The sequence below is a fragment of the Manacus candei genome, unplaced genomic scaffold (genome assembly GCF_025592945.1).
Source record: "Manacus candei isolate 608988 ecotype Guabito, Panama unplaced genomic scaffold, ASM2559294v1 h1tg000024l, whole genome shotgun sequence".
In the NCBI taxonomy this organism is placed as follows: Eukaryota; Metazoa; Chordata; class Aves; order Passeriformes; family Pipridae; genus Manacus; species Manacus candei.
This window is the reverse complement of record NW_026138072.1, coordinates 3,853,807-3,997,605: the sequence shown is the minus strand read 5'-3', so window position 1 is coordinate 3,997,605 and position 143,799 is coordinate 3,853,807. Positions and strand designations below refer to the sequence as shown.

Here is a 143,799-nt window from a genome sequence, read left to right as displayed (position 1 = left end):
TGAGAAGAGTTATGTTATGGTAGTATTTCATTACTTTTTGTTCTTTTAATTTCCTGCTCACTGCTGAGCAGGATGTGGTAACATACTATGAAACCAAGGTGTGGGCAAACTGGTTCAGAAGAGGTGGGAACAGAAAGCAGACAGAACATGTGCTGGGCAGAAATGGTTGTTCTTGTTTTTGGTGTTTTTAGTAATTAGGGTATTATATTTCTTTGACTCTAGCCGCAAAAGCCATGAAGTTAGATTACATTAAAAGGTTTCACATACTCCTTATTTAGGCAGCAGTGTTTGTTGCCAAAAACAAATGGTTTGGCTCTTCTGCTACCTTTTACATCATCCAGATAGGAACCAGTCATACACGCTCTGTGAGGGATGGTGCTGCGGAGCAGATGAGCAAGCATAGCTGTGCCACCTCCTCACAAGCCATGTGATTCTCCTGCTGCTTTCTCCAATTCTTGCCATATTTTTGGTGGTCCTCCTGCAAAAGGAGATTATAATTTCTTCACAAGTGCATTGACAAAACCAGAAGGCACAAAATGTCCTGATCTGACCCAGAAGCTCAGGCTCCTCAGCGCACAGATATTAATATCTGTTTCAGATAAACCAGTCTCCAGTGGACCCAGATTAACTGTAGTAAAGAGCAGAGATCTAATAAATCTAAGTGTAGGGAATAGTTCACCTGAGCTTTCATGACCACTCTTGTGAGTGAAGATTTGAGCACTTAAGACCCCAGTGTAAGATGCTACCGAGGCTAAAAAAAAAACTATGGACTTAAAAAGTACGTGGTGATCGATTCTGCAAGGAAAATGGATCAAAGCCTGCTTTGAGACACCTTGTGGGTGCAACTGTAAATCAAACTGGTCTTAAGGACCAATTGCTAGTTGCAGTTGTGTGAAAGGACTCTCAGGAGCAGAATGGCAGCTTGTGCTTGCCCATGCAAGGTCAGGTTGGATGGGACCTTGAGCAACCTGGTCTCAGGGAAGGTGCCCCTGCCCCTGTGGTGAGGATGTTGGAACTAAGATCTTTAAGGTCGCTTCCAACTCAAACCCAAACATATGATTTTATGCCAGCTGCTTTATTGTGTACCCTTCACATAGGGAGGGTGAGGAGAGCTCCTCTAAACTCCTCCTCCCAGCACAATCTCCTGCAGGCATCTCTGAGTTCTTCTAGGCATCACTACAACCATCTGGATATATGTTTGGAGAGGGCACAAAAATACTCTACAGCTTTACTACTTTACTGCTGAGTCTGTGAGCAAAAAAGTAGCATGCATATTAGATAACATGTAACTTGGTTAGGGAAGCCAGCTTCATGTTTCTGCAGCAACTCAGACAAAATTATACCAAAGCAAGCCACCACCCATTTTCACACTCAGTTTTTGCCTACTGAGAAAAGTCCCTGGGGGCAGCAATGTGAAAAGGAAGGAATTTTCATCATTTGTGGGATTTCCTCTTCTCAGAGCTGGTTGCTCAGGTCTCTGCTTCCTCCAGGTCTTTCCCAGCCCTGGAGGAGAGGCTGCCCTATGATCTTGTGGGTTTTATGTGGTGTGCTTTGGGATTGACTAACAAAGCCCATTAACCCTGCTGTAATCTATAAATCCCATGCAGCTCAGCAGAACAGAACAAAGCTTGTGACTCTCCTAGGCTGAGGTATTTGGCAGGCAAGAAGACAGCTGACACCAAGCCAGTTTGGGTTTTATGTCTCTTACCATCTTGGTTTGTTGGGTCCAACAATCTGATCAGACAAACATTTTCATTAGCTATTGCTAAAAAAAAAAACAAACAAAACAAAACAGGAGTCAAGCTTAATATGGCGAGCGGCCAACATAGTTTGTTAAAAAGCAGCTCATTTGGAAGATGAAAGCTTTTCCTGCAGTATTTTTTCCTAAGGGGGGAAATACTTGAAGATATTCACACTTATTGATCTTCACTTCTTCTAAAAAGACAGCAAGACAAAATCATGTTTTATCAGTTCTCTTCTTTTTCTCTCTGGTGTCTGTGTCCCTCATCATCAGGAGACTGGCACAGTATTTTCCCACTGATTATTTGTGCAAATCCTGCTTTTTTTCTCCTCTCTCTGGGTAGGGAGCTGCAAAACAGATCTTGAACTTAAATTAGTGTTACTTTATATATGGTACTTGATCACTGCATGTTTCTAGTCTAACTACCTCTATGATGAAATTAAACAAAAAAAATATATTTCTCATAAAATACAGCTCCCCACCTGCTTTTCTAACTAACTCCTTGCCTGCAATAAAGCACAGCAGCTGTGTGAAAAAATTGGCTTGAAAAGCTAGACATTTATCACTTGAACTAAAAAGGGGATGGACCCATTAGCTGTGAATAGCAAGGTGCTATAGCTACTGAGATCAGGCAAGACAGATACATGAGATCAAACACAAAGTCAGAATACAGCACTTCACAACTGGAAATTTGTTAGTGGTTTTGAGGATTGTGAAGTAGACCTATGGAGTTTAGTGATGAGGGTTTCATTGAACTTGATGGAAACAAGGTCTCGACAATAGGGGCAAGAAGCAAGCAATAGTACAGAAGTGGTAAAAATCAGCTTTAAAATGTACACAAAACAGACAAAATCAAGATTTCCCCTGAAATATTTACTCCTTGATGACAGGACTGTGATGTTCAGTGTCCTCACCATGGCAGAGAAAAGCAGCTGTGTACTCCACTGCAGCAGCTGTTTGGCAGCACCCACAGGTGCCTTATCCTGATGTGCCGTCAGCATGGGCAGCCACCGGACTGGCACTGCAAGCCCAAGCTTGCAAGGCACTCCAGATACCTGGCTGCAAAACTCCTCTATCCCCTACCTCATTTCAGGTACCAACACTTATAAAGAGCAGCCAGAGGTAGAACTGCATCCATGGAGAAATTGCCTCAGAATGTGGATAGAGACTCTTTCTTCAGCTCTTCACTGCATGACTCTGGGAAGGGGACAGTGCTGACAACAGGCAAAGCCGGGCTTGTGGCAGAAAGATAGGCTAAGGTTGTGCTTCTCATAGAGCGTAGCACAGTACACGTGCACAAAGCCATAGATGTTTACTGTTCGTGTATAAGGAGTCACATCCAAATTGTAGTGAAGAAATGATCCCTTGATTTCAGCAGGAAATTGTCAGTGTTGCCTTTACAAGCAATATTTATGATCAGCTGGGACTTTGCCAAAGCATGCTTTAAGCTCCAGTGGAAACTTCCGCTTTGCTAAGTTGCCATCAATATGCACAAGTTATTTTAGTGTAAGAGCTGAAATGTACTTCTCTTTGAAATGCATGTTTATATTGAGGTGCTCCAGCTCATCACCATTGATAGAAAAACTCTCTAGTCTAGCTGAAACACTTTTCTACTTTTTCTGTTCATCTGATTATCACCCGGCATTTTTCAGAGCTCTAGGCTGGGAATTTTTTGTTTCAGACTCCAAATATGAAGGAGAGAAGGCTTGGTATGAAGTCATAATGGGAAACATGGATAAAGCTTTGTGGTCTACATATAATGTCTTTTGCTCTTAGAAACATAGATGGGAGATATCATCGTGCGTGCTTTTTAGTGTAAATAAAAGTTGACAATGACAGTGAGTCTTGAACGGTGAATTGCCTCATCTTATGGCTGTGGGTTTTTTTTTTTTTAAATACTAAACCTGCAGTGTTTTTGTAGTTTAACTCCAGCCAAAATTCCTTTTCTGTGAAGAAAATTAACTCTATTGCAGTCAAACCCAGTACAAGTGTGTTGTGCTTCATATTACCAGACCATTTTTTTATTATTCCAGCTATGACTTTTTCAGTTTGGGACCCACCAGTTTTCCATGTGTTGCAATGTCATTTTTCTTATGTTTTCTTTACCCACAACTCCTAGGTCCTCTGGAATGAAGAAAAGCTTATCATCACGGCTGGGCTTCGCGAACAAAGATTTGGGAAGGGCTCTACCCATGTTTGTTGCAAGCGCGTTGGTGGCTAAAAAGGCCAATACGAGACAGACATATCCGATTGCAAAAGGCACAGCAGAAGGACTCCTTAGGTGGTATATTCTGCAATACACGATTCTTTCTGCGTTGCCTTTTCCCCTCAAGAGTGATCCTGCGTGCTTTCTCAAAGGGATCAGCAGTGTTATAGATGGTGTGTCTCCAGACCTCCCGACTGGAGGCCAGAGAAGACCAGTGATGTTGATCAATCTGGCCAAGTCTGAGATGTTGTTTCAGGGAGTCCTTGTATCTCCTCTTTGGGGCTCCTCTCTTGCGGCAGCCGGTGGCAAGTTCACCATAAAGCAGGATCTTAGGGAGGCAGTGGTCCTTCATCCTGGAGACGTGCCCTGCCCAGCACAGCTGTGTTCTCAGCAACATGGCCTCAATACTTGTGACTGCTGCTTGCTCTAGAACAGATGTGTTGGTCACATAATCTGATCAGTGGATGTTTAGGATTGTGCGGAGACAGCGTTGATGGAAGCGTTCTAGGAGTCGCAGGTGGTGGTGGTAGATGACCCATGATTCGGAACCATACAAGAGAGTAGACAGCACAATGGCTCTGTAAACACTAATCTTTGTACTTTTCTTCAGGTGTTTATTTTGCCAAACTCTTTTATGAAGCTTTCCAAAAGCACTATATGCCTTTGCTAACCTGTCAAATTTTCTCTCCCCGTCAATCTTACCATCCGAGGAGATGAGGCTGCCTAGGTAATTAAACTGCTGGACTGATTTGAGCTCTGATTGGCCAATGGTGATGTGGGGATGATGGGAGACTTCCTGAGGTGCAGGTTGATGGAGAACTTCTGTCTTCTTTAAGCTGACTTCCAGCCCAAAGAGCTCGGCAGCGTCTGTAAAGCAGGATGTTAAACGCTGCAGAGCTGCTTCTGTGTGGGTAATAAGAAAAGCTTAACATGCTTGAAAACTACTCCTGCTGCAGGTAGTGAAGCATGCCCACACAGACTAAGCACAGAGTTTTGGCACTGCTTTCTGCTCTGCAATTTTATATCACACAGCCTACTCCCCATCCCAAAGCACACAGGCAACATTTGTCTGTGCTATTGAAATCTGCTGTATTCTGTCCCAGAGCTGACTGCTTGTGACTGCCATATTCCCTCTATGGGCAAAATTATATGAGGTTATTCAGCAGGATTTTTTCCTCTCATTCATTTCTATCTCCTGTGTCATGTGCCAGACATGACTAGAAGTAGATGAGAGGAATAATTTTACAATTATGTAGCATGTTGTGAAAGAAATGCATATGGTTCTTCTGAGGGGTTTGCTCCCTTATATAACACTGTGCTATGTATTGTAAATACATAGATTGTTTTTGACCTTTTTAGTAGCTTAGCTTTGTGTTCTGACAAATCAAATCCTTCTTAAGCATCTGCAAAAGCAATGCATAAATTGTTAAATATTTGTATTTCCAAATGTCTTCCAAATGTACTCAATATTTCAGCTGTCTTGTCACATTACTGCTTGTCACATTATTTGCCTTTCATTGAACTCAGCAGACTGTATCTGGTCCAGACTTAGAGCAGCTTAATATTAAAGCATCTTTGTGCCAACACTGTGATTTGCTGACTTTATAAATTATTAAGGCATCTGGGTGCAGGAATATATTTCAGTGAAAGCTTTGCAAGCCTTTGGCATTAGCAGTACTATGACAACATAATCTGGGAGCTTTGGTACCTAGAGGAATGCAGCTTGCTTGGGGAACCCAAATGCATCCATTATCTGAACTGCAGTGAGCATAAGCCCCGAAGGATATACAAGAATGGGGTATGGAAATTATGTTTTGCTATTGCAGTGTCTCCCAAGCCAATTTTCAGCCACTAGGGTCCTGTGCCAGGTGTTGTAAATGCCAAAAGAGACCCAGCAGTACATCTTCATCTGGGCTGTGACCAAGCCCTCCTGTAATTTAAAACTGTTTTTTCTGATAACTTGTATGAAGGGAATTATAGGCAACTAAGCAAAACTTGATGCAAATCCCAAGTCAGACTCTGAAGTAAAAAATACGAAACGTTCTATTTTCTGTTTCATATTTTGAAACATGATCCCCTTAGTATACTGATTAAATGCTACATTAGATATTGAATTTCAATATTAAAATTTTAATTTTATCTAGATTAACTGTGGAAGCTATTTAATTTCTATATTTAGTATCTCTCCCCTGTCACATAACCCAGAAGGGGTTGTAGATGTGATGTGCAAGTTGAATTTCCCTCTTGCTTCCCTACAACTAGACTACGTTTTGGAATGATGCATGCAGCCAAGAAAAAAATTAGTACAATGGAAAGGGAATAGATTTTGCCCTTTTATATTTTAAAAATAATGATGTTAGATTAGATTTTAATAGAAGCAGCAGAATAGCAGGAAGTTTGGAAAAGGATATGATGGGGAGAGTGTGTCTGTTCACATAAGGGTTAGGAAAAAAGAAGGAGGGAATGCAAGTGAGACATGATGTATAATCAGACAGAAAAACCTCCACAAAAACAGAAAGCTAGCCAACAGCTGAGAGGATGTTTTGTACTTTGGAGAGAAATATCTCAGTTTAAGTACTAGCCAGAGAGCTGTGGAAATCCCTCTGAACTGTCTACTGGGGCAGGCTTGCCACTTGGAGTAAAAGACACACATGTCTTTTTTTACTAAGGCTATTTTAGTACATCCTTTTTGTTTCTCATTTCCTCAGAGGTGATACTGGAAGGCACTTCACTATTCAGCTGTTCAAACAAATCCTCTGCCTGTCCTGTGTCCAGAAAGCAACTACTGGCTCATTATAGATCATCCCTACAGTTCAGAAGTGCATTTCAGGGTTAACACTAAAAGGTAAGGTTCCTGGGTCTATTCCCAATTTCTTTATGACTTTAACTAAAGCCTATTGAAGTCACCGAAGTCCTATGACATGAGTACATGTCAGTCAGCATCCCCTTGATTCCTGGGAAGGTTATGGAAGAGATAGTCTTGGAAACCATTTTCAAGCACACAAAGGACAAGAAAGTAGTCAGCATGGATTCAGCAAAGGAGTATTCATAAATTGAAACACAGCAGCTTCTGTCTGAATGTTAGGAAACATATTTTTCCTATGACCTCAGTCACTCTTGAGAGTTACTGAGCACTGCCAGAGGTTGCCCACAAAGGTTGTGGAGTCTTTATCCTTGGAGATACTCAAAAGCTCAGCCTGAGCAGGAGGCCTGCACAAAATGACCTCAAAAGGTCCTTCCTAATCCCAACCATGCTGTGATTCTGTAAATCATGGTGCAAGTCATCATAGGCAAATAACAGCATGTCAGTGTCTCAACATATTTATTTTTAAAATAAATGTTACCCACATTCCAGAAGTACTATATTGTTGCACTAGTGATGTGTTGTGAGACTAGGATAATCAGTTTTGTGAGCTTTATTAGCATTAAATGAAGATCTCAATCTGAGATTAACACCTGTTGACTTTTACATCACTATGCTTCTGTTCCTCTGGGTCATCTTTGACAAGTGTTAAGCAGTGTCTGGGGCTTTCTGGGAGTGGGCATAGTGGGTGTCTGATAGGTGTAGTCCTTCTGAATTAATTGCCTTACAAATCTGCCTGTGCTTGGGGGAGACTGTCTTGATGGCTCTGACAGTCTCCTCCCATCTTATGTTCTTCTGTGGTCTCTCTGCGGAGAGCAGAAGGCCCTTGAACTCCTCCCTCCCAATGCATTCACATCTCAGGTCAATGTCCTCTGTTGACAGAGGTGACATGCACCTTCTGAGAAGCATATCCATGGATGTGCCTAGCCAGGCACAATGAACTGTGAAGGAGCAGGAATCAGAATGGGGAAAATCTCAGAAGTGGAAAAAGATGTACAGTTATTGAAAGGACTTTATGATACAGACTTTACAGTTATTATGTATATACACACTGTATGCTTCCCCAGAATTTATATTTCCCGGGCATGTCCCGGCCTGTCCACCTCCCTGCTCCTCTGTTTCTCTGCCCATTGGTTGGAGAAGCTGCAGAGAGGGGACAGCCTCCATTCGCCCCTTCTCTCCCCGGTTCCTCCCTCTTTTGCCCGAGTCCCTATCCTGGTTTGTCCCCTCACTTGTCTGTCTCATGCTCTGCCCTATGTTCTGGCCCTTTCCCCTCCCGAGCTGATAAAAGACTGGGTGCACGCGTGAATAAAGCATTCTATCTGCATCCCACCTTTGTGTCCTGGACTCGTGCAGTGCCACGGTCCCTCCCCCTTTTCGGACCGCGGCAATGAACTAGGAGACAGATATCTTTTAGAATCCAGTATTTCAGCATTCTTCCATAGGATATGAGGAAGTGGTAGGTAATCAGCATTTAAAAACCAGACAAGGAATTGGCTATCAGGAACTTGGAATTACATACCTAGGTTTGTAAACAGCAAGTCTGGGGACTCACTGTTAACCTGGCATTTGCTGATGTCAACACTGTTCTGATTCACTCAGACATGGAGAAAGTGCATGCTGGGAGACTTTCAGAAGCGTTTGGAGGATTTGTGATTAGAACATAAAGACTGCTGGAAGTCATCAGGGCTTGTCTCTAAATCTTTCAACTGGCTTTAAAATTCAGTCCTGAAAGCTGTAAATGGCCAGGGTAAAAAGAATTAGCTTCTTGGAAGTTGTGTTAGAAGGTAAGCAACTGTGTCACTGAGAGGGATAAGCTACATTGATCGACTGCATGCAGAAACCTCTGAATATTCTGAGGCCCTTGCAGCTGCATTATTGCATATTGCATCTCAAGACTTCATCCAGTGCCGATCCACTGACACCATTAATTATTCAAGAGGTCACACGGCCAGTCAAGACCATAGCTCTTTGATTGCTGTTACATTTGAATTCCCCAAAGTCACCCTCTCTTGAGATAGAAAAGAAAAAGTTACCTGTCTCTTCCTTATGTATGTTATGGTCAGGTAGACACACATTGTGAGTAGGGCTAATGTATACCTTGTTAGATGGAGAAATACAATCTCAGATGATTGGCTGACTGAAGGTAAGATAATGACACATGACCACTGGCAATGTTGAGGAGTTCATGTCAGAAGACCTGATCCAAAATTATTGTGTCTGATGTAGCAAAGACAAAAGTTGCCTGGCCAAAACCATCTGCTGAAAGCTCCATGGAGCTTTAATTTTATTTGGAGCTATGATTTCGCCTCTGTTTGTTTTGTAGAAAAATTTCATTCATTCTATTTCTCTTCATCAAAAGTATATCCAGAAGTGGTTCTTTAGCACAGATAGTAAATAGCTGTGTTTCCTGAGCCTGGATAAATCCAGTGTGATCACAATGACCTTTTAACTACAATTCAATTGAATAAACTTCATAATGAAGTAAGACATAACAAAACTTATGGTCCATTTGAAATAGAGATTATACTCAATTACCACAAAATATTTAACAGAATCCTTTCTTTCACAATCCTTGAAAATGAGCAGTTTTCACTATCTCACAATATCTGTTATTTAGACCCTGAGACAGGCTGACCTCTGTTGACTAGTGACTCATACTTTGAGTACCTTAAAAAATTAATTTTGAAACTGCAGAGAGGTAGAAATTGAATCAGGGGTCTTTAAAAATCCTATGTCAGGTTTCTAGGGAAATGAACTGTCTTCATAAAGGGGAGGTTTCCTATGTTGTTTAGTAAAAAATTGCAGTAAAGACCTGTAATGCAAGTCATGTGATAAAAAACAGATTTTCTTGTCATATGTTTAGATTAGGATAAGGGTTTAACAGCAACTCATAACACGGGCTGAAAGTGAGGGTCAAAGAAATTCTAGGAAGGAGAAGAGGAAGAAGATGGGAGGACTGAAGGCTTGTGAGAACTAGTGAGAACAATTAACTATTTGAATGACACAATGTAATATTTTCTCTCCCCGTGGAATTTTTTATGCCCATTTGTGAGCTCCAAACTGAGATAGAAAATGTTTTGAAAAATTATGCTATAATTTAGTGAGGAATTTTTGGGTTTCTAGCTGTTTGTGGAATTTTGTATTGTAGACGAGATCATTTCATAATAGTTTTTGAATCTGTGAATTTGAACAAAGTTTTTAAGAAGGGTTTTAAAATGATAAAATAAGTCTCCTTTTTCTTGGATCTTGCACAGAAGTTTCCCTGATACGGTCTCCTCATGTAAGTTTTGCTGTGAAGGTAAAAGACAAAGATGAATTTGTTTAAAGAATTGCTCTGTTGAGACTTCGGGTGCCTTTCAAGCATGAGATGAGAAGACAAGAAATTTCAAATTAGATTTTGGAAGCAGATGCAGAAGAAAGTATGGAAAAGTTAGGAGTGCATGAACTACTGATATGGTTGACTGTATCTAGTAGGTTGTACCTATGTTCATGGGAGAGATTTTCTGTCTATTTCCTTCTGAAATCAAAGACAAATCAAAGCCTAAAGGGAAGCATATCTGGGCTTTACACTCTCTTCATATGACAAAATCTCCTGAGATATTCTGCTTAAAAATATAAGCATTTTTCCAACACTTTTAAGTGCTTTTCTAGTATCATTCATACTATATTTATCATATAGAAATAGCTGATAAATGAAATAGGTAACTGCAATGTTAACTTGAAAGAAAGTTGAGATAGGATGAAATTTATTTGTAGAATCATTATATTTAAGATTGAGGCTTTTACCACAAAAAAAGATCATTCTCTTTATTGACTCTTTAAGACCAAGGCTTAATGGTTAACTCACAGCATGAACGGTAAGGTCTTAAGCACCATAACAAAAGAATGATGCTTCATTGATCAAACAAGACTGGTTGCTAGGAACTTTTTAGAGCATCTCAACTATAGATCATGATGTTCACAGCAAAAGGTAAATTAATCCTGAGCAGTTCAAAATTTAGTAGTGTTCAGATGCAGAAAGTTAGTCAAGCATTGGTGATTTCCTGTAGGGTTTGTCTTCCAGGCATTTTCTTGTCTTAGAGGAAAGCATAAATACCTGAAAAAAACCCACAAAGAATGCTGCCAATGTCCCAACATGTTCATCATTGTCTTAATTTCATAGAGCAGTCCAGGAGAGTCTTAGGTCTCATGTTCTGTAAAAGAAGCACAGCCAGGATTTCCTAATGCCTCTGATTCCCTTTTCATCCCACTGCCTCCATTCCTCTTCTACATATATACCCCTTGCCTCCTAATACCTCAGTGCATATATACAGTCCACTGACTTCCTTTAGATGTCTCTCACACCCTCCTTGTATCCCCCTCCCATGTGTATATGGTGTATATCTAGTTGCTGACTATGTCTGTAGGGTTATATTTTGTGGACCAAGAGAACAACTTCTTGTGTTGGTGCTTCTCTCGCAGCCTCCACATCTAAATTCCCATTGCCTCTTCCTAATATAGTGAACCAAAGCTGCCTATTATCCTCAGAGCCAGGAAATCTTCCCGTGCCTATTTTCTGGAGTGTCAGATCTCTTCTCATGGCATCTGATATTGCTGCACATTGTAGCAGCTGGGAGGACATGCGGAAACTACAAAACAAAGAAATAATATTCTCTTCCATCAATCTGCATCTGAGGCATAAACAATGGTAATTTCTGTGGCCTTTGTAGGGATCAAACAAAATAACTTAAAAATAGTGCAGTTGGGTTTTTTTATATAGTTGAAACTAATATGTTTGTATCTCCAGCTGTCCAAATATCTCTAAAAATCTTGGAAAGTCAGTTAGTATCTCCAAGGGCAGCCTAACAACTTTTTTAATAGCTGTACTTTATACCTATAAAGGGATTTCACAAGAGAAGAATTAGAGAGGATGGGTCTCCTCCAGATTTTTGTCCCTTTTCCTCTCCAATTTGTCTCCCACCCCACTATCCTACTTCCAGGGCAGTGTCGGTCCTTCTCATGCTCATAGACCTTACTATCCCCAGCACCTTCAATTCCTTGAAGACCATCTTCAGCTTCTTCTCCACTTCCCACTGCACCCTGCTGACACTCCTTCATTTTTTTTCTCATGTCCCTTTCTGATTTGTCTATGACTAATTTCAAAACTGCTGCACAAGCAGGCAGTACCTACATAGATGACCAATTAACCAGTGTTTTTTCCTTTTCTGTTATTTTTGCATAAATGTGTAAAAACTTCATAGAACTCTGTGTCTTTTAAATGTCAGATGAAATTGGCATGTAAGTTCAGACTAGAGTTAGAAGAGAATGTTAAGGGTCCACTGGGGCAAACAGACTATATGATGTGGAGGTTTTCAAAAGCACAAGGAATTTAGGAACATCCTCCCTTTGTATGGAACTATAAACAAAAAGTCCAGATTTTGACTAGACTGAAATACTGGCTAGGGGAATTATTTTACTTTATATTTAGGCATGTTTATTCCAGTAAAAGCAAGTTGCATGGATGACGTTGGGACAATAAAAGTCTTCCCTGTACAATTTCTTTTATTCAGAAACAGTATAAACCCAAGTAATCTTTTGGCAATATTTTTCCATTTGCTTTTTATACACTTGGAGAGCCTACCAATATCTCTACACTAGGAAAAAAAAAAAACAACAACACCAAAAAATACTGGTGTATGCATTCAGCATTTCTAGATCATTCTCTGCCCCTGTTTTTTGGTATCACCTTGTGCCTCTATGAAAACATTAAAGATCAATTGCTGTAGCACCTAAGTTTCGCTTTCAAGATCAAACATTTCACTGAGACAAGATTTGTATTATATGTAATGATGATTTTCAGCAATAGCAGCTCTCACACAGGTGTGGGGGATTTATAGATAACAAATTGCTGGGGAGCTGCTGAAATTGGAGCAAGGGAGATGGCCAGGAAAACCATAGAATCATAGGATGGTTTGGGTTGGAGGAGACCTTAAAGATCATCTAGTTCCAGCCTCTCTGCCATGGACAGGAACACCTTTCACTAGACCAGGCTGTTCAGAGCTCCATCCAACATGACCTTGAACACCCCCAGGGATGGGTCACCCATCACTGCTTTGGGCAACCTGTGCCAGTGCCTCACCACCCTAACAGTACTGAATTTCTTTCCTAATATCTAATCTAAACCCACTCTTTTTCAGTTTGAAGCCACTCCCCCTTGTCCTGTCACTTTGTGCTCTTTTAAAAAGTCCTCCCTCTCCATCTTTCTTGTAGGCTCCCTTCAGATACTGAAAGGCCACAATTAAGTCACCCAAAGGCCTTCTCTTCTCCAGGCTAAACAATACCAATTCTCTCAGTCTTCACAGGAGAGGTGCTCCATCCCTCTAATCACCTTGGTGGCCTCCTCTGAACTTGTTCCAACAAGTTGATGCCATAATATCTGAGCTGCATTTCTTGCACCTACCAATTCCCTACCTTCAAAAATGTCTTTAGAATCACAATGTCATATCAGGATTTCAGCAGAGATTCCCTACTTGTTACTGTCTGTCTTGTAAGATGAAGTTCATACCGTACAACTACAATTATAAGAAAAAGTAACCTTTTTTAACATATTTCATGTAAAAATTAAAATTTCATTTAGATTACATATTAGCATGCACTCTGCACAGAAAGGCAGAGTGCCTTAGGATTTTCTAAAAATTTCTGCAGTGTCATTATTTTAAACCGATGGCAAAAGTGGCCATTCACTGGTGTCCTAATTAAAGCCCCAGGTGGGACAACTATGTGGAACCTCCTCATTTGTGTGGGAGAACTTGCAATACCAAAGGCTGAGGGCCCCCAGACCACAATACACACTTAAATATTCTTTTCGTATTGTTTTATATCACACTTTTGTTTAAGCCATTCTTCTTGTGGCTAGGAGAGACCAGATAGGCTTTTAGTCTTGAACCTATTGATGGGCAACAGAGCTTTGTGCTTATTTACTTTGTTTGCTGACATGTTTGAATGCTGCCTGTGGGTGTCCTCCACTGTACCATTCATCAAGGGCCCCCTGGTCAGACTGAGAAGCTAAATTTCCTTGATGCAAGAGAAGCTGCCCAGACCAGACCATCCCTCTTCCTTTGTTCTGCACAGTATCTCTTCACAGGGACTAAATAGATGGCCAGCAAGTCTAATGGGAAACTGTAAAAGCTATTAGATTGCAAGCCAATATCTGATAACGGGGCAGCAATAGATTATTTATCATCCGTTGGTTTCAGACTATGCTTGTGGTGCTGTCTTGGCATTGATCTTAGTATGCATTTGTAAAATGCATTAGCAAAGGCTTCATTGTTTGAACATTCATTACAGAGAAATGAAACATTTCATCAATTAATGTGGACAGTGGTCAAAGCATTTCTTTGGAAAGAGCCTTGGACAGCCCTGGACCAATGCCTTTTTTGGAGGAAGGGACCTGGGCAACAGTGGACAGAGAGGTTTGCATTAGCTGGAGAATGAGGGCTCAGAGCATAACACCATCCACTGACAACACTTGTGTCATGTCTTTTTAAGTTGCCTTTATTAGCATGTGTGACCTTTTTAGGTTTTCTGCTCTGGTAGAGAAAACCACATCTCAGTTCTGAACACAGAATCAGCTAACTTGCTGGAAATTTTTATCAGGATATTATGACCTCCTCTGTATTCTACTAAAACCAGTATGAGACAACTGAATAGTTTAGAACAATGATTCTTCTAAAAACCCTTTTTTCCAAAAACATCTTCAGACTATTCTGTTTAAAGCTACTAAATTATTTCACTCTGTCTGGATACTGTTCATTGATTTTCAGCAAATTGAACCCCAGCTCCCATGTCCAGGGATTTACACACTAATTTAATTTACACTAATTATTTACAATAATTTGTCTCATTATGTTGAGTGTTTTGTGACAATTTTGTCTCTGATAAAATTAAGAACAGTTATACCTGCAAGTTATTTTTCAAAGATTTGTAACATTCATTATTGCATATTTATTGCAGTATCTTAAACAATTCTTAGTTATACCACTCAACTAACTAAATTTGGCGGTGCTTCCTGGTGAAAACTCAAATGTATCTTAGCCCAGACAGATACCACAATATATTTGTTTTTGACATCTTAGTTGCCTTACAACTGAATGTATTTATTGTATGTCATAATAGTAGGATTTCTGCTGTCCCCTAGTGGCTAGTTTGTTTTCTGAGCTCAGTGCGTTCATTATGATTTCTGTCATCCTATCAGAAATTATAAACTTGCTTGTGGTTTGATTTACACCAGAGAAAGCACACAAACTTAAAAAACTCCGTTAAAAATTTTTTCCACCGTAAGAGCTGACCACCTAATAAAAGTCCTATGAGCATTTGTAGATGTGTAGCTTTAACCTTGCAGGAATGTGTCAGAGACTGTGTGGTGTCCTTTCACTCAAACTTGCAGTAAAATATGAAAGCAATGAAACATAGAAACAGCTAGAGAAAGCAGATTTCATTTTTATTGAAGAAAATATGTAGTGATATTTTGACACTGTACTGAGCCTGCTTAGCTTGTTAAGTGAGTAAGATACAACAGACAATGTTCTGAGAGGGCTGAAGCGGCACAGAGAAATTCCCTCTCCTCTGCAGCCTGGTGTCAAGCTGATCTTGTGCACTCAGACCCAATCACTTTCTGGTTTCAAGCCATTTTTGCACCAGCGAAGCTGAACAGATGGCAGCATTGCCTGACGTGCAGCATGAAGAGTGTAATAACTTCATGAGATAAGATTAAAAGGAGCTTTATGAGTGACCCTTGTGTGCTATTACTGGTTCCAGTGAAAGCAAGACTCTGCCTGGCTACTGCAGGCTAGAGATGTGGATAATGGGTGAATTTTGTAACATAACTGCAGAATAGAAATGGTTGTTGAAATGTAGTTCATGCATTAAAACTCATTTCAAACTGCTCATGTAGACTGACCAAGTCTTTCTTTAAGATTCTATAGAATGAATAGATCCAAGAAGAGCATAGGGTCTCAGCAAGCTTTATCTCCATCAGTTAATTACAAGGATAAAGAATACTCCCCTGCTTAAAGACTTTTTTGATACTTCTACCCTGTATAAGCATCTTTTGAGGGTCCTCATGCATGTATCAGGGGTTCTGGCCTCCAGAGAGCATCCACAGTCCTCTGCTACAATTCCTCCAGTCATGGAATGACTGTTTGCATGACTTGATATATGGTGCGTTGGAGCTTCAGCTGATGGGAGAAATAGTCTGTTATGGCAACATTCTGTATTAAGCTTATGGAGCTTGGAGTCAGCAGTATGCGCCCCTTGTGAACTCTGCTCTGAGAAGCTTCAAGTACAGTCAGTGTTGCCAAACCTCAGCATGTCAGTGCAAGCCTGATGATATTTGTTGCTTTTCACCAAGCCTTTGCCTCCTTGCATCACAATGCATTCAAATGCTGATCATCTTAGGAGTGCTGTTTTTCTCCTTAACTGCTTTGGTTAGAGTAGGATATGCTTTGGGGAATGAGAGACTATCGGTAGAAAGGCAGAAAGATGTTTGGTATGTGAAGGCATGTGAAGAATCTGGCTGGCAGCACAGCAGAGGGAGCAAACAGAGCAAAGGTAGAAAATGAAAACAGTTTTGCAGTTTTTACCTATTTGCTTGGGGCATGAGAAGCATGACATATGAGGAAGGGGTGAGACACTTAGGCCTGTTTAGTGTGAAAAAAGAGCAGGCAAAGAGGACATCTTTTTCTCTCTTCAGCTACCCAGTGGGACACTACAGGGGAGAAAGACAGATTTTTCTTGGAGGTACACAGTGATGAAACAAGAAGCAATGGACACAAGTTAGGTACAGGAAATTCTTTTCACCACAAGGATGGTCAAGTGTAGTAACAGGTTGCCAAAAGATGTTTTTGTCTCCATCCTTGGAGATATTAAGAACTTAAAAATGCCTTGCACAGCATGATCTGTTTAGAGATGCTTTGAGCAGACATTGGACTAGATGACTCTTACTGGTCCCTTCTAAACGACAATTTTCCATTTATGTTATATTTTGTTATTTAGCTAGTCAGAATTTCTGGGTTTGGTTTTGAGTCTCTATGTGCAAACCGAGACCTAGGAAGCTAATAAACAGGATGCTGTCAGGATAATAAAGACTAACAATTAAAAATACAGGGATTTTTGAGCAGTGTGGATGCTCTGTTTTAATTCAGGTGCCCAATTATTCAGCTTTCAGTTGTGTTACAGGAATAGTGGATTTCTTGAATGGAGCTTTTTTGTATCTATTTCCTTGTATGCAAATCTGTAGCTCATCAAACTATTTCTACTATCAGTGGAAAAGTATTAGCTGGAATTTTCAAAGGAACTTAATTATATTGAAGATCAATACAAGTTGCACCTGAAACTCTATGAATCTTCAGTGAAAACAGGGCCAATTTCACAAAGATATTCTAGCCAAAAGGATAGTACCTGGCATAAAGAGGAGGTGTCTCAAGATCTCCCATGCCAATGGGAGATCCTTATTTTAATAAAAGCCCTATTCAACTACTAGACTAATATATAAATCAGTGCACACTGGCAGAAAATTCCCAGTCAGGAGGGAGGAGATGGGGGCCATAATTTGGGCAGTCACTGTGTCTTTCCAGTACCTCCACAGTGTCCAGGTGCAGAGCAAATCGAGAAGTTTGTGGAGGTGCATTGCAATACTAGAGCTGTAATGCTTGCATATGAATGTTACATATAATATTTAACAGAGTCTGCTGTAATTTTTTTTCATGCCATTTCCATTTTTGCAGAGGTTCTTTGGTAGAGGCACTAGTTAATATTTTTTATTACTTCTTAGTACCCTAAATGAACTTCATGCAGGGTGGTTATAATGTTTTCTATCTGCTAGCCACATCAATAATAAACATCAAACTTACTTGTACTTTGATTTCCCCATACCAGCACAGAAAAAAAAACCAAAAGGTTTGCTCACTTGTCCACTCCTCTGTTGTTAAAACACAGCCAAATGCAATCCTTATTTTTAAGTCAATGCAGCAACTGTGTGGATGAATTTAAGCATATGGAACACATTACACCAAACAATCTCTTTCTTTGTTTGCACATCCATAAACAGTGTAAGGAGCAATGGAACAGAATAACATGTGCTTCTGTATTCTTTTTTTTCAATAAGTCTTCAATGGACTAGGGAAACTATTCTTTTATAACACTAAAACCCAATGCAGCTAATATATTCATGACGGATTTTTATGATCCACTCTTGTATCCCCAGTGACTCATTTTCAGAGCTTAATGTAATACTCCAAAAGCTGAAAAATGTAATTCAGAGCAGCTTCCTGGTCTAAGATACCACTGAGTCACTAATTCACTGTTTATAGCTTCTTGTTGCAGATAAGGCAGGTTTTTTGCAGACAAGACTCTCTTGGTAAGTAAAATAGAATCCTGCTAAACACCCCAATTCTTTAACTGAAATCATCAGGGAAGTATTTGACCACAACTCCAACAGGCCTCAAATATAATTTAAAACTGAAGTGTATGCTTAAATATTCTCCCAGAACAAAGAAGTTTTTCCAAACTAGTGCTAAAAGCAGTTGAGAAGGGTTTGTCTACCAAGAAAGACAAATTACAACACACCTTAACTAAAACCTGTTTAACTCTTCTCTGAGTTTTTATAATTAGGGGAACAGAAGCCAAGAATGTCTCTTACACATTCAAAAGAAACAGCAGCAAAAAAATTTAACGTATGTAACAAAAAAGTGACCATGAGAACACCAGACTGTGTGTTTGTTTCTTTACTCCAAAAATGCTCAGCCATGAGGCACTAAAGGTCCATGAAGTATCTGTGCATATTTCAGAAGTTAAAGCTTGGGTCTGGTGAAATCTCCTGAGCCAAAAATGGTGATTTAACCTGTTTTAAATATAATATTGAATTAAATCTCTCAGACTTTTTGTTAAAAAAAAAAAAAAGCTGTTGGTGTTTGATAGTTGTGAAGTTAAAATTTATCATTTTCTTTAAGCAAAACTAATGATTATGACTTTTCATCTTCAGGTGAGACTACATACAGTTCATCCTTCAGAACTTGAATGCTGCTGGCAAATGAACCTCCTGGGGCTCTGTTCCCCACCAAACACAGAATTTGGATCCAGTTCTGCCACTCCATTTACTTGGGCAGTTCAGTGACTTTGTTAGGATTGGTACATTATTCAAGCACATTTTGCAACCCTAAGGTAAATGATACTTTCCTTTTTACAGCTGAAAGACCAAGTCTCAGAGAGATCAGAAGGTTTAGACAGTGCCATCCAAAGTCTAACTGTCCTCTTGTCTACTGCCAGAGTCTTGGATTTTGACAGTGAAATTCCTTTGATGCCTGAAGGATTTCTCCAAAGCACATTTAGAGGCTCTTGGTTCCTACTGCTGCATGGATCATCTTGCAGCTGAAGCCTAAGCCTGTCAGGATTTATAAACCTACTCTTTCCTCACCCAGCCTTTTTAAGGCCCATTTCTCATATGTGCCCAGAAACCTGTTACATTGGCCTCTGCAGGCTCTTGCAGGAGCAATGAGTGAAGGCAAGACCTTTATCTTCTCCATGGCTTAAGGTGGGAGGCTTAGTCTGACTTCCCATATGTGCCTGGTAGATTTGCTTTAAACACCAAGACACAGATTCATTGATTTAAAGGACAAGCCATGGAAAATGATGTAGGTCTCCATGTGAAGCTATGGTGCTAGCAAAAAATAAACAAGATGTAGAGTGATGTAGGTTGAGAACAGGCATGAGACTACTGCTAAGTGGTTTGAGATCTTCTCTGGAAATGGGTGCCCATGCTCCAAAGCCTATCTGTGCAGTTTTGGTAACTGAGTCTCTAATTTCCAGTTGATTTCCATAACCTTTAGTTTTAGCCTCTGTCACAACTGTTGCTCAACTTATAACTAAATAAAAAACCAGCTTTTCTTCTGAAAAACAGACAGTAGTAGGTGTCTAGGACACTTTTTTGAGTGTGGTTTAGTATTCTCAAGCAAAAGTGAGAAGAGGAGCTGAGTCTTCTGTAACTCATCCGAGCAGTAGCCATTTGCCACTGAAGGGAGTGCGTCCTGGTCTCAGGAGCTGTATTGGAGGCACAGGAGAGACCTATAGCACAGTGTGAGTGTTGAAGTTTAATGCAGACAAGATTTTGAGAGGCATGGCTTCACCTTTTAAGGCTATTTTCATCAATTCCCTTCCCAGCATGCTGCCTGTTACATGTTCCAGCTGAAAGGCATTAATTCCCATGGGCATTTTTTGGGGGAACTGAACTGAGACCTGAGTAGGGAGTTCTCTGCATAGGTGAGTGGTTATAGTTTTTAAGCTCTGAGACTGAGTGTTCCACTTGTGTTACAGACCTGGGCTTAAATTTCTTGTTTAGAGTAAAACACAAGGGTTTGATTCTGGAGAAGAAAAGCAAACAAAACCAAAACCAAAAAACAAAACAGACCAAAAAAACCCCAACAAAACCCTCAAACAAACACCCCCCCCCCAAAAAAAAACCTAAACAAACAAAAAAACCCCCAACAACCAAACAACCAAAAGACCAAAAAAAACAAAAACAAAGAGAAAAAAACCCCAAACCCGGAAGCTAATTCCCTTAGGACTCCCTTTCTTGTGGAGACTGATTCCCTCCACATGGGTGCTGGAAGCAGGGGGCTTCTGAAGGCTGATGGCACACGATATCTCCACAGGGGAGTTCAACAGTGTGGACCTTTCAACATGCAGTCTTGCAATTCAGGAACCCAATCAAATTGATGATTATTTTAATTACAAATCATACAAAACTGGAACTTAGTAGAGAAAGACAGGCAATCCTCTGACTGTTCCTTGAGAGGCAGCAAAAGGCTTGAGAATAGCACCATCTTCTGGAAATGCCTCATCTGGCTCGCCTTTTCTAAGTTGTCTGAATGCACTTTTTTTCTTAAAACTACTGTAATTTAAACTGATACTATTAAAACTGCTACCAAATTACTGCTGCAGCAAATAACTGAACACCCAGGTACGTTTTTTCTAGTGTATCCCATTTTAATTTTGAACCAAATATGACCCATGCATAGGGAACTTTTTTTAGTTGTGGGGACACCATGTTCACCACAAGGACAAGTCAGTGTGCCTCAGAAGGCCAACTGAAACCCCTTGGGGTAGTAATCCAAGCTAAACTAATTTTACATTTTCTCTAAAGCCTTCATCTGAAACATGATTTTTCTCAATGTGATAAAGAAAATAAAAGAAAAATCTAAGTGTATTGGTTTTGCCAGGCAAGACTTGATAACAGGGGGCTGAAGGGATGACTTCTGGGAGAAGCTGCCAGAAGCTTCCCCCATGTCCAACAGAGCCTGTGCCAACCGGCTCCAAGATGGACCTGCCACCAGCCACGGCAGAGCCCATCAGCAACGGAGACACATTTCCTCCCTTAGCAGCTTACATTTAATATAAGATAAAGCTTAAGAGTATTAATTATAACAATTTTTAAAAAATATGTAATAAGGAACAAGAGAGTATGACTTCATGTATTTTGTAGTCTTAGCTGAAAGTAACCTGGAAGCTGTTTCCCATTAGGAACAGATTTAGGATGTTAACAAAATATTTCTTGACATAAGTATAGCCATAATATGTGTTTTCTCTGTCTACTCAAACTGCTAAATGAACATGCCCATCTTGTACCACAGTAAGAGTTTTTTCTTAAATCATCATCATGGATAGGCTTCGCAAACGAAGATTAGGGAAAGGTCTCTAACTACATTTGACATAAGCACGCTGGTGGCTAAAAAGGCCAATATGAAACAGGCATGTCCAGTTGCAAAAGGCACAGCAGAAAGACTCCTTAGGTGGTAAATTCTGCAAGGCACGATTCTTTCTGCATTGTCTTTTCTCCTTGAGAGTGATCCTGCGTGCTTTCTCAAAGGCATCAGCAGCGTTATAGATGGTGTGTCTCCAGACCTCCCGATTGGAGGCCAGAGTAGACCAGTTATAGTGATCCACAATTAGAGTTTTTTCTTAAATAACCACAGTATTATCTCACTTGAACAGACATGCAAATAGATAATGACTAGATAGTCACATGATTTTAGATTAAACCTTTGGCAATCTTTGCCACATCAGTAAGTTATCACATATAAATGATCAATCAAACACATACAAACCTCCTAAAAATTAGCTGATGACCAGTTAATTATTAATTCTGCAGGGATAATTTGAATAATGCAATTAGAAATGCTAAACTTGGCATTATGGAGATTTTTACTATTAAAATCTAGATTTGGCTATACTGATCTTGCCAAGTGTTGAATTCTGACTTTTGTATTTTTATCACCTTAATTGATAGCTACTAAATGCACACTTTGCTCGCTACTAAAGAGTAATTTTCCTAGCAGTAAAATGGTTTGCTACAGGGGAAGTAGTTTGATTTAACACTCCAATTAGTGTCACCCTTTTATTTTTTTCTCCACAATTCCAGCCTAAACTGTCTGCCTTTGTTAAATCTGGTTAGAACTAAACTCAGGATAAATCTGATTTCAACTAATGCTTTCACTGCTGTCAGTCATATATGCTACACTTGCTTCTGCTAATAAACCGTGGCTTACAGAATGAAGAATAGATTGCCTAATAAAACAACCCTTCACGTTTCACTGGTGATGGAAAATAATTTGCCACACTTTACAATATACAGATGCATAGTGGGTTGAACATGGACTTCAGACAGCTTTCAGTACAGGATAAGATAATGGAGCTCAGTTTCACTGTAGGTGAACAGAAATATTTTAAAGGAAACACATCTAATTGCTATGTCCAAAGACTTTCTAGAAATTACTGCTCTTTCTAAAGGTGGCTAGATGTATTGTTACTAAGTATATAAATATATTTATTAGAAACAGAAGAAAAATTGCAGTGGCTGCCTGGCTGCAGTTAAATAGCAGAAAGTGACCCATGTGGCCTCTGTGCCCTAGCACCCAGATGACAAAATGGTCCCTCTGACAGTGTCTGTTCTGCATGTCTTCCCATGATGCATTTGTCATTCTCCTGCCTAAGCACCCTGATGGCAGCGTGTCCATGTCAGGCTTAGAGAAACCTGAAATGGGGCCACTGGTTCCATCAGTGTCCCTCAAGATCTTCAAGGAGATAACTGAATGCTTTTATGTGTTACCTGTTTTTGGTAACCTCTTCCATCATTTTTCATTAGCAACCACTGATACTGTCTCTTCTCAAGGGGTCTTTCAGTGTGAGTGATGGCGCATGGAGAAAAGTACAGTATAATTTCCTAGAAGATAAGCAAGCAAGAGTGCAATTAGTGATTCTGACCGCTAAGGTGCCTGGCTTCAGGAATTCTATTGCAAGGTATGTATGCCTACCTTGCTCTGAAATGGGAGAAGCAAGGAGAAGAGCAGAATGAAGGGTGCAGCTACCTCCTTCTTGTATGCACTAAGCAAAAGTAGTTTATCTAAGTGAACAAATACATAGACAAGATCACTCCCTTAGCTCCCTCCTGTCTCCAGGCAATGGAGTGAGGTGGAGGGTGATTGCTCTTCAGACCAGTGCAAACATTATCCCCTCAGCATCAAATGCAAACAGCTCAGATTTGCTGTCTCTTGAGGCAGTTCTGGAGGAAGGTACTATGTAACACACACCCGGCCAGATACACTGGAACTGTGCTTCCGGCATGATGGCTGCCACAGACCTTGAAGCCACAAGGCTGACAAGTGAGAAACAGGAGTTGAACAGGCCTGTACCCACAGCACCTGCTGGAATGGGAAGAAGAAATGAGCAGAGAAATATGAAAAAGTAATTTTCTCCTTTTTGTGTCAATTTTAATTTCTCTCTCCCTCCCTACATCATTACCTATGTACCAGGATCTATATAACCCTGGAGGGCTTTCACAATTCACTGTGGTTTTATTTTGGTTTTGGTACTGATGGCCATAATGAACCACTGTTACCTTTTCAAGACATTATTAACAATTTCAGTTGTCAAACTGGTCAGATTTACATTTCAGGATCTTTCCTCTCTGCCAGCCAAACTGCTTTGGTGATGGTCACTGCAGGAGTCAGCTGAGAAAGACAGACCTTGAGCTCTGGCTAGAGGGCACAGTGTGAGCCCCAGCCTGAAGGTGAATAAACTTGCATGGATCTGCTCTTGTTTTGAAGAGGGGGAACCAGCGAGCTGTGCCTCAGGAAATTCCCCTGCTTTCATGCAATTTTATCACACTGCAGGCATTGCTGTATCCTGGAGTTCTGGGAATTTCTTGGGAGTTCAACTAAGTCAGGAATTATCAGTGGAGAACTGAAATAAACAAAAACTATGTGAAGGCATTATGTCAGATTTATTCACAAGTATTTGAAAGCCTAGGTTTAGATCTCAATTTGTAATGTTAAAAACAACTTTACTATTATGTTCAATAACAAATAAATGTGAATCATAAAGTGTCAATCCGCATGATATGGACCTACTTTAGAGTGTAGTGGATTGGTTAGAAATGCGAGGACATATGAACATGGCTAAGGCTATGGATGAGCTGCTAAAGTACAAGACTACTGCTAAAGTATAAGATGCAGTTTTCACTAGGCCCATGAGAAAGTCTGAGATAGCAGGGCCGTGAGAAAGCAGCAGCGTCCTTGGGTATCCTAAATTGAGCTGAGAAACAGGAGCTGGGCATTACCAAAACAAAGGCACTTAACGAGCCACCTGTGTAAACAGTGGGAAGCAGTTAAGATGATATCACCACCTAACTGAGTACCAGTAATGAGCCTGATTTCTGTAATATTCATGAACCTATTATAGAGTGTATATTAAGCTACTGTCAATCTACAATAAACGAAGTTCCTGGATTCTCACATTGAGGTGTCTAGAGCTTTCCGTCGCGACGTTATTACTGGCGCCCGTGGACAGGGACCAAGTGGGGGTCCCTAGGAGGTCAAGTCGGATCTCCTGGGTTGGAGTCAAGTCGGACTCCCGAGAGCCAAGTCGGGTTCTCGCAGCCGTGGTCGGACGTAGGAGTTTCGGTCGGTCTTGCCGTGCAGCACAAGAAGGCGAAAGGGCTGGACGAAAAAGAGCTCAACTTGCCGCTGCCGGACGCCTCCCTTTCGGGGATTTCGGACGGCGAAAGAGTTAAGTTCCGTGCTTCCAGGGCCCGGCGCCCGGGACGACTCCTGAAGAAGGAGGCCCGCCGACAAAGCCGCAAAGTCTCGTGGAAAGGGCTGCACAAAGCGTGGTAACACGTTTTTTAGGTAATAGAGGGACAGGCGGCACTATCATTGCTCCAATGCTTTCTGGGAAAGCGGGGAGTTAAGACGAACTGGCTTTGTGGCAAATGCTGCTTTCATGTAAGGGCCAGGGATATGAAGCGAACACTGTAACTGCCTTTACTATCTCTACTTGGAAAGAACTTAGTGATAAACTCTTTACTGCTGCCTGTAAGGGAGAAAAAGTTGCTGCTTCCCTCCTTACAATTTGGCGATTGTTATCTGGAACAGTCAAAGGCATTAAAGCACAGTCTGAGGACATTAGGATGCTACTGGATACCATCATACGGAGAAATCGTGTAAAAAGGGAGTCGAGCGGAGTTGAAGGGAGCCGGAGCGGGACCAGAGATCACGGAACGGGGCCAGAAACAACGGAGCGGCCCCGCCAACATGAACGCGGTGCTGGCGTCTCGGCAGTGCATATCCAGGACGATCGGAGACGACGGCTGCGGCGTGAAAGTACTGCTGATGGACCAGAGATGAACTTTACGAACACTATGACTGAGTTCCACCTTAAGACACTTCCAGCTTTTCATCTGAACTGTGCAGCGGGACTGCGCTGCACATTTGTGGCTGTGTTCATGGCGCTGGGTGCTTGCGCCGGGCAGCAGGGCAGTAGCGGTGGTCGCGCCGCCTGCGTGTCCCCGGCTCGGAGCGCTCCCGGGTGACGCAGAGCCGGGGGCCGGTGAAATCGCTTGGAGCGGTGCGCGGCCCCGGCTCGGAGCGGTGCGCCCGAGTGCGTGCGCGCCGGCGGCCCCGGGCGCGGCGGGCGGCGGGGGGGCTCTGTGTCCCCCGCACTGCTGACAGCCATGGTCCCGGGGGGTGTGCGTTCCCCTTCCCTTCTTTGCAGCGAGTGGTTTTTCCCTGGTGCTGCTCCTCTTCCTAGAGTTAATGACGGTAGCAAAAACATTGGGGGGTGCAGTCGGGGTAGGGGGAAAGCTGTTTCTCTTTTTCCCCGTTACACCAATCACCCCTTCTCTGAAACGTGCCTGTTTGCAGCTGTTCTCTCCCTCTCCTATGTTTTTGTCTTTTCTTAAGCAGACCCTGTGATTAAGTTCCTTCTGCTGATCTCTCTGGGTGAGCCCAGCCCCTCCTTCCCCTCCTTCGTCCTTCGGCAATGAGGAGCGTGGGGGGAGGCAAAGACGGTAAAACACGGAAAAAAGGGAAAAGAGAAAAAACAACTTAAAATTAACAATATCCCAACTTATAAATCAAATAAGATTGCATTGTTTTTACAGCAATAGGTGTTAAGCATGCAGTGTGCTCATGGCATTTTCAAATGTTTTCTTCAAAAACAGAAAGGGAGACTGACGAAAAATCCTTTGAAGTAAGATTAGAAATAACGCGACATCCGTGCTTAGCTTTTGCATATTGCAGAAGGTTGTTAAGAATTTCCTATAGTTTGCCATTTTGCTTCTCTTACATGAAATTTGGCTGTTTCCCCCAGGGGCAGGGTGCAGGTAGAAGATTTGGAGACGGAACGATGAGACAGAAGGGGATATAGTCTTCCCCCTGCAAAAGTAGCTTTATTGCCTTTATGATAAAATATCATTGCTCTATAAGAAGCGTTGAAGATTTCCAAGATAATATTCTGTTCTTTCTTGCTGTATTTGTCTTTTACATAGAGAGTTATGCAGGATTTGCAGATTGCTGATGGCGGCTATGCCATAAATTTCCTTTGAATTATGAAACTGACAAGAAGTGCACAGCCAATGACCACTTGAAAATGTGTGTGTGATTGAGGAGTGTGTCTGAGGTGGCCACCTGAATGTGGTGTGAAAGAAAAAAGCTACATGAATGTGTGAATGTGTAAACTTAAAAATACTTTCTGCCGGTGTCAAGATTTTAGAGATGTGTAACGTGATTCTGTTGAACCATAGTGATTCCTTATTCTGAATGGGCTCTAAGTTATACAATGGATATTGACAGTTATTGTAATCTTAGTAATAGCTCGTGTTGCCTTTTCTTGTATTACTAGACGTCTAAATACTACGACAAAGAAAGCATTGTTGGCCCATAATAAAAACGGGGGAAATTGTAGTGGATTGGTTAGAAATGCGAGGACATATGAACATGGCTAAGGCTATGGATGAGCTGCTAAAGTACAAGACTACTGCTAAAGTATAAGATGCAGTTTTCACTAGGCCCATGAGAAAGTCTGAGATAGCAGGGCCGTGAGAAAGCAGCAGCGTCCTTGGGTATCCTAAATTGAGCTGAGAAACAGGAGCTGGGCATTACCAAAACAAAGGCACTTAACGAGCCACCTGTGTAAACAGTGGGAAGCAGTTAAGATGATATCACCACCTAACTGAGCACCAATAATGAGCCTGATTTCTGTAATATTCATGAACCTATTATAGAGTGTATATTAAGCTACTGTCAATCTACAATAAACGAAGTTCCTGGATTCTCACATTGAGGTGTCTAGAGCTTTCCGTCGCGACGTTATTAGAGGATTGTATTTGGACATGGACTTAAGCAAGAACAATACTTTGTATTAATATTTACCTTCCACTTTTGAATTTGAGGATTAGTTCTGGTCCATATTGAACCTTCCAAGTTAAATTTATAGCAGAACTTATCAATTATCAGGTTGCAGAGATCTTTTTTGTAACATACTTTAGTTAAGAAAGTTACAATTGTCTTCTTGAGTAAGTCTCTTTAGACAGCCCACTGTGACTTTCAGATGAGCTCTAGATGCAGAATTAAATGGTAAACTAAAATATTTTACTACTGTGTATTATACCTGAATTCATTGTAAAATCTGTGTGGTACATCAGAAACCTAAAATGTCCTCATAAAAATCCTAAGTCTACAGCAGAATCAAAGTTAAACTTTTTTTGACAACCTTTACAAAAGCTTTTTAGGTGCTTCCAGACCTTCCTTGGGAAGACATAATAAAAAAAAAAAGGCTGGTTTTTTTACTGGTCTACTCTAATACCAGTCTGGATAGCTGATTCTGCCTGTTTAAATTCTGCTCCACAGTTTCAGCTGGATGGGACATTAGACACTTCTGGTCCTAAACTGGTGCTTGTGTTGATAGTGGCCTGATCCTCCAACTCCAGCAGCACCAGCACATGTATTGCTCCCCATTAAGCAGGAATACAATATCAGAGCAGTCTGTTCCTCATCTATTATAGTACACAAGTGGTGTTGTAAGAGAAGAAATTTTCACTGGGACTAATGAGCTGAGTCTTAATTGCAGCGGAACTGGGACAACAACATTTCAATGGCAGCATAACTGATTGAGGTAAAATGAGGATATTCTCCTCAGGTCATCCTGGGCTTTTTGAAATTATCAGATATGCAGATACCAGTACTTTATAACTGCACTGTGGGATTGTTGGCTCAGTTCAATCTGTGGCAATTCCTTTTGATTTCAAATACAGCCTAAAAAGTATATACTAGTGCAAAATTTCTAGTAATTTGTTTACCCTTTCTGGACTTGCCAGAGACTCTGAGAGATACAGGAGATAAGGAATTATTTTTCCCCATTAAAAATTCCATATTTGGGATCCTTGTTTTTCTAAATTGGAACCAGATGCCAAACTCTCTTCTCTCCCCGTCACAGCAGTTTGAGGCTGGGGTAAGATTTTCTTATAAACAAAGCAAAAACCCTTTGTTTGCAATGAGATTGTGCTCATATGATAATAGACACAGACACACATATACAATACACATGTACATATACATATGCACATAGCTGGCCACATTGATGAACTCAGACAAAAAAATGCACCACTCACACAAACACAAGCTGCACCAATGGCCTTGTATTGTTCCCTTTTCTGGCTCATTAAGATGAAAGTCAGCTGGTGGGAAACATATCTATATGTTTAAACAAAATACGGATTACTCTAATAACTGACTGATAGCCTCACTAACTGGCCCTGGATCCCTAGTTCACACAGTTGCTAACACCTCTGCATGCAAGCCCCCAGTGCCTGCAGCCTTATTTATGGACATGAGCACACGGGATCCCCAAGTGCCACCTGGATCCTCTTGTTTCCAGTTGTCTCACACAGACACACATATATACAGATGGAAATGAGTCTTTCAGTTTGTTGCCGTGGGAGTTAGGTGCTGAAAAAATCTCCGGAGCAGTTAATTAGGGGTGAGATAAGAAAGGGTTTATTATGCCAAGGCTAAGATGTTACAAGACACGCACCCAGGCCGTGCCTGACAGGTTACATTTTATAATACCATCCATCCAATCCCAGATGTGTCCACCCTGTGGCCTTTACTCTGGTCCGCCCCAGGTCCACCCCCTGAAAATGGGTCTGGGGTGCATTTTGGAACCCCCTGTTCATCCCATCTTCATCTCCCTCAGAGCACAAAGGGTACATAGTCACCCAGTTTTTGACTGTGTTCTGTGGTTTAGGCCCTAATATGCTGTTCTGCCAACAATCTAGGCCTTGCCTTGACAAAAGACTAAACATTTCTACTGGATTCGGGGGTAAGAGGGTTAAGGAATGGGTAAACAAGGGTGCTAGAGGGAAAGGGACAAGGGACAAAGGAGGGAGGGTTGCTGCTTTTAAAATCTACTTATAAAACTTATGAGGCTTACCAATATTAGAAAAATAAAAAAAAACAACTTGATGCTTAAGGCATCAAGTTGACCACAGCACTCACTTTTTGGCCTGGACCCCCAATGCCTTCAGTAGCCATCTCACTCAGAGATGCATGTGCCTCCAGCTCCCATGACACTCCTGCTTGCCACCTAGTCCAGCATGATCTTTGCTAGTGCTCATACACTTGCTTACACACCTGCACTCATGCCAGTCTCTGGCACCATAGATGGCCAGGCCACTGTGACAATGTGGTCCCTGCTTCAGCTGCTGGAACTCAGATAGACATACCCATACGTGCATGCAGAATAGACAGTCCCTCACCCAGGAAATGGTTTAGAAATGGATTTTAGTGAGAGGACAGAACATCACCTGACTGTCATAACCAGGCATATGGCATGGCCAGAGAAACATGCCAAACAGCAAAAAAACATGTTTAAAGGTTGCCATGCCTTGAGAGGAAAGGAGTAGCTGAGGTCACCTGATGTGTTCAGCCTGGAGAAGAGGAGACTGAGGGGAGACCTCATTGCAGATGACAACTAACTCATGAGGGGAAGAGGAGGGGCAGGCACTGATCTCTTCTCTGTGGGGATGTTAAGGGTTTACTTGTTCTAAAAAAACAAAGGAGAATTTTCTTTCCCCTGCTGCAATGTAGGGGAGGGATGTTGAATGGGGAGGACAGTTTTTTGCCTTGGGTGATTGACCTACACAAAGGAGCTTGCTGGAGGAACTACATTCCAGGCTGATGAACTACATTCCAGGCTGATGACCCTCTCTAAGGCTGGGGGGTGTGTGGGGGGTGTGAGAGGAGGGGAGTTTTTCTCCCCTCCTCTCCTTGGAAAGGGGCACTTCACTTTTTGCCTTAATGGAGGCAAGGGGTGTGTGTGTTGGAAAAACTCTGAGGCCATTTTGCTCTCGACCTGGTCATCTGGCTGCTCTCTGGCCTTGGCTTGCCTACGCGCTGCTCTGTCTCCAGCCCAAATCTGCTCAGATTTCATCAGAGAATTTGTGCCTCTCTGGGAGGACGAAAGAGAGGAGTCCTGGCCACAGCCAGCCGCAGACAGAGTGAGTTTAGTGGGAAAGAGCCCGCCCTTCTTTCCCCTTTTCCCCTTCTCCTCCTTGGTGTGGGGGGGAAATCTCCACTGTTGGCTTCTGCTGCGATCCGGGGCCCCCACATGGCGACAGCCAGAGCCCAACAGTGCCCCTGCCGACCAACGCCGAGCACTGCAGGCTCTGCTCCTCCAGTGATCCAACAGCGCCCCTGCCAACCGGGATTAGAATCGCGCCAGAGGACAGAGAAGTATCAGACTGTTTCCTTTTTGAAGGGGACTTTTGGGTACAGGATTATTGTTTAGTTGTTTCTGTGTTCTTTTGCTGTTTTTGCCAATACATATATATCCTTTAATAAAGGGTTGTTATTTTCTTTTTTCCATACTTCTTTGATTGGAGTGTCTTAATTTTGGATTTACAATTGCTGAGAGAGAGGAGTTTGGTCTACCTCATAACTTACCCTCCTCAGCAAAACACTTTCAGTCTCATTAAACTGAGACAGGGGACTAGTGACAGGACCCAAGGGAATGGCCTGAAGTTGTGTCAGAGGAGGTTTAGGTTCGATATTAGAAAAATGTTCTTCACCCAGAGGGTGGCTGGGTGCTGGAACAGGCTCCCCAGGGAAGTGGTCACAGCAGCAAACCTGACATTTTAAGAAAAGTTTGGATGACACCCTCAGGCACACGGTGTGACTCTTGGTGATGGTCCTGTGCAGGGCTGAGGGTTGGATTCAATGATCCTTGTAGGTCTTTTCCAACTTAGCATAATCTGTGATTCTGTGATTCTCTTATCCTTCTATTTCCCATACTTGTTCTTCCCCAAAACTTGATCCCTTGCTTTCTCCCTTAAGCATCCCTCATTAAGTCTAAAATAGTCTCCAAATGCTCTTCCTGGTATCTCTGTCATAGGTCAGGATTTATCCCTGTCAGGCAGCTCAGCCTGACACAGCCACTCACTCACTCACCACTCTCCTCCTCCACCCACTCTGCCAGCGGAATGTGGGAAAATCATAAGGGTACAAGTGAGAGAACTCATGGATGCAGATAAAGACAGTTTAGCAGACAAAGCAAAAGCCGCACGTACAAACAAATCAAAGCAAGGAATTCCTTCACTGCTTCCCAAGGGCAGGCAGATTTTCAGCCATTCCCAGGAAAGCAAGGCTCCACCTCACATTATGGTGACTTGGGAAGACAAATGCCATCACTCCGAAGGTCCCGCCTTCATTCTCCTTCCCCCAGCTTCATATACTGAGCATGATCCATATGCTTAGCTGGGCTCAACTGTCCTGGCTGTGTCCCCTCCCAACTTTTTGTGCACCTGTAGCCTCCTTGCTGGCAGATTGGTGGGAGAAGCAGAAAGGCCTTGATACTGTGCAAGCATTGCCCAGCAATAAGCAAAATATCCCTGTTGTAATCAACACTGTTTTCAGCACAAATCCAAAACAGAGACACATGCCAGCTACTATGAATATATTCAACAGCATCTCCTTCTTGCTTTGGCTCCTGTTTGGAATTTATACGGGTAATATCTTTCACTGAAGTATTTTGTCTATTTTGTAATTGATAGTATGAACTAATATCAAATTGAGAAATATGAAAAAAATAACATTTTTCAACAAAAATAGAATCTTGCTGAATAATCATTACTTTTCTATCTTGGTAACATAGCTATCATTTTTACAAAGAGTATAACATAAAAATATAGCTCCTGGTCCTGCAGGAACATGCACAAGTACTTAATTTCCTAAAAGTATTCACTCTGAAGAAGCGGAATACTAAACACAGGTAGTAAATCTGTACTTGCTTCTAGTCATCAAAAAAGAAGTTGATTTTGTTTGGCTTGTTATGAATGTTGACTACAGAACAAAACCAAATATCACTGAAGATTATCCTTGTTTTAAGGAAGAAACTTTAATTCCTTTGTCTGTAGACAAATTGAAGTTTAGGGCTTCCTGATCACAGTTGTTTCAAAGCAGAACATTTTCTTGCTGCAGTGTGGATCAGCGTCACTTACCCAACAGTTTCTTTTCATTTCATTCTACTTTTACATTTGCTTATCCTCTTGAATGCTTGATTTTGCAGGTTAAAAATCTCAGACTGTATCTGTAAATGTTGGAGGATGTGTGTAATTTGAAAAGAATGGAGCATGAAGATAAATTTGAGACCGGAATTCAAGCGTCACCTTCAAGACTGGATCACTGAACCCACAACTCCTACCTGTCTGTGAAGACTGCTTCTCAGGAAACTCCACAAGGCACCTCAGGCTGAAGTATCCCTCCATTGTGCTTCAGAGCCTTCCAGACCCACTAAATGATCTTACAAAAGACTTGTAAGTAATGTGGCTTGCTTGTCACAATAACATGGTGCCAAAACCAGTTGCTCTGCACAGAGGGAGAAAGCCCTTAAAAACTCATGAGTGATTCTTGCAAGATGAAGATGTAGCACCAACAGAGTGATCAGTGGACCTCAGAAAAAGCAAACATCAGAAAACTTAGGAAATGTCAGAGAGAAGCTCTTTGGGAGTGATGATAAGAGAAACAGGCACTACATTTGTGAAGGGGAAATCAAATGCATACCAGTAACATAGGGACTAATAGGGCACAGAGCAGTCCTTAGAAAGGACCTGAGAATTATAGCACATTGCAAATTGAATATGGGTCAGCGATGGTACATTTCTGACAAGGAAGAAATTCTTTTCCCAGGACCACCAGGTAATTCAGGTTGAACTTCAGGAGATCTCTATTCCAACTTTCTGCTGGAATCAAGGTCACCTAGGAGATAATACTAGGTTGCTCTGGGCCTTATCAAATCTCACCATGAAATCTTCTATGCATGGAGACTGCAGAGCTTCTGTTCAACCTGTTACAAACTTGACTGTCTTCATCATTAGAGAAGTCTTTCTTTGTATCCTGTGAGGATCTGTCTTTCTTCAGTTTTCTAGGATGCATTAATGGAAGTACTGATGACTGGGGTAGTTATTTTGGTCTACTTGCCCTAGTGGAGTCTTAGTTTTACAGAGTTATAGGTTATAAATACAGGAGTGGAATTTTTCTTCCCCTGCTCCGCTGTGGGAAGAACGGAGTTCAAATAGGGAAGGGGGAAGGGAGTCAATTAGCTTTACAAAGGGTCTAGCCAGCAAGGCCGCATTCCTAGCTAATGGCCCATCGAAGGCTGGAGTGAGGAGGGGGAAGGAGTTTGGGATTTCGGTAGCTGGCCCGGCTCACGGTGGGAGTTGCTGGCCACCCTCACACAGGACAGGTCAGCTTTTGCTGAGCTCTTGCTCTGGGATGGAGATGGGAGGGTCTTGTGTGCGTGCTTTTGGAGAGGAGGCCTGGAGACCGGTCTTTCTGGCTTCCCGCTCTGGTCAGCCCTGACTGCTGGCCTCAGTTTGCAGGCAGGCTGTCTTTGTCTCTGGCCCGGACCTGCTGCGTTCTCATCGGAGAGTTTTGGTGCTCACCGGGAAAAGAAAGGAGGAGTCTTGGGACACCATCATCTGAGGACAACAGTGAGTTTCGTGGGGGTGAACTGTTTTCCTTTGCCCCTTTCTTCCACTGGGAGAAGGGTCCCCATTTTCCTTTCGGCTTCTCCCGCGATCCCAGACCCCCCCAGACCCCCTTCCCGCGCGGTGACCGCCAGAGCCCGACAGCGCCCCCTGCAGGCCAGCACCGAGAACGGCAGCTCTGCACCTCCGGTGACCCAACAGCGCCCCTGCAGGCCACGGTCAGGACTGCGCCAAAGACAGAGGAGTATTCAGACTTTCTTTTGTTTGAAGGGAACTTCTGAGTACAGGACTATTGTTTAGTTGTTTTTATGTTCTGTTACTGTTCTTGCCAATATACACATATCTTTTAATAGAGGGTTGTTATTTCTTCTTTTTTTCCACACTTCCTCGATTAAAGCCCTTTAATTTTTGAATTTACAATTGCTGAGAGAGAGGAGTTTGGTCTGTCTCATAACTCATCCTCTTTAGCAAACATTCCAGTCTCTTCTAACTGAGACATAGAGTTTGCAGGTTTTGTATTTTTTCCAGTTTGGTGTACTGTGCTTGAAAGTATTGTGTCAAGTTGCAGTCTTGAGAGAACAATAAAGAGTGAAAAGAGGATCAGAAACATAATCCTTGATCATGAATGGGTTGGCTAGCAAAGAAAAAAACCCAACAAGGTATAGTAGTTCATATAAAAATGTTCTCTTAGGCTGTATGGGACTGAGATCAATCATGTTCATGGACACAATGACAAGAGACAAAAAAATAATTGACTTACATAGATGCGGAGTTTGGTTAGAAAGCTGGGATTTTTTTTACACTTCAAGATTGATTTTGTGGATTCTTCTACACTAGAGGTTAAAAGAGCATGTTTAGATAACTATCTGTCAGAATTGTGCCTAGGGTCAGTCCTCCCTCAGTACAAATGGAGGGACTAAAGGTCGTTCTAGTCCCATGTTTCTGAGAGAAGGCTTGCTGCTATAAGATGAAGACAAAAAAAAGATGTAAAAATTAATACCATGTTGTCAGAGAGCCTTTCTGTCCCTCTTACACTCCCACAGAGATCTTAAATTCTTATCTTTGTCACTTTACCACTCCATTATTAGTGCTGCAGTGGGTTTCTTCAGGCCCATGGGTGATTTTCTGGCTTTCACTGGGACTTTCCCTTCTGCAAAACAGTCTTTCTTACCTGTCATCATCTAAGTGCTTCCTTTTCAGAGTGCTGCCTAGGAAGATTCCCCCATTTCCCAGACACAACTTTAAAAGTTCTTCACACCATATCTCCAACAGGTCCACTGTCCTCTTCCTCACACAGAATGCTAGTTGACAGTGACCTCAAGAACTAAGACTTGAAATTTGTATGCATTCACTTCAGCAACACACAGTAGAAGCTGCTTTTCTCGCATGGGCATTTCCTTTGCAGTGTGAGAGTGTAGGCACAGGCACACGGCAGTGCCAATGCCATCATTGTCCCGTGCATCAGGATGCACGGACATACCCTCTGCAGCAACGGGGGACTGAACATATAGAAAAATGAGGTATAGAGGGAGAGCTGCAAGGAATTTTAAAAGCAATTTATCCTGTGAATTTGGGGAGTAAAAGGGAAGAAAAGATTTTTTTTTTTCTAAAAAAGTGACTGTTCAGTAGGTGAAGTCACGGAAATGCCAAGAAGTAACCAAATTTGTGTTTTATAGTGATAAATTAGACATAGATATCTGAGGATGAAACAATTGTTGTTTAAAAACAAGTCACAAACCCATACACACACACTTATCCATGTTAAAAATCATGGTATTACACAAGTGAAAAGATACCGTTATGAGATATTTTTACCTGCACATTTCTGTCACTTGCACAACAACCTGTGATTCTTCTGGTTGTACTGAAGCTATGGGATGAAGTCCTGGCTTCAGGGTTACCATTTGTCTGTGGTAATTTGTATGTGGTATTTTAGGACAAAGGCCATCCTTACGTTTTCTTCTCTACCATAAAATGCTAATCTTGTCATATGTGGGTCTTATCTATGACCAGAGGCTGGTTACTGTTCAAAGAATTGACAGTCTCATGATAGGAAAGGAATTATCAGGGTTTATGGGCTGACAGAAAAAACATGAGGCAACAGGAACACAATAGTGACCAGTCTGACAAGGAGTAGTTCAAGCCTATGAGTTGTCTGCCTCCCATCTGCTATCAAATGTTTGCAGCTACCACCGACAAAACTATGCATTAAGAAAGGATTTGAAGGGAGCCATAGAGAACTACTTTGTTTTTTATTGAAAAAATCATTTAAGTCCAAGGAAACTGTGTTTTTCTGTCAGAAGTTAGGGTAAAAGCACAGTAGGTTTTTTATTTTCTTGTTTTTATGAAAGGGGTAAGCCCCTTGCAATTACCTTATACTCGTAAGTGGGTGAAGGTATTCTCATGGGTAGTTACCGATTATTAATTAAATCCACACAAAGAATTTTTTCAGACTAACTTGCTCTTGTTTCCACATATCGAGATAAGTTGTGCTTACATTAACTCTTTCTGCCCTTCAACATTTAAATAATGCATTGCAAATTTGATTTAAGTTTTTCATTGTACTTTAGCGGCAAATTTTTCATTTCGTGTCTTTTCCCTCTTTCTTCCCATGTGTGCCCTACACAGGGCCTCTCTAACTCCCAAAGACTGACTGCTGAATTGCCTGGTTGACTTTGTGCTGTATAGAGCAGATGGGACTGCCGCTGTATTTCATTGCACATTAGGAAAGCTGTGAGGGGTCATAAGCCTTGCAGCCAGAAGGAGCAGTGAGTCATGGGGCCACAAGGCCAGGTTTCAAATTAACTGCATAATAAGAACTTTGTACAGGGAGATAGGGGATACGCATCCTGCAGAGGCCAGGCTGCTGACTGCAGGCAGTTCCAATACTGGAAGATGTGGAGGATGAAAAACTAATGAACCTAAATGTTTGAGAAAAAAAAAATTTGCCAGTCTTAGGATGGTAGATGTGTTTTAAAAGCATTGTGAAGTGTTTTCTCTTGGGTTTCTCTGTGATGGTTGAGCCCCCTTAGAGAACTTTCTACATCAGCAATTCTACATGGTACCTTCTTTGAGAACACTTAGAGGTCTCTGCATTACTAGTGTCCTCTTGCAATAAATAATAGAGCTGACCTGTGTGGTAACCACACATCTGGGATTATTAGCGTGTCTGCTGTGAGGCAGCCACACATCTGACTACAACATCAGCATGGTTCAAGAGGAAGTCTGTGTAGGTGGTTTACAATGCAGTTTCACTTGTGTGAGGTCAGAAAATCTCCGTATGTATGGTATGACTCCTTAACATAAGGTAAGGAAGAATTGTCCAGATTTTATTCTCACCTTCCTTTTTTTTTTCTTTTTTTTTTTTTTTTACATGAGAAAGCTTTCTAATTGGCTCATTTAGGATACTTTTGATTTATGTATAAATGCCCATTCTGTACTTGGGGAGTAAGAAGCTTTTGTCAAGAAATACAAGATGCAGACAAAAGTTTGTGGAATAATATAAAAATGCTCCAGAAATTTCACCTCTTGATAAAACTAATTATGACCACTCAAAAATGTTTTCATACCAGAAGACAGAACATGGAGCCCTTGAGAGAGTAGGGACTAGGCCAAATAAGGTCAGAGTTGGAAAGCAAAACTCGTACAGTACTTGGAGGGAAAAGGGAGATTTCAGACTACCAAACTGTAAATTGAAAAGAAGGTGCTAGCTTCGGAACTGTTATTTCTATTGCATGCATTAGATATGCAATAAACTTCCGATGAGAGAGAAAAATCCTTTTGTAGATGGAATAAGCCGACCATGGAATGGAGATGTTTCTAGCCCTACTATAGGAATATAAGAAGAGAGAGACAAACACTTTTGTGTGTGATTCTATTGGGTTTGCGTGGCAAGGATTTGGTAGCAGGGGTCTGTTTCTATGAGAAACTGCCAGAAGTTCCCCTCATGTCTAACAGCACCGGTTCTAGCTGGCTCCAAGATGTACGTACCAATGGACAAAGCTGAGCTAACCATCAGTGGTGGTAGTGCCTCTGTGATAATGTATTTAAGGAAGGGTGAGAGAGAGAGAGAAGTGAGAAAATGTCAGAAACTCTGCAGACATTGAGGATAGTGAAGAAAGAGAGGGAGGAGGTGCTTTGCTCCAGGTGAGAGAGCAAAGATTCCCCTGCAGCCCATGGTGAAGACCATGGTGAAGCAGGCTGCGTCTCTGCAGTCTATGGAGGTCCAAGATGCAGCACACATAGACTTGCAGCCTGCAGAGGACCCTATGACAGAACATGCTGGAGCAGTTTGTGAAGAACTGCAGCCCATGGGAAGGACTCATCGGAGAAGTTTGTGGAGGACTGTCTCTTGTGTGTGGGACTCCAAGCTGGAGCAGGGGAAGAGTGTGAGGAGGAAGAAGCAGCAGAGACAATGTATGATGGACTGACTGCAATGACTCCCATGCCGTGTCCCCCTGTGCCACCCTGGGGGAAAAGGTAGAGAAATTAGGAGCGAACTTGAGCCTGGAAAGAAAGGGAGGGTAGGGGAAAGCTGTTTTTAAGATTTGTTCTTATTTCTAATTATCCTACTCTGATTTGTTTGGCAATAAACTACATTAAATTCCTAAGTTGAGCCTGTTTTGCCTGTGACAGTGATTGGTGAGTGATCTCTCCCTGTCCTTATCTCAACCAATGAGTGTTTCATCATATTCTCTCTACCCTGTACATATGATGAGGAGGAGTGATAGAGCTCCTTGCTGAGCATATGGCAGCAGCCAAGATCAACCCACCACAGTACATCATACGGACTTTTGCTAATAAGTCACATGGATGGAAATATCTCATCAATAGAGATCATAAGATGTCATCACTTCTAATGGAGTGAACATGCCTATGCAAAGGATGTCAATTCTGCATTTGTCCATGTTGTGGGGAGTGATGGGCAAGGTTAGATAAGAGAAAGTTGGAGGATAGATGGAGCCCACATACTTGCTTGATGTGCTGTAAAAGAACCTGTCAGTAAAAGGAATTTCAAGATGCATGTTTCTTTCTTTAAACAGTTCTTTCTTTACACATAATTTAAAAACATCCCAAAGATTGCCCTTTTCTATGGATGAAAAGAAAGAAATACAGTGAGACTGTCAGTGACTGATTTTGTGTGCTTTGTATGCTTGGTTTGTCATGCTTTGGTCTGTTATGTAAACCTTGCAAAAAGCAGGCACTCCTGAATCATTAGCAATAAAGAACTAACTCCCTGACTGCCAAATCTTGCTGGCCCTACCTGTGCTTTTCAACAGGTGTGTAGCCATCAGAGCTACTCAGCAGCATCTGCCACCAGTTCTTTACTTGTCAGACCCATGTCTGACCCAGTATTTTGCCTGTTAAATTCTTGATTTTCTCTAGTGCAAGTCCCACAATCGTTAGCTGTAACATCTAATAATAAGTATATTTCTATGAATTTTCTTTGCTGTGAGGGCAGTGAGACACTGGAACAGGTTGCCTAGAGAAGTTATGGATGCCCTATATTCAAAAGTGTTCAAGTCAAGTTGGACAGAGCTCTGAGCAATCTGGTCTAGTGGAAGATGTCCCTGCTTAATGCAGGGGGCTGGACGAGGTGATCTTTAAAGCTCCCTTCCAACCCAAACCATTCTATTATTCCATGTTTCTAAGCACATACGTCACTCAAATATGTTTCGAGTACAAGTCACAGGAGCTGTGCTGAAAGCATGTTTGGATGTGTATCTTGTAGCTACACAGGACACTTGTATTTAGTATGCTACATAGTGTGCTCGTCATTTAGCAGATAATATTAGTGACTATGACACAATGAGAACTTGTTACATTTCCTTTTCGTCATTTTTACTAGAAAAAGCTTTAATCTTGAAGTCCACCTAGGCAGTCTGCAGGCATCTCCCTCACTAGAGATTTAAGAAAAATTGGTCTAGAAAAACATCTGATAGCAAGATGTGGCAGACAATTTAGTAGGGTCTCTTCCAATCTGATATTTCTTAGGAAGTATCAACTGTGCTAAGGCATCACAGATGAAAGATGTGAAAATACAGGGTAAGATGCCAGACCTTCTACTTTTACATTCTGTCTTTAATGCAAAGGTTTGACAAACGTATTTAGTTGTGGGAGCATCACCTATTTCTGTACACTACCATGAGTGTGATGGGATATGTTCTTTAAGGTAAAAATTACCATGGCAACCCAAAATGCTGAAAGAGAGCCAAAGACTCCTTGAGGCAGATGGGACTGTACATGTGTGTGTATGATCCATTGCACATATATTAGGGGATCATCCTAGCTCTACGTAATCTAATCTGTAAGATCCCCCACTGCACATATTTAATGTTATTGGTGTCAGTAGTCATACTAGTAAAGTTGAATATGCTTCTAAAAATTGGCAATGTAAGGATGATGCAGGAGAGAAGAAGTGGATACACAAACTAGCAGTGCGATTAATATTATTACCAGAAAAAGCACTAGTCTTGACTAAGAATCTTTTGTCAAAATCTCTGTAAACCTCTCAAAAGCAGAAAGTACATATTATTTGCAGGGTTCATATGGAGATTCTTCTGGACATAAGAGATGGTGTGAAAGAAGTAATAACAGTTAAAAAAATAAATTTAAATGCAAATCTATTTTTAAACAATATTGAAGATAACCTGCAAAGGCAGTAACTTATTGGAGGATTTCTGTCTGAATATATTTTTCTGCCTTAAGATCTTATTTGTCTTTTTATTTCCTCTTCTTAGAATATACCACCTAAGGAGTCTTTCTGCTGTGCCTTTTGCAACCGGACGTGCCTGTCTCATATTGGCCTTTTTAGCCACCAGCGCAGTTGTAACAAATGTGGGTAGAGCCCTTCCCAAATCTTCGTTCGCGAAGCCTAGCCATGATTTCCTCTTCTAAAAGATTTTATGATGAGGATTTTAATAGCACATCCATATCCCAAGCACCTAAAAAGGAAATACTTTTATGAAATTACATTGTGCATGTCCAGGTCTCCTTATCTCGTTTAAAATGGCTAGTAAATAACCATGGTCAAAAAGTTTTTCACCAAAGGTGTTTGGTTATTCCATGAAACTGTCAGCAACAATGAAGGTAGAAAACCACTACAAATTTCTACGTTCTTCCCTTTATGTGAAAGCAAAAAATACAGGAAGTGGAGGTACTTACTTTAAGAATTTCCTGACAGGTTTAATTTGCAATCTTGCTCCATTAAGATGTCCTATTTTCTGCTACTATGTATTGCAGAACAATTTCCACTATATAACACTACGTTAAAAAAAAAAAAAAAGTCTTTTTTTGAAATGCAAGTGCAAAATACAATCAGTATTACTCTAATTAGGAGAAAAAATTAAGGGAGTGTAAACCTTGGCCCTTTTTCTCTAGCCAAGAGAACTTTGTCAAAGCTTGTCATAAAAGGAGTTTTAAGGTGATCACTGTTTTAAAAAAGTTCTATTGATGCTGTCTCCCAAACTCCCTCTTGTAATCTGTTTCAGCAAAGTTACATTATTTTGTGTGGTGGGTTGACCTTGGCTGGATGCCAGCTGTCCACCAAAGCCACTCTGTCACTCCCCTCCTCAGCTAGACAGGGGAAAGAGAATATAACAAAAGGCTCATGGATCGAGATAAGGACAGGGAGAGATCACTGAACAATTACTGTCACGGGCAAAATAGACTCAACTTAGGGAAAATTAATTTTATTTCTCATCAATCCAACCACAGTAGGACAATGGGAAATAACCCAAATCTTAGAAACACTTCGACTCTCCACTCCTTCCTTCATCCCAGGCTCAACTTCCCTCACAATTTTCTCTACTTTCTCTGTCTGAGCAGGAGACAGGGAATAGGCATGGTGGTTAGTTCATCACAAGTTGTCTCTGCTGCTGCTTCCCCCTGCTCCAGCATGGGGGCCTTCCAAGGAAAACACTGAACTTCTCCAATGTAAGTCCTTCCCACAGACTGAAGTTCTTCACAAACTGCTCCAGCATGGGTGCCCCAGGGGATCACAAGTTGTGCCAGCAAACCTGCTTCAGTTTGGGCTTCTCTCTCCACAGGTCCTGACAGCAGCCTGCTCCAACACAGGCTTTGCACAGGGTCACAGCCTCTTGTGGGCATATACACCTGCTCTCAATGTGACATCCTAAACAGGCTGTGGGTGGATCTCTACTCCACCATGGACCTCCATGGGCTGCAGTGGAATCTCTGCTCTAGAGCCTGGAGTGCCTCCTCCTCCTCCTTCTTCACTGACCTTGATGTCTGCAGAGTTTTTTCTCTCACATGTTCTCACTCCACTCTTGGGCTGCAGGTGTGTAAGTTGTTTTCCCCCTTCTTAAATATATTATTCCAGAGGTGCCACTACAGTTGCTGATGGCCTTGGCCAGTTGCGGGTCTGTCTTGGAGTCGTTTGGCATCGTCTGTGTCAGACACGGGCAAAGTTTCTGGTAGGTTCTCGGAGAAGTCACCCCTATTGCCTCCCCACTAGCAAAACCTTGACACACAAACCCAATACATTTGGACATGCACATAATAATTTTTAATGCACTGAATACCTGTTCTTCTGGTCCCAGAGGAACCAAAGCTGTCTTTGGTATATAACACTGAGAAGCCCATGGAATGGCTCCTGCCCCCCATATTTGTGCCCAGCCTTCTTTGTTCAACAGATGCCACCATGGCTGTGCACCTACTGTTTCCCCAGTTCAGAGCAAAGGATCATCTCTATAAGACAAGGGTACACTTTATAGCCAGAGTCAAGAGCAAATGCTTTCCTCTCACAGAAACTTTTTTATTTTATTTTGGTGTTCCTCAGCTCCCTGGCATGCAGGTCTTTCTGGAGGTGGACACTCAGGCGCTGTGGCCAGTGGTGGGTGGTGCTAGGGAACAAGGATGAATATTTTCCTTTGGTAAAGGACTTCTGCCAGCACTTGAGTTCAATCAGCACCCCATTTTGGCAAACTTGAGCAGCAGTGAGACCTAGGCTGGCCCCTGGTGTGGGCATCTGTTAGAGATGGGGAGGCAACCCCTGCTGACTGGATCCATGAGGCCACCATTCTTGGCATGTTTCATCCCTGGCCTCATGGTGAGCTGCCCAGCACCAAGAGACTACGTGTGGCCTTGCTCCTTCCTCCTTGCGACTACCACAGACCTCTGAGGCAGCTCTGGGCTACCTCTGTGTGCCAGGACCACAGGACAGGCGCCACCACGGCGGCGAGCGGTGGTGTGGTACCACCTCCCGCACGGAGGCTGGCTACGAAGAAGGTCCCAGGGCTGCCGCTGTGGTGAGCGATGGCACAGGTCCCGCATTATGTACCGTAGTGGCGGGGGCGGAGGTGCAGATGCCACCACCCTGCCTGCCGGGCAGCAGGTACCACACCTCGCGCCGTGTGTGCGGGAGGGCGATGCGGGTCCCGCAGCCGCCATGGCGGGCGGCGCGGAGCGAGCGGCGGCTCCGGGCGTATCAGCGGGAGTGCGTCAGCGGCGAGGGGCGGGGAGGCCGCCGCGGGAGATGATATCAGTCGCCGGGCAGCAGGACCAGGCGAAGCTGGAGGTGCGCAGAGGTTCGCTGTGAACGCTGCCAGGGAACCCGGCCGCCTCCGGTTCTACCTGCGCCTTCGCCTCCATCTCCATCGATCCTTGCGCCCCCGCCCGCCGCCGCCGACTGCCGGGCTGGCTGAGGTAAAGCGCGGCAGGGTGCCGGGGCTAACCTGCCGGGGCGTCCCGCATCCTGGCGCAGCCCAGCCGGGCCCGGCCAAGCGGCTGAGAGGGAGGGGGTGCAGCGGGAGGTGGGTGGGTGGGCCCGTGCAGCCGCTGCCCCGCGGCCCCTCGCCCGCGGCAGGTGCCGGGTGGCCGCAGCAGCCGCGTCCGCATCCCCGCGGCATCCCCGCCGCCGCCCCCGGGGGCACCGCGCTCCTGCCGCGGGGCAGGGCCCGGCCCCCACTACCCCCCGCTGCCATTGCAGCCCGGGCAGGGCCGCGCCGCAGGCCACGGGCGGAGATGGCTGTGCCGCCCGGCCTCCGCGGGGCTTGCACCATGCCGAGCTGGGTGTGAGTTCTGGCCCAGGCCACTCGTCGATGGCCAGGGCCAACCATCTTTTGTGGGGTCTTCTATTATGGCTTTGAAATTTACGTATTATAACGTGTAGGATCTATTATACATCCATATACCTTTAACATAATAATTGTAATGCTACAGTAGCTGTTTCCCACAAAGATGGCTCTGTGTGTGTGTGTGTGTGTGTGTGTGTGCGCGCACAAATACATATGGACACGCACAGCCACACACCCCCCTTCTGTTTTCCTACATGTGATCTGTGGGTCTTTTTGAATTATATTTTGAGGTAGGGTTGATTCATTCTGCTTAAAACATGGATAAAGAATCTTCCCTAAGATACCCATTGATGGTGCATTCCTATCCTGCTTATGGAGTACTAAATGCAACCTGAGAAAGTGGGTTACGCTAAGAGCTAGAGCAAAAGGTTTTACTAGCATTAATGGAAAACAGAATATATTAACTCACCAAATTTTTGTATTTATTAATGTTCTGTTCAGAGAAAACCATGAAAGAATAATCTGTAAGCTCTTCTGAGCTGTGGAGTTTTCCGTTATTAATTACCAGAAATTTGGAAAACTAGCCTGTGGTATAGAGACACTGTCCAGCTGAAACTTGCCTTTTTGTGTATGTCCATGCAGGAGAGAGGAGGGAACTTTTTTCTCTTTCTGCATAAGTGCACATACTAATTTTATGTGTTGGGCTGCACCATTGGTCATAGCTTTATATTATAGCCCACAAGTTTTTATGGGGAATAAGCATTGTGGTAGAGTGATCAGTATAATAAAATCGGTGATGCCTCACTGGATGTTCTTTAAAAAACTGCTGCAGGTCCGAGTGATCATGGTCTTCCTTTTCCATCAAACTCTTCCTGTAGGAACTCAATGTATCTTCTCTCTGTTTCCATAAACACACTGTTTAATTGTCCTCTGCTTAATTTACTGAAGAATATCTTGTTTTTGTCTTAATGGAGGCTAGTGAGAAGATATTTTTACACCGTTTTCATAGGGGGAAAACATTAGGGCAGAGAGTGTTATATATGATCAGGGTTTAAATTCAGGTGTTGTCAATGAGCATCTCAATTTCAACACTGTTTTATGAACTGCTGAGGACTCTCATATAGCAGCAGGTTTTTAAGTTATTTCCCTGTTCCCCTTTCCCCAGTCTGATCTTATGTATCATCATCTTGTGGAATCAGATGTTTTACAGTGTCTTTCTTTACTGTTGTGCAAGATGAGTAATTAAGATGGGATTCTACTGTGCTTTTATAATTTACTGCCTCCAACAATATGTGATCCAGCCACACAGTACCAAATCTTTTTGGAGTGTTTCATAACTAGTCCCTTTGCACAGGAGCATTACTCTGAGAAATGACTTGGAAAATACTCTTAATTTCTTCAGTATGCACATTAAGGTAGATAATATCTCTTTTTGCTTTAATGATCAAAACTATGGGGTTTTATATGTCTATGTGTGTGTTTTTTTCTTTTTTTATTGTCTATTAGTGTTGTAAAGACAATACAACTCAAAATTATATTAAAACTCTTCTTATCCAAACATTCTATCAGCACAGTTTGGTTTAAATAGTTGTGTTTGCATACGTAGTCCACTGCAGAATCTTTGCCAGCGAAAACCAGAGGAATTTCACTTCAGTATTAAGGCTGACACTTACTAATGCTTTTATTTTCATGTTTGAGACAAAATCATTAAAAGAAGAACATGCGATTTGGTGGTGTTTATTTGCTTTACATTTCTTACATTTTAATTTCTTAGAATTAGTATCAATCTCTTATTTTGTACCAATCAATGAACATCATGTAGTGGTGATCATTTAAAGGAGTTACAAATTATGTTTCTGAATTTCAAATTCAAATAGTAATATTAGCGCTGAATATGACTTACACTTATTTTCACATTGCCATTCCTTAAATACTTATTCTGTGCAAGTTACTAGCTTCTCATTTCCTCACAGCAATACCTTACTCGCTATTCTCAGAGTTGTATTTTGGCCATGACATTGTATCAACTATACATTCCAGAAAACTACAGTCATCCCTTGGCTTGTGAAAGTTTGGGGCAGCTGTGGTAGAGGTGTACACTTTTCATTGGAACTGCTTTCATCAGTATATGTCTCTTGGGTAATCATTTTGTAAACTGTTGAAAAACAAAACCCCTTTTTCTTACAGTAGAAATGGGGTTTAAAAACTAAATAATTGTATCAGGATTCAACCTTCCTCTCAGACTTATGCTTCCAGCTGTTGCAGTGTGCATTAAACAAGTCTGAGTGGAAAAGCCTGCTCTAATGGGTCTATTGCATTGCTTTAAATATGCCAAAATGGCATCATGCAGTGACTTGATAGCAATTCTCTGGCATTTTTGGAGTTTTGTCTGCTTTTGCTGAATTTTGTTTTTTTTCTGAACAATTGGATGTGACAGCATATATTTATTAAATCATTTTAAATTTAGTCAGTGTTCTCCACTGAGCCTGATATTGCGAAGAAGCCTTTAAGTAGCTTGCTAAAATATGTAAAGGAATCCTGTCCCAAAAGAGTGATGAGCTTTCAAATTTTCCCTAAAATGTCACAAAAATTAGTGAGAGTTGTCAGGACTAACATATCTGTTTCTTTGTTTTCAAAGTTACCTGGAAATTTTACTGTTGTTTTAAATGATATATCTGTATGTACTAAATGATTAATTGAATTGAAAGTCTAGGAAAATCTGTTTGTCTGAATTGTGTACTGAACTGTGTGTTGTACAGCCTATTCAAAGCAGCATTTTTGATTTGTTTTCAAATCCGAGTTGTTCCTCTCTTGGTCCTATACTTTGTTTTGTAGTAAATTAATATCTTATGTTATAATGCTGTAGGATAGGGTACCTCCATATTCACAGGGTCAGCATCTCTTGCTTTTGCTTATCGTTAAAAATTGTTTATGGACCGGTATGAATTGAATTCACTGTTACCCTTTCTTCTAGGCTTCATTGAAACATGTGGTTAAATAGGGGTGGTTAAAGGGTGGTTAAATAGGTTCTTTAATTCTCTGGATCACTGAAGAGGAAGAATAATCAGTAAAGGTGTGGTCTCTGTCAAATCAGTAGCCCCTGAGGCAGTATAAGAAGAATACACCCTGTTCAGAAGTTGTGACATAGCAGTGTTTGTGAGCCTGCTCCTACACCTGCCTTTCCCAAGCACCAAGTATTGATGAAGTTCGAAAGGTATGAAATGCTGCATTCAGCCTAAATGACTTCATACTTCTGATACACTAGGTGTTAAATTTTGAAGTGTGTTTAAAGGAGTTTTTTGAAGGAGCAGGAGGTAATACACTGATTCCTGGCAACTAAGTATTAAGCTGAACATTGATTTAGGATTAGTATAATCAGTTAGTAGTGCTAACATTGTTCTTTTTTTTTTTTTTTAAGCAAAGTGCAATATGGTGGTATGTTCAGAGGTCTGATTAGCTTACTTATCTTGTTCCAACCCCACCCCTAATAATCAAGTAATGTCTGCATTTCCAGTGAAGAGAGGTTATTGAAACTTTTCAAGCATTTTGTTTGTTTGTTTGTTTTCTCAAAAAATCAAGTACACCTGTAACAGGATAGCCTAGGCACTAGGAGGTGTAGCTTAGAAGTTTGAAATTTACATACATGTTGCAGTGAGAAGCAGGGGAAATGCAGTGTATTGACAGAACTGTGTAAGTTCTTGGAATGTCGGGATGTTTGTTGACTGAGATAAGGATAGGATGACACCAGAGAGGAGGTTGTGTGTGAATTCCTTTCTGCTATTAGAGATATTTTTGCTAAAATTCTCAGACACAGAACTTCAATCCTGTAGTAACATGTCTATTGATACCTAGAGAATGCATGTTAGTGGATTTTTTTTATCATACAGCTGTGGTAAGTTGAACAAAACCAGCAGTGGCTATACCCAGACAACTGTGGTAAACAAAACTTAGCTATCCGCAGTTACGAGATTGCTGAGAAAAAAGGTAAACACAGAGCTGCTCAGGAATGAGCTCTGTCTGCTAGGGATTTTGGAAAATCTTGATTTGGATGACAGCAAGTATGAACAGTGGGAAGAAGAGATTCATTTTGGGGAAGAGGGACATAAGCCAGTTGATGTCTGAACAAATTCTTGATTCAGATTCTGAGCAATGAAATACTCCTTTTGATGTTTTATTCTCCCTTTCTTTTGGGAACAGGACTTGTACACAAACAAGAAATACCAGACCTTGCTACCTTTATTTTTTACCAGCTGGAGCAGCTTACAAGATGCCTGACTCTTGCCTAGCTTCTCAGTCATATTGATACTAGGTTTGAAGTTGTGTTATGTGCTTGTTTTTCAGAGGATTGAGTTTAGTTCTAGTTTTATAGTTTTAGTTTATATATGCCTTTTTTCCATCCTTATGAAGATGGGATGAGCACTGCTGAGTACAACTGTAAGCTAGACAAGAGTGGTCTGTTTGTGTGGCCTTTGTAAAGGTGAGGAAGTACTGATGCTGTTTGCTATAGACATATAGAACTGTTTACACCTGTACTGTATTAGTGAGAATGATGTGTCACCTAGGATGGCAACTTGAAATACCTCGTCATAAAATGACTGAGCTCAGACAGAGTCTCGGTAATGACTCCTTATCCTGTTTGCGGCCCAAGCATGTTGCCTAAGAGCCTGATTACTTCCTTTGAACATTGTTTGTGATTTGTGGTATATTCTTGTGATATGACTTTCACCTTACACTTCCTTTGAGGAAGGCGAGGCAAAATTCCTTCTAGTTATCAGTGTCCCTAGCTCTTTTGAAGTTCTTTGATCCCACACTATTTTGGTAAGTCCATAAACTACATTGTCTGAGAAGTTTATATTCTGTTGTAATTCATCATTTATTATGTCAAGCAGCTGAAAGGATTTGCTACTGTAGAACACTGAGCACAAATAGCAGGTAAAATTCAGAAGCTCGTATTAAACACTGTCTTTTTAGCCATCTGTCATCTTCTGAAAATAATTGTAGTATCTTCAAGATACTGGAATTGGATCAAGAATTTGGAGATAGCTGCCTGTTCCCTGTATGGAAAAAATTGCAATTCTTAATCTACGGTGAGGTTTAAATTCTCACTGCTCTAAATGTGTTATACTTACTGTACTGCTGCTTTCAGGATTCTGATCCTCAAGCTGTTGTAAATGAGGTATAGGGTCATATGGTCAGACTGAAACATCTCAATTCTGTGTGCTTGCTGGTTTGCAAGAAAGTTTTATGGTTGGCTGACAGGGATCTTTTGCTGCAGCCTTGTTTATTTTTGTTCTCTGCTTCCCTTACTCCTACTTCTAGAAAGATCTCATTAATTTCTATCCCCCTTTCTGCATTTTCATTTGAGTCATCCACAAAATCAAGTTAGTTGCTGCTTTCTTAGTTAGTTGCTGCTTTCTTAGTTGTAGGTCTCCTGCTGCAAATGACACTAAAAAGCGGGCAAACCCAGCAAAAACACTTACAGATAATTTAAAAAAGATGCGATACTACTTAACTACTGAATTTCCTACAGCTCCTCTGATGAAAGCCATGACACCCAGAGACTTCATGTGGCATAGCTGCAGCTCAGACAACTGTTTCAGTAATTCCTTGCATATGGAGAGTATGATTGCAAAGCTTAATCACCTGCTTCTCGTTGCTAGTAGCCATGGTCACCATTTCTTGAATTTGCGTGTTGAATATTCTCGAAGTGGCCATGGGGAGAGTTACTGTTCTTTGGCTGATGAGAAGTAACTCATTAGACTGCTAACATGTATCTGTGCTTGGCTAATCTAATCGATGCAGCTTTGACGTCCAGTTGTAGGGATAGGGGATAGGACAGCACAACCAAGCGTTTTAAAAATAGATGCAAATACGTACATAGGGTTACTGCAATTGCAGTCTCACTGTGGTGTTATGTTAGTTATGTTAGGTTTGGTAATCGCCCAGCTGTCTACCCAGATTCAGTGGATTTTTTTTTAATTATGGTGAAAGGAGAAGCTTTTCTTTTTGTTCTTATCTCTGAAATCCCTAGGTGTATTTATAAGATGGCCCTTGCAAACCAGAGGGATGATGTTAGAGGAAAGTGTGAAGGATTGAGAAGGGAACAAGTTGCCAAGAAACACAGGTGCCAAGTAGGAGTAGGAGATGATCTTCTCATAGCAAGCAGCAAACAAAGCTGCAAAATATTCCCTTGTTAGATGTCTGGAGAAGCAAGAAGCAAACCTATGGAAGCTGTGGAAGATGAGCAGGGTAAGAGCAATATGTCTGTGTGTGTCCCAGGCGGCCCATCAGCCACCTGAGGAGGGTGGCTGTGTGTGGGCTATAAGTGCGGAGCTATAGAAGGTCATTAAGATCTTCAGGAGCAGATGGTGTGGGGTTTAAACTGCAGGAGCAAAATGCAGGGAACTGAAGATGGAGCTATAGAACTGCACACCAACCACTCTAAATTGCTGAGGTGTGGAAGGGGGAAAGAGTAGTGACCAGAGAGGAAAAGTGGGTCATTAGGCGTATCAGTGTGGGGTTTGGTATTATTTTCTTAACCCCTAGACAAGTTTGCCATGTGTAGTGAAGGGAAGATAGAGGAAAATCAGAGATTAGAAAGAAGAGTGAGTGCTGAGTACTGAAAGATCAGATATATGTCAGAGAGAGGCAGATCCAGAAAGTAATTATCCCACTTAGCTGTATCTTTCTGTCTTTTACATGTTAATTATTTTCAAACACAACTGGAATGATTTTCATTTTGTGTGTGCATATATTCACCTTGAATCTGAGAAGCTGAAAGGTTTCTTTAAGAAAACTATTTTTTCAGATTTATTAGTTGGGGTTATTTCGAGCAGTCTGAGAATTTTGATTTAGTATATTTCTGGCATGCTTTCATTGTAGGAAACACTTGTGCGTGTTAGTTTCCAAAACTTCCTACTGAAGGACGTGCTCTTCAAGAAACCAGATGATAATCTCATTAAAACATGAGGCAGTAGAAAAATGTGTCTACAGGTTAGTAGTTGGTATACGTAAGAACTTAGTCTTTGATTAAATGGGCTATTTAAATATCTAATTTTAATTACTTAAGCAAAATGCCAGTGGTGTTACACAGGTACCTAACTGGACGTATGCATAAGAACCTTACCTACCTGAGGTGGGTCTGAGAGTGAAGTTGCATATCTTTTAATACTACCCTGCCACCTCAGTCTTGGTAACTGATAAGTTTTCTGTCCTGTTTTCATTAAAGGAATATAATTTTGTAATTGTTAACAGAGTTAATTTTTTCTGCAAATCTATCTACAACTTGATTAAACCCCCTCTTTTGCACTCTATTATCAACTCTTGTTTTATATTAGCACATTTTTGTTGCAGTTTAGTCTTTTAGAACTACCAAATGTTATTTTTTTATTACATGTTAGAACATCCTGGATCGATTTAATTATAGAGTGAACTTTTAGATACTCTTTTAAGACTATTATATTTTAATGAAATTCGTATACTTTTTTCAATTTTTTTTTAATTGAAAGAAATCATGTGCAAATACTTTTTTTTATAATGTGGAGGACTCTTTCTTTTTCCGTCTTTGTTCATGTTTCATCGGACAAGAGGGTGTTCAAACCCGTTATTTAGAACTTTTGACCATAATTCTTGCTGGGAAGTTGGATCCTATATGTTGATTTCATAATTCTGTTCTATACATGTAAATTAAAGTTACAGTGTGGTGACTAATTAAGGAATGGAAAGGATTGGCTATTTTTGTTTGTTTATTTGCATTCAAATCAACAGCTCTGATTTATGTGTCTGATAGAAAACCAGAGTTGCGTAAGCTGCTTCAAGCAGATTATGGGTAATGTGGTTGACATATTAATCCAGAGATCTTGGTTGATGTTGACAGCAATTTCTAGACCGCTGCCCTGTGTTTCCTTAAGAACTTTCTATTTGTGATTTTGTAGGTTATAAACCCTGTTGTTTGGGGTTTGTGTTACTTTAAACAAAACCAATACAAACAAATAAACAAACATACTTATTTTTCCTTTTAGGAAAAAAATAAAACCTAAACCAGAGCAAATTTATCTGAGTTGGCAAGAACTTGTGTTTCAGGCTGATGTGCCTATGCTTGGAAAATGTGAACAAAAGTCACACTGCAGGGAAATAGCATTTTTATGTCTTAAGAGCGAGGGTGCAGATAATGATTTGAAGACCAACTTGGACTATACAAACCCAAGCTTTTTGAATTATACCCAAGAAAATCTACCTCTAATTAAGTAGTTTTTTGGGTTTGAGTTGTCTGTTCAGTGTGGAATCAAATAGTGTCTTATTGTTGCTTCTTCAAGCTGGTATGGTTTTCAAGAAATTCAAATGTACACTCTGTTGTTTAAAATTTAAACAGCTTCTCTTTCCTAAAATGTCTTCCTCTTCCTGCGGTAAATGTACATTATATTACAAACTAAAATTAATAGTTTTAAGAGGTGGGGATATTTGTAAAACATAAAAACTTTGTCACAACAATAGTCAAAATTGTTGATTGTGGGACAGGTTTTCTCCATCTATTTCAACTTACAAGAATCATGATAAATTAAGCGCATTCTCTCGGTATAAATATTTAAATTATTAATTAGCATAGGTTTAAAATTTACTTATTTTATATTAGAAAATGATAAACTACCTTTTCACTTATTTAAATACTTTTTATAGAAACAGGAAAAAGCTACATTTAAAACCAACTCCTCTCAATTTAAATTATTGGATGTTGAAGCAAGAAGAAATAAAATGAAAATGCTTTGTATATGTAACAGCTGGTAGTAAAAGCAGAGAAACGTTTATGTAATTTGTCTGTAAATAGAATTAGTTCTTGGAGAGCTTTAACAGTTTTAGAAGTAGCAGATGTGTTTGTTTTTTTTTTTTTGTGGTTGAAGTCGGAAGATTGAAAATACTACTTTTTAAAAAATTTAAATTTTCTTCCATCTCCTGCATAGTTTCAGAGCTTTCACCAAACCAGCAATTGGATGTTGCAAGGTGGGAAACAATCACAGCAAGATGGAAAGGATGCTCCTGGCGCTCGGATCAAGATGATTGCTGGTTTTGTGCCTCATCAGTCTGGGCCTGGAGTGTGGCTTGAGACTTCTCAGTCCTGGTTTGGCTTTCTCTGGAACTGGTGTATATATGGAGATCTATGTTTAATTTGTTATTTGTCTTTTCCCACAATGCTACCACAGGTGTAGCTTTCAGCTAGTCTGGGAGATATGCTAGGATCATGGATTATATTTTTAAGATAGAACTTGTTTTAAGGTGTTGATGATTCATAAGAAATGCATGGTTGTCCTGGTTTAGTACCCTGTTCTGCACCCTGTTGTCTCTTCTCTAAAGCAGAAATCATAATTAAAAAGAGAAAAACAACCCATACCAGCAAATTAAATTATAATTATTTATTGTTAAACACAAATTTAAATCTGATGATTGTTTGCCTGCATAATTATTTATCTCAAATATTATTTTATATTGAAAAGACTTTGGAGGATTGTTTGTAATTTATTTTTTTTTTAAGAAAATGAGATATGCAGTTAAGTTGTGCTGTGTAAATAACTGTCTATTCCAATACTTGTCAAATTTCGATAAAATTTTTGTTCAAGTATCTCATGATCTCAGTAAAGTATTTCTCATATTACTCTCTGAGGTAATGATTATTTGTGTTTGTAGATGAGGTATTCAAGCAGATCAGGTAACATGTCTGTGCTCACATTAAGTCTGTGCTACAGCTGGAAATTCATCCTGATTCCTATAAAATCCTTGGCTGTCAGCCTAACCACTTAAACTTCACTTCCCCTGAGATAAAGCCACCCCAAACCAGTTTTAAGCTGTATTTAAACCCTCTGACATGCTGTAAGAAATAATATAGCTTTTGACTTCTTACCTTTCTGCTGTTTTGTGATACTCAGTATTGAGGGACTGCAAGGGGATAGCTAGATCTCTAGGTTCCTGCTGAAATCCACATATGAGCTGGAAGCTGCATGTACTGTGCATCTCTCCTTCATGCACTTCAAAGATGAAATAGGGGTTGTAGATGTAACTTATAATGAAACCCATTTGCAATATTACCCACTTATTCTACGTTTGATTTTTTTTTTTAACCTTAAAACTTGTAGTAATAAAGGTTTTGTGAATAAAGAACTGCCTGTGTTGCACAGGAATGACTTCACTCATCCTGTTAAATATGTTTCCTGAATTGATCTGTTAACCTCTGGTGCTGCAGTTGTTCCTAAAGAAGGACATGCCATTTCTTGTTTAGTAGCTTGCATCATGTTGACAATGGAGAAAGGCATATGATTATGCATTAAAGCAAATATGGCTCATATGAGTTTATTGCACAAAATTTTTAATACTATTGTGTGAAATGATATGGTTTTAAAGAGTGTAAGATTTATTTTCTTTTACGTGAAAAATGAAAAGTGTTGTCTCATTTAAAAAATAATATTTTCTTCTCTCCCCTCTAAACACACACTTCGAAGGTGCTTTTTTGTACAAATGGTCATGATGGGTTTGATTGTTTAAGACTGCATTGTATGTGCTTGGTCTACCAGCAAACTGGAGTGGTACCCCGTGAGCAGAGCATGGTCGCACATGTGACAAGGACTTGACCTGACAGTTGTAGTTGTGCAATGCGTGGAGGCTTAGAGCAACAAAGAGGGGCATGAGGGACTGCATAGCAGAGACCTGCAATGTTCTTGCTTCCTCTGCAGCAAAAAAATATGTTAATGCTTTTGTCAAGGAAACCTGAAAAGCTGTTTTCTCCTTTGTCTCTATCCTGTTTTACTTGAGACTGTCAGGATGTGGAGCCATTTGCATTTTTACTTTGTTTGAAACACTGACAAACCAACTTCAGTTTTGTGAGGGACATATCCATTGTGAGGGACCTTCATTACTGTTGGAAGACATTTCATCTGTGTTTAGTCTGTTATTTTGCATTTCAGAATTAAGATGTTTGCATTTTGGACTGTTGAACTACTGCCCTGTGCTTTGCTGTAGATTGGCACAGAATGTTCTTCTTTCATCACTAGTTTAAAGCTTTTAATATAACTGTACAACTTTGTGAACAGTTATTGATTTCTTCAGGAATGTAGTGAACTATTTCTAATCTCATCAACACTGAGAGGAAGTACATCATGCAAGTATATGAGAGCTTGTAATTGCATGTCTGATCTGCTGCATGGTACAAATGATATGAGAGGCGCCGAGTAGGTTTTATTTGGTTCAGTCTTGAAGACTGCTCTGTACTGTTTTCTTCTGCATAGTATGTTCTCTGCAAATGCTGTGAAAGAATTTGAAAGTGACTACCATAACTGAGTTGGGAGTGAATAAAATCGAAGTGTGCGATGTGGAATAAGGTAACCAAACAGCTAAACAGAAAGAAGGTCTGTGAATGGTTTTGAGGGTAATTTAATTAATCTATTAATTAGCAAAAAAAAGGGGGGGTTGTCTTTTTTGCTTATAAGCAGACGTATGGTTGCTGCTTTTATTTTCATAGTGGTGTAGTGGTTGGAACTCAGATAATCTACTGAATTTCTTATTACATGCTTTAGTCCTGCATCATTTTGTTCTTAAAAAATGTCAAGAATTAGTACCTAGAGGGTTAGAGTTTGCAGCTTGTTTGTCTGTTTGTCATGTAGTAATGAAATTTCAGCTCAATTTGTTGTTATTATCAGTTATCCAAGCACTTAGGTATTTCTTTAATAATGGAGAGGGGTTTCCCCTTTCCATGAGCATACAGAAAATTAAGTTTTGTGGTTTTGACGGATCTCTATTCCTTTACAGCAGAATACCTGGACTCTTGCAGCTAACCAGGTGCTAAAGCCTCATCCTCTTACAGAAATAGTGTCATGTGTGAGATTACATGGCTTTTTCTTGCAATGTACTTATGTCAGTGTAGTCTGTGTGTATTGCTTACAGTATTGCTGGTGTGCTTCAGGACTGTAATGTGGGCAGGTAAGTCATATCTGCTAGAGGTGAGGAGACCAGTGGTGGATGAATTTCATCCTTGACAGCAGCTCCTCTGGCTGCTGTGCGTTTCTGCTGCATTCAAAAGCTCGCACACATCACCTTTGGCTCTTGAAGTCAGTTTGCTTGCAAACAGGAGGAGCAAATGGAGTTGGTGTCAGGTGTCTCTTACCTGCTTCTGCCCTGTTAGCAAGAGCAGCACCTGAAATGCGGGAAGAAAGAGGTGGAGAATTAAGAGATGCAGCTAAGTATCTCATACGGGCAGTGAGCAATAGTAGGAAGAATGTGAGACACTGCAAGAGAATGCAAGAGAAAATGCAAATAACAGCTGAGGGGAAGGAATGACCTGAATTTGAAAGGAAATGGCTGTGAGGAATGTGTGTGTATATCTGAACAATAGCATTCATGGAAAACATTCATGTTTTTATCAGCAACAGCATTAAAGATGGCAGTTGTAGATGCCCATGAAGTCAGGTCCAAGTTTGTTGTTCAATTTTAACAGGAAAAAGAATCACTTTTGTAGAAGGAGTGGCCTCTTCTATTCAAGCAACTGAATAGTAGTATATTATTGCTGTTTAAAAGCTTTTAAAATGCAGACTTTTAATTGCCGCTGGGTGAGTCACAGTAAGTTCTTTTGCATTTGATTTACCTGTGTCAGTAAAATACTGAATGGTGGATTAAATAGAGAGGACTGAAGAGAAAGTGGAAAAGAAAATCACTGCACACTAGGATTTAAAGTAAAACTAAAGAAAAAAAAGACTCCATAGTGGGGATTAGGAATTGTACAACTTATATGAAAACCTTTGTGTTAGAGAGTTTTGAGGGTTTTATGGGACAAGATCAAGACCCTTGTGTTCCTTCAGAACAGGTTCTCGTGAACTTCTGTTAGTTCATGCTTCTGAGAGTTTGTGACATAGCTTGAAAGCAGCTGAGGGGTCTATTTCTGTTTATAGTTTTATAGGCCTGGGAGAGCCTTACCTGAAGAGTACACTGGGGATTCCAGGAGCTCTTGTTTGTCTTAATTTGACATTCCTTTGACAAGGAAAATTTGAATCTAAGAGCTTTCAATGAGTTATTGCCACTATGGTTTGGCTTCAGTACTTTAGGTTTTGCCTTGTCACCTCCTTAAAGTGTGTCTCTTTAGTCTGTTGCAGGCTCTTGTTTTTAATGAGCTTGTATCATTTTCTGTTCGCAGTCAAAATGCTTTGGAAACAACCATCTGTTAGACATACTAATTGGCTAGTTTTTGAGAGAAGTCCTCAGCAATGCTTTGGTTTCTTCAGAGATGGATTTAAATGCAAAGGCTCAAAAATAGATTAATCCCTTCTGTTGTTGTCTTCTGGGTGGTTTACTTTATATTTTACTACCCAGTTGTGTCTTAACCTGTGATATCAAAAACATCATCTGGGAGAGAGATAACTGAGTTTACCACCTAAAGGCTGCATGTCCCTGTGCTGCAAACAGGGTGCTTGTATATGTTGGAAAACTGCAACAACTGGGTCTAGGGGGACCTATAGGCCAATCTCATCCTTTTCCGCTTGTGAACATAGATTTGGTTAAGGTATTGTTTTAGAGACTGACTGTTTGTAGTCACCATCCTAATTAAGTGCCTGGAGCATTTCTCCCTTCTGTCATGGGTACAGAGGACTGTAGTGAACAGCACAGTATGGGTGTTCAACGGTCTTATTTACGTGGACGTTGTGTGTCTCAAACTACCTATGTTAATAATGTTGTTTATTTCTCCAGAGGATGTCATTCCCTGTGGATATATTGAACAATTGCAGTCATGAGGACTTGGAGAGCTCAGCAGAGGACTTCCTCTTTGATCTTCGGTGGGGGAAGCTAAGCTGTCCTACATTCTTCTCTCTGCCAGACCACCGCAAAGTAAGAATCAGCAAATACTATAGTCCCAATGTTCTTAATAATAAAAAAAAATTAAAAATCACGTAAAAAAAGAAATCTGGGTATCACTGACTGTCTGCTGCTTCTAGGCAGTGGATCTGTATGCATTAAGTATTTTAAAAGAAACCCCAAAACCATAACCTTAAATCTTCAACTGATTATTCAAACCCTTTCCTAAAAAGGACTACCTCATGCAGTCTCAAAAATCTATCATCATCACTAAGGAGTTCATGATTTATTGAAACTGACTGACTCTTTTCGTATCTCAGTCCTTCAGTGTACTTCATGCTTGGTTTCGATTCTGATTAATAAGTTTCACTGACTTCAGAAGTGATTCTTTTCTGTCTGAAATATTCCCTGCTTTTATTTAACTCTAGTAAAGGCTAGCTGTGACGCTTCTGTGTTTCTTGCATGATAGGTTAGTGTTGGTTCTGTCCAGGTGAACATTTCTATTAGAATTAATACCAATAAAACCAATAGTGTATAGCCTTCATGAAATGTGAAGCTGAGAGGATTCTCTGTGGGACCTAAAGGTCAATGCTGCAGATGCCTTGGCAGAAGCAGAGTCTTGACTACTTTCCTGCATTTCTGCAGGTACTGTATGCTGAAATAGTTGCTTGAATTAATGTCCTCATTTGTGGCAATAGCCTGTAATAATCTTCTTAAATTGGTTAAGCAAGTTTATTTACCACACTGTTAATGTCTATTTTTTATGCATTAATTAAATGTTGGAAACATGTGAATTTAAATATCAAAATGCATTTCCAGAAAGGTACTCAGTTCCTTAAAGAAGGATTATTTTATCCTTTTCATATTGTTTGTGAGGGGAAAATCAAGCAGCCAAGTTCATAATTTCTAAAATGTGTGCAATTTAGGGGAACAAAACCTTTTTGAATCCAGCCTTCCCACCGTAGCGCTTTAGAACTTGTTAGCAAACAACAATTTTGCTGTGCCAGTTTATTACTCTGCTTGACCGCTTCGTTCTTCTGTTGGCTTTGACAGCTTGCGCAGTTGCAACAGTTGAATAACGTAATGCTGGCTCCTTGCACACCTTACTTCAGTTATGCACACAAATGCAAACTGTTGACAGAACAGAGAAGTAACAGCACAAATTACTGTAGCTAAATCTGCCACAGTGTGAGAGTCAAGCTCTCTGTAATGTAGTCTGTCTTTAGGAAGAAATATCTGAAGTAAGGGCTGGGATCTGGTGCTTGTCCTTTACAGTTGTCTGTTAATGAGTCGATTTTCAACATTCATCTTGTTTACCTTACTAAACATTCTCTGTGTATTTTACTAAGGTTGTTTTAGCAAGAGTCTATTGAATTATTGTACATTCTTGTTTCAGGTTCCTATTAGCTTGTCAACTGTGGGCTATGTTCCTCTTTATGGTGAAGAGCAGACACACAAAGTTCTTGCGCTGTTTGCACCATGGGACTCGCTCACAGGTTTCGTTTTAAGTTTTTTATCTCTGTGTTGCTGTTTCTTCTTTTTTTGTGATAAATACATGTAACCAGGCCCTTGCTCATTCCATGCTACTGTAACTCATAATTTTGGCACTCGTGCATTTGTTGTTCGCTGTCTTCTTGTTCACATACTATTATTTTTTGTTGTGAATTCATGTATATGAATAATAGAACTTTGCACACTAATCAGAGCAGAACTGGAGTCATTGAATTCAGAAGATATGTAGCAAAACAACATGGCGCTTGTCTGGATCGTAGTACAATGTGTATCTCCTAATCTCTTTATGTACACTTCACCTCTCCAAAAGGAATTTATTGAACATTCTTAGAATCCATTAATTTGCTCATTAATTCAGATGCTCTTTTTTGATAGTGACTGATCAGCATCAGCTGTAAATTGTTTGAGGTCCCAACACAGATCTGGCTAAGATGACATCTCACTGTTTTTTGTGTTCCTTCCCTCCTTCCCTCTCTCCCTCCCTCCCTCCCTCCTCCTTTCCTTCTCTTTCTGTTTAATGCCATATATAGGATTGCCACAAATGCCTATGGATCACACTCTTCCTGACAGTTACTCATGTGGCCACCAGCCTTTTTACATTTGTCTGACTCCCTAAAACTTGCACAGTTTCAGTATCAATATCCACTAGCAACCTAAAATATATGTATGAATGAGACTCCCCTTAGCAGGCTCAATTTTTAGTGGGAGGAGGTGCTAGAGCACAGTGTTGAAGGACAGTGCTTATGTCTGGAAAAATAGTTCCTTTATATTATACTGCATGACGTATGCATTTTGGTTTATTATTCTCAGTTATCAATAAAGATTTGGACTAAGGAGCATTTCACATGGGTGGGGTGTATAGCACCACATTTGTTGTGCTAGAGTAGTAAGAGCTACATTAATGTAGTGCCATCTAGAAGATGCTTAACTTGGTTACCACAGTGTTATTCCTGATTATGTAACAGCTTTAGTGATTATGTTTCTTTTGGAACGTAAGAATCACTAACTTTTTATTTCCCTTGTTTCTTTCAAGCTGTAGCCCTGTATCTTGCTGACCAGTGGTGGTCAATTGATGACGTTGTGAAAACATCTGTCCCTGCTAGACAGGGGCTTCATCAGGTAAAGCACTCCAACGTTCACTTAGCAATTAATCTTCTACTTCAAGATATGGCAAATAGCTAGTGTGCGAGATACTACATGTTTTCATTTCATTTAGAAATTAGGTGGCTGTTGCAAGTCAAAGGAAATAGAGGAATAGGTACTACAATCGGGAAAGGAACCTGATAGTGAAAATAGTGTCTAGAGCAAGAGTGACTCTTGTACCGCAGCTTCATATGTAGATTATTTAGATATTAACAGCGTTACAAGTTGTTTTTTTTTACTCTTTAGAACATTGTTATCTGGTTGTTTTGAAGCATCTTAGTAGAGTGGTGCATTTTACCACAGTAGTACCTATTGATCTTATCAGGAGACTAGTAAACCAAAAATATCTTCAGGAACCTGTTTTACCGAAGCAAGTTGAAGCTGGTGGCTTGCATGAGGCTATGGTGAGGCATGCTGGCTATATGTGAGGTCTGGAAAAGTAAGTTGCCTGGTGTCAGCTTTATTGCTCATCATTGACCTTTTTTACCATTATTGACACCAGTGTAGCATGGAGTTATGTTTTTTTCCAAAATTGGAATCTATACTTTTCCAGGATTGTAATTTATATCTGCCCAGGGAATCTGGACACTTATCTTTGGTTTTTGCGTTTTTGTATTTTCACTAGAGAATTTGGCTTGCAGCCTTGCTTTTCATGTGTTTCTTAATGGTAAGATGGTGATAAAGTCAGGAAAGCTGAATCTTTTACAGGTGGGGTAGCTGAGACTGAGCACTGGGAAGAGAGCAAGATTGCTCCTGCCTTCACAATGGGTAGAATAGTGGTGAGCTTAAATTTCATATAGAAAAGGAACCCTGCAGGTCAGAGAAAACTGTTGTAACTGGTTTTTTCACTGCATCGTGTCCTGTTGCCTGCCACTCTGTCAGCAGTGATTGAGTGTGCCAAGTCCTGCTACCCTGTGAGGCTCATCATGTCTCCTTTGTAAGACTTTAATTAGGAGGTCCGAGGCTGGTGTACTGCTGCTGTGTTTGGTGAATGTTTCTTAAGTCCAAAATTGAGTTAAATCATAACATTCCCACTCCACTACCCTTCTCCCAGCACTTTTCTCAGCCTTTATGCATTGCATAAAGAGTAATATTGAAGTCATGAAATATCCTCTGTGGTAATGATTTATACTTGACTTATTGCTATGTCTTCTGAGCATCTCCTTCCCCTCAAACAAACCTCAGAGAGTCATCCTGCTTTAGCACTTACAGCTTTCTTTGACTCTGTCTGCAGCTGTGTTAACTGTCAAGTTTAAAAAATAAGGTCTTTGATGTGTGGATATTAACAAATCTGACCGATCTTCTGAAATGTTTTTTCTGTGTTTCCTTAGGTGCAGTCTGTTGGAGAGAGAATTGTTCTCTATGTTCTGAATCGAATTATCTATCGAACGCAAGAAATGGAAGAAAATGAGATCCCATTTCTCTGTCATGGAAGCAGTCACTATGCTAAGATCATGTGGAAAAAAGGAGAGGCTATTGGGTTCTATTCTGTTAAACCTGCAGGTAGGACACTTGAAGACTGTGGGATTTGGGGGGTTAAGTTGTGGAGATAAGGAGCTTATTTGAAGAATATTGTATGTAGGTTTTACAAGCCTTGTAGGACTAATGAGTTGGTGTTTTCCTGCAATTGTCAGAGGTCAGATTGCTGTTAAGATCTGTGACTTAAATGCTTATATGCTTTAGCAATTTAAGAAAGTTCTTGGATTTCTTCATATTCTACAAAACATATTAGAAAATGAAAAAATTTGATATACCCAAAAGCCTTTTTCTTTCTTTTTTATTTTTTCTGTAGAACAGTTATTTACAGTTGGGCTGGACTGTGCTTATCTTGAGTTAGCAAAAGCTGAAGGTGTTTCTTTCTAGACATTATCAATATTTCACCCATGTTTGAGTGTGTACTGTGTTCTTCAAATGTAGTCTACATGGAAGAGTATTGTTCTGGAAACACATGGTTAGGAAGAGGTGAAGCTCTTCTGGTATCTCAGAGGGTACCCAAGTAATGTAACCTCTCTGCTCAGGTTTTCCTTGCTTGAAAAATGACGATAATCATACAATGGCTTGCGTTGGGTTTGAAGGAACCTTAAAGACCACATAGTTCCAACCTCCCTGTCATGGCAGGGACACTTTCTACCAGACCAGGTTGCTCAGGGGCTTATCCAGCATGGCCTTGAACACTTCCAGGGATGGGGCATCCACAACTTCTTTGGGCAACCTGTTCCAGTGCCTCACCACCCTCACATTTCTTCCTAATATCCAATCTAAACCTACACTTCTTCAGCTGACAGCCCTTACCCATTGTCCTATCACTACAAGCTCCTGTGGAAAGTCCCTCTCCAGCTCTCTTGTAGGCCACATTCAGGTACTGAAAGGCTGCAAATAGGTCACACTGGAGCCTTCTCTTCTCCAGGCTGAACAACCCCAACTGTCTTAACCTTTCTTCATAGGAAAGGTCCTCCAGCTTTCTGATCATCTTCCTGGCCTGAAGATAAGGGTCATTGGCCTTAAAAATACAAGGTTCCAAAGACTATATTGTATAGACAAGCTGTAGGCTTCTCATTGGCCTCGTTAGAGAAGAGGGAAACTTTTTGGCGTAGTTCATGTTGATTCACAGAAAAAGGGCCTGACAATGGATTGGATGGTTAGTGGACTATCTTAATGCCATTGTATGCCATCCCTTTATCACCACTGAGTTCATAGCTACCCTTGGAATCACAGAATATTCTGAGTTGGAAGGGACCGACAAGGTTCATTAAGTCCAGCTCCTAAGTGAATGGCCCATAGAGGAATCAAACCCACACCCTTGGCATTATTAGCTCCAGGCTCTAACTGGAGTACCTATGTGTTGTGACAGTCTATTCCATCTTTATTAAATTATGGATAATATGTTGTTTTGGGGAGAATTTCAAGTAAAGTCTCCTAGGTTTTTTTGTGTCTTCATTTAAAATATCAGAATTATTGTTTCAGTCTTTAAATAAGAACTGAATTAGTCTTCAGATTTGTCCTAAGTAATGATGTAATCAACATAAAGGTGCAATTCAAAAATTTTGTTTTCTCCTATTCCTTCCTCCATCTTTCAGCTTCACTTTTAGAACAATTTTCCTATGGAGCTGTATAGTGAGATTTCAAAGTGAGCCTTTCCTTTCTGTCTTGTCTATTCTTTTCTGGTACTACAGACTTTTTCTGTTGTATTAATCTATTGATATATCTTGGCAACACGATGAAGCTTGCCCAAAAGAGACAATAAATTACTGGTAAAAATTATTTCTTTTTAATAAAGTTATAAATTATTTTTATAACTTTATACTACTTAATATTAAATAATTCGGTATTTTTATAACCTATAAAACTTTTTATTTGAATATGCTAAAATCCATACTGCAGCATGTCAGTCAACATACAGTATGTAACCCATACTGATGGATATTTTTTTCCTCTTGATTATTTCAGGAAGTGTCTGCAACTCATTTTTTCATCAGAAGTATAAACTGACAGTGCTAGACACAATGTTTGTGAGAAAGAAACATCGTGGGAAAGACTCTGGGCTAATCATGTTGGAAGACTTTGTGGATTCCTTTACTGAAGGGCCTCTTGGCCTACGATACCCACTGTCATCCTTTGTGTATACAGGTGAGCTCTTTCATTTGTTCTTCTTTGTGGTTTCTTCACATGTCCAGGTGAGTTGTGTCATTCAAGTTCCGTATTTGTGGTCTCATCCTCAGGTTCTATATTAAATGTTCTGTGCTTTAGAGAGGGCTAAAAATCCTGATTTACTTAAGATGAAGTAGTTCCTGATTAGATTTTTAATGCTCTGCATGAGACTAAGTTATTCAAACTCTGTTGGCTTTCTGCTACTGTGAAGTTTACCGCTGTCATCTTCCCCCCACCAAGCCTGAAGAATGGGCTGAGGCGTTTCTGTGTGTGATCTAATGTATATCTTCTTTGTAGCATCTTTTTCTTGCACACACCTAAGCCTCATGAGGTCATTTAATTCATGCTTTCTCTGAACTTCTGGTCAAAAGGACATACTAGGTTATTTTTTAACTTATGTATCAGAAGGCACAGATCTAAAATACAAAGAAAACACTTATGGTTCTTCCATTAGCAACCTAAGAGAGCTATGTCATGTAGGAAATGACATGGATTGTGGAAACTATATTCTTGGGACTGTGTTCAGGCAAGAAGTACATTTCTTTTGCCCTATTTTTATCTGACTTTCTTAACTACTGGAAATTTTCTGATTTTCCAACTACCACTGTCTGTTGCTGGATCTGATAAGACCTGGTTTGTTAGGCTTCAAACAGGAAAATGATTTGAGCAGAATTAGATGACTAATTCTCTTCTATAGTCAAGAAATTATACAGTGGGGATCTTGTGTGCTGAGAGTATGCATCAGTAGGGAAATAGGTGAAAAGTGGTAATTTTCCTGGCAACTGCTACAGAATAATGACAAAGTATGCAACTTCACCTCTATGTTTAATACACATATAGCGAGAAAAGAGGGAGAAAGAGAGCAGAGTGGAAAATATTCTAGAAGTGAACAATGAGTGGATGGTTAACTATGCAATGGTAACATGTTAACATTCCCAGAGTGCTTTTCACCAGTGCCTGTAATAAAGTGGGGTAACAAAAATAACTCGACTACATCATGTGCTTAAGAACTCTTCCATCCTGAGTTGAGTCTTGTGATTGGCAGGAACAGTGACAGTGAAGTTGCAAAACTCTCGAGTGGGTACCTAGAGAAGAAGAAAAACCCATCCATCTTTGTTTGCAGATAATAATGGAAATATTTAAACATGAAGAAAGGATAAATTGAGAAGGATCAGTAGGGTAAAGCAATATTATGTTTATTTCAGACTTGACTGTTTTGTTAAGCAGTTCTTTCTGTATTTGTTTTTGTGTATGACAGTAGATTGCAAAATAATTTGATTTCAGATAAAATTTAAAAACTGAGCCACAACTGAGTATGTAGTGTCTATAATATAGTGGTTTTTCTTATGTTTGCTCAGCTTGTAAGCAGTATCTTGAGAAGTACCCTGCAGATAAAAACCTTTTGTGGCAAGTGGAGGGAGCAGGAGGTTGGTTCCAAAGAAAGTCTATTATGTCTATAGTGCAAAAGGAAAATCTCAAAATTGCAGGTATGGATACTTTGTTTTTTCATTCTCTGACACTTTTAAAAGTTAGACAAACACTCTACAAGTACAAGAGTGACTTCTGTGAACATGTCTGTGGAAACTAACAGAAAGATTTTTATTTGTCCTGAGACCTGTGAGATTATGTCCTTGACACAGGATGAACATTACTTAGCAACAACTAAAACAGTGTTTTATCAACATTATTCTCATAGTAAATTTAAAACACAGCACTGTACCAGCTACTAAGAAGAAAATTAACTCTATCCGACCTGAAAGCAGGATAGCATGCAGTCCTTATTTTTTGTATCATTTACATCGTGCCCAGGTTCCACGCTTTCCAATACACTGTCACCTTTCCTATCTTTTGATATATAAATACACATCACACACCTCTATCATTCCTTTAGTCTATGGGCCATCCCTATAAAATGTCCATTGAGTTAATTTAGTCCATGATTTTGGGATCCACCTGTCATAACAGTCTTTCAGGGCAGAAAAGATGGTGTGTGTCATGTTGGATTGTTGCATGCTGAAGCCAGTTCCATCACCACTACACTTGTCTGGTTTTCCTGTAGTTCATTCTTCATTGATCTGACTGATTTTTACTGTAATACCCTTGATATGACAGTTGAAAGGCAATCAGTTTCAGATCCCCAAATTCAGAGCGGTGAAGACAGGCGCTGTGAGGTGCCCAGTGCAGTGATGGGCATATAGCTACCATAGAAGAGACAATATACAGTGTTATGTAGCAATCAACATCATAGAATTTATTGGCTACTCTCACACAAAATCAAATTCCCTTGAGGTATGCAGTGGACTTACCCATCCAAGTGCACCCATGTCCTTGTGTAATTCCACAAATATGTTTGCCTTTGCCTGAGACAGGAATAGCCCAGATTATTTATGTGCACTACAGGAACTTTATCCCTTTCTACAGTGTGTAAAATTTTGATCAAGCAGACTGACTGGCAGATCCCCTTACCAGGTGTCTTTTGCTAAATGTATGTCCTGATGTTTGAAGGTCCTGTTACTCATTTCTCCTGGATAAATTGATAACAATTCATTGTATCATTTCATTTTTCTGAAGGCTGGTGCATGGTAGGGAGTGTGATATTCCCACTCATGGGACTTTGGCCCAGTTGTCTATGGGGTTGTTTAGGAAATGAATCCTCCTGTCTGATTCTGTTCTTTCTGGGGCACTCTGTCACTATAAGACTTTTTCTTAAGGCCCAGTGTTCCAGGTGGTGGCATGAGGCAGAGGATATGTTCTCACCCTTCTAGTGGTTCCACCATTATAAGCACTTACCCTGGCTGGTTTGGGAAAGTGCGATATAGTCAATTTGCCCAGCCCCTCCATATTTATATTTCAGCCATCATTCTCTGTGCTAGAGAGGTTTTAATCACTTGGTCTGTTTAACTGCAGTGCATGTTTCACATTTATGGGTAACCTGTGCAATAGTGTCCCTGGTCAAATCTGCCCCTGGGTCATGTGCCCATCTGTAATTTGCATCTCTTCCTTGATTACCTGAGGTGTCATGGACCCACCAAGCTGGAAATAATTATGTTGCCAGTCCTGATCCATGTGAGCCACTTCCATCTTAGCAGCCTGATGCATCTGCTGATTGTTCTGATGTTCTTCGGTGGCCTGACTCTTGGGTATATGAGCTTCTACTTTCACAACCACAATGCTGTTCACCTAGACAGCATTATCTTGCTGCAGTGTGGCAGCTCAGATGTGCTGCCGGTTGCTGCTAGTTGCTGCAACCACCTCCACAGGGTATTTGGCGCTACCCATGAGGCAGTATAGAGCTAAAGTATTGACCATTTTTCTCATTCAGAAATGACTCAAGTCAGCTGGATTGCCTTCGCCTCTGCAAACTGTCTGTATTTACCTTCTCCTTCAGCAGTTTCTGTGACTTGTTGTAGTGGACTCTATCACTAATCCTTTCCTACAAATGTGGCAGAATCTATCAATAAACAAGGCATATTGCTTCTTATTTCCTGGCAGTTTAATATACAGTGGGGCCTCTTCAGTATGTGTCACCTTCTCCTCTGATGACATTCTGAAATCTTTTCTGGACAATCCATGAACACTTTCAAGATTCTTGGATGACTGCAGTTTCCTATTTGGGCTTATTGTTTGATCATTGATTGACCCACTCCATGCAGCATCAGTTGCATGATGTGTGTAGAGGAGACCCTTCCTTCAAACATTCCACCCAGCACAGGCAACCAGGGTGCCAGGAGGAGCTGTGCCTAAGTACCAGTCCCTTCTGAAGCAGCTTGAACCCATTTGTATGCTGCCAATGTCTCTTCTTCAGCTGGAATATGGTGGGCTTCCTGTCTTCTGTGTCCCTAACTCCAAAAACTTAGGGGTCAACCTTAAGTCTCTCCTGATGCTTTCTTCCAGAAGCTCCAGGCAGGACCATTCTCCCTGGCTGTAGAGTAGAGCACAGTTTTTATATCTTGCCCTGGCGTAGCTGGCCCAAGGGCTACAGCATGAACTGTTTTCTGTTTGGTTGGTTCAAGGGCTTGTCATTGCCCAGGGCCCCATTTAAAATAGTTCTTCTTCTGGATCACTTGATAGAGAGGGCTGACAATCAGACTGTCGTTTAGAACGTGTGTTCTCCAAAAATGCACAGTGCCTAAGAAAGCTTACATTTCCTTTTTACTTGTTGGTGGATACATTTCTATTATTTTGTTAATCAGATCTGTTGCGATTTAATGGCATCTGTCTTGCTGTTTTGTTCCCAAAAACTGGATCACCTGTGCAGTGATCCTTGACCTTACTTTGTTTTATGGCAAAACCATCTTTCTCTCTCCATAGTGGTCCAGTTGCCGTGGTGACATGGAATGTCTTCCATGAAGACATGCTTGTCAGGCAACTAAGTGCCATGCCTGCTTGTCCCACCTCAGTAGGGTGGGAAGGAGCATCTGCAAAAAATATAAAACATCTGAGTTGAGACAAGAACAGTTCAGTAATTGAAATAAAATTAAATATAAGCATGATATAATAATAATTGTAATGAACAACAAAACCAGAGAATTAAAACCCAAGAAAGAGAATTAGTGCACAGTCCAGTTGCAGTAATTAGACCCTCCCAATTAATATACTGGACATGACATTCTGTGGTATGAAATATCCTTTTGACCAGTTCAAGTCAGGTGTCCCCTCTCCAGCTTCTTGTGCACCTGCTCACTGGGAGAGCATGAGAAAAAGTTCCGAAAAGTTCTTGAATTAGGGTAACCACATTTAGCAGCAACCAAAGCATTGGTGTATTATCAACATTATTCTCATGCAAAATTCAAAACACAGCACTGTGCCAGCTGCTATGAAGAAAAACCCCAGCTGAATGCAGGACAGATGGTTAATTTTTATGTAAAGGTACTATACTTTTCTGTTTCCCCATTTCCTCTTTTAAATCTTTACAGCAGAGGCCTCAAAGAAGGAAAATAACAGTTTGCAAACAGAGGATAAGCTTAGTCAGTCTGCAGTATCTGAAGCAAGTGGACAGAGGACTGAGAGGACTGAGCTAGAAACACAGCTAAATGTAGGTACACAGTCTGTTACCTCTTTTTTTTGATTGCGTTGTTACTGAAAAACAAATTGTGAGAAATTGTTTTTGTCCATCTCATTATAACCGAATTGGCTCAAGTCCATACTACATATAGAAAAGACAAATGCTTTTATTACTTTGTGTGTGGGTGTAGTGTTTCCCATTGATGTAACATCAGTGACTAAGCTGGGATTAAAAATACCTTTTTTATGTGTGTGTGGGCAGGTGGGGTTTCCCCATGAATGTAGAAAGTCTGTGCCTGCAGCTGTCAGGGTCTGTAATTTGAGTTGTTTAATAGCAGATTACATAAAGGAGATTATTTCAACTGTCTCTGAGATTAAACTGTCTAGAAAGGCTATGTGTAGAGGTGCACATTCACGTTGTAGTTCAATACAATGGAAAGTGTTAAGTTTGCATGTGTTCTGAGGCCACACAGAATGTGAATGACAAGAATCTGTAGCTCCCAATACCATGGGCATGGATGTGCTTCAGGACTGGCTGTAGTAGTGACATGACCATGCTTTCATAGAAGTCAATGCTTTAATTAAAAATGGGAAATAATGGCTAAATTAATACTCTCAGCTACTAAGATCTAAAGTTAGATTTGGAATGTAAGTCAAATGTCCCTTTTCCTAGTTGAGAAAATTAATATTTTCCAAAGCAAAACTGACAGAAAAGTGTTGATGTTTTCAATCTCTCAATAATCAGAAGCTGTATTTCATTCGTAACAGTTTCTGAAGCATCACCTCTGAGTTCTAGAGTCAGATTCCAATAATAATCATATCAGCAAAATGATCTAATAAAATGCATGATTTGGTTGTAGAGTTATATGGATATACTTGGAGAAAATAACAGAGTGATAGTAGTTCCTATGATTTTTATCGCTGTGACATAAGAACTAGCCCTTGTCTCTTGGCTCCAAATCCTCATAGTTTGGTAGAATTGCTGGCATCTCTATAGTTGACATCTACAGTATTTATAAGCAGTTCTACAATGATTTGAAAACTGATGGACCACCAAAGAAAATAAAACTTCCCACCTTCCCCCAAACCATGAAGAAACATACCTCAGCTTTCACTTTCACCTTTCACTTAGTGCTCCCTATTTTGTGTGTTTTGATGCTAGAATAATTTGTTATTAGCTTACAAATTCTTATGTATTTAAAACTCACTTGAAACTATTTCAAATAGCAGAATATAGACTTGTCCACTTTTTGCTGGCCTTCTTGCATGGTACTGGAAGTGAGGCTGGAAAAGTAAACCAGCATGCTGTTATTGCCAGTTCCAGATTATTTCTAGCAGCTAAGAAAAAGCAATGTGCATAACTACATGTCCATAATGTGGGCAGCTTGTACCCACTTCACTAAGTGCTGAATCCTCAGCTAACTTGCAGAAAAAAATCCAAGTGTTGGGATGGTGTGGAAGAATGAGAGACAAAAGAGCTCTAGGGAGAGAGAACTGACTCTTGAGCTGACTATGCATGTAACCTGCGTTACTGCTGATCACTAATTTCTCTTTTTCTTGTCACATCTCTTTTTTTTTTTTTAACATAGGCTGCCATATTCTGTTTCATGTCATGACAAAAATAAAACTGTAGAATATAATACTAGTATAAAAATAAAACTTTGCTGTTAAATTTTGCCACCTACTGTATTGTAGTCCCTTGGGTTCATGAAGAAAGGGGGAACAAACAGTAAAAGACTTCTAGCATTTAATTATGTGTACATTTGTGATAAACAGAATTGTTAAAGAAAAAAACTTGGCAGCATTGTTTATAATGACAGGTCACTTTAAAGTCTTATCTTCTATGTTGGAGAACGGAAGTAAAACACAGAAAAATTAGTCATACACGACATAAATTCTAAAAAAATTAAGATTTGTTGAGAGATAAGACACTTAGATATAAATTAAGAATTATTGTAGCTGCTGTTCTGTGGGATCATTACAATGAAATAGTGATCTAGAAAGATGTAACCATAGGTAGGAAGATGAAGGTATTTTAGTCAATTCAGGAAATTTTAGAATAACATTAGCTTTGCTTTTGCTTTACAGGCTAACTTGCAAAAAGGTAAAGAATCAACAACTGTCCATGCAAGCACATCTGAAGGTAAAAATAACCTTCATTATCAGTATTGCAGTTAATGTAGATCAGTAGTTTTACAGGCTCTTACAGCTTTCTATCATCCTATAATGATCTGTAGAGTGTATAAAAACACTTTCCTCTAAGTGTATAAAAATGCTTTCCTCTAAGGTGCTGAGGCTCAACTCATAAACCTTATAGAGGAAATCAGATAAAACTGTTATTCATCTTGATAAAGGTATTATTCAGAAAAAAAAGTACCACAATGAAATGCTGTTTTAGTTGGACTCAATTTCTTTAATGAACTATTGGGGGTGGAGAAATTATATGCAGATCTTAAACTGAATTTGTTCAATTGAATTTATTTTGGGGTTTTTTTGGTGTTTTTCTTCTAAGAGCCTTACACAAGTCATGCTCCTGTCTGGACGCGAAGTGGTCAATTAAAACGTCAGAGTATAAATAAACATAGACAGCAACCTGGATCTGAAACTTCCAAAGGAGATGATGAAAATGCTCTTCCTGCGTCCAAAAGCAGGTACCAGAAGCCTGGATTGTACTGATTTCTTATTTTGTTGCTTGGGCAGTCACAAACTGCATCAGTGACTCAGAGTGTGCTACTGGTATTTCTGCTGCTTACTTCCTATTTAACTTGCTTGATTTTAAAATTACTGAAAGTAAAGTCTGATGTAAGAAAGAAAAGTGAGGCATCATCTGAAAGAGTGACTGCAGCAAAGTGTAGTATCTCTGAAAGCTCAGCAGATACTAGAAATAAGAAGTATAGAAATAGAACTAGAAATAGAAGTAAGAAAACAGTGAGAGCTGCGGCTGTTCTGTTACAACTGAGTCTGCGCAATGGTAAAAATATCTGTATTCATACAGCACAGATTCTTGTGATAATGTAACTGGACTTGTATCTGCAATGCTGTGTGTGGCCTTTGAAGAGGTGTCCCTTCCTGACTTCTTGTTATGGTGGCATGTTGCAGTAAAATGAAGTCTGACTGTTTATTTTAGGAGTTGATTATTGCTTGTCACTTAATAACAAGGATTATAAGAAACAGTATTTCTTCAGATAAAGCTCTTTGTTTATATAAAATTTTAAACCATTATATCTAATCTTACATCCTGAAAAAAAAAAATCTCCAGTTTTAAAGTTGTTATCCTGTGGAATAATTGTCAAATATGGATGTGAAGAGTAGTGTGCCTTAACAGTTCTTACAGGACAGGGCTTGGAGTACCAATTTGTACTGGCTTCCATCTGGAAAGCAAAACTGTGTCTATTTCAGTAAATAAATAGCCTCCTCTTCCCTTACAGGGACACTGCCCACCCCAGCCTGCTCCGTGTGTCTCTCCCTGTCATTCTTTTCCAGAGAAACCCACTGCAACCCTGTAAACCTCTTTTGAAGAACCTCAAGACAACCTGATTATTTTCTAGGAAATCACTTAAACTTGTTCCATTAGGTTTCTTCAAACAAAATTAGTTGTGGGTTTTTTACGTGAAGTCAAAGTCTTCAGCTAGACACAGCCTTATTTTTGTGTTTAAACTACTCTGTGGGACTACAGATGCTGTATTACTGTGCTGCATTGTCAGTGGGCTGCCCTAAGTTGGTTCAAAGAGGCTAAATGGCGCTGTTCAATGCTGCCACAGCTTGAATAATGCTTTGCCCTGTTACCACTAATATTTGGTTATGTGGGAGGATTAGCTTATATTCAGTATTTTTGGGCCTTGCAAAATTAAGCCAGTGAGGTGCTGCTGCTCCTTTGAACAAGATGTGTAATATGGTGGTTTTGAGCAGAGCTAAGGGATATCATAAAGGCAACAGAATGGGATTTCAGCTTGGTTCTTTCTTTTCATGCACATCAGCAAGTGAAACAGGGTCTTCTATTGGGGACCTTCCTATGGAGTGTCCTCATCTCAAGACTAGCATGTGGGCATAAAACCCCCTAATACTGCCTTTACTATGAGATCACAAAGCAGACTCCTGCAAATCTATTGCATGTACTTTTTTCTTTGTTTGTATGTGGTAGTTTCAGTTCATCTAAACTTTATCATCTCAAAAGTGAGAACTGAATATTTGAGTTAGTGTTACTACCCATCAGGTGCATCAGCATTTCATCTTTAGCTTTTATAATTCCATAATTTTAAACCGTTTCTACAGTGTGTCTAGGAGGGGTGGAAGCAGCTGCTGCTTTTCTTACCCTTTTGTGGCTTTCAAATATGTAATGTATTGCTACTTTCTAAATTTAAAATAATAAACTTAAAGAAATTTCTGACTTCTTTCCCATAAAATGGAAGTGAGATAGATATTATCATTTTATAATTGCCAAAGCAATTTTCCTATTGATGTGGGGGTTTTTTTTTTCCTAATGAGGAGTTAGCCATTTTTAGATGCCTTTAGTTTTCTTGATTCTCATTTCCTGTGGCAAGCATGTGATACTGCACTTTATAAATGGTTGTAGTGGGTTGATGCTGGCTGAATGCCAGGTACTCACTAAAGCTGCTCTCTCACTCCCCTCTGCAACTGGATAGAGGAGAGAAAATACAACAAAGGGTTCATGAGCTGAGATAAGGACCAGGAGAGATCACTTACTGATCACCATCATGGGCAAAACAGACTCAAAGTGGGGACATGAATTAAATTTGTTACTAACAGGATCAGAGCAGGAGAGTGAGAAGTAAAATAATCTTAAAACCACCCTCCCCTCACCCCTCCTTCATTCCAAGTTCTACCTCCTCCCCTCAGAGGCATAGGAGATGGGGAATGGGTGTTACAGTTGGCTTATCACAGGTTGTTTCTACCACTGCTCAAGGAGAAGAGTCCTTCCCCTGCTCACATGGGGTCCTTCCCACAGGACAGAGTCCTTCACGAACTTCTCCAGTATGAGTCCATCCCACGGGCAGCAGTTCTTCACAAACTGCTGCAACACAGGTCACTTCTCCATAGGGTGCAGTCGTTCAGGCACAGACTGCGCCAGTGTGGGTCACTCACAGGGCCACAAGTTCTACCAGGAAAACCTGCTCCAGTGTGGGTTCCTTTTTCCACGGGTCATCAGGTCCCTGCCAGGACCCTGTTCCAACCTGGGTCACAGCATCCTTCGGGCATGCTCCAGCATGGGCTCCTCCACAGGCTCCACGTGGCTTTCTGCATCCCCATCGTCCTTCATGGACTGCAGGAGCACAGCTGTTTCACCATGGGCTGCAGGGGAAGTTTGACTCTGGCTCCTATAGCACCTTCTCCCCCTCCTTCTCCACTGACCTTGGTGTCTGCTTTGTTGTTCACATGTTCTCACTCTGCTCTTATCTGGCTGCAATTTTCATCTATACAATAACTTATTTTCCCCTTCTTAAATATCTTATCACAGAGGTGTTACTATCATTCCTGGTTGGCTCGGCCTTGGCCAGTGGTGGATCTGTCCTGGAGCCACTTGGCATTGGCTCTACTGGACATGGGGGAAGCTTCTGGCAGCTTATCACAGAAGCCACCTCTGTAGATCCCCCGCTACCAAAACCTGGCCAGAGAAACCCAATACACTGGTCATGAAAGAATTTCCCTGCTGAGATCACTAAAATTATGTATTAATCTAAAAGATTAAAAGATGTATCTTAATATCTTCTGCAGGCCGGAACTTCTTGACCACACATCTGAAAGCTCTGAAGACTTGGTAGAAGTACCTAAGGTGGATACTGTTGAGAAGGATGAGGAATTAATTGTTGAAAACGAGGGCCAGTCTGTGTTAGAAGCGGAGCTACATATATCACCCCCTGAGAAACAGAATGAGAAGGAGGTGAGCTGGATGTAATAGCAATAACAGTTGGGAATACAACTACAATTTCTTTTAAATATGGTCCTTGCTGCCTTGATCCATGTGACTATCAACTCTTTGATTTTTTGCACCAATGCTTCATTAAGAAATGTATCTGAGAAGCTTACACTAATATAGAATTAGTTTCAGGGAATATTCCACTATATCTATTTTGAACAACAGAGTTCATAGAATCTTCAATGAGGTGAATTTCTAGCTTGTCTAGCAACCTAATTTTCTTCATTGATTTCTCCTAATCAGAAATTCCAGAGAACTGGAGTAAGGTCAAGATCTGATCCAGTATCACTAATTAAAAAAAAAAAAGTCTATGTGAAGAAGCCAATAGCTAGTCTGCTTCGGTGACTTCTCTTGGCTCTTTCTACTCGTCCCCTTAAAACTTGCCTGTTCTTTTATCTTCAACTTGTTAATAGCTTGAATTTAAATCTCTGAGTACCCTTTGTGCCTAGCAATGCCTCCAAGCTTTTATGTTCTTATTCGTGGCTGAGAAAGTCAATCTTATCTTATGTTGGGTTCAAGGGGTGAACTTCAACATGCATGCGAGATGCATAAAAACTGATTGGCTTGGCACCTAACAGTGTAAGCTATGTAGAAATTTAGTGCAGGTTACAACACCAAGCTACTAGTCTGGTTAAGATAGCTACAATGCATTAAGTTCTGCCTTCTTAGTACACATTTCTAGGTACCTGAGCTATCTGCTTCTCACATTAAGCTGCAAATTTAGGTCACAGGATACACCCACTAGTGCTGGGGAACAATAGCTGGACATAATCTTGACTTAAAAATGTGATTTATTTTTTTAGGAAACTCCATCAGAACCTCTTAATGGTGAGGTAGCAGAAGAAATTGGTAAGACCTCACTTATGGCTGAAGAGGAAACAGCAAATGAAGTTCCGAGTGGCGAGTCAAAATTGCAGTCTGAGAGTCAAGGAAAAGAACCCTTAACGCTGTTTGTTCCATTAATCCTTGAGTCTCCAGCAAAATCTTCAGAAGACACTGTATCAGAAAAGGTGAGATAAATGAAACAAAATATGAAGTAATTTTTCCTTTAGAGTGTATGTATCTTGCAGGTTTAGGGTTTTTTCTTTTGTTAACAGATAGAAAGTAGCCCCTAATATGATATGAAATTATTGGGAGAAGCAATTTAGGCCAGATAATGTAAATCCATAACGACAATATACTAATATTTCTGTTTCAGTATGCAGAATGGGGACATATATACATGTGATAACCAAAAAGAAAGATATGTTTGCTACAGTTTGCCTTGGCAGTAATGAAACTGCTGTTTCTCACTAAAATATTAGTTGGGTATGAGTGAAAAGCCACATCCTTATTTTGTCTAGCAATTCTTGCCTGATTAGGTGTACAAGTAATTAATTACTGCTAAAATACCTTTCTAGAACACAAGTTTTACTGGGTTTTGTTTATAGTGCAAATGCAGATTGTTATATGCTAGCAAAAATAACTGTATTTATCTAAAATATTTTTTTCCCCTTAGGATTAATTTCAGAATGCTTTTACTGTGCCTGAGTACTCCTTTGAATAATTTGAAAATTGGAGAGTAACTCTGGTTACCAAATGCAAGTCACAAAATAGTCTGTTTCAAAAAAAGGAGGACTTATTGAATGTGTGTATACTATTCAAAAATGCTGAATACCAAAGTGTCCTCTGAGGTCGCTAGCTAAGGGCAATTGTTGTTCAGCCTCTTGTATCTTCAATTAATTGTCCCTTTGGTTGTTTTGGCACCCTTTCCCTCAACTTGCAGGTTTTAAATGAAAATGATTCAGAAGTGATGACTGAAGAAGTTACATCAGTAGAGAAGGAGGGCATTGGAGAACAGCAAGAATCTGAAAAGACCACCACTGAAAATGCATCTGCTTCAGCATCAAAGGAGGAGCTCTCTGACAATAGCCTGCCTAACTCTGTGGTAACTGAAGCAGCTGAAGAATCTCTTCCTGAAAACTTACCTGCCTCATTGGAAGTTCAAAATGAGGAAACAGGGCACAACTCACAGGAGGCCCCTGTTGCCTTGAGTCAGAGCTCTTTGATAGTGGTTGAACTTGAGGGTGTTTCTTTTCAGCAGCCTGCTGGACAGGAAGGACAGAAGAACCAGTTGGAAGAGCCCTCAGAAGAGTCTACAGAGCAGACAGATCACTACACGCAGACAGTGGCAGAGAGGGCTGCTGACAGCAGCTCTGAGGAAGCAGAAATTGAGGTACCTGTTGTAGATCGGAGAAACTTGCGAAGAAAGGCCAAAGGCTATAAAGGTCCACCCAAGAAAAAAGGAAAGCCAGCTTAAAAATGAAATATTGATTGTTAATTCATCTATTTATAAGAAAGCTATTTTGTGTAAAACATTAGGGTGTAACTAAACCATATCAGGCACAGGACATGTGTGTTTAAAATTCTGCGTTGGACTTCCTTTTGGGTTCATCACCTTTTCTCAAGATTTAATTTTTAACCACTAGACATTGAACTTCCTTCATAGTAAGAAAGTAAATAGCCAGTCTCCTCCCTTCATAAAGGATACATGCTGAAGAAATACAGTTATGCTATCAAAGGGAACAGTTTGTGTATTTAAGGTGGCGGTCTTGGAAGAAAAATGCAGTGCGAAATCCTGGCCCTGTCAAGGTCCCTTAAATTCCCATAGATGGCCATGATACCAGACATCACTCCAGATACTGGTTTTTTTTTTTAATAACTTTGTGTTCTCTACTGTGGAGAGAAGCAGAGCAAGAAAAATCCTTCCTTGCTTCTTGTTCCCTTCCCAAAGGTTTTCTCATATGAGATTAAAAGAATGTGAAATTCCATCATTCTAGGTCTCAAAATATACAAGGTGTAGCTCAGTAGATCAACACAACATAAGCATTTATCTTTCATGTGAACCACTTGAAACAGCTGAGTCAGTAGAAACACAGTGTGGTATCTGCCACAGCTGATTCTGGTAATGGATTTCTTGTGTGAAGATTGAGATGCCTATGCCGTAAAGAATTTGTGGCTTCCAAAGCAAGCATTTTGATAAGCCTAAGTTTTTCCAGAGTGTATGGAGTGTAGACTACATATGGAATCATTTCAACTGCCTTCCTAACTACTTGCATGTGTTGAGTGGATAGTTGATTACTTGTTGCATTACAGGAAAAGGACATGATAACTTTTGATCTTGTTTTGGTCTGAATGGAAGTGGTTCTTTGTTTTTTCCAAATACTTTGCTAGTGCTGTGGGGTAACTATTAAAATGTTGTGTCTGCCAGATGTGTGACTCTTGAGAACACTGACATTTCAGATGGTTATGACATTCATTAGCGTGACTATTAGTGGGTGTTTCAGCAAATGCTTGTTTGCCAAACTTCCATGCCTTTAGGAATGATCAGGTGATAGCTTGCAAATATTTCTGATTCCCACTTTCTTTTTCTAACCTGAGTGTAATTCCTAGGATGATAGCTTCCCAGTTCACAACTTTTCCTAAAAGCAGCAACCAAACTCTGCTGTTTGCAGACAGAAATAAAACCAGACCTTCCATGCATTTTTCCCTTCTGAGGTTCTCCTAACAAACCATATGTTTAACTTGTTACACTTACCTAAGTTACTCCTCAGTTTGCTATGTGTTCCTTTCCAGTAAATGAAGCTCCTCTAATAATGGGTTAAAACCTCAAAAATAAAAGAACAATGATTCTAAGAATGGGAAATCACACACCACTTTTTGTCCTGCTTATATGCCTTTTCCAAGGTGAGTGAACTAGTCTTTCACAGTGTCTCAAAAATAGAGGTACAGCTATTCAAGGTTCACCTGAATAGTTGCAGTGCTGTCTTAACTTTTATCCTTTTATGAAGCTAATATAAGAATCTGGTTTTGGACTTTTATGCTTACAGAGTTTAACTCTATTTATAAGATATTTTAACTATAAGATACATTCATGCTATTTCTTTTAGCTGATGAAATACCATGCTCCTTTTGAATCTGTTAAGAGCAGCTTATAGAAAAAAAATTAAAAAATATGTTTTAAAACTAAACTTTAAACTTCAAACCTAAACTTTAAATTTGGAGTGCATGAGATTACTGAGTTAAGTTTGAGTTTCTTGAACTATTGCATGTAGCTATAATATCTTAGCCAAGTACATACAGGTACTCCTTACGAACCCCATCACTGAAAAATATTCAAGATATTTCCTGATTGTGTGCAAACATATTCAGGTGAACGTTAAGCATTTCTAAAACTTATGAAACTTTTTATATAAAGCATATAAGGCAAAACTTCTGTTATCTTCTGTATGGTTTCTCTTTTACTGCTGAGATTAATTATATTTTAAAAAAGAAGTGGCTAGAAAACACATCTCTTGCATTGCTAAGAATTTGGGATTTGTGAGGACTGGTGGCCTAAAAAAACAGTGGTTGTATACAGTATATTGCAATTCATCTTCCATTTTTAGGGCAAGCTTTACTGAAGATGAGTCTGCTGAATCCTTCAATTGATACGAATATATCCACTTTCAAAAAGTTAAGGATTCTTTTCCTTATGAAAAGTGAGCTCCAGTTATTTCAGTTACTCCTATGTGAATTTTTAATATCTGTGTTTATTGTTTATATTCCCAGTGAGGTTGGAAAACTGTTCAGGAGAAGGTAATTTCACTCACCTGGCTTTTACTTTACATGGCTAAGTTGGAATGATTTCAGTTAGATATTTGCATAGTGAGTACAGAAAAAAAAAACCACAACCAAAAAAACCCCCCCAAAACCAAAACCATAAGTATTACAACATTATGATATTAAGACAGTCAAATTTCTGATCTCATTTCAGTGAGTCAGTTTTAAATACTGAACTTAAATTCACATGTTTAAAGTATACTCTTGAGTGGATACTTCTGTAAATCTGGTGTACCTGGGATAATAGCTGATGGCCAGACTTTTACATACAGAATGTAGGCAGTTGGGGTGCAATTGGAAATTCAGATAACCAGCACAGTCTTGAAAAATGGACACTGTTCTAATTGTGATCACAGTAGTACTTTGAACCAAAGGCCACATTTTATAACAACTTCTTTGGCATCAATCATTCCGCAGTAAATACGGAGTAGGAAAATCAAATACTGACTTTATTGGTTTTATGGCTGTACTGATTGTCCCACTGGAAGAGTAGTTCAATAGCCTATGCATTCTGTTAAATTTATAAAAGGAAACATGTCTGACTATTGTATTGATTGGAATGTTTTATCTTGGGAAAAACAGTGGTTTCTAAGCTTGGAAATTTTTTTTTGTCTATTAACTATCTTATTACCATCAAATTCTTAAATAATTTTTAAGATCCTATTGCACCAGCAACAAATGATTAAAACATCAACTTTATACACATTTGTAACAAATGTTATTTACAACATGCTGTGGAACTAAGTGGGTATAGTGAAAGCAAGCAGTATTATTTTAGAGCTTTATTTAGGCTAGGAATGGAGCTTAAAGAACATTTTGTGACTTCAGCCTTGCACTTAAATGCTAAATGGTTTTGTACTTGAATCCAACATTTGTTCAAATGTCTGTCTTGTACTGCTTCTTGCACATTCTCTCTTGGTCAGTTTTAATTTCATGCAGAATTCTTGTTTGCTGTTCTCCTGTTCCATAGCCTTTTACATGAAAATGTATACATCTTACTTCAAAAGAGCTTTAACTTATTTTAGATTATGTTTGACCTCGGTTTGCTGCTTTTTTGTACCATTTCATGTGTAGATTTCAGTAATCAAATCGATCATTTACAATGTCATTGACACGACTTACGCAACAAATAGGTCTAAGTTTCAGCTTCCCTGCTCTAAGTGACTGTTCTAAAACACTATTTCCAAGGGGATATACTTCTAAATTTATTTTCACAAATGTGGTGTTAGATGTTTTCTAAACTAGTGATACTGTGTTTATAAATCTTATGAAAGATATCTTACTATTGCATAGTATTGTACTTTAGTCCTGCTAGTGTTAATATTTCCTTTTTTTAGTACTGCCTTGGCTGCTTTTGAAATGTTTGAAGTAGTAATTAAACTATTATTTTGTGATTTTTTTACTTCTGCTTGGTTTTTAGTATTTGAGTCCTTTCTGCTGTACAGGAAGCACATTTTAAAGTGGTTCAGTTCACTAGAACTATTACTTTACAATCTGTCTGCTACAAAGGAGTTCTAAAACATCAAAGGTTATTAATTGAAAAATCTTTCATCAATTAAACCAGTTTTCTGTAATTAGCTTATGCAACAGACTTTTTTTAAAGTAGCAGAATAGGCTCTTCTGTATGTTACAGTGTGGATTCTGCTGTTTATATCAATTATGCAAGATGATGTAAACTTAGCAGTTATTAATGGAGTTTGCTATAGACAACCAACTAGAAATGCTGTAATGCACTCCTACAGTGTAGTACATTAAAATGCCTTAAGAGCAGTAATTGTTGAGCCAACAAGTCATGTGTAGGTGTCAGTAATCAAACTGGTCATTTACAATGTCATTGACACGACTTACACGTAGCAACAAATTGGTCAAAGCTTCCCTGCTTTAAGTGACTATTCTAAAATACTATTTCCAAGGGGATATACTTCTAAATCTATTTTCACAAATGTGGTGTTAGATGTTTTCTAAACTAGTGATACTGTGTTTATAAATCTTATGAAAGATGTGTTACTTTTTTAGTATATAAATATATTTATAGCATAAAATGTAGTAAAGTTTTTCAAGACAGCTGTAGAAAATTATTCTGTTCATGTTGTTAATGTCCAGTAAAGGGTAAAGCAACAAGAACTTAAATGGAGGGTTATCTGTTCTGACGAAATGCCCTCTCTTCAAGCAAATAACTTACTGGCTTGTGACTCTCTCTTATTTTCAAATCACTTGTCATTTACACAAAGTAAAAATCATAGTAAGTTACTAAGTCTAGATGAGGGCAATGTGTTAAATTAATTAAACAGTTTGTAACAGAAGGCTCTGTGGTATAGTCAAACTACTGCCTCTATCAGATCATATAAGAGAAGTTATGATGACAATATACAGGCAGCTAGCTTGACTTCCTGACCAGAGTTCCAAATCTGAAACATGACTGAGGAGCATCTGTGATAGAAGAGGCTGAGAGCTGCAATTGTTCTGCCTGAAGAAGAGAAAGCTCAGGAAGGTCTTACATTGTGTACAAATACCTGGGGGGGAGGGGGGTGTATGTCATGAATGATTCTTTAGGTTGCCTAAAGAATCACTGTCAAAGGTATTAACAAAAGCAGGTTTAATATAAATTTGCAAAAGCATGATTTAACAAAGTTTGTTGGTGAGATTTGCTCTATTACTTATTAGATAGATGAAGCATACAAAGGAAAATAGAATTAGAATCAATCTGAAATTATTTACAGAGATTGAAGATGCCAAAGAGTAAGGGAGATGCTCCTGTTGAGTTGAGGTTCAGAGAGGACTCCATTGCTTCTTTATATGCATAGAAGGTAAGGATTGTTGGTAATAGCACACTGTGAGAAAGAACAGGATGTGGCTGGAGATGGGGGCATGTCGAGGTAGGGCAGCACTTTTCCAGGAAAAACATCCTTGTTCTGGCTCCTGGGAATAAGCACAACACAGTACAGAGCAGGTGCAGGAATATGGCTGACTTACCGCCGTGGCTCCACAAAGCCTGGGTGCACATGTGCCACAGGACGTGGACACCCAGTCAGCTGCAGCAATGCCCACAATCCCTCCCTCCCTTCCTAATTCATCTCTCTCTCTGTGTCTCTCTCTTCCTGTTTTCAACTTTTCCTTTATCCAAAACCACTGCTGTGTGCTTATACTAGATCTGGGACTAACGTGCTAACTGTGTAATTTACCAATAAAACTTCATAAGCTTTTGTGGAACCTCTGACTTTTGTCATTCCTTTCAACCACAAGCACCTATGAATCTTGGGTGCTCCCTTCCCCTTAAGGGCGGGATGCCACAGCTTTCTAAATTCCTTATGGAGTGTGACTGAGTCCAGTCTTAGTTCCAGACTTGGTCAATGGTTTATGTATTAAGAATTTGGCAGCACTTAATCGTTGACTATTTAACCATTTACAAAGTGATTCAATAGGATTTACCCAACAGTGACTTAGTTACAGATTTGACATTGCAACATTTACACTGTGCCTGCTATATAGGGTGTTTAAATCAATTCACATGCACACGTGTGTGCACATATATATATATATATATATGTATGCATACACTTGCATATATATATACACAAATTTACCTGCTAAGATTTCCCTTGAGTTCAATGAAATGCTCATACTGAATGTCTTTACATTTCTCAAGGGGTGAGGGTTGAGCCTTGAGGAGTGTGGAAGGCTATCAGCCTTCATCAGCTTTTGGCAACAGCAGTGGTCCTCTGAGTACTGCAAACTCTCACACTGCTGAGCTCTAACAGGTTTTCCACCCACAGGGAGATAACGGTCAGCCCACTGTGGCCCAGGAGAGCTCAGAGGGCCTCACTTAGGACCACTGTTTATTGGATTGCAAGATGACTGGCTTCAGTCATCTGTCACTCTTCATCCTGGCCATAAGTAATTACTGGAATTTTTCAGAAGTCCAGTAGTAATAATATTGTTCCACACTGGCTATGATTCAGGTAAGTTATGGTTAGACTGTTGGGTATGGCTGATCATCTCTTATCCCTCTGTGTGGTTAGGCATCAGAAGTTCCTGTTTATGGACTGTTTCTGGTAAGCTCAAGGGGAGCTTAACTGTGCAGGAGCCACTAATGGAGGCCAAGACCTAATGAGATCATAGAGCAGCCTGAGGAGGCAGCAGAAGGCACCACATGGTATAAAAGTGGATCAAGACTCAGTGGTGCCCAGTTGAGCACAAACTGAAATATAGGAAATTCTGTTTAAACGTAAAACCGTTTAAACTAAGCGTGGTCAAATGCTGGTTCAGGTTGCTCAGGATGGTGGTGAAGTCTCCATCCTTGGATATACTCAAAACCTCACTGTATGTTGTCCTCTGACACCTGCTGTAGGTGACTGTTTTAAAAAGGGGCTCACACTACACGGTCTCAAGAGGTCCCATCCAACCTTAACTACTCTGATTCTATCTGCTATTTAACCTGCTTATTGCATGTGTGACCACCTGTAGCTTTAAACTTTTGTTAATGCAAAAAGTCCAAAGCAAACCTATTCACATTCTGGCTTCTGAAATATCTTGAGTTTCATTTGAAAGTTTCCTTCTTACAGTGTTGAAGGGTAAGAGTGCCCTCATAAACTGGATGAGCATAAACCATATGAGCAAAACATGAAAATTAAATCTCTTTATTTGGACAATGTTCAGCTGAACAAACATAATAAATATAAAAACGTGAGCAATTGTTTCTGGCTTAAGTTCCTCACCAGCTTGTTCTGGAATGGTTGAAGGTTCTACAGATCTTGGAAACTTGTTGAAACTCCACCCTTATTTTGTAGGAGCCCACGTCCAATGCTTGGTATCAAACCCAACTTAAACAAGTAGAACTGCATTAATACAGCCATCGTTTTCCGGATTGTTTGTTACTTGAGCATATTTCCCTAAGGAGAAAAGAGAATTAAATGTCTACAAAAGCTCAAAGTAGATCACATAGGTTAGATTTTTCTATGTTTGCAAGTTTAATCTACAAGTCTCTAAAAAGAAGGGACTCAAATGCATTTTGAAATCTAGATCTACCTTTTACTGGGCTATAAACTTATGTTCTCAAAGTATTATATTCAGGCTGTTTTTTATAAACAGATTATTTAAGAGTCCTGAGTAGAATAAAAAACATACTTAGGTTTGCTACTGTCCAAGTGAAACCCTCTATTAAAAGAAATCAATCTTATGAAGATCATAGAATATGCTGACTTGGAACAGACCCATCAGAATCAAGTCCAACTCCTGGCCCTGCACAGGACAGACTCAAGAATCACACCATGTGTCTGAGAGCATTGTCCAAACACTTCTTGAACTCAGACAAGCTTGGTGCTGTGATCACTTCCTCAGGTAGCCTGTTCCAATGCCCAGTGACCCTCTGGGTGAAAAACCTTTTCCTGATATCCAACTTAACCTCTCCTGACTCAGCTTCATGTAGTTCCCTCGGGTCCTGTCAGTGGTCACCACAGAGAAGAGATCAGTGCCTGCCCCTCCTCTTGCCCTCATGAGGAAGTTGTAGACTGTGATGAGTCTCCCCTCACTCTCCTCCAGGCTGAACAAAGTAACCTCAGCTGCTCCTCATACAGCTTCCCCTCAAGGCCCTTCACCATCTTCTCTGCCCTCCTTTGCACACTCTCTAAGAGCTCAATATCTTTCTTATATTGTGGTGCCCCAAACTGCACACAATGTTCAAGGTGAGGCCGCCCCAGTGCAGAGCAGAGCGGGACAATCCCCTCCCTCGACTGGCTGGTGATGCTTTCCCTGATGCCACCCAGGACACGGTTTGCCCTCCTGGCTGCCAGGGCACTGCTGACTCATATTCAACTTGACATCAATCAGGACCTCCAGATTGTTTTCCACAATGCTGCTCTCCAGCCTCTCATTCCCCAGTCTATACTCAAAACCAAGGTTGCCCCATCCCAGGTGCAGAATCTGGCTATGATACTCCTATACAACTTCCACTAAAAACATAATATGATTGTTCACAGAGTTAGTCTTTATAGACTTGTGATATTGCTTAATGTGACACATAGGCATGCAAGCTGAATCTTTGTTCTGAACTTCATCTAAGTGAATGGAAAGCCTAAGATTAACACTTAAAGTTTGTATTTTTATAGCTGCTAGTAGTTGCTTCTGCTACAGCACAAACCTAACATTTAACAATGACTATAAGACAAGGTCCTAACAATACATGATGCAATGAAGACAAATCTTTTAAAAGTAATTCTGCAGTATAACTAGGTAAACTTACTTACCCCAGATAACTTTGCCCCCTTGTGTCACAAGGCCAAGCTCACTCACATTGACCTCAATGACGGTACCCTTTGTAATTACACCAAGTGTCGTATACAAAGGAGAAGATGGATTCTTCTTTACACCAAGGATAGGTAGGCAAAAAGTGGCTTTAAGTTCGGGATGTGTCACATGTGCCTTCTTGAAGCGTAAACCCTGTTGCATAAGAAATGTTAGAATGAGTTAATACTTGCTTTAAGCTCTCATGTCTGATCTAGTAAACACTTTCAGCATTATGTTCTCAGCTTTATATGTTCTGAGAGACTGGATGAGAATACAAAATGCTATCTACCTACTACAGAATGTCAGACATTTAAAAACCTGATTAATGACAAGATAAAGCATATTTTCAGGATATAAATTTTTAATAATAGCACAAGAACAATACTTGTTACCTTGGATGGCTGCTGTTCCATAAAGAAAGTATTGTAAAATATTAAATACTCATCTCTATAGAAGTTTTTATCTAGTGACTTGCACTTTGTAAAGGGTACTTTACCATTAAGTACCATAAATCATTCCGTGTCAATAAAAATCTACCCAAGGCTTCTCTGTAATACCATCAAACTAGTAATGAAATACAATTCAACAGGCAGCCTGCACAGTGATTATTGACTCCTGTGAGGGAACAAGAACAGGTATTCATCTGAAAACTTCACTATATCACTGAATCCAGCTTTTCCTCCTGTGTGCTGCCAGGCTGATAGAGCCCAGGCACTGTTCCTGCAGCTGTGTAAGTAAAGGTCAGGCTGGAGGTACAGCACTTCCCTCGCATGCAGTCATGACTGTGCTTCAAGCTTACTTTAGCCAGGAGGGAGTCCTGGACTCTTCTAAGAGAGTTGGCTGCTACAGCTGAGAGATCGTAGCAGCTTGAAAAAGAAGCCTCCAACATTAAAAGCTATTCAAAGTATCTCTGATAAAGACTTGAAATCTCATAGTTTTAACTTCCTGACATCATCTGAGTTAAGGGAATAAAAGCAGATATTTTGACAGACTGTGACTGCAGGGGCACCTCCCCACCCTCATGCAATCAGAACTTTAGATTTATGCAAGCAAACCAATAGGAATGTTCTACGTAAGCAGTAATTCAATGCATTATCATACAAGAAAGTTCCCTCACCACAGAAACTCACAAAGTAGTAAGTCTCAAGAATTACTATTTAAATGATCTTTAAGGTTCAAAAATATTACCATAGGTCGAATGAATCGCTCGTATTTAGGAGGCTTCCTAGTAAAGCCATCTCCAACAAAACAAACTTTTGTAACCATTCTCTTCCAGGCCTTCTTCTTTCTCTTTCCTGTACGAATCACTTTCAAAACTTCTGTTTCCCCTTGTGCACGGACCTTTGGCACAGGAACCTCCCATTTCCCCTGGAAGAGGGGGAAACAAAAAAGTCAATACTCTTACATGTCACATTGCTGAGTGAAAGAGGATAGCCAAAGCATAAAATAAAATTTCCCTAAATCATAGTGGTAGACCATACTTGTCATACAACTCATAGCTACTTAATTAGCATTTAAAGTTTTGAAAATCAAGATATTGCATATGCTCACATTGTCCTAAACTGCTCAATTACTAAAGGTTTCAGTCTTTAATTAGTCTTTGCTTGTAGGCTGTTAAGAAAACTGAGAATCAGCAACACAGAGTGGTCGTTGTCACAAGTAACTGTAGGTATCTGAACTCTGATACAGTTACTTACAGCTTTTTCTTTTCTTTTCTGTTTGATCATGTTAGAGAGAACCTTAGCCCGGGACTGGCCCTCTCTGTCCAGCAGGTATGCTGGAACAGCTCCCTTGGGTGTTTTTTCATCACTCTTTTGCTTTGTATTTCTCTTCTCATGCATTTTAATGCTGCAAAGAAAGAAAACCAGTATTAGAAGCAGGAAAAAAAGGTTTATTTTTAAATATACCCTTTCAATTTAGCTTGTGCCTGCTCAAACTTTTCTTTTAAGAGACATTTGTAAAAAATTGCATATTTATATATAAGAAATAATCCTAAATAATTTTCAAGGTAAACAAGTATTTCACTTAATCCAACAACTGACAGACTGCATAGTGCATAAAACCTTGCCACCTTGCCAACAAGGGAATACAAAACATGCATCTCTTTTAAGGAATGTCTGAATGACTTAAAACAAACAACCAAATACATTGAGAGATGTACTTCCTCTCTGACAAAAAATAACATGCCACTCCTCTTCTGAGATTTGATGGCAATGCTTACAAATGTCAGGAATGTGTGTTTGTAAAAGTGGGGGGAAAAAAGACCACGAACTAATAGACCCATTATCTTTACAAGTAGCAAAGAAAAACAACTGTCTACACTTTGAAAACAACAAAACCAACCTGGTGGACAGGTATTAAAGTTCATTAGCAATGAAGCATACTATTTACAATTTTGATTTCAATTTCTGGACAACAGATAAAATTTCCAGAAAAATGCTTGTGTTTGTCTATGCTTGATGCTGTAATTTATCCTCGAAGACAGGCCTCATGCTCTACTCAAACTGTGTATGTTACTGTATTTTTTTCTCCTAACCATTAAAAAAACCCTGTTGCCTCTTGCCATATTAACTCAGTGGTTGATGTGAAATTCTTAAGTAAATGGATTCACTTTTTTGTCGTAATTACATTAGTCGCTGTCATTGCTAAGCAACACTTCTCTTGAGGAAAGCCTCTAGCGGGGGAATTGTTAACATTCATTGAGAAGAGACAAAGTACGAAACGTATTCGTCGTGGCAAAGCCCCTTTCCTCCTGCAGCCTGAGTGCTATTTAAGTGTACAACGCGAGACTCAAGTAATGATTAGCTCTTTATAACGTCCTGTCTCATCCCTGAAGCGTCAGGACTACAGGACGGCTCCAGAGAGGAGGCGGACACTCACGTCTTCTTCATCTGTATTTTCTCGGCGTGCCGCTGCTTGTGGTAGAGCTTGGCCTTCAGCCCGATCATCTTCTTGGCCTTGCGGGACCGCTCGTGCGCCTCCCGGCCCTCCTTCTTCCTGCGCCTCTCGTGGTAGTCCAGCCGGTACCCATAGCGCTTGCGGTGCAGCTCGATGTGCTCGTTCTGCGGCTGTGGGCACAGAGGCAGCGCGGTAAGAGGGGACCGGGGCCGGCGGGGCGGGGAGGGCGCCTCTGCCACGCGCGGGGAGGCCGCGGCCCGACGGTGGTTCTCTCACTGCGGGGCCCACCCAGCCGCCCGCACCCTCCCCGGCCCGCCCGCACCCCGCCGTCCCCGTCCAGCATCCCGTCCAGCCTCCTGGGTCCCGCATCCCATGCCCCGGCTCCCAGTTCCCAGTTCCCGGCTCCCGGTCCCCACCATGTCGGCAGCACCGCGGACTCCTCAACGGCGAAAAGGGAGAGCCGCTCGCGAACAGGCCCCGACTGGAAACTCTCCCCAGAGCGCTTTGGTTCCTCCAGGCGGAGAGACAGGCTGTTCGCCCTCCCCGAGGGCTTTGCGCCGGGCTCGGCGGGGCCGAGAGAGGGAGAAAAAAGGAGTAGGAGAGGCCGAAGGAGCGCTTTTTGCCGCCTGGTCTGTCAGGTCGTGGCGAGAGGGCGGAACGCTGGAGGCGGTGAGGTAGCGGGGGAAGGTAGAGGGAGGGCGCCTTCCGACGGCATGGCGGCGGGGCAGGCGGGGGCAGAGGCCAAGAGGGGGGTCGAGTGCGTCGCGCACCCCAGGGCTGGGCCGTGCTGAGGCTGCGGCGGGGCAGGAGGTGATCGGGGACGGCGCAGAACCGCCCCAGAGGTTCGTAGGGCGGCGGGCAGGGCGGTGTCGTTTTGTGGAGCGTAAGCGGGGCTCCTCTCGCGGGCTCGTCACGGGCAGTGTGAGGACACAGCGCCCGTCCCGCACTCCCGGACAGCGAAGCGCGGCGGCACCTTCGGGAGACGAGGGTGCGGCTCGTAACATGAGGGTGTGCAGATGAGCCTGTGCGCAGAGCTTCTTACCCCTCGTTGTGAAACTACCACGAAGCATCAAATCACTGGAGCTGAACACTTGCATCTCCTTAAATAAGTAGCAGCCAGCTTGGGCTGCTTTGGAAGCTGCTGCACTTGTGCTTTCTGTTGCAGGGTTTTGGCGATGCTTAAAAGGTCGTAGTACTTAATATTTTCTGTTGTTTCTGCCCTAAATAGATATTTTGCCCTGCAACCTGTTCTCTTTCAAGACCAGAAAATCTATTTGCACTTCGCTGATCTGTAATCGGTGCTCTAGAGCTTCTCTGAGAGTTAGTGTAAGCTCTGATGTTCATTATTTTGCCTTACTGTTTAAAAATTTCTTTGAGAAATATACTTAGTGTTTGTGGGCATGTATTTGTGCTGCATTGTTAAGGCTTAATAACATTATTTTTACAGATATGATACTGATTTAACTTGCAAAGTGTTAACCTGATTTGACTGGAACAAGAGTAAAATCTTGTGATTGAGTTATATCAAAGTGATACAACCAACCTGTTTCTCGTCATAAATGTTTTGTGTGGTTTACTTACCTTGTCAGGGAACAGTATCAAAGAGTGGAGCCAGAATGTGGAAAGTTATGAGGAGAGTTTCAGTGGATTTATTGGAGTCATCAAGTTTATGCAATAAGGTAAAGTTTCCCCAAATTTTGGTACTTTCTCTGTGAGCAAAGGAAATACTTGGGTTATTCTGAGTAAACTTTTTTGATTGTGGTGGTGGTGGTTTTTTCTTTTTTCTTTTCCTTTAAAAGTTGGTTTCCAAACAGAACAGGTACTTTCATATTGGAATGGGAAGATGAATTTATAATTTTTATGTAATTTTTTTGACTACTTAACATTTATAATTGTTAAATTTGTATTATTTACAAAAATAATTAGACATATTTAAAACAATGTGGCTATTGGCAACATACTTTGATAGATATCGATAGATTTTTACTAGACATCCCAAATATTACTGGGATCGAACTTGGTGTAAACCTCAGTGTGGGCATCATCTTCAAGCTATGTGAAAACACATAGCTTGTGTTTTCAGCTTATATAAATATATAACAATGGTATCTGTTCATATAGATATTTAGTTTATTTTTGTATAACTGGCAAAAATGTAACTAAATAATTAGTTATAATGATAAATATTCTATATAATTCTTTTTTCTTTCAAGCAGGTGTATTTCAGGAAGACAAAAATGAGAGTTGTGAGTGTGACACAGCAAAACTGCAGTCTGAGAAACTACAGTGCTCCACCAGGTATAAATTAATTATCTAATCATCAGTCCAGATGAACATCAGCATTACAGTTGTCTTGAACTGAGACATGCATCTGCAGAGTAAGATGTTACTGTGCTGATGATACTTTTCTGTGTTGGCTTTTTCCTCTTGTTTCTAAAGATTCTCTCTTTTTCTTGTTTTTGAGAGAGAGATTTATTGAAAACTAAGTACATATCTTTAGAAATTTGAGATGGTAGTGATTACAGATTGTCACGAGTTGTGCTTCTGAATCTTTTTTTTTAGTAAGGTTTTTATAAGTTTTCTTAAATATATTTTCTACGTTGGGTTCAGTCTTAAAAATTGTTTAATTTTGTTTGTCTCCAGGAGATGTTAAGTCTCTGCGTTCTGTCATTAATCCTGATATATCCAGGTACGTCATGCTGGCTTATTGTTTGGATGTAACCGGTAGTCAGGGCAATTGATGTGATGAAGAGTTATAAGTTGTTGCTGTACCTGTCACATGTGCATGTTTAATTTAAATTTAGTACTTGTTTACTTTTACCCTTGTGACGTTTCAATATAGAACACTTGTTGGTGTCAGAAAGGTCTGGAATCGTCTCTTGTTTACATCATCATAGCCAAAACTGGGCTTGTTGGGAAGCTCCAAATTCATGGTGTTGTTGGGAGTTGAAAAAGGGAGAAGGGGTGTGTTGGCAACTAGACCTCTGTTGTTGTGTGTTTTGTGTTAATGGGAGCACTCAGCTGCATTAGACGAGGACAAGGTAACTGGGGACTGAGCTGCCAAAGAAATATCCTAGGGGTGAAGTTCCCTTAGAAGGCTACTTTTGTCCTGAGGGTGAGGTCAGCTGGCATTAATGGTGAATGTTAATGGTGCTGCACAGAGAAAGTGAAGCAGTTCTGGAAGCTGCTGATGAGGTACTTGAGAAAGGAAGAGTTGAACACAATCAAAGACAGCATCACGGGAACAATGGATGCTGTATTTGGAGCATAAAGGAAATATATGCAATGGATTGTTTGGGGCACCAGGTGTCAGGGACTGGGATGGACGAGAGGGTGCTTCTGTCTGTGGAGAGGGCAGATGGGTGAGGATGAGCCCAAGAAGAGGCATTCCCTAAAGTGGAGCATGGAAACCTGTTGCAAAACTGTTCAATACATTGTTTCAATACTAGTGTCTTTCAGTATTGGAATGTACACTGTGTCACATATGCAGTAGAGGAAAGATGTTATTAATCCGAGATGTTATTCTCAGTGAGTATTAATTGTTTATGCAAATAAGAATATCACAGAATAAAAAAATTATTGCACTAAACCCCATGTTTTCAATTTATGCAGAATCCGAAACATTGGCATTATGGCCCACATTGATGCAGGCAAAACTACGACAACAGAGAGAATGCTGTATTATTCTGGATATATAAGAACACTTGGAGGTTAGAAATGCTTTTTGTATTTCAGTAGCTTTGAGAGATTTAATAATGTACAGTAACATGCAATGCATTTAGAGGTTGCTGGTGGAATACCTGATGGAGAAGATAGTTGTTCCGAAGTTGTGCTGTGGTTTAATGGAATTTTAAATGCACATTCCATTATGTTCTAAGGCAGTTGCACTTTGAGAGATCATAGGTTCATAATTTTCTTTTAGTGCATTATGTTTTGTTTAACATTTAATTAGAGGATCTCCTTAGTTTAGTTGTTGCTCATTGGCCGTTCTGGTAAAGCTGTTTCTTCAGTTTTCTTTTGACCTTTAAAGAAACTAGATTGAGAAAAAGTATCTGTTTCTTTTGAAAGCCATAGCTCAGAAAGAATTTCTTGCTACAAGAACTTTTGCAGAATTTTTCAAGATTGAAAGGGTCACAGCAGCCTCTGTGATTTTTTGACCTTTTAAATTTCATTCCCTGTTCTTGACTGTGTATGACAGATAGACAGATAGAAAATGTTAAGCTTGTGGAACGTTTGAACTTGGTGTCTTGCTTGTTTAAAGATGTGGAACTATTTCTCTTTTTATTAAAAATTAAAAACAAAATCCATAAGCAAAACCCAACCTCTTAGTCAGTGTTTTTTGTTTGTTTGTTTTTACTTTGACTTTAACTTAATTATCTTCTGATTACCAAATTTTTAAATGTCAGTTGTGTTCCATACAGTCAGTGCAGCCAGGTTTTTTAAAGCTGTAGTTTGTTCATGATTTTCGACTTTGCTTTAGTTTTTAAGATTCTCATGGTGTTACTAGATTAAGAACAATAAAAAGGTTTTTGGAATTGCTAGTCTTTGACTTGCAGACCATTTGTTCCTTGGAAGGGGAGCTTGGGTAAATTGCCTGACATTATACTGTTTTGAAAAAGGCTAATTTTCATAGCTTATACATATATATAAAAGGGACAGTATTTCCAACTCTCTCTTGACGACTGTATTCAAGGACAGTTTCAGATTTTGAATTGTTTACCTACCCAATTCTGGTTCCTGTTTACAGATGTTGATGATGGAGACACGGTGACAGATTTTATGGTACAGGAGCGAGAACGTGGTATTACCATTCAGTCTGCTGCAGTTACGTTTGACTGGAAGGACTACAGAATCAATCTGATTGACACCCCAGGTACTGCTGTTGTTACTAAGGGAGAGTGGGTGAAGTGGAGTGTTGTAGAATGTCTTAGTTTTAAATATGGTGCAAAATTTAGTTAGTTTAATTGCATCAGTAAAAAAGCCTATACTGAACTCTGTTCAGCTTTGGATAATTACTGTTTGCTGATGCCTAATCTAGCTTGTGTAAGGTGAGCTCAGATATTTCCACACTAAATTGTACTCAGTTCTAGGATCGCATTGTAACAATCTTGTGTATTTCAAAGACTGATGGGTGTAGTTCCCTGCAAGTAAAGAAAGAGTTGTTTTGACATGACTTAAAAAAAAAGTTTAAATTTGTAATAACCTGTTGATGTTGCCTGTTTGAATTATGATGGTATAAAATGAAGATTTTTTTTAGGTCATGTGGACTTCACAGTGGAAGTTGAGCGTTGCTTAAGAGTCCTGGATGGAGCAGTAGCAGTGTTTGATGCTTCAGCTGGTGTTGAGGTAAAAACAACGGGTAGATTTTATTTTTGTATGTGCATCTGTCACATGAAAGGGGAGAGATTTTCTCAAACCCTCTTTGTTTGGTTAGTGTCTCAGTGCCCCAGGAAAGTAAAGACCCTTGTCCCTGACCAGTTTCAGTGTCCCATTACTGAACAGTCCACTCGATCAGAGGGTGGATCAGCTAACTGATTCAGGGTCACATGCCAAGTGGAAAGACCCCCTCCTTGGGGGGGTCCTTAATTAGTCTGTCAATGCCTCAGAAAAGATTCAGGGATACAAACCAACAGCATCCCGGGCCTCCACAGGCCAGTATGTTACCTGCTGGCAGCAGCTGTTAGCACCCTTGAAAGACTCAGACTTAACAGTTTATGGAATAACACTCTTCATTAATATAACAGAAAACTGTGATGGATTAAGGTTTGAAGATTGCCAGTGATAGTATCTGGCTGCAAAAATGTATTCAAAGCTATGTACTAACAAGCTTAGTCCCTAACTAAAGCTGGCTCCATTCAGTGCACGTTAGAGTATGGTTCTTACCCAATAGGCATCTCTATGGGGGGAAGACAGGTTCAGCCCATGGACTGATCCTAGAAGTTACAATGGAGTCTTCCCTAACTTCTCCCCAGTTTTAATTTAGTTTATTACTATTTTTATGTTTAAGTAGAGGTTGAGTGATTCTAGTCATACCTCATGTACAGTGGGGGGTGGTTGTACTTGGGGAGGTCCATATTACATCTGAGGTACCTTTTAGGATGGAGGCATATATGTGTGATCTTGTCACGTTTGCTTGTTCAACAGTAAGAAATCTTTCTTCCCCCACCATCAAGTTCTCCTCGTGCGAGGATTTCAACAGAGCCTGGCCTCAGTGTCTCTGCTCAGTTCCACCCTCTGTTTAGTTCCCCTTAGCATGTACTGTGTGTGGGAAGTCAGGCGTGCTGACCACATCCCATCCAGGGAGTGGCAACTGCATGTCCCCCTATGATTTCCACACTGTTACAACTTCTGCTAAGAGTGTGAATATAACTTCCCAGTTTTCTCTTATTTTACCCCCAGCCACTCCCATTCATTTTCCCGCAGTGTCTGATGACTTAAATCAGACTGAAGTACTGTACAGAGATGTTGCACTCTATTATATCTCTTGATGCTTTGTCAGCTTCAAGAAGCTGAGCACTTAATTTCAAGTTCTATAGTGCACATTTCTATGGTAACAAGCAGCAAATAAGTGGGATTACCATTAAATTTTGGAGTGGTTTTGTTGGTTCATGGCTGTCTTTTACAAACATTGATTGACGTGAATGCTTCTGACTAGCTACACAAGTGGAAAGAAATGAATGTCTGTCAATTTCTCATTTTCAGATTTCATGTAGAAAACTGGAATTTTCAGCCAGAATTTCTCCTTGCCCAATGGCCTTTTTAACATGGCCTTTGGGTTGTAGTGCAGAAAAAGTGGTGGCAGAGTGGAATTAGACTTTATATAGCATGAAGTGTTTCAGTAGTCCAATTCTGTAGAAAAGTTATATGCGAAATCATTGTCTTTCATGGAACATACCTTTTTCCCAGATAAGGGATGAGAGAACTCTTGATCACTGTAAGTCACATTATTTAACTTGCTATTGGAAAACATTTAGGCGCCATCAAATGTGAACCTGAACTGAGACACAGCCCCAACCCCAAGAGCAAAACAATTAGATTTGCTTGTGTTTTTTTTGACAACTTTGTAGCAAATTCTTGCATTATTCTATGTATTGGAATGGACTATTTTGGAATCTTAACTGATTTTTATATATACTTGTTTTAACTTTCAAATAAATATATATATGATAAATGGCTCAGCAGTGCACAAATTACTAGCAAAACTACAGTAGTTTTAGTGTTGTATGTGTAGCCACAGAAATGCTTGCCTGGGTGTGCTTGAAGTACTTTGGCAATAAATTCTAAAGGTTTATTCATTGTACAAGTTTCGAGCTGGCTTCCCACCAAGTCCCTGAAACTTGACAACAAGGACCTGCTTCCCAGAGAGGGAATTAAAAAAACAACTTAAGCAGCCAAAGCTATAGCAAAAAAAAATATATATTTTACATATGAGATAGATATATACAATGAAAATATTATACACCACAACTCCAGAAATCCTAAATAGCTCCCCAAAAGGGAAGAGGGGGAGGGAGAAGGGAAAAGGACAAAACAGGACAAAAAAAAGGGCAAAGACCAAACAAGTCTACACAATCCAAAAACCCAGTAACCAGCCAACTAAAGAACTAGCAAAATCTCACCACTTCCCTTTGAACAAGCAGGATGGCCAGACACAGCCCAGCGCTCTCCCCTCACGCGTGGCAGATAACAGCAGTCGCTGTAGGCCTCAGCTCCAGATAAGCCAGACCGAGACAGGGACCCACCGTTCTCGAACCTCGCCGGAAAGGGAGCGAGGTCCCTCCTGCTGGCTTTATTTATACCTCAAGTTACGTAAAGGAATAGCATGGAGTACTTCCGTGATCACTTTCCTAGTTCCTTCCTGGTTACAAGCTGGTCTCCAGGAAGGCCTAGAGTGAAACCATCACAGTCATGTACGTCCCCTATAATACTTAGTTTCTCTCCATGTTTTCTTGCTCGTGTTCCTGCATGTTCTTAGTGAAGGAAGGGAAATGACAACAGCTGAGAGACAAAACTGTTTGTGAAATTCATCTGTGCTGCTACATATGGAATCGTTGGAACACACTCGGCACAGTTCCCTTCTGTACTCTGAATTCAGAACCTCAGTGGTATTGGGGAGTACACAGTTCAGCTATTGGCACTAATGTTTCCATTTTGTCTTTTGCTTTAGGCACAAACTCTGACAGTCTGGAGACAAGCAGACAAACATCAGATACCACGAATTTGCTTTTTAAATAAGATGGACAAAAGCAGGGCAAGGTATTTCGACAGATATTTTGATCATTGCTAAAAACCTTGTAAGAGAATGTCTCTAATAAAGTTTTCCTGTTAAGCATAGAGCAACCCAATTATGTTAGTACTTACTATATGCTATGCAAATGCATATGCAAATACATCTTTTTATGTAATTGTTGGAGTAATTTTTGCAGTAAATAAGGAGTGGTAGATGTATTTTACTAATGTCATTAAGTTTGTGTAACTTAGTATCTGGGTTTTTTATATAGTTTTACATATGCCGTTGAGAGCATCAAACAAAAGTTGAAGACAAAACCTTTGCTATTACAGGTAAGCTTTCTTTCAAATGGAACTCCTTTCATAATTTTTTTCAGCTGTCTAAAGTTTCTACTGTTTTTGCAGTTGCCCATTGGGGAAGCCAAGACCTTCAGAGGACTGGTTGATATCGTGACTAAGGAAAAAATAATTTGGAAACCTACTTCTGATTTGGATGATGGAAAAAATTTTGAACGAAAGCTGCTGCTGGAGGCTGATGATCCAAACCTGTTCCAAGAAGTCCAGGATGCCAGAAATACCTTAATAGAACAAGTAAAGTTCTAAAGTAAATGCATAATGTATTTAAAACTGTTACTTAGAACAGTAGGAAAAATAGGTTCTGTAGCTTAAGTGACTCTGGCTAAGAGAACTGCTCAAAGCAGGGCTGACTTCAGCATTAGATCGGGTTGTTCAGGCCTTGTTCAACTGAGTTTTCAAGTATAAGGATGGTGATTACAGTCTCTCTAGGCAGCCTGCCCCAGTTCTTGACCATCACTATTTCTTTTTATCCAGTGGGAATTTACCATGTATGACCTGTGGCAGCCATGCTGGTCTTCTGTTGTGTACCTCTGAGAAGAATCTAGCTCTCTTTTCCCTGAAGTGGGCCCACCACCACCATTTCAAGTATTAAGAGACAGCATTTGCCTCTCCAAGTTAGACCAAATACATGTCTCTGCTTCAGCCCTGTTAGTGGTTTGCCACTGGACTTCCTACAGTTTTGTCAGTTTCTTTTTGTGCTGGGGAAGCTAAAAACAGAACTTCAGGTGCAGCTTCACAAGTGCAGGGTAGATGGTACTAACTGCTTTCCCTGGTCCACTGGCTATGCTCTTGTGGATGTAGCCCAGTATGCAGTTAGCCTTTGATGCTGGAAGGTGACACTACTGACTCATAGGGTCCAGCAGGACCCTCTGGGTGACTTCTGCAGAGCTGTGTCCTAGCTGGTTGGTCCCCACTTTGTATCAGTGCTTGTATTTGTTCTGTTTTAGGGGCAAGATTCTGCATTTGTCTTTGCTGAACTGCAGATTTTTTTCACTTCCATCTGTCAAAGTTGCTTAATGCACATTGGAAATGTTAATATGTGATGGCAAAACATGCTGAGTATAGAGAGTTGGAGTCCCTGGCTGTACAAAATGGAAGACTCCCTGCTTTATAGATAGGGAACTGAAGAAAGCAGACACTAAATTTGTCATGCAGTTGGCTAATATGGTATCTTGTAGTCTTAGATGCTAAAGGATATTTGGTACATTCACGCAAGGCCTGACCTACGTACCTGAAGGGTGTCCATACTCTTCTGGAGTGGCAGCTAGAAGGTGGATAGATTTTTGCAGGCTGGTCAAAATGGCAGTAAATACTGTGTTAGAGGCAGCTCAATCCAATCATAAACTGATCTATTTTGTTGGAAATGCTGCCTTTCATAAAGCTTTGAATAACATTGTGCAAGTGCATAAACAGGTGATGGTAGGCTTTCAGTTTCCTTTGAAACATCAGAATCAGGGAAATCTGTTTTATATTGCTCTGAGTTCAGTAGAATTCATACACAATCTGGCTTTCAAACTTACCAGGATTTAAATGGGGGTATTATTACTCAACCTTTTATCTTAAGAAATGTATTGTCAGATAAAAAGCTTTATAAGAACACTGATGGTTTTTTCCCCCCTTTGTTTTCTGGGCCTTTCCTGAAGGAGGAAGGGGTGGACCAGTAGTGGGATAATTGAGATAACCTTGTGTTCATAAAATCTTTTTTGAAATGCTTTCTATCCTGTTAACACTCGTTATCAGAAACACTGTCAAATTTAGTATTTTGAATACCAGCCATTTTGCACACTTTACTTTCACTTAATTAAATAAACTGGTTCCTGTAATGTTTTAACTGTTAGCCCAGTTAGACTTCTAATTGCTTATCAAGGGTTTATTTCAGAATTTGGTCAACTGGTTCGTAGCCGTTAGAGGGGGCAAGTGCCTTCCTGCACATGGAGCAGGAGCCTGTGACAGTGCAAGGGTGTATGTGAGACAGGGTTTGCAGAGTAGTTGAGTTACAGGTCAAGCAAAGCGGTACAGTTTGAAAACACAGATATACTCCTGGACATACAAGCCTTTGACATGAAGAAGGTCAAAATGTCCTGATGCTTCTCTGTTTTTTCCAGCTGAGTGTCTGTTGGCTTGCAAAGGTTACTTCTGCTTACTTCAGACCTTTCCATATTTGCAGGTTTGAAGTACAGTCATTTATACCCCCCATGGCTGTCACTGTATGGCTGGATGTTTTTTCCATTTCAAGAAGGAATACAAGCTTTCTCTCTCCCACTGATGTTTTGTCTGACAGCAGCTTTATAAGTGTATGTTAATGTTTTTTCCCACATCCTTTCTTGAAGGCTTAATTTACATAATTTTCTGTGGTTTGAGTTTTTGATCTCTGATGTCTTTAAAGGCTTTGTTCTTGCTCTGCTTAGCTATCTATCCTACATGAGATTTGTGTCTTGTCTGTAAAACTGCTGTATGCCAAATAATAAAGAACTATTCTCTTTAAGGTTGCAGATCTGGATGATGAATTTGCTGAACTGGTTCTAGGAGAACACAGTGAAAATTTTGACTTAATATCAGCTGAGAAGGTAATTTTTACATTTCATTTTTCATAAACAGGTGTTTGCTAGCTGTTATTCCAAGGGGCTGGGTTGGCACATGGAGATTATTCCTTTGGCATGTGCAGATAATGATTTTGCAGATTTATCAGCAGAAAGAAATCACACCAGCTTTTGCAGTGAATTAACAGTGTTGTGAATTTAGAGCAGAACGTGTTTGAGTTTAGTATGAATTTTATACAAATGCCCTATGATTCTTGGGCATGCTAGGCACAGTTTTAAAAGTAGGGTACATTTGTTCAGGAAAGTGGGTTTGCTTTTTGTTTTGAAAGTTCGACTGCTGCAAAAGAGCTTAGGGGAAGGTGAGTGGAACTTCCAGGTAGACTCAGTGCACTTTGTGACTGAGCTGCTGTTTGTTATTAACAAAAGTAGCATTTCAACCATTTTGAATTGGTTGGATCTTCATGCACAGCATGTTGAAAGTGTTGAGGTACAAAATTCTGAATTAAAGGTACTGTTAGAAAAAGAACAGCTGCAGATGTGTATGAAATGTTTAGAAATCTTAAAACCAGTGTCTCCTGTTTTAGCATCTAAACATTTGGGTTTATGGTTTGGAGCTCATTAAAAGCAGCGCAATGAGTTTGGATGACTGATGTATTTACAAACATATATTTTTTAAACTTATTGGGGATTAATTAGCAATATCTGATAGCTGGAGTGCAATGTAAGGCTAAATTGTAGTTCATTTGTTAACAGAAAATAGTTTCTTTTTTGCAGTTACAGTCTGCTATCCGGAGAGTCACTCTTGCTCACAAAGCTGTCCCTGTACTCTGTGGCAGTGCACTGAAGAACAAAGGAGTGCAGCCACTACTGGATGCCATTACTATGTACTTGCCTGCACCTAATGAACGTTCATATGAGTTTCTGTAAGTACAGGTAGAAAAGGAGGTTCAGGAAAAAGGAAAAATAAATAGGAAAGCATAAAAGGAGAAAATAAAAGATGTTAACAAAGCATTCATATTCTTTAAAAATGTTTACTCTTTTTAGGTATTAAATAACTTTAGAGATGTGTGGACAGGAAAATACACTTGAGTACTGAACCTACTTTGGTCAGCACTACAGGAATTGTATGCGTTTATCTTCAGTTGTCAAACTAGCACTTCAGAGTCTTTGTATTATCTGAGAATAATCTTGTTTTACAAAAATGTGGTCTAGGGATCCTATTTAGTGTTGACTGAATCACATGACATCTTACATGTCCTACTGGAGCTGGAACTGCTTAGATTATTGTTTTTTGGTATAAATTATGATTTTTAAAATCTGCCTCTATTAGTATTACAACAAGAAACATATCATTCCTTAAATGAATGGAAGTTTAGGTAACTGTGGGATTGAGCGGCTTAATTCTACAAGTATGCATTTTGTTCTTTTTATTTTGCAGACAATGGTACAAGGATGACCTGTGTGCCCTAGCATTTAAAGTTCTCCATGATAAATGTCGCGGACCACTGGTTTTTGTTCGTGTTTACTCAGGTTCACTGAAACCTCAGTCAGCTGTATATAATATTAACAAAAGTTGCACGTAAGTAAGATAGAGGCCTGGTTTTAATGTAGAAATGGAATGTCTGTTGAAGTCCCAAGTAATACAAGAATTTAATTTTTAGAGAGAGAATGAGCCGGCTGCTCCTGCCTTTTGCTGATCAGCACATTGAAATACCATCACTGATGCCTGGCAACATTGCTCTTACTGTTGGGTTAAAACAGGTAATAAAAAATACTGACTCTGTAAGGGAGCTTGTTTCACTAATGTGCTTTCTACTTCTATGGTATTGTATCTCAGATGTGTTCTTGATAATGTTGTCAATATGTAAACTTGCTTTATTTGAAGTACATTTACATGTACTTCTTCCTAAAATGAAATATCACAATGTACAAGTGTCAATAATTGAACTGGAAGCTGCAGTGCTGATTGGAAAGCACTGCAAGCTGAAGGTGTATTTTATTAGGGTTTGAGCATACATTTATACTGTAAGTCTTAAAATACAATGTTAATGCCACAAAGAGACCTCCTGTGGGGATGGAGAAGGATGTTCCAAATAAGTTACCCAAAAGCAACAGTTCAAGTTGAAATAAATTTGTTTCATGCTTGCTTCTATTAGTTTAATAATTCAGTGTTTTATTGCCTAAACTGGCTGCATGAATCTCATTTGTTTTCTAAAATGTAACCAGCTTTGGGATGCATTTGGGTTTTGGTATTTTCGTTAGGTTTTTGTTGGTTTTTTTTCACATCACCTTCTCTCCCCCTCCTGTGTCTTGTGGCTCACTGGTGCTGATCTATAGAGTGCCACTGGAGATACCATAGTGTCATCAAAGGCTTCAGCAGTCGCTGCAGCACGCCGAGCTGGAAGGGATGCCAGGGAGAAGAAGAGGTCTGTGAGTGACGTAGACAGCCTTCTGCTGGCAGGTGTTGAGATCCCTGACCCTGTCTTCTTCTGTACAATTGAACCTCCTTCAATGGCCAAACAACAAGGTACAATGCAGTCACCTGGCTGACATGAATGATTTGCACAAATTTATCAGTCAGTGATCTAATAAGGCTCTTTTTGGTGTTTTGCACTGATGCTGTATTTTAGATCATGTTTGTTGATATCCTTTGCTATTACTACATCAAGCAGTACTAGTATTAGTACTTTTCTTGGTTTTGTGTCTAGAATAATAGTGGTTCTTCATTTAGAAGTAGGAAATAGAGGCACTCATGCTGAGTTTTGCTGCAGTCACACTGATGTGCTCTACTACATATGTCATGACTACGAATAGCCTTGAAAGGTGGGGGGTTTTTTCAGTTGGCATTTGCAGTTTTATTACTCTGTGTGTAATGTCTTCACTTAGCAAGACTTCTCTGTGTCTAGTTAGGGTTCATCCATGCAGTCTGAGCTGTAATCTTACTGTCTTCCCAACTGTCTGTACCAGAGGACTTGATTATTTGACTCTTTTTGGAAATAACCCTTTAAACTCTGGATCTTTGTTCTAACAAAGCTGAGCATGGTTGGGAGTGAAGAGGAGGAGGGATAAATACCAGTGTAGTGGAATGGAGCAAGGTATAACACAGACTGGGAGCAACATGTCTGTAGGCTGAGCAACTGGGTTGTAAAATATTACTGATTTTGGGGGGTTGGATGTTTTAGTTTGCTTTTGTTTGTTTTTTTCCCCAAAGATAAAAAGGCAGATAAATGCAGTCTCAGCTCTTAGTTTATCATTCTGTAGCTGCTTTCATCAGCAGTTAAGATAATGGGGAATCAGAAAAAAAAATAGTATCTGTATTTGCATTTGAACTTCTCATGTTGAACTCATATTTAAGTAAATCATTTAACAGTTGACAATTTCTCTTATCTGTACAAAAGGATCAATACTTTTTATTGACTTTACGAATCATTTATAGGTTCCAGTCTGTCTCCATACAAACACAAAATATCACTCTGAAAATAGTACATTAAATAATTAAATTAAAGCACTCTGTAGTGCAGGTAATTTGTATGAAAAAATCAGAAGTTTCAGGTTACTTGTAATTTGACCTGACTTTGTTTGCCAAAATCTGTGCTTCTCTAGGGTCCTTTTGCTTGCTCTGAGAATAAGATTTGACCTTATGAGGAAAGTGATACTTAGGCACTTTCTGTAATTCTCAGACTACTGAATCACTTTATATCAAACATATAATGTTTGATATTTATGTACAGACTTGGATAATGCATTGAGTTGCCTTCAACGTGAAGATCCAAGTTTAAAAGTGAAGATAGATCCTGACACAGGACAAGTAAGATGAATCTTCTACTACTCTTCTTATAACCAAGTTTTGTTTTAGAACTGTCAAGTTAGTTCATCTGCATATTGAGGTTTTCTTGAATAAAAAGGACTCTCTAAATGTTGTATATACAAAGTTGTGTGTGAAACTAAAATGGAGCCTTGTGCAGTTTTGCTTTACAGAATAGAGGAAGTCACCCTGTGCTCTGCATGTTTTTGACAGTTCTGTACTTAAAAAAGTTTGAATTACATAGTCTTTAAGATAATGTAAGATTACCTGTTTTTAGCAGTCACAGTAATGGTGACTACACTTTCATGTGTGTTACTGTCAGATGACTTATATAGCAGTGTTTTCTCTCTAGGGTCCTTAGAATTTGAAGTATTGAAGGTTTTTGACAGTTCAAAGCATGCAAGTCTTTGCTTAAAGCATTTGTAATAAAACTTCTGAGTTTTGCATGTTTTTCCACTTTCTCTCAACTGTCTTCTCACCAGACTATCCTCTGTGGCATGGGAGAACTACACATAGAGATCATTCATGACCGAATCAAACGTGAATATGGAATTGAGACTTATTTGGGACCTCTTCAAATAGCATACCGAGAAACCATCTTAAGTGCTGCCCAGGTTACAGGTAAAATGAGTAAATGGAAGGAACATCTTGTTTCTGGATTTGTAACTTGATGTACTTTAAATGATATATGACTAACTTTCAGATTAATGTTATGTATTAGCCTTTTTTTTTCTAAATGGCTGTTTCACTTTTTTTCCCTCTTCCTTGCAGATATATTGGACAAAACAGTAGGAGATAAACGACACTTTGTTACTGCAGAGTTAGAGGTGAGACCCAGGTCAGGGGACAGAGCAGTGACAAAACCCATCATTGACTATGCTGAGAGTGTTATTGGAGAACTACCCAAAGAACTCCAAGGAGCCATAGAAAATGGAATCATGAATTCATGCATTCAAGGTAAAGGAAGTGCTATGACAGCTATACTAGTCTAATATTTTTATAAGAAGCAATTTAACAAGTTTCTAGAAGGAAACACTCCTTCGTAGCTTGAAAACTAAAAAGTAGTACATACTAACATGTAAGATGGAAAGGAAAATTATGAAATTTCCTTAACTACAAAAATTGCCGAACACTCTTCCCTATTTCAGGAATGGAAGTCAGCATCCTTTGGTTTGGTTTTCAGGTTGATTTCATTTCAGTCACTCTAAAGTGAGCTTGGAGTTCTGGTTTAATCTGCTGTTAAGAGAGAAGGTGTTTACTTCATGACAGAAATGGTTTCAGAGGCCAACATGTACACACCGCACTCTGTTAGTGTTACTGATGCATTTTTTGCAAATACATAAAATCCATGAGTTTTCAGTAAAGCCTTACCTAACTGCAAAGTGAGGGCTTTCTCAAGGACTAAAAGTGTCCTTGACTTTTGACTAAAAATAGGAAGTATTTAATTACGTGTGGCCAAAGAGCTCTGTCTTACAATAAAATTAACAGGTAGTGGATTGACAAATGAGAATTACTCTGTACGAAGTGTTTTTTCCATGTTGCTATGTGGAATTGGAAAGCATCTCCCGTCTCTGGCTGTGGAATGACTCTTAGCTGTGCGCTTTCTTCATGCTCCTTGAAGACACTTCAGAATTGTGCTGTCTCTGGCCTAAAATTGATGCCATTAAGTGCTTAAAAAACCTCAAAAAGATCTGGCCATGTTCTCTGTAAGAAAAAAGCAAGGTGTTTTTTCTCAGATGGCCTCACATCTAGTCTAATACAGTTTGGTTTGGTTGAGAGTCCTGGGTTGGAGGGAGACAATCTGTCTGAGATGCTAGATGTCATTAATCCTTTATGGAATTGAGTTAACCCTGGAGTTGTGGTAGTGGGTTAGTATCAGGCTTTGCTGTGATCATACTGTGTTGAAAAGGAAGATGTAGAAAATACTCTGGTTTCTGGTTTAACAAAAGGTTTCACTACTTTTTCAAGTGAGATCTTGTTTCAATAGACAAGTTTTAGATACTACAGTGTATTTTTTAAAAGCTTCATTTTCAGGAACAGTTGTATGGATGAGCACACTCAGGAACTTACTGTTCTCAGAATTATCTATGTTTTTGATAAAGAGAGTAAGAAAGTATTCCTTTGTCTCTTTTGGCAAAGCTAGATAATGACAAAATCACAAAATGAGGAACACAACCAGTAGTCACATTCTTTCAGGGGTGGACAGGGACGGAGAGAGCAAAGAGGAAAGTGAGAAGCTTTAAATTAATCCTGAAAAATTTTTTGCATATCTCTTAATATTCTGAAAAACAAATCTGCTTTTTTCTTTCTGCTCTTCTACACTGGCCCACCCAGGACCTCTGCTTGGATTCCCAGTTCAGGATATAGATGTGACAGTGCAATCACTGACAGTGCACCCGGACACCTCCCACACAATGGTATCAGCCTGTGTCTCCCGTTGCATGCAAAAGGTACACTGAAACTAAGCTGCTGAAGAATCCAGCAGCATGATATACTGCTGGGAAAATCTGTGTGTATCTGTATCTGGTACTTGATCTGCTCTGTCAGTGTAATGCCCTCGCTGAGAATTCTACAGCTTTTGAAGGTAGAGAATTTGAGAGACGGTGTTAGCTTCACGATAGAAGTACCTATAATGTCAATTTTATTTTAAACAAACAAACAAAACCCCAAAAATACATTGACGTAATGTCCCTTCCTTCCTTTCTGTGTAGGCCTTGAAAAAATCTGGTGTACAAATACTGGAGCCTGTGATGAACCTAGAAATCACAGTAAGTGAAGATCATCTCAGTGCAGCACTTTCTGATCTTGCTCAGCGGAGAGGCAGTATTCAGGAAATCCAGAGTCGTCAAGATAACAGAGTTGTGGTTGCTGCTGTTCCACTAGCAGAAATGATGGTATGTGATTACCTTACTAATGGTAAAACTAATTTTTTTATATGCTTCAAAAAATGGCTTCACTTTTTGTTACAGATAAGTTTAGAATGGATGGGTTTTTTTACTGTATTTTAATTATTGAAGGTCCAAAGGAAGTGCCCACAAATCTAGTAGTGTTCTTTTGCCCAATTCAGATTGTTAAACCAGCACATACTCAAGTGTAAGTCAAAGAAGTAGTAAGTACTGCTAGAACAGGTTTTACAGGGAATAGTTTTTTAAAAATATTATTATTGACTCATGCATGTTTTGCACTTTTAATAGAGTAATGTTAAAAAATTAACTTACTGGTATGTTGCAGTATACTTCTGACACTCTTTCTCTCTGTGGTCTAAGCAGCCTTCTGTGTTAACTCATCTTCCCTTTATCCTAAACTGAGTGACACATCATCTCCATTTTGTCCAGGGCTACTCAACAGTTCTGCGTTCTTTAACATCAGGCTCAGCAACCTTCACATTGGAGCTTGCCAGTTATCAAGCCCTGAACAGTCAAGAGCAAAGTGCACTTCTTCAGAGGAGGATGGGGTTGGTGTGATCACTTTGTAGAATGGTGTTTTCTATTCTCCATGTTAAATATTTCCATATGTACACCAGTACGTTCACCTGGGACCAACTGGTGGTGGTAAATGACAAGTCAGCAGCCATATGAACAGAATGGGCTCTTAATTGTCCGCAGGGGAAAGTTCAAGAGCCTGTTCTAATGGCACAGCCTTGTAATTGCAAAGCAGGGATGGAACCACAAGGTGTTGCTTTGCAAATTTTTATCTTACAGATAAGATCCGTAAGGAGAATTGATGCACATCCTTTTCACAGAAATGAGGACTAAGTGCACGTTAGTGTGCCACGAGAACTGATTCTTAATTTAGTAAATAAAGTTTGTGAAGTTTATGTCTATCAGTGAAATAACTGTACCGTTTCGGCAGTCTGTGTCATCATTTGTTTTCAGCTGAACGAAAGTATATGGTTAATATGTACTTTAAACAGTACAACTTAAGTATTACTTCTTGTACTGGTAGCAACTAGCTATGAAAGAGAGTTCAGGACTGGGTGTAACTTCTACCTGACTTTGCTTTAGCAAGTAAGTGAAATGGATACTTCTGCAAATTGAGTAAGATCTGTGCAAAAAAAAAAAAAAATACAAGAAAGAGAGAGTTCTTCCACGATGGTAATCCCTACCTACCACCCTGCAATATGATGACGGAGGATTTTTTTTTTTTACCTTTAGGAATGAGTGAATTAAGCTATAATAGTCCTGATTTGCTATGATTTGCAATTATCTGGTTACCTAGAAAACTGGCAAATGATAAAATACTTTGAAATAAAAAAGATAGTTTGCTCTTTATTTAAATGGTGTCTTAGCTTTATTTTCTCAACTTTAGAATGTAAAGAAATTGGAATTAATAACTATGGTATCAAGTTTCAGGATTTCACAGTGAAGAATCCCAGTTTCTAAAACCCTAAAACCAACCATTTTTACTCCAAAAAGGTTATCAAACAATTTTATTTTAAAAGTGAAAATTTTAAATCTTGATTCAAATACATATTCATACCCCAGAGGCACTTCAGGTTGTTGAGGAGAAGTCTTTGCAGCAGTTACGGCCGTCTCCCTTCATGGGCGCAGTATCCAACAAACACCGGTTCGGCTGCTATGCCACGGCTGTTAAAATAAAGTGGAATGTGTATGACTATAATCAAACAACTGGCTGTTTGTATAGGCAGGAAGAGAGATACTGGCACTCCATTCTATAAACAAAACTATGTCCAAGAAGTAACAGATGTCGTCTCTAGGGAGTGAAAAGGGGCCCTATTCTACTTCTAATTGTACTTCAGTTCTCTGTTTCAGTCAGAGCTACCGAGCTATTAGCAAACATGTTGAAATTCAGGACCCAGTTGTCTTGATGTTATGCAAAATTTACAGCTTTTATTGAAAAGAAGTTATAAGAACATGCAAATATAAATCAATTCACATTTGCACACTCTCCCTGCTCCCAACCCTCATGTTTCCTCCATATGCAGCTTTAATTATGTAATTTTCATTCATATTTGGGGGGAGCCAAGATTTCTTCCAGCTTACACTATCATAAATTAGTCTGTTCTCATGTGGCTTTAAAAAACAAACTAACCAAGCCCTTGTAGTTTATGATGGCACAGTAAGATAGTATAAAAAAAATTTTCAGAGTTAAAGAAGTTGTAGTCAAAATTCTGCTTCTTGAATATTTAAGGACTAGATACTACTGCTACTAGCGTTTAAAAGTGCTGCAGTGGAAGAAACTGAATAATGGATTACCTCAGCTGAACTATTGCTGCACCTAAGCAAGTCCTACTCTACTTAGTAAAGACAGGGCTGGTGTCTAGGCCTCTACAATAGATGCCCACCTTTTTGTTTCCTTTCTCCCATTATCATTTCAGTTTGGGCTGCTATGTCCTAGGGGAGGTTGAATTTAGATCTGAGTAGTAGCTACTGCTTTCACTGTATTATTTCAAGAGCAGTGGCCTCAACCTTCAATAGGCAGAGTTATTCTTCCAGTGACCACAACTGAGCTGTTACAAAGTGCTACCCATCCATTCCCCTCACTCCCTCATAACCAGCTGCAGAGCAAGCCAGAGTTGTTCATTCTGCTTGGAAAGTCTCCTTGGCCTTCTACAATTGATATGGTCTATGTATACACCATATATAAAAACATAAGTAGGAACACAATCCTTTTCCCACACACTAAGACTACAATGCATGACTTAATGCATCTTTCTTCCTTTTCTGTGGATACAAACCACACTACCTCTCTTCCCTTCATTTCCAGGTCAGCACTTTAAGTCTGTACTTCTGTTCCACTGGTTATAAGACATGAGAACCAAGATACACTGTAGCCACTAAATCTTACCGGAGCATGCGGCAGCGATGATTCCTCAGCCTTCTATAGGCATCTTGCAAGTCGGTCACATTCCTGCTGCTCCAGAGTCTTTCTCCTACAGCACTTGCTCGAGGCCTGTAAAGGTATACTAAGTTTTAGAGTAGGTGTGGTCTATAACCAAAAATAGATAAAATTTTTTTATAGCTGCTCAGGTTCAGCACAGAGCACTGTCACCACTATCATACAGTCTTCTTGGATTAATTAAGATCCTTGCAGCTGGCTTTTGAAAACCTAATGATAAAGCAGTTCATACCATAATCTTGGTGTCAGGTTAGTTGCATCCACAAATTCCCCCCACAGGCAGGCTTCTCCACCTATTAAAAGTTTCTTCTGTTCTTCAGATCCTGAATTCAAAGCAGAAGGTCAGAATTTTTATTTTTCCAGAAGATAAGAATATATCAAAAATTTAATTTTCTAATACTTAGAGAGGATTGATGTTCAGTTGTTTGTTTGGTCATATAAAACTATTCTGAGCACTAACTTAACATTTTAGTAGTCTTGTTACTGAATGTGAGAACCACCAGGCTGTTTGCCCAGAGAAGCCACTTCTCCTCTCTTTCAGAAAGTATTTTACCTTTTATCCCCTGAAGACATTCCTCAGCCTCCTGACATTCCTCAGGGATATCAGTCCTGATGGAAACTGTTCATTCTATCACATGCAGAACATTCCTTGAAAAAACCACTTAGTCAGGTGTTCTTCCTAATCAGCTCTGAGACCTACCTTGCACAAGATAAAAGCCCCATGGAAAGCATAACATGTTTGTATCAGCTTTAGACAGGAGAGAACATGTCTTCTATGAAACAGTTTCACACTCTAGAAGCTTGCTAACATATGTCTACCAGCAGCCATTCTGCACAACTCCGCACCTGAAGTATTAGGCACCTGCCCACCTTGTCCATCATTCTGTCTCACACAAGCACCAGTATCAGATGCTGAGGAAGGTAACACCTTTCCCTGTGAGAAGTGCAAAGTTCCCTTTTTTTTTAAATTTAAGAATTTTCCAGAGTTCTAGCTGACATTAAATTCCTTTGATTACACTATAATCACAGTGATGGAATGACCCCTCTAAACAGCCTTATTCTTTCCATTTACACCTTACTGTAAACCAAAAAATTTCATGCACAGAACATGCATATAAAAAAGGTAACAAACCAGGGAAGTCAAGTGGTTCAACACGGTAGTATTTCTTCCAGTCTTGCCCATAACTGATGTAGTCCAAGTACCAGGGTGCAGCCAGGACAGCGGGGAACCCAGCTCCAGTGACACTGCTCAGTTCATGAGCATAGCTGTTTGCCATCCACACTTGAACTACAGTGTCTGGTTTCAGCTAAAAGGGGGTAAGACAGAACAAACAACCCCGATTGCCCCCCCCCCCCAAAAGCCATTAATGACAATCCTAATTGCTGTTATCAGGAAAAAAGGATCATGAATTTCAAAACTGGCTATTTCGTTTTGAAGAGGAACATTTTGGAAGCTACCTATGGTCATCTCCCCCAAAGTCTAAAGCTAATTATCTCTTTGTTGGTTTTAAACACAGCTCTTTTGAGTGAAGCCTAGGTTATACTACAGACAGTTAATGCTCTAAGAGGATTCCTACATGCACCCCATATCTTACCAGCTCTTAAAAGCCAAGCATCTGGTGTTACTAGATCAGACACACAGTTGTGTGAGGGAGAAAAAAAAAAGGAAACTCCTAGAAACTTCCCTACCCTTTACTCTGATGCTTTAAAACATATTATATTAACTGTGTTCAGCTTCAGAAAGAACTTCAATGCTGGTGTTCCTGTCCCACCTATTTTACATGGTCAACAAATGGTAATTTCAAGGGAGGCCTCACACCTGTGGAGACTTTCTAATGTCAGAAGACTTGGTTTAACTTTTAAGAAACACAAACAGACCTACTTAGTAGCCTACTTTGGAAGCCTCCCACAATACTGTGCTGTTATACAAAAGTATCTTATTAATTTTCCCATCTTACCTGTGCTTTGTGATCAAACACTTCTTGCCAGATGATTTGTCCTTTGTTATAGGAGGAAACAATGTCCAAAATGCTGGAATTTAGAAATAAGATCGGGTTTGTGAACTTCAATAAGTACAGGCACTTGAAGAAGCAATATTTTCTACCCTAAGGCACATCTGACATTTCCCATCACTGCATAGGGTACCACGAAAAAGCATGTTGTTCTGGTTTTGGCCTTCAGTGCTCTTGAAGTCCATGTGTATAACAGTGTGTGCAGTAACACAAACTCATGTTCAGAACTACCAGCAACTTGTACACAGTGATAAATCCATGTTATTTAAGAAGGAGCCAAATAAATGGCTGCAAAACCTTTTCCTCCACAGCCTGCGTGCTGCCATTACTGCAGATATCTAGTTTAAGATATCCAATACATTCACAGTGTGTGTAGAACTAGCCTAGATATCCTTGATGTATCCCACATTTTAAAGCTATGAACTTTACATTTGACGTATTAAAGTGGGTAGTCCCCCATGTGTCGATTTTTGAAAACAATACAGATATTACATCAGCTTTAGTATCTGCACCTCAATGCCACCCTCAGATAGTGAAAAACTGAGCAGGAATAAAAAAACTAACATACTTCTGAATATAGTAAGATTCCAGTTTAGCATAGTCACTGCCAAAACCTTGCTTCTTCATGAACTCTTTCACTTCAGGGTTAGATTTCCTTAAATAATAACAAGGAAACAAGTTAAAGAAAAGATTATTTTTGTTATGTTTTAAACCAGATTTCCCAAACATTTCCACCTACGCACAGCACTAGATGGTGCCTTTGGCATGCCATAGCCTGGAATGTAAAATAGAGCAGAAGCAGCAGGCTAACACAACTTTGATATTTTGAAACAGTTTCATCCTGATTTGAAGTAAAGCCAATAGTCCTAATTCTCTGGTAAAACTAGTGAAGTCCCTGTTCTGAAGCGGTCTCTGGCAGATTGCCTCAAACTCTTAAGAGCTCTGGGGTTCCTGGCATCTCTGTGACTTAGTGGGAAGGCTGTCAGCAGGTCTGGGACTCATCAATTTTGTGCTTTTATCACAAAAGGAAATCAGCACTTCTGTGGTAAAGCATTTGTCAGAAGTTTTCTTTCTCTATAAAAATTAAATCAAGTCCTGAGTGTTCGGATTTGATGTTTAAAGAGAATCTTTGATGTTTAAAGAGAATCATCAAAATGTTCAAATTCTGTACTATCAGTTACTCCAGCAAAGAGACTCCAAAATATTCAAAATTCACAAACAAATTAAGAGCTCTATTAATACATGTCACACTTTAAATACAAACACAAAAGAATCAGCTTGGTACTACTTAGTGTTAGCGTGTCTTCTGGAGGGCAGAACTCAATGGAAAGATCTACTATAAAATACAGTATTTAAATGTTAATTATCTTATCTAGTACTTTTCTATCATATTAGTTCTCTTTCCTGCCAGGTTAATTTTCATAAAGAAATCCTTCAGAGTACTTGAGCATTTGTGAAACTACTAGACAAAGCAAAATTCTGCACAACATCTCTTGCTTGTTGAGAATCACAAATGCTCTGCTTGTAGATAATTATAGAGATAGGAGTGGAGATCTTTTGGTCATGCAGTGAAAACTGCCTCATGCAACTGAGTTCCATAATTAATGGATGTGGATATGTTTAAGAAGCACTAGACATTTGTTCTTTGAATTGTCACCATACCAGCAACTGAAGTCCACTTCATCTCCTCCCAAATGAATGTATGCATCTGGAAACACACTGCTGATCTCTTTGAAGAATTTAGTCATGAAGTCATAAGTTGTATTCAAAATAGGATTTACAGGTCCAAAGGACCCAGTTGGCTGTCCTCCATTGTAACAAGGAGTGAGAAGATCTTTTTGACCTAGTAAAAACAATTAATAGAGGACATGCAGTTCCATGTTGCTATGCTAGCTTTACTAGCAGGAAGAAGCAGTTACCCATATTTAAAAGGTTAATATTCATGACTTAAGTGCTCACCTATTCCAAGTATAATCAAATAGAGGCAGAATGAAATAAAACAACTTGGACAAGGTTGAAGAACCCTCTAACTGGCAATTAGGACTTGGACTTTCAGATTTGTGATTTAACACACACTAATTTATGTAACATGTAACACTATATCTGAAAAACAGCATTTGGATGACTATTTGAATAAAAAAAACTTTAATGGATTTAGGAAGGAAGCCAATTAGAAGAAAGCCAAGCATAATGAGTATGCTTCAGAGGCCTCTTTCCTATTTTTATTACTCTGCTTTGCTAACATCTAAGTAGGTGTGAGGTATATAGCTCAAGGTAGATGTCCTACCTCACTCTCCTAGGAATTTACCTTTACACAAGAAAGAAAGGCTAAACAGAGATCAAAACTACGCAATGGTTCTCAAGTCAAGATGTCTGAAGCAACATGAGCCACGAAAACTAAATAGGAACGAGTTATTGTATGTGGGTTGGAGATACCTAAATCCAGCTTATTTAGTACACCATAGTTGCAGCAGCAGCACCTTCCTGCCTGTGTGTTTCCTACTCTGAGCACATTTCCCCCAAATGAGGCCCTAGTGCTAAATTGCTTCTACTACCCTACTCACAAGCATTAAGACTTCTCTCCAATATCCTGAATTTGAATGCAAGCAAAGCATAGCCACCCAAGTTCATAAGCAAAGCCAGGACTAGCTCCTGTGTACTGCATAAAAAAAACTGTACAGGAAGCTATCAAGAACACTTGATTTTAGGCAAGGGAGATCAACTTGCTCTTCAAATGAATGTAGAATCCCCACATATAGCCAGGCAAGCCAGTGATTTAATAGTTTGCTGTGAGTGCAAAGACCACTTGAGATAAAGGATTCAGAAAGAGTGTGTTTAGCAAATTTGGGGTTTGCCTTGTTCCTTTCCTTCTCATTTTGAATTACTGAGAAAGAGCCTAAGACATCTTTCAACATTATAGCCACAGCCCTGGAGGACGAATACAAGACTTGCTCTGTTGCTAAAGCTGAAGTTATGAGGCACTAAAAAAATCTTTACTTTTGGCCAAGACCATCTTAAGTTAATTGCAGTGAAATTGCATTCAGTGCACATTGAATTAAGGTTTCCTGGTCCTTGAGAACATGTAAACACCAGCATTCTGTATCAAGAGAAGTATTACTGTGAGACCAAGAAGGTAAGAGAGTGAAGAAGTATCCAACTTAGCTGTGTTTTGTACACTGGCAGATTACCACTTTACTAAGAGATAAACATCAATCACTTTGAAAGAACCTTCCCAAAGCAGAAATATCTACTCTGCACCAGACAGTAACTCATTATTTCTAGCTACTGCCTTATTATTCTAAACTTGAGTACTGAGTGAGGAGATATCAACAACATAAAGTCTAAGGCAGAATAGATCTGTACCTTTGCACACACATCCAGCACAGGATGTGTCAACTTTCTTCATTCATTTTAGTTCCTGTAACAGGTAAAGGTCATGACATCACAGAGTCTGCCCTTCCTTACCTCTTATCAGGGGCCTTCCAAAGCACTTTATTGACTACTTTTTAAAAAATCCATTTGCTTGCTACTACTCACCACAATCTCTTAACAATTTCTTTCTTAACAATACTTTCTTGGACATACCTTTTCCCCAAGACTGTGTGTGTCCTGGGGTATCAAACTCTGGGATAACTCTAATGCCTCTTAATCGGGCATACTCAATCACCAGACGGACATCAGCAGGAGTATAGATGAGATTACAGGAGTACGCTCCCTGTAAAATAAGTCACACTTAGAGACAGTTTACAAAACACTATACCAGCAACTCAAAAAATTTGGACTAAAGTGTTGTAAAACTACTCTACAGTCTACATTATAAGTTAGCCTTTTCTGGTTTATCACATGTGCAACTGCACTGATGGAACTTTTTAGCTGACTAGTGGAGAGAAGAAAAAACCAATCAAAAAACAAACCAACAAGTTCACAACACTGAGACAGACCTCCTTGAGAAGACCACTCTTTCCTCCTTAGCTCACAGTTACTGAAGAAAACAGAAAAGCTAGTTTCTATTCCATCAGATTTCTGAAAGATACAGTTTTCGGCTCTTCTGTACAGAGGCAAGTTATTTTTTCCCATTAGCTCTGAAACACAGGGCTCTTGCTACATAACACGCAAGACTAATGGAAAAATTCTGCTAAGTCAGAAAGAATGGTGTCTTCTTCCAACACCTCTGCTTTTCAGTTTTGATATAGTGACCAATTTAGTATCGGGGAATGTTTGTTTTGTGACACTGAATTTGAGTGTTATTCTACTCCCTCACACCCAAAAAACGTGACAAATGACCCAGACAGTTACAGTTTGGTGAAACAGATGCTTGCTAAAGACCCAAACTACGTAAGAATACATCATGACTCTTCATGACTAGTAGCACCTTAAGCTTTCATTTCTCTGGAAATGGTTTCCACAGCTGAGTTACTCAAAAAACGTAATAGCAAACAAGAAGATTTTCAAAGAGGAGGCTATTGAGACAAAAGCCATCTTCCTCTCTCCAGCTGTCAGTGGAGCATAGGACAGAACTCCATAGCCATTACTAGGAAAAATAATCTGACTGCACTGTGCAACATCTACAATTTTTGAATTATAAAATTCTTCATGGCATCTGCTCAAGCACTGCCTACACAGTTTTCATGAGGGTCAGATTCCAGCAAGCGTTTTAAAACAGAATCAGTAATCTTGTACTTAGGCTTAGTCTACTTAAGTATTCATGTTTGATTTGGTTTCTACCATACCATGACTGAGCAAGAACCTCATGACTTTCAACTAATTTAACAAAGCCTACTATGAATCTAGAAATAAAGAGACACATTGCACTGTATTTGTTTTAGAAAGCAACTTCTCATTTTCGTACCTCTTTATAGGCATGTTGTGTTTTGTAAAGTTAACTAGATCTCAGACAAGGCAAAAGTGTTATTGCAGTGGTTCCAAACCTAAATCTGGCAAGAAACTCTCTTACATCTAAGTGGCAGGAAGCCTAACAGTTAAAAAACCCCACCATCAGAAATTCTAGCAGTGTTCACTACTTATTTGCATACCATTACTGTTTGAAGTCCTGCAAACACTGAGGATCATTAAGTAAATCTGCACAGAAGAGTTAGGAAGGCCATATACCATGTATCCACCAAGGAAGATTTGAAAATAGTCCACACAGACACTCAGGTAGAATCCTAAATGTGGACTTGCTGATTACTGGTCATGTGGTACTGTTTCACAATAAGCCAAAGCAGATGTACTCAATCATTGGTAAACTCTGCATTTTATATTCATGAAATATGTACTGGATTTCAGCCCTCCCACCCCACTCCAATGATGTTCACTCACCTTATCACTTAATTCAGGGAAATAAATGCTCTGGTAAGGGAATGACTGATCATCTACTATATGCCAGTGGAAAACATTGAACTTGTTAAAAGCCATGGCATCCTGTAAGAAATTATGCAAAAGACTTTAGTCAAACACTTCACTTTCATAGAAAACCTATGGAAAAAAGTCCACGCCTGAGCATATCCTGCATACCTAAAGCAACAGCTAAAAAAGAAAAAAACCAAACAAACCAAAAAACCCCAAACCAAGCAAAAGAAGCATAGTGTGTTTCACTGAATGCTAGAAGCACACACCTCTACTGGTTCATTCCTCTCCATCTATTTGCACCTCTGCTGGCAACAAGCTCTTGATCTAACCCTCTTCTACTCGCCTGTGTAGTAAGAACTGCTATAAACACTCATTAATTTCTTCCACTTCAGAACATTTCTGGGTAATTCTGTATACAGCATCACATATTTCAGCTTACAGAAAAGCTTATACTTTTATAACTACTTTGGACTCGAAAACTTAACAGCATAAGGGAGTTTCCTGTAATTCCTATTTAGTACATCCATTCTTGCGACTGATTTCTGAAGACTCCATTTCAAATGCACACAGAATAAACCATGCTTTTTCCCCACAAAAGACAGTGCTTCCTTTATGTGTTCAACTATTACAGTCGTTACTTCCCTTTTTTTTTGAAACTGAAGATAAGATCAATGTTAACACACTTATTTTAGAATTATGACTCCAGTTGGACAGTTACAGACGTACCCTGAGTTATGCTTGATAGTCTGTAGAAGCATGAGCTGTGAGCAGGCCAAATAAGCGTTCTCTACATTGTTCATGACTGATTGCAACACAGCTGTTTCTAATCCGTTGCCACAATACAATTATTCTCACATTTCTCCCATTCTTTTTTTCACCAATCTGTGTTTAAAGAAGTGATAAAATCTCTTCAGGAACTCCCACCAAATCCAAAAGGATATTTATACCTTGTCCATTCCCCAAAATTATCTCATCTGTTTCATTACACTGCAGAAGTTTTAATTGCCACGTCTTCATTCATTTCTATCAAATACCATCCTTCCACATAGAAAATTACATCTCCTGACTTTCACCTCAGCCACTCTTCTCTCAAGAACAATGCCCTTCCTGCAAATACAGTACAGCAGCTGAACACGAATTAGAAAGGTACGTGAACTGCTGCCCTAAGCATCTTATTACCACATGTCAGTGAAGAGATTATTGATGCTTTTTATTACCCTGGATTCAAGCAGGCACCGAGGTGGGAGGAAAAGTACACTTGTTCTTAAACCAGCAAAATTGCATAAAAGATAGCTCTAGTAATGTGTTGGAGAGACACAGATGCAATTTAAGGAAAGAAAACAGAACAGCAACAGTTACAGAAAGACAAAACTGGTAGAAGTGCAAGTCTCTTTCGATATCTTTTTTAGACAAGACGACAAACAACAGCACAAGTATCTACTTGAGAAGCACCTTCCATTGCAAATGAAATACTACACACAAGCACTACTCGTTGAACAGGCACTGACCTTGAAGGTAAAACAAGTAGTAAAAATTGGACAAGTTCTGAGCATAGTTCAAGGATGACCTCAGAAATGAAGACTGGTTTTACCTGCACTCTTCCTGCCCATCTTAAACCTGTTTTGCAAAGTTCTGCAACATGGAGGGGAAATTTCAAGTATTATTTCATTTTGGAGAAGCAAGACAGACAAAACAGGAAAATGCCTGTTCCTCCACTTCAATTCACTAAATAATCCCTTCTACAAGGATTTCAACAACAAAAAAAAAAGGAGTGCAAGACAGAAAACCCCACAGCTTTGGCTACTATGCTTATAAAAATTCACTACCTTTCCATCAAGGTGGGAGTATAAAACTCTTAGTGTGCTTACATAAGCTTTTTGGAGAAAGTTTTATTTGTTTTGTGTTTTGTTGTTGTTTGTTTGTTTTGTTTGTCTGGGGTTTTCTTTTCAGGAGCTTCCAGTGAACATTACCAAATTTCTCTCTTGCTCTGTAATACTTAATCAGTGGCTTGCTCTTAGCAGCCTAAGAAAAGGACTACCAAAGCCTGGCTACTGAAAAGATGGGAATTTTCCTGAAATCACTGGCACTGAAGCTAGAACTTGCAAGGTCTCCTATGTATTGCTTGGTGACAGTCAGATGTCTCAGAATATGCTTCCAAGAAGTAAAACATTAGCTGGCTTGGGCAACAAAAAATACGGAGAATCCAAGGTACCACAAATCCCAGCCCCCATTACAGATTCACTAATCATTGTGTCTGCCTACTTGATTCCTCTCCAGTCTGTTCTGACCTTTGCTTAACAAAGTTCACTCTGTCCTTTTAGAAGTCAGCCAGAGGAGGTGGGTTTTTCTTTCATATCAGCTCCAGTTGCTACCTACTTCAGGGGACAAAACACAACAACAAAGAGCCTTCATTATAATGATACAAAACTGCCCACTTACCAGGTTTGTAAGAATAGATTTCAATGGTAAATAATGCCTTGAAGTGTCTAGTAAGATTCCTCTATGTGCAAATCTTGGAAAGTCATTGATTTCAGATTCATTGACAAGAAACTATGAGAACAAAATTTAAAAATCAGAACTCCCATTTAATATTCATAATTTCAAACAGGAAATACATTTTTTTTCAGAAAATGTTTCTAGGAAATCTGTTAACAAACTGAAAAGTTACTGAATGAAACGGGTAAATCTGTTGTTTCTAGAAAAGCATCCAGTAAAGAATCTGTTTGTCTATAATCAGGACAGTGGTTTTAGTTAATACTTACACTTCCATAGTCATCTTCATGAACCAACTGGCTGAAGGTTTCCAAACCTGGAAAAATATCCAAGAAAGGGATGTGGAATACAACCCAGTACTTGCCCTTAAAGTTTTAGTTAAAAACAGGACCACAACTATTTACAGGCATTCACAAAGCAAGAAAGAATGCTTTATAGCTGAGTTTCCTTCTTTTCAGCACAGTTTCCTTAATTGCTCAAGCACCACTGTTTTAAAAATTCCGAAGACAGAACCATTCAAATTCTCCATTACACACAGATACTGAATACTATCACTACAGCTCAGCGGTAGCAAATTAATCCTTGAATAGTAAGAAAGTTACTGAGAGCAAAATCTGTTGGTGTAACATTGCAGTAAGAACAGCAGGCTGAAACTTCAGCTTATGATCTTCGTGGTAATGTGTTCAGTATGTCAAGTTATTAGGTGCAGTCAGAGAATAATCTGTTTACACTATAGATCAGAGAGCTTTTTAGCACCCAGGGTTTGCTTGGCCTGGCTGATTTCAGGCAAGCGAGAGTGCACTTACGGTGCGCCACTGGATCTGAGATATGGAGCATCAAACCAACAACATCTGAGTATCCTTCTGGCCTGACCAAGCTTACTTCCAATGACATACTGAATGAGGGCACAGCTCAGTGATCAGCTGGTTCTTAGTCTGCCATGAAGTTTGTGTAAGACCTACCAAACAGCTCTATATGAAAAGTAGCAACTTACCTCTTAAAGCACCCCATACCTCATAAGCTTTCAGTACAGCCACAGGCTCAGTTACAGTTAAATGATCTAAAGAAAAGAAAAGAAAAAGGTTATTCCTCAAGAAACCATGAGTTGACAGGCCAATGCTAATAGGCATTAGAGATTCTTCAAGTGCCATGTCTCCCTTTGTTTTTTAAATGACTGTTTTTAACGGTCACAGCGCGCAATTATTTTTCATTTGTTTTTCTGATATAATGCAAGCTACTGTTCAGAGAGTCAACAGTTAATAAATAAGAAGACAAAACAAGTGAGGTGCTTAATAATGGCAATGTTAAAATATTGTACATGGGCCAAAATTCCAGCCAAGTTTAACTCAACTGATTTAAAACATAACAGATTATATTTCCACTTTTAAGGCATGGTGATAAGGGTTGAGTAACTATGCCAGACTTAACCACAAAAATTTCACTTCTCCTTCCACCTTCCTTTCATATAGATTATGCTTACATATTTTTATTAGAGATATAACTTTTCATATAATATTGCCAGGTACTAACTATAAGGGTATAATGACAAAGGAAAAAAGCTAATAATCAGACCATAGAATCATAGAATATTCTGAATTGGAAGGGACCCACTAGGATCATTACGTTCAACTCCTGGCCCTGCACAGGACACCCCAATAATCACACCATGTGCCTGAAAGCATTGTCCAAACGCTTCTTGAACTCTGTCAGGCTAGATGCTGTGACCACTTCCCTGGGGAGCCTGTTCCAACCATCACCTGGACGAAAAACCTTTTCCTAATATCCAACCTGAACCTGCCCTAACACAGCTTCGTGCCATTCCATTGGATCCTGTCACTGGTCACCACAGAGAAAAGACCAGTGCCTGCCCCTCCTCTTTGCCTCATGAGGAAGCTGTAGACAATGATGAGGCCTTCCCACAGTCTCTTCTCCAGGCTGAACAGACCAAGTGACCTCAGCTGCTTCTCATACAGCTTCCTCTCAAGGCTCTTCCCCATCTTTGTAGCCCTCCTTTGGACACTCTCTAATAGCTTTATATCTTTCTTATATTATGGCACTCCAAACTGCGCACAATATTCAAGGTGAGGCTGCGCCACACAGAGTGACTGGCTGGTGATGCTGTGCCTGATGCACAAATAGGATGCCAGGTCACTCTACTGACCCCACATCTAATGGACACATGTATGGGGGCAGGGAGATGAAGTAAGGTAAGTAAAATGGAGAATGGTATCTGAAGGACTTCATAACAATCGTCCCTTAACTTTGTGTAACAAAGTACTGGTGAAAAAAAAGGTAAAATAATTTTGGTTTTGCATTTAAGATGATTCAGTAAATTTTAGTAAAGAAACAAATATATTTTAAATATTTTTTAACTATGTACATATATATGTATAAAAATACACTATTTCTATAAATCTATAGATTTATATTATTATTTAAACAGCAAAGCAATAATAAGCTTACAAGGATTGCACATCTGACAGAGCAGAGAAAAAAAAGGGGTGAACTGCTGTACAGACATTTATTTGATCTGTGTATGTATCAAAGAATGTTTTGTCATATAATACACAGTTCAAACATTTACCTAAACTAGCAGGAAAAAGCCATTCAGCGACACAAAGAAAGTACCTCAGTCTTCCAAGTTAAACTAAGCACAGATTGCACTTACTGCAAGGTTTGGGTAAGAAAGAGAACTTAGAAGACTACTGCAAGTCTTTCTGTGGTAAATTGTGATCAATTGTCACAGATTTATTTCCAAGAGAGCAGGCTTTTTTTTCTGAACAGATATCATACCTTAACTGAACACAGAACAAGCTATTTGGAACCTTTTATACAAGCAGGTAAGAACTCAGCAGGGAGAAGGGCAGGTACTTTTATTACATATTCAATACTCTTTTTATAGGATAGTCACTGACTGATAAATACTATCTCTGCTAAGGAGCCACACCATCCAAACCATCAAGTGACCGCCATCAAAAAGCTTCAAAAACCCAGAAAATTAAAAACTCACTGAAGTCTGGAAAGCTCAGCTTACCACATGAGGAAAACATGTTATTTTTAACAGGAAACTCATTTCTTAGAGCAGAGGGAAAAAACTGTGCCTGTTCTAAAGAATGCAACCTAAAGATCATATGATCTGACAGACTGCGTGACAGAAGAGGAGAACCAGCTTTGGTAAAAATCTGTAGTTCACAAACCAGTTCAAAGTTCAAATTAGTAATATGGCAGCACAATAACCTGACTGTGGCAGAAAAATGCTAAAGCATTAGTATTTTTGCTGCTATATTTTATTTGCACTGAAATGTATCATAAGCTTGCACACAAAACTATTTAGCTATATGTGCCAAAAACACAGAGTACATTTAATATCAGTACATTCTATTACAAGTCAAGTGGAATTAATCCTGCTGCTGATGTATGACTTAAGATTAGAAGGATCTTTTTCTAAGGATCTGTATCCTGGATACCAAACAACTGCCTTCCCTAGTACAGAAGATTACCTCAAAACAGAACTAGATGAATTGAATATGTTGATTCCTGTGCTAACCTGCCCAGACAAAAAGCAATCCTATCACTCATCCTTATTTCTGTTAAGAAAATTCTCTGGTATTTAGTTCTTTATTTAAAGTACTTCTCCAGTCTGGACTTTAACCACAGAACTAAAGAAGCACAGAAAAATCCAATATAAACACCATGTTTTTAAATCCTTTCTGGTACTTACTGATATAAAGTAGATTTATAACACTGCAAGATAAATAACAAGTTCAACACACACTTTCTGCTTTTCCTGGAAAAACAGGAAATACCATGCGCATATCTCAGTATAAGTAGCTTCAATTCAAATGTAGTAATTTCTAAGGAGAACATATGGTAAACAGACAGCCTTCACTCAACACCCTGTACTGAAAGGGATGATCTCTGACTACACACAGATCTCACCAAACATAACTGGATATTGCATAGCATAGTAGCTCTGATTCCTAATGCTATTTGCTAGAAAGGACAGTAGCAGATACCCGTACGGTAGCTAAACTGCAGAAATCACAGGCGACATGTCTAATGAGCTTCATGATTCCCTGTGAGCTGAGATTTCCCACAGCATCAAGGGCAGGAATTATCTTCTGGTCGCCACTGTTCTAAAACGTTCTTGACCACCTCAGTGAGCCCGTGCTTTCCAGTTCCCCAAAAACAAAACCCTGCTGACTTCTACACTGGACACGTGATGGGAAACCCAGCGCTTAACGGTGCCGCCTGGGCCGTGGAAGGAGCAGCGCGGTGGGCGGCCGTGCGGGTACTCACAGGCCTCGCTGGAGCCGAGGTGCGGGAAGCTGTCACAGCCGGGGTCCGGCGCCTCGATCACCACCTGCAGCTCAGACAGCTCGGGCTCCGCTCGGGCAGCCAGCGGCCTTCGGCCCCACCTCCGCCGCCGGGAATGCCCGAACATGTACTCGTAGTACCTGCCGGGGAAGCACAGGCGCCGCCGGGGCCATGAGGCGGCTGCTCCCGCCGCTGCAGCCCCCGGCCCGCGGCCCCGCCGCCGCTCACCTGCGGAAGGCGTCCTGCAGCAGCCCGCAGCCCGGCCGCGCCGAGGAGCCGGCGCCGTGCACCAGCTGGAAGCGGCCGGGCGCCAGCTGCAGCTGGCGGGGGGACGTGCGGAGCCACTGCGGCAGCGGCCACAGCGAGTCCTCAGAGACGGCGTCCGCCGCCAGCTCCCAGTCGGCCGGCGCCGGCCCCGGCCCGGCCTCGGTCCGCGGGGCGCCGTGGCGGAGGCTGGTGCTCACCAGCACGGCGGGCACCAGGACGAGTCCCAGCAGCAGCCCTACGAGCCCCATGGCTCTGCCCATACCGCGGAGCAGCCCCTTCAGCCCGCCGGGTCCCACTCCCAGGGCAACCCGGCCCCGCCTCCGCCATCACGGGGTCGGTCAGGGCGGGCTCGGGCGCCTCAGAGCCCGCCCGCGGCACCGCCTGTCCGGTCCCCCCTCGTCGGGGAACGCGGCGGGACGATGGCACGTCGTCGGAGGGAGGTGGTTCTCAGTGCTCCTCTGACGGGTTTTCTCATATAAAAAAGACATTAAGCTGTTGGAGAGCGTCCAAGGAGGCCATGAGGATGGTGAAGAGTCTGGAGGAGGAAGCCTTATGAGGAGCAGCTGAGGTCACTTGGTCTGTTCAGCCTGGAGAAGAGGACGCTGAGGGGAGATCTCGTTGGAGTCTTCAACATCCTCACTAGGGGAAATGGAGCACGAAGCCTGTCTGAGTTCAAGAAGTGTTTGGACAACGCTCTGAGGCACATGGTGTGACTCTTGGGGTGTCCTGTGCAGGGCCAGGACTTGGACTCAATGATCCTAGTGGGTCCCTTCCAACTCTGCGTATTCTGTGATTCCATGATTCTCTGTCATGCAGCACTGCGTGGTCCTGCATATGGACCACTTTGCAGAATAATGAGGGAGCATGGCTAGGCCAGCTTAATTTCTGTATGGAAAAGATGTGATGCAGATTACAGGTTTATAAGTATAATAATAAGCACTGCATCTCTTGTACTGCTACGAAACAATTTCAGTCTCAGAAGAAATTACTTTTTCACAGGTTTTCTGCGGATTGTGTTACAAGCAATATTGTGAATAAGGAGGAGTCCAAGTTGCGGTGAAGTGTATCAAGCTTTAACTAAACAGAACAGGGTTTTCACCAGTCTTGGAAATTTTGCAAATTTTAGAAAGTTGTTGTAAAGTGTTCATAAGGCAAATAAAGCATTTCAAGGCTGGAAGTCACAGTGGGGAGGAATTTGGGCTTCAAGCCACCTTTAATTGAATGGTTAATATGAACACTGAAGTGTCATTGCTGTGGATTCAGCTGATGCACCAGTTAAGCCCACAGCAATGACACCTGCACGCTGCTGCTGCAGAGTAACTGAGGAGTCAGCCATTGTCCTTTGGAGATCCTCCTTGTGTGGAATGTTAGCTCTGTAGTCACATGCTCACAGTAGTGGTGTAGACTCCTGAGTTTTAATAAAGTAAGTTTAAAAAAAAAAGTCTCCATAACGAATGTCTGTTTGCAAAGAACACAGACATCTTGCAATGGAATTACTAAGAAGCAAACACTATCTTCTCCAGTAGGGTTTGTCCTCCTCTTTAAGGCTGTGTCTTTGCAAGTTTAGAGGAGCAGCTCTTTCCACTGTCTGGAAGGCTCCCCGGAAGGTGCAGGTGCCTCACCCACCTGGAGAACTATTGCAGGGCTGGGCTGCACAGCAGTTAATGAGGAGGTGAGTCATGGTTGCCAGATGACCCCACAACTGCTCCCTGGTCACAAAGTCAGATTTCTGTGATCTGACACACTCAGCAGGTCCAGGGAGCTGATCTAATCTCATCCCTGTCTAAAAAAAAAAAAAAAGAGGGGATGGCACACTGGTAAGAGGGAAAAAACAGCAGGATAAGGGGAAGATTGAGGCTTTGCCAGGCCTGTTTGGACTATGAGCTGCTCCTGAAGGGAATGAATCACAAAACATCCTGGTTTTTTGTCATTTGCTGTATCCATTTATGCAATTGGAGCACCAATGCTTGATGGAAAGTGTTTGATGCAGTCTGTCCATACCAGAACATTATTTAACCTTCTCATGCTATAAGTAAAAAGCAGTTCTTATTATATGATATTGAAGAGACACACAGGACATAATGCCTGTACATCTACCCTCCTGCCCCCTGCATCCATGACATATGTGCAAATGTCAGTGCTTTCTTTTCTGGCTCTTTCAGGGGCAATTTTTACCCTTTGCTATTCAAGTGGTGTCAGAGGCTTCAAATTGCCTGTTACATATACCTTACCTTCCCTTTGCCTGGCGTAATTGTCTCCTCCACTGTACTGACTCAACTGTTCGTGTTGCCTAGCTCATTTTCTAAAGAAACCTGACTGTAGTGTCTTCAATAACCAAAAACAATCTGAGCTTGCATTGGCATTTTTAGATGCTATTTAGTGCTGTGATTTAACCCAGTTTTATATTGCATCCAGAGACTGGTTCTAAGCTCACAGGGAAGAAGTAGAGGATAAGCAAGGAACCATAGCATTAAAGGGTATTTGAGTGCAGGCTGCAGTGTTCTAGTTGTTGTCTTCAGAGGCTAGCTGATTTCAGTGGGTTTTCCAGTGAACACAGCAGAATGTTGAAACTGCAGAGCTGGGACTGTAATTGTTTCCAGCATGAGCACAATGAAAGAAGACATCAGTGTGCTTCGTGATCTTTTAAAAAAACAGGTCCAATAACAATTCAAAGTCTTGGATGTGGAAATCTACCATGCTTTTTATCCCTAGCCTATTCTATAATTTTGATGTTGTGCTCCTGAGAGGAATGGATTTTGATCCTCCCTTACTGTAGACTTTTTGACTAGATTGTAAACTGTGTTGGAATGGGAATGTACTCTTATCTATGCTTGTAAAGACAAAATTTTTAAAACAGAAGTGCAATCATGAGTCATTCAGATAAGGAACTTGCCGCCTCTGATTCTGTTAGAGATGACTTTTCCATTCTCTAAGGTAAAAGTTAAATTTCATTTAGTTACAGACTAACCCTTTCTTCTCGTAGGTCTGAAAGGGGGAAGAAAAATGCTACAGTGAAAAAAACATTATAAATGTAGCTGAGCTTGACTTCTACAACAGAATTGTACAGATTCCTTCACACACACACACACAGTGTTAATTAAGAACAAAAACAAAAGCAGTTTTGGACATTAAGGAATCTCAGAAGTTCACCTTGCTAACCAAAATGGTGGAACAGGGCTGCACAGCACTAACTTTTACAGTTTTGTAGCTTCCAGTTTTGTAGCTCTCAGTTCTTCCAATTGTTCTATGGCTACAGCAGTCACTTCAAAGTGACAGGAGACCTCTCAGCAGTGTTTCCAGGTGTGCAAAGAAATATACAATATAGTTTCTCTGGTCGACTCCACTTCTTATTTGAAAAATAACAAAGCGGCAGAGAGGAAATAGTGACTTACTATAACTGATTAATATTTTATGGCCACTGCAGTCTGGTAAACACATGGGAATGTTACTACCTGGTAAATTAGAGCGTGAATTGAGATCAGACTGGGAATTGCATATCAGTGTCTCTTAAAAACATTTTTTGAGTACTTTAAAGAGTCATCCATTAATTTTTGAAACAAGTTTATCACAGTTACCAAGAAGTATGAGTTTCCCATTATGTGGAAACCAGGTGATATTTTACGTGCTGCATTTCCAAGCTAAGCTAAATTACTAAGTTAACTGAAACTGACGAATCATAACTAAATGTTTTCACCGTGGTTGTAAGAAGGTCTCCTGTTCTGAGTGGAACATATCTTGTAAGTATAAGTAGTACATATCCTTTGCAGATAGGACCGAACCTTTACATGCAGTTACTTACTCTCTAAGTGGCATAGGGTACCTCAGCTGAAGGTCTTGCCCACAAGGGGGTGCTGTGACTTTATAAGGTAGGATAGTAATTTCGTCCTATAAGTAGCTGCTTACGTTAATTTCCTATAGGGAAAGACTGTGAAGATTCTGCACTTTGGAAGTGGAATAAACTTCTAATAGGCACTGAAGTTTGAATATGTAATAAAATTGAGCAGGGAGTCGCTGCAGTGCATATTCTTAACCTACCTTATAAATGGTCTTCTGTATGGTGATTGTATGTCCAGATTTTTCCAGATATATGTTCTTTTTCATCCTGGTCACTTTGTACAGATCTACTTTTAAGGACATCCTTTAATTATGAGGATTATCCAGGTACCCATTAGATCTAGTCGGCTGGAAATCCCGACAGCCTAGAAATCCTGTATATGACCAAAGAGTGCTTGAATTATGGGTTTAGGACTGACTTCAAGTATGTTTGTTGGCAGAAGAGAATTTCAAAACGGAAGATTATACAGGAGCTGTGTGTGAGTTACACGCTGAGAATGTTGGTACTGATGTTGACATACATAATTAGGGATAAGAACTAACCAAAACAGGATGTTTAACTGATGTAACTTCAAGGAAACTCACAGGCTAGAAATGTTTCAAACAATAGCAAGGACAGTTTATGAATGGATGCACATGCTAGGTGCATGATTAGTGTAAGATAATCTGTGGACACAGCATATATAATACATTCATATTGTTTTGTAAAGGGAATTGTGGCTGCCAGCTTCACAGTGTGTGAAGCTGACTAGTGTTTTAGTATTTGTTATGTTGTTTGGATACAAGGAAATCAGAGTGATTCTGATACTGAGTCAGGTAGTGGATTCAGTGTTTAAGCCCCTAGAAGGTGTGAAAAACATGTTCGGAGAAAGTGCTAGCATATGCCAGATGCAGAAATGTTCTAGTCTACTGACTGGCTATAAAACCCCTCATGGTATTTTGTTAATTTGTCTTTTTTGTTTCACAGCTGTCTGGGAACTCTATGAAAGTAAGGTCTGGAGCAGTGCTGCCTCTGGGTTTGGGGACTTCAGATTCATGGAGTCTCCTACTCTTAGAGAAAAATGCTACTCCCAAATAGGTTGCCGTTGGGTCTTTGGTTTCATCAACCCTGGTTCTTTGGTCTGTAGCAATTGCAAGGAGATATCAGAGGGAGAAAAAGGCTGAGACCTCTTGTACGGTCTGTTTTGAGTAATGATTTGTGCCTGATAATTTCCTTTGTGCCTGATTAGTTACCTGCTGTTTTCTCAAACCACTATCCATCGCTGCCCACACAGTTTGTCAGGTATGACATGGTAGAGCTGTCCTGGATTAGAAGCAAGGTAGTTAGCAAAACAGTAACTATTTTGAGCACAGAGGAATAAGGACTATTCAAGCAGAAGGAGAATTTCTTACACTTCTGGACTACTTCCATGAAGATCACTAAATCTTTTACCACAACAGCCAAAACATTCAAGTAGTTCTAGCCAAATACAGTTGTCCTTAAAAATAGCTCCAGTTGTTCTTGACTTTCTTCTGGGGAGGCTTCTTCACAATTATGGACTATAATCAGCCTTATCTGTCTGACTTCTTTCAACTGCATTCCCTCAGTCCTGGAAGCATGTGCTACTAAGTGCAAAACTTCTAATCATGTTAGTGCTTCATAGTATGTATAGAGAGAGAGTACAACTCATATGGTGAGAGGGGACCTAGACTGGACCACTGGTTTGTCTGTGCAAGATAGCTATGATAGCAGTGCAAAACAGTAATTTCCTTGAAGGTTTTCTGATGTTAACCATTCAGGGCATCCTGCCTCTTTGCTGCTTCCTGGGGAAATTAAAATCCAGAATCACAGCATAGCTCCAGCTGATAATATGGTAAGGCAGCATAGCAAATAGACCAGGTACCGAGCCTGCTTGTTAGATGCTCTGTCTTCTGGAAGTGGACTAAGCTCAGTGTAGTGGGTTGACCCTGACTTGATGCCAGGTGTCCACCAAAGCTGCTCTGTCACTCCCTCCTCAACTGGACAGAACACAGAGAATATCGCAGAATCATAGAATGGTTTGTGTTGGAAGGGACCTTAAAGATCATCCAGTTCCAATGCCTCTGCCACAGGCAGGGACACCTAGAAGATGGATGAGAGACTATGATGAATATACGATGAAAGGCTTGTGGATCAAGATAGGGACAGAGAGAGATCACTCATCAATCACTGTCATGGGGAAAACAAACTTGACTTTGGGAAAAATTTATTTCTTGCCAATCTACTCAGAGTAGGATAATGAGAAATAAAACCAGATCTTAGAAACATCTTCCTCCACCCCTCCCTTCTCCCTGGACTCAACTTCACTCATAATTTTCTCTACCTGTTCCCCCCAAGCAGTGCAGGGGCTCAGAGAATAGGGGCTGTGGTCAGTTCAACATCTGTCTGTGCCGCTCCTTCTTCCTCAGGAAGAGTGCTCCTCACACTCTTTCACTGCTGCAATGTAGTTCCCTCCTACGGGAGACAGTCCTCCATTAACTTCTCCTATGTGAGCCCTTTCCACAGGCTGCAGTTCTTCACAAATTGCTCCACTGTGGGTCCCTCCCATAGGGCGCAGTCCTTCATGAACTGCTTCAGCATGGGTGCCCCATGGGGTCACAAGTCCTGACAGCACACTTGTTCCAGAGTGGGCTCCTCTCCATATGTCCACAGAGCCTGCCAGGAACATGGGCTTCCCACACAGTCACAGCCTCCTTCTGGCATCCACCTGCTCCAGCATGGAGTCCTTCACAGAGTGCAGGTGAATATCTGATCCACCATGGACCAGCATGGGCTGCAAAGGAACAGCCTTATTCACCATAGTCTGCACCATGGGGTGCAGGGGAATCTCTGTTCCAGTGCCGGGAGCACCTCCTCCCTCTCCTTCTTCATGGAACTTTTCTTCACTGACCTTGGCGTCTCCAGAGCTGTTTCTTTCACACAGTCTCACTTCTTTCTCAGGCTGCAGTTGCACAAGGGACTTTTTCCCCCCATCTTAAGAACATTATCTGAGAGGTGCTACCACTGTCAATGATGGAATCAGCCTTGGCCAGCGATGGGTCCGTAATGGAGCTGGCTGGCATTGACTCTGTTAGACATGGGAGGAGCTTCTAGCAGGGGTTACCCCTGTAGCCCCTCTGCTACCCAAAGCTGACTACAAAACCCCAATGTACCTGACTGTACAGCAGCATTTTTTTTGAGGGGACATCAGAATTCTAAGATCTCAAGAGAGCAGAGAACATCCAGATTAGCAGGCCAGTGAATCAGGAAGAGAAGTAGTACAGAAAGGCACCTTTTAATGTATTATGAACCAAAGGCAGATCCACATGGACACAAGTGGAGGTTGTGTTTGAGGTTAAATTGCTGTCACAGCATCTTAGTCATTATCTGTTGCATCATTGTAATAAATTACACATCAAACCCACGGATCCTTCTCTATCCCTTTGTTTACACTAGACTAACTGCCCATGTGTAAAAGCTCTAAACAGGGTGTTTTCTAGAGAAGTGCCTTGTCAGCACTGAATATGAATGTGACAGAATAATTGAAATGGCCAAGAAACATCTAGTAGGAGTCTGCACACAACATCTGAGGTGCAGAACCCTTGTATATTTTATATGTTGGAGACTTCTTTAATAATCAAAGAGGACGAAGTCTATATAGAGGTACTTTTTTAATTCTTTTTTTTTTCTTAAATTTAATTAAACCTAACAGTATTACAGGGAAAGATGGCAAAATTTTTCCTCCCCTTCTGAAGCCACGTCTTTGGCAGCAGGTGGTGCTATGTTCTTACTGAATCACCGTTTGTCTCCTGTTCCTCGGGGCTTCACCCTGAAAGTGGAACTACAGGCTTAACGGAACGCAATGGGAACAACTTGTCTCGTTTGCGTCTTTTGTTAGCTGATCACAAACCATCCTGGGATTCCATGCACTTAGGTTTTTGCTGAGTTCCTCCATGCTGTGCATATATGGCAAAATAAATGTTATTTCATTTCATCCCTGAATAAATCCATGCAAATCAGATGCCTACTTAATGATTACTTGTATTCTGTGTAGTTAACATTCAAATGACTACAGATTGCAGGATAATAGTAAATTGTGCGATTGTTACAGCTTTCAGTGCACAGGGATAATCCTGGGTCATCTTTAGGACACTAAAAGAATTTTCCAGTGGCAAAAAAAGTTAAACCAGCTATGTTTAGAGAGGCAGGAAATAAAATTATTATTTCTCATGACCTGAGTAGATCTTTGTTTCTACCTCCTTCCTTGCTGTCACTGAAAATGCTAAACTTAGGATGTATTCCATTGGTGGGGCCTTGGAAAACTTTTCATCTCTTTCTCCTAATTTTACTGCACTAAGTCTTCACTAAACAAACAGTGGTTTCAAGTTTCAGTTCTCTACAGAGGGTTATGCTATGTCTGTTGTGATGAGATGTCTGATTTGTGGACAGTACAATTTAGTCAGAGAGGTAAAGTCCCATATGTCAAGTTCTGGCTCAAGGGCAGTCAGATCACCTAGCAAGAAAGGGGTTAGCAAAAGCTGGAAGGCAAAGATGCTCCTAAAGGGTTCAGGATGCCTGTGTTATGCTGTCTGTCATAAATGATACCATCCTGCATGACATCCTTGTCTCTAAATTGGAGAGACATGGATTTGATGGGTGGACCACTCGGTGGATAAAGAATTGGTTGGATGGTCACTGCAACTCAAAGAATTGTAGTCAGTGGCTCAACGTCCAAGTGGAGACCAGTGATGTGTGGAGTTCCTCAGTTAGTATTGTGACTGTCCCTATTTTAACATCTTTGTTGATGACATGGACAGTAGGATCGAGTGCACTCAGCAAAGTTGCTGACAACACCAAGCTGTGTTGTGCAATCGTACTGGAGGGAAAGGATGTCATCCAGAGGAACCATGATAGTCTTGAGAGCTGGGCCCATGTGACCCTCATGAAGTTCATTGAAGTCAAGTGGAAGGTCCTACATCTGGGTCAGGGCAGTCCCAAGAACAAACTGGGCAGAGAATGGATTGAGAGTAGCTTTGAGTCAAAAGACTTGGAGGTGTTGATGGATAAGAAGCTCAGTGTGACTCAACAATGTGCACTTGCAGCCCAGAAAGCCAACTGTATCCTGGGCTGCATCAAAAGAAACATGTCCAGCAGGTCAAAGGAGGTGATTTTGTCCCTCTGGTCTCGTGAGACCTCACTTGTAGCACTGCATCCAGCTCTGGGGTGTCCAACTTGGGCCTGTTGGAATTAGTCCAGAGGAAGGCCATGGAAATGATCACAAGGCTGGAACACCTCTTCTATGAAGACAGTCTGAGAGAGTTGGGGTTATTCAGCCCGGAGAAGAGAAGGCTCTTGGGAGAACTTATAGCACCTTCCATTACCTAAAGGGCGCCTGCAAGAGAGCTGGAGAGGGACATTTTATAAAGGTATGTAGTGATAGGACCAGAGGGAAAGGCTGTGAGCTGGAAGAGGGTGGGATAATATTAGATATTAGAAATAAATCCATCACAAAGAGGATAGTGAGGCACTGGAACAGGCTACCCAAAGATGTTGTGGATGCTCCATCCCTGGAAGTGGTCAAGGCCAGGTCAGACGGGGCTTTGAGCAACCTGGTCTGATGGAAGGTGCCCCTGCCCATGGTGGGGTGGCTAGAACTACATGATCTTTGAGATTCCTTCCAGACCAAACCATTCCATGATTCAGTGATCTATTTGGTATCTGTAGTCCAAAAGGTCAGATAGTGTTGGTAGCTACTAATGTGTTCTAGTTTATTGCCAAATTAGATCTCGTGTATTGTTCACTGCTGGCAAATTGTTACTGATTTTTCATTTTTTAAAAACAGGACTATGATCCCAAAAAGCAACAAGGTGCATAGAGAGTAGTCTGTTAAGGAGAAAATAATCTAAACCCTTTTTTTTCTGCAGTGTCAAATACAGACTTCTTGATCCAGGATGGGGGAATATGGAGGAAGAAGATATGAATTAGCCTCCTTAGGCTCATTTCATTTTTAACACCAACTTTGATTACAGAAGAGGTATGCTTTAGGAAGCAGTAAAGAAGCCGGTGCATACAAACTCTTCCACTGCTCCTTATAAAATGAAACAGGAACATGTGTTAGGATTACAGCATGCATGCAAACAGGACCCAGAGCACATACAAGGCAGATGCATTTCCTAGACCAGAAAATCAAAGATAAATGTATATCCTTTTTCCCTTGGACTTTATGAGAACAGTGAGAAGAATACCCTATGTTTTAGACAATAATATAGGTAACAGTATATTAAAAAATTGAGAGAGAGAAAAACTTTGATGATATTGTTTTGTTTTTAACAACACTTGTCTTTCTCTTGGAGAATAGAATGTTGCAGTGAGAACTTGCAGATGCTTTCAATTAAAATTGATAGTGGGACACAGGTGAATGAATTACTTTAAAGATTGAGGATGAGGCCAGTTCTACCTTCCATATAATTTGCAGCTGTTCTGATTTAGCTTGGGATTGTTCTGTTTCTGACTTGGTTAGCATGGTTTTGGCTGGCATGTTACATTTGGAGAGTTGTGCCTCCTTTGTAAAGTATTTGGAGACCTCCAAACATAACACTATTATTAATATTTATAGTCTTTATGTTCTTAGCTTTGGAAAAAAACATTTTGAGCAAAAATGTGTTAGTCTTGTGATATGTGTAACAAGCTTCTTGTTTTGAATTTGCCTTTGTTATATGTTTATAATGCTGTAGTCAGTCAAGTTTAATTTCATTCTGTTAGATACACTATAGACATATTCTAAGTGACAGATTTGATCCCTAGAGCTGTCAGGATATTTAGCAGTGCAGAGAAGCTGAGTTGTTTTTACTTTCAATAGCAGGAGTCATGCAGAGTCTCGAGACTGATTTAACCAGGCCTTCTTTGTGCGATCCAAAAAGGGAAAAAAATCACTTATGTTTCCAACACAGAAACATTGCAGGGAATGTACAGGATATTTCTCTTCTAGTACTGCACAAGTGCATTGTCTCTCTCTTCTTGGTGGTGTTTGTACACAGAATATTTCTGTGTACTCTGTCCTCCTTGAGCAATCCATTGTATAAGAAAAATCTTTTGGTCCAGATTGCTTTCTGTTTGCTTTAAGAGAACAAAGAGTTTCTAAGAGAAAGGGAGAGAATATATTGACAATTAGGCTGATACATACTGTGAGAGATATTAATTACCTCCTTAATCTTGTCACAGCTCTCTCAATCATTATACACAAGCCTTTAGACATGGGATGTGGGAACTCTTCTGGCTTTGGGCACAAACCACATTATGGAACAATTCAGCTGGCTATTCACTTCCACCAAGGGAAGTGAATAGCCAGGTTTATGTTTACCAGGGTTAATCTCCTGTGCTGTGCTACTAGATCTGTAACTCTAAATGTCTTGGCCTTGTAGCTGGCTATACATGTACACAAGTTTTCTGACTGGTCTAAGGGGCCTGCTGAAATGCTAATGAATCAGGCAGTCCCTGGAGCTGTCTTTAGAGAAGAGAACTAATGACTCTAGTAGGATAGGTCTTAACCTGCAAAGTAGGGTATATTATTGATGATTACTTTAACTTGACTTCTGAGGAACTATCAGTGATGGTGGATCAACCATCATATTTTTCATGGACAGAATGATGAATGTTTTCCCATGTTTTGAATCCTGTCTAAGCCTTGGGTCATGTTTATAGTCTATGCTGGGTTTCAGGATAAATACAAGTTACAGGGTCTTGCTGTTCATAGTACTGCATTTAATTTTACTCTCCCAGCCATTATGTACCTCAAAATATTTGGAAATATTTTCTAGGTTTTTAGTGGATATATTGTAAATCTGTTTTAAATGTTGATGTTTAGTAAGTTTGAAGAGAGCAAGACAAATTAAGCATGTAACCATGCAATAGACCTTAGATTGTAGCCCCCAGGTCTTTCTGAGACACTATTAGGACTGCTTCCCTTCATCCGATCATTGAGATGTCTGGGCTTTTTTCAAATGGCTGGGCTCCTGCTTGGATTTACTGAAAAAGAAGGTATGGTATGAGAAGTAGTATGTAATTTGAAACAGGACTCAAAATGATTGAGGAATGAATTGAGGTTAATGTTACTTTTTAGAAACAAAAGTTGTGAGATCACATTATGATGCCATTTTGAAATGGATTGTAAAGTAAAAAGGCTATTGTTGCTTTTTTCTTATTTTTTTTTTCTTTTCAGGGATGAAATCAGAAAAGTCACACTGATACACCAATTATTCTAAAAATGTGTGTTTTCACTTGGTAATCCTCACATCTCTGTATATCTTGTATTTCCTTAATCCCGCATTTAATGAAATGTACTTTAATCACAAGGAAAACTAGTGGTGACTGTCCAACTCCTATGTTACTGCCTATTTTTTAGTGCCATTCTTACAATTCTTCATTTCTATCTTGCTCAAAGTCTTCTGTGTCCTGTCTCTTCTGACATCTTGGTGAAACTCCATTTTTATGACATAGTGTCTGCTGCTTTCCCTTTCCTTTATGTGCTCACCTACATGCCTTTTTATTCCCTCCTTTATCTCATACTTTTACTATTGCACTAGAAACCTGGCTTTTGTGAGGGACCTAAACAAGTTTTTCAGATGTCATGTGGTCCTTCGAGAACTGGGACTTTCATTTCAAATAAAATTTTTTTAAACACTGGTCCTTACAGAGAGGAAAAAAACCCCCAAAACAAAACAAACAAGAAAAATGCCACAGTCCAATTCCAAATTGGAGGAATTAAGGGATATTAGTTTTCTATGTCTTCAGAATTTTTAGCTAACTGCTTGATATGTTTTTGGGTATGGTTACAGTTACCAGCAACTTTTGTACTAATGGTTTCCATTTATTTCCATTAGTTGCTTGCTCTGTTTTTTGTAAATATTATCGACAATTATGTGCCATTTACTGCTGGAAGAATAAGTAAGTGCATATTTAAAATGCAGTCATGTGAAATTTTAGTCTGAAATTTAGATTTTAAGTACATCTCTTTAAACATGATGGCACTGATGATTCAGTCACATGATTTGCCATCAACTGTATCTCAAACATTTGCTGTAGCTTAACTTGCTATTCCTGTCCCTTGCCCTCTTGAAATAAATGGACTTCCAGCAAGAGTTTTGACAATACTTTTGTCTTCAAGTAATAAAACATCTGGAAATTAGGCTAGATGGATAAAACAGTTCCATGTAATAATATGTATCTGGCATTCATACAACCTTCGTATAATGCATGTTTTTATGGACCAGATGTGGTATTTATGTGTTATGAGGAACAGAGGCATGTTCAGTCATGCTTTTTATTGCATTTAAATGCAAGGTATATTTTAATAACTCTCAGAGGGAATTGTCTCCTATTGATTAGAAACTGTCAGTGTGTTAGACATAAACCTGAAAAAGCAAATGAATCTGTCAGAAAACTGTAGATGAAATTTAAGCTGACATTAAGCTGTATACTTATTGTGAGCTGGCTCCAAAAAAAAAGAAGAGAAAGAAGGAAAAGAAAAAGGCAATTAATAAATTTCTACTTATTCCTCCAGTGAAGGTCATCTATGAAACCTTTAATCTAAGAGTTGTTTATTTCTTTTCTAGAACTGTGTTCTGTTATTATTACAGGTCTATGAAATAATTATTCTTTTATGACTCTTCTTCAGTCTTTCACATTTTCTCATTAAGACAACAGCTTTGCATAAAAGCCAGCTGCAAAGTCTCCATTTTTACAGTCTTCCATGACATTTTTAAATAAGGTGAGCTGAACTTCTATTGAGTGGAAAAGGGATTCCACTGAATCACATCCACCTTGCTTTTGCCATTGTTAATTTCCAAACAACTCTGAAAAGCAGGTAACTGTGCTGTTCTCTCCTCCATGCCTTTTATTTGTCTAAGGTTTTTATTATTTTCAACCTGAATCATCATTGCTTTTTCAAGAATGGCACTTGGACCCTTCTTTCATTTAGCATTCCCATTTCTGTTGAGCACCTTGAGCTTTGTTTACATGACATTTTGCATTTGCTATAATATTTTGTTCCATGTCCTTTTACATGATTATTACTAGTACAAGAGCTGTCATAGTCAATCTCTTATAGTTTCTTTAGTTGTTTTTTTTTCTTTTTACTCTCCAATATCTCCTAAAAAAGCAAATCCTCTCCATGTCTACTTCCAAATATGTATGGGCTGTTTTAAAGCAAGTGCACTGAGGCCAGCCAGTAGCAGAACATCACTGTAGTTATTCTAGTGCATCCCTTCTTCTCTTGACTTCTATTGAAAGGGAGGAAAAGCCTGAAGGGATGCTGTTTTGGCATCTGTGAAATATTTTTTAAAAAAAACTTCGTAAGAGGACCCCAACTAATGCAGCAATTTGCTTAATTATCTACTGCAGTAGTGAAAGACAGAAATCTTGAAGTCATTCTTGAGCCTGAACTGATTTCTAAACCTGCTACCCTTCTTACAGTTTGCTTGTGTGTTACTGACCTTTCACAATCCCTACAGCATTGCCAGGCTTCTTCCTTAATTCAGGTCTAGCTCTGTTGAAATTCTATTCATTCGTGTATTGTTTCCTGTCTCAACTTTTTCAGCTCTTTCTTTTATAGTTCTTCTAAATCCCTATACTCTTAAGCTTCAGGAGACACTGGATACTGTGCTTAGATTACTTTTTCATGTATATGCTTCATCCATCCCTCCAGTCAGGTATCTTTGAATTCAGGTTCAACATCAAGCTTCTCCTTTTCAGAACTCCCACTGGAATTGTAACTCTTTTTCTAATTTTGAGTCTGTAATGAGCAGAGTGGGTATACATGCTTCATTCTGTAACAAGATTGTTACAGAATGACAAAAGAAAGACAAAAGAAAACCATGGTGTAGAGAAAGAGGCCTGACATTCAAGTCCAAGATCCAGTGCTTCTGTCAACCCTTCCATTAGAGTAACATATAAACTGTCACATATGGATTTACTCATAATCTATAGCCCTGACAGAGAGAGACTGAGGCACTAGTGTGTCTCAGCCTTAATGTATAATTCAGATATGAGGGACAACATGAAGTGGTTTCATTAGGAAAAAAATAATAATTTGAAGCTGAAACATTAGAATGCTTTCAAAGTCCAAACTGGAACAATTTTTATTTTTTTTTTTTAAATTTGTCCATTCCTGTTTTCAAGTAGACTCAACCTGCTTATGCCTGACATCTTTATTGGCCATCATCCCAATATGCAAGACATATAGCAGACACCACAGGAAACCAGTGTGGTCAAACAGAGACCATCTGACTGAGCTCAAACACAAGAAAGAAGTGTGTGGGAAGTGGAAGATGGGATATACTATCAAGAATAGAAAGACCACTTGGGGATGCAGGGATGAAATTAGCAAGACCAGAGCTTGGCTGTTATTGAAATATATCAGGCATGTGAAGTGCAACAAGAAGGGCTTCTGCAGGTATGTTGGCACCAAAAAGGGAAAACACGAACCTGGTGGTGAATCAGGGAGGTTATCTACTAATGAAGGATGTGAAGGATGCTGAGGTACCCAAAGCTTTATGTATTTCAATCTTTACTAGCAGCATCATCTGCTGAGCTTTCCAGGTTCTGCCAGTTTTGTTCCATCTTTTTGTCAGTGACCTGGATGCAGGAGATGAACACACCATTAGTAAGTTTGTCGATGATACTAAACTGGGAGGTGATGTTGATTCTCTTGAGGAACAAGAGGCCTTGCAGAGGGATCTAATTAGAGCATTAGGAAATCATCAATGGCATGAAATTTAAGAACAAATGCTGGATTCTATACCTGGGACAGGGTAAGGCTGGACACAGATATAAATTGGAAGAGGAGTGGCTGGAGAGCAGCCCTGTGGAGAGGGATCTGGGGTGCTGGTCAGCAGCAGCTCAGTGTGAGTCAGCAGTGCTCCCTGGCAGCCTGGAGGGCAAATGGCAACCTAGGGTGCATCAAACACAACACTGCCAGCTGGTCAAAAGAGCTGATTATCCCTCCATATTCTGCATTGGTGCAGCCTCTCCTGAAGTGCCGTGTACAGTTCTGGGCCCCATGATTTAAGAACCGTAGAATCAGAAGAGAAGAATGTGAAAGTCCTTGAATGTTCCTGGAGGAGGGCAACAAGGCTGGTTAGAGGGCTGGAAGGCAAGTCCTGCAAGGAGCCAGTAAGGACTGTGGACTTGTCTGGTTTGGAGAAAAGGAAGCTGACGGGTATCCTCATTGCTCTCTACAGCACCCTGAGCAGGGAAAGTGGGGAGAAAGATGCCCATCTCTTCTCCCAAGGATCCAGTGATAGGATGTGTGGGAATAGTTCAAAGCTGTGCCAGGGGAGGGTCAAACTGGACATTAGGAAGCATTTTTTTGCTGAGAGGGTGATCAAATACTGGAATGGGCTTTCTGGAGAGGTGGTCAATGCACCTAGACTGTCAAAGTGTTTAAGAGGTGTTTGAACAATGCTCTTAATAACATGCTTTGACTTCTGGTTGGCCCCAGAGTGGTCAGGCAGTTGGAGTAGATGATCATTGTAAGTCTGTTCCAACTGAACTAGTCTAGTCTATTCTGTTCTGTTGTATTCTAATAAAGCTCAGAAGAAGATCAAATTAGAGAATACTTAAATAAGCTGGACATATACAAACCCATGGAACCTTGCAAGCATGGAACAAGCAGGAATAAATTCAACAAGTGTGAAGTCTTGCACTTGAGGCAGAAAAACCCTATGCGTTGGTACAAGCTGGGCACTGGCTGGTACAAGACCAGCTTTGCAGAAAAGGTCTGGGCCTCTTGGTGAACAGCAGGTTGAACCTTATCAGCAATGTGACCTCACTGATGGTGAAGAGCATCCTGGGTGGTATAAGCAAGATCATCAATGGGTTGAGAGAAGTTAATAACTCCATTCTTGAGGATTTTTCAAAATCTGCCTGCAGATTTTCAAGAGGGCCATAAACAACCTAACTGCAAAAGTAACCCTCCTTTGAGCAAGAGGTTGGACTACAGACCTCAAAAGACCCTTTCCAACCAATAGTCTATGATTTTGCCATAACAGAGATGATGATCTGATACACTTCATTCAGCTGAGGAATCTCAGCTCTCAAAATTAATTTAATCACTTAATGGGTAAGTGCAAAGTAAATTCTGTGGAATTTATGGAGTTTATATTTAAAAGTGTTTTGTATATAAGAAGGACTTTGGATTTGAAATATTTTTAACTTTCTGTGTATTCATAAAATGAATGATCAATCATTTAATACATAATCAATGTAAGTATTGATACACACACCTCCCCAAGTCCCTTATCTTTACTGTGAATATTTAATTAATTATGACAACTTCATTTAGAAGTATAGTGTGGAGCCTGAGAGTTGTGCTCTGAAAGATATGACTGTGGAAAGTCTGAAACAAAAATATGTCTAAACACTGATTTACGATACACAGAACTACCACAATATAACTAATGGGTTTTTCTAGTCAGTATTGCTCAGTGCACTGTTCAGTTCATGGCTAGGCTTTGCGAACGAAGATTTGGGAAGGCTCTATCCACATTTGTTACAGGCATGCTGGTGGCTTATGAGGCCAATACGAGACAGTCAGTACACTAAGACCTGTTGAAAAGAATTTCAAAACGTATCATGAAATATTTTGGAGAAAAGTTTTTTTTTAATTTTTTGCAAGAAAGCCTTGCAAAATATCAAATTTCAAAAAAAAAGAAAAAAAAAAAACAAAAACCCACAAACCCCCCAAAAACCCCAAAAAACCTCACCCGAGACAATACTTTTAAATTGAACAGAATGGTTTTAGTTGCAGTTAAACAGCAATATTTTCTTTGTATAAACCCTGGTAACAGATGTTGCTTTCTTTTTTTGGCAGTCTGTAAGTAATCTCTTTTGTTCAGTGAGCTCTAAGTCTTGTGTATTGGCAGTTAAATTTGTCAGAAGTGGTTGGATCATGTTATTTAGATGCTGTTTCTTTTGGTCCTTAGTATTCATATGACCTGGATGCTTTGTGTAAATGTTCTTTACAGTACTGCTGTGAATAAATGGTATCAAAAATAGGCTATACTAATCTATAATGCCTTTTACCATTATCATCTCCAACGCTTTGTTTGATCAGCTGAAGAGTGCTTAGAAAGCCATCTTTGTTCAAATCAACTGTGTAGATAGGGGGAACGTGCAGTCAAATAGCACATGGTGCTTAGAGCTGCCTCTACTGATGCTGACAGTGCAAAACGACTTTAACACAAACCCCTGGATGGAGGAGACTTGTGTTACTCACGTTTTGTGTGACTCACATTTTGTGAGTCCTGAAGTAGGACACAGGTACTGCCATTTTTCTGCTTTCCCTCCCTGAGGGTTATTGAATGTTTTCATGGCCAGTCTTCGCAGATGAAGATTTGGAAAGGTCATTACCCTTCGAGCCTGCGCAGTGGATTTTTTAGGTGAGACACAGTGTGCGCTGAACTGAGCCCACCCTTTAATCCTGAGGTTCATCTGCCGGGGCCGAGCGAGCTTGGACAGTGGCAGTGAGGTCCTCAGGACGTAGGTTTGTTTAGAGTGACCTTCTCTTAGATGGATGGCCTTACAGGGCTGACGAGCTCCATCTGCCCGGGGGGGTTTCCCTTGACCGGGAATTGAACCCAGGCCAAGGTGGTGAGAGCGCCACATCCTAACCACTAGACCACCAGGGGGCCCCTATTGAATGTAAACATTATGAAAAGAAGCAAGGAGGTGACTTTCTGCCTTGGCTGTAGCTGCAACTGGAGAAAGAAAAACAAGGAGAGGAAGACAGTTGAAGCCATCTGTCTACTCCTTTCAGTTCTGCCAAGAGCTGTTGTGCCAAGGTGCCAATATTTTAAGAAGACTACCTAATATCATTAGGCATATGTTTTGTCATATGTAGATTTATTATTTTTGAAGAATAATCACAAAAAAGACATCTCAGTCAAAAATACATACTTCCAGGCAAAGAGTCTGAAGTTATAACTACACATTTTATAAAGCTCAAGTTGATTTTCTGATGAAAAGTGAGATTTAAATTTTTATATTATCTTAAGTTTCCTTGATGCTTCGTTCTAGTCATGCAGAATTATCTAACTTTGAATCTAACAATATCTATTTTAAGGGCTTTGCTATTTAGAAGGAAATGGGAAAACACTTAGGTCCTGAAAGAGGGGAAAAAAAGTCAGGAAGTAGGATTTCAGATACTACATACACGAGGTGGCATAATGTTTTGGTTTTTTTTCAGTTCAGAAGTCAAAATGATTTGAAGTTGTTTAGAGTTGTGTCTTCCAAGAAAAGAAACATGTGGAGAATTTGGTGGTTTGCTGAAGGCACCCAATTCTCTTGTTGACAAAGGCAAACGGTAACTTGTCTCTACTTCACTCAAAGCATGATTAGATGCCTAATAAAATGACTCTGTAATACGGTATGATTGGCAGTTCCTGGTTAGGAAGAAAAAGAATAAAATAGCAGAGGCATTGATGTTCACTGGTAAACTCCCATTGACTTTCCAGGAGCTGGATTTTAGTCTTAAATGAAAAATGTTGAAAAAATGTGCTTCAGAAACTGAGAGTTAATCTGTTGGTTCAGATCAGGGTAGAGTGGATAACTATGATTGCAGGCATTAACAGATGCAACCTATCTTTTCATGGCTATGG

The 143,799-nt window shown here is 40.2% G+C and overlaps 4 protein-coding genes across 11 annotated transcripts; 2 read left to right on the top strand and 2 right to left on the bottom strand.

The window, feature by feature from the left end:
* The first annotated feature begins 43,489 nt into the window (after window positions 1-43,489).
* Window positions 43,490-83,116, top strand: FAM169A (family with sequence similarity 169 member A). 3 transcript variants are annotated; one of them, XM_051788175.1, is made up of 13 exons: window positions 43,490-43,828; window positions 57,919-58,056; window positions 59,420-59,519; window positions 60,569-60,654; window positions 62,010-62,181; window positions 64,126-64,305; window positions 65,685-65,813; window positions 69,246-69,361; window positions 71,419-71,473; window positions 71,843-71,981; window positions 75,064-75,229; window positions 76,069-76,275; window positions 77,031-83,116. In XM_051788175.1, exons 2-13 carry the CDS (start codon window positions 57,922-57,924, stop codon window positions 77,562-77,564), a joined length of 2,019 nt encoding a protein of 672 aa, XP_051644135.1. In that variant the 5' UTR covers window positions 43,490-43,828; window positions 57,919-57,921; the 3' UTR covers window positions 77,565-83,116. The 3 variants fall into 3 exon arrangements, with proteins under 3 accessions (XP_051644135.1, XP_051644136.1, XP_051644134.1); XM_051788174.1 differs by having other exon boundaries at window positions 43,491-43,828; window positions 69,243-69,361; XM_051788176.1 differs by lacking the exon at window positions 65,685-65,813 and having other exon boundaries at window positions 69,243-69,361.
* Window positions 83,117-84,527: 1,411 nt separating this feature from the next.
* NSA2 (NSA2 ribosome biogenesis factor) lies at window positions 84,528-89,697 on the bottom strand. Its single transcript, XM_051788210.1, has 6 exons — window positions 89,503-89,697; window positions 89,069-89,256; window positions 87,886-88,036; window positions 87,377-87,556; window positions 86,149-86,341; window positions 84,528-84,795 (listed from the first exon to the last, which is right to left on the bottom strand). Exons 1-6 carry the CDS (start codon window positions 89,503-89,505, stop codon window positions 84,728-84,730), a joined length of 783 nt encoding a protein of 260 aa, XP_051644170.1. The 5' UTR covers window positions 89,506-89,697; the 3' UTR covers window positions 84,528-84,727.
* Window positions 89,698-89,805: 108 nt separating this feature from the next.
* Window positions 89,806-108,310, top strand: GFM2 (GTP dependent ribosome recycling factor mitochondrial 2). Of its 5 annotated transcripts, none has more exons than XM_051788171.1 (22): window positions 89,806-89,928; window positions 90,315-90,406; window positions 90,676-90,765; window positions 91,300-91,384; window positions 91,730-91,775; window positions 92,699-92,796; window positions 93,834-93,959; window positions 94,344-94,432; window positions 97,254-97,342; window positions 97,588-97,648; window positions 97,721-97,906; window positions 100,159-100,239; window positions 100,987-101,135; window positions 101,651-101,791; window positions 101,874-101,973; window positions 102,550-102,739; window positions 103,944-104,020; window positions 104,500-104,638; window positions 104,789-104,974; window positions 106,352-106,467; window positions 106,729-106,911; window positions 107,353-108,310. In XM_051788171.1, exons 3-22 carry the CDS (start codon window positions 90,703-90,705, stop codon window positions 107,479-107,481), a joined length of 2,334 nt encoding a protein of 777 aa, XP_051644131.1. In that variant the 5' UTR covers window positions 89,806-89,928; window positions 90,315-90,406; window positions 90,676-90,702; the 3' UTR covers window positions 107,482-108,310. The 5 variants fall into 5 exon arrangements, with proteins under 5 accessions (XP_051644131.1, XP_051644129.1, XP_051644132.1 ...); XM_051788169.1 differs by having other exon boundaries at window positions 90,315-90,412; XM_051788172.1 differs by having other exon boundaries at window positions 90,315-90,412; window positions 91,303-91,384; window positions 107,353-108,309.
* A 119-nt stretch (window positions 108,311-108,429) lies between these two features.
* HEXB (hexosaminidase subunit beta) lies at window positions 108,430-124,640 on the bottom strand. Of its 2 annotated transcripts, XM_051788182.1 has the most exons (14): window positions 124,276-124,640; window positions 124,030-124,187; window positions 120,725-120,790; window positions 120,000-120,046; window positions 119,677-119,787; window positions 117,208-117,309; window positions 115,474-115,603; window positions 113,551-113,731; window positions 112,457-112,543; window positions 111,835-111,907; window positions 111,009-111,183; window positions 110,109-110,199; window positions 109,826-109,930; window positions 108,430-108,603 (listed from the first exon to the last, which is right to left on the bottom strand). In XM_051788182.1, the coding sequence occupies exons 1-14, from the start codon at window positions 124,572-124,574 to the stop codon at window positions 108,540-108,542; spliced, it is 1,689 nt and encodes a 562-aa protein (XP_051644142.1). In that variant the 5' UTR covers window positions 124,575-124,640; the 3' UTR covers window positions 108,430-108,539. The 2 variants fall into 2 exon arrangements, with proteins under 2 accessions (XP_051644142.1, XP_051644143.1); XM_051788183.1 differs by lacking the exons at window positions 119,677-119,787; window positions 120,000-120,046; window positions 120,725-120,790; window positions 124,030-124,187; window positions 124,276-124,640 and adding an exon at window positions 119,526-119,576.
* Window positions 124,641-143,799: the final 19,159 nt, after the last annotated feature.

Excerpts from the sequence above, each read along its gene's own strand:
- GFM2 (XM_051788171.1), top strand. The coding sequence starts at position 90,703 with ATGTGGAAAGTTATGAGGAGAGTTTCAGTGGATTTATTGGAGTCATCA. Across the intron at positions 92,797-93,833 it reads ATATATAAGAACACTTGGAG|ATGTTGATGATGGAGACACG; the intron begins GTTAGAAATGCT and ends TCCTGTTTACAG. Across the intron at positions 104,021-104,499 it reads TAGATCCTGACACAGGACAA|ACTATCCTCTGTGGCATGGG; the intron begins GTAAGATGAATC and ends TCTTCTCACCAG.
- FAM169A (XM_051788174.1), top strand. The coding sequence starts at position 57,922 with ATGTCATTCCCTGTGGATATATTGAACAATTGCAGTCATGAGGACTTG. Across the intron at positions 58,057-59,419 it reads CTCTGCCAGACCACCGCAAA|GTTCCTATTAGCTTGTCAAC; the intron begins GTAAGAATCAGC and ends TTCTTGTTTCAG. Across the intron at positions 65,814-69,242 it reads GGAAAATCTCAAAATTGCAG|CAGAGGCCTCAAAGAAGGAA; the intron begins GTATGGATACTT and ends AAATCTTTACAG.
- HEXB (XM_051788182.1), bottom strand. The coding sequence starts at position 124,574 with ATGGGCAGAGCCATGGGGCTCGTAGGGCTGCTGCTGGGACTCGTCCTG. Across the intron at positions 115,604-117,207 it reads TCCCTGAATTAAGTGATAAG|GGAGCGTACTCCTGTAATCT; the intron begins GTGAGTGAACAT and ends CTTATTTTACAG. Across the intron at positions 110,200-111,008 it reads TGAACCACTTGACTTCCCTG|GATCTGAAGAACAGAAGAAA; the intron begins GTTTGTTACCTT and ends CTTTGAATTCAG.
- NSA2 (XM_051788210.1), bottom strand. Across the intron at positions 86,342-87,376 it reads AGCGATTCATTCGACCTATG|GGTTTACGCTTCAAGAAGGC; the intron begins GTAATATTTTTG and ends CTTATGCAACAG. Across the intron at positions 84,796-86,148 it reads AGGGGGCAAAGTTATCTGGG|GGAAATATGCTCAAGTAACA; the intron begins GTAAGTAAGTTT and ends TTTTCTCCTTAG.